The 144,179-nt window shown below is 44.2% G+C and overlaps 1 pseudogene; it reads left to right on the top strand.

Annotated features, from left to right (window-relative positions):
* The first annotated feature begins 54,386 nt into the window (after positions 1–54,386).
* Positions 54,387–54,503, top strand: LOC146005974 (5S ribosomal RNA; annotated as a pseudogene).
* The last annotated feature ends 89,676 nt before the right edge of the window (positions 54,504–144,179 follow it).

The raw sequence follows: 144,179 nt of genomic DNA, 5'->3' as shown, positions 1-144,179 counted from the left end.
ATTGTGTCACTCCCACGAGGGCACGCCCACAGTTTTCGCCATGTCCCCAGCCAATCCATCTTCCTCAATAGGCTCTTTGCATATGCACACAGAATCTATACACCTGTGCTCTGCTGGGCAGGGGGATCTCATAAATCCCCCCCTTCCCCCACGATGGGACACTGCTGGCTCGGGGTGGGCATTGGGACCACTCAGCCTACCAGGCTGAGTGATGGTATCAGTTCAGCCCTTATTATGAAGAACAGTATAGCACTGTTATCATCAGTGATTGGTTGTTCTTTCCCACCACAAGATACTATTTATTTTCAAGTACAAGCAGCTCATTCTCCGTCCAATGCCATGTGGAGGCACAGATACGGCAAAACGTTTCTTGTAGTAGCATGTCACTTATCTCTGTCCCGGACATGCCTACTTAGCTCCACCCAATTCCTTAATTAGTCTGCCATTTTCAAACATCCCACAGCAGGGATGACCATTGATGGTTCAAATCATTCATTGAAGGATTTCATGCCATGTATGTACGGATGTCATCTGAAGGATGAACCATTCATACTACTTTGTGAAACAGATGTAATAATATAGGCCCTTATTCTGGTTGGTACGGATATGTCCGCGTGCATTCGTTCCGCCGATGTTTTGTGTTTGCGCATGTGCAGAGGCATATCTGCGCATGTGCGAAAGGGACATACGTCCAAATTCCGCATGAATTGTTTACACTACGAACAGGGGGAGGAGAGGGGCGTGAAGGGCTGTTTGGCCTCATTAACATATGCATACGCCCCGCGTTTCATGGGCGTTCCCATGAAAACGCTGGGCGTATGTATGGTAATGCGGCCGTGACGCACGTGTAGGGGGCGGACATATGACATTGCCGGATGTCAGCTGCCCGCCCAGATCCCTGCTTTTGCACGGAGAAATGCCCGAGTGGTCTGAGCTTGCGGGAGCTGCCTGACCGCTCAGTCCTGCATTCGATGGTATGCGACCATCGAATGATGGGGGGGGTTCCCAGAGATGGAGGAGGTGTATACATGAGAAATCCACTCGTGCTCCATGCGGTCAGCGGCTTACCGCATTCGGACGGAGTGAGCGATCAGTACGGAAGGCGGGGTTTAGGACGCACGGTCCTGGCAGCATATTCGGCTCTGGCCGCACAGACCAGAATAAGGCCCATAGAGTGTGTGTATAAATGTAACTGTTACCAATGCATCATTAGAAGGAGATGTTCATCTAGTTTAATATTCACGTTTCAATTTCCTCATTTATTTAGTCCAGAAGGTATGTAAACGTGAGCCAAATATTGTCGGATAGTTTGCAGACAGTGAGCTCCACCGTCTAAGAATATGACTCAGATCTATGCCTTGTGTGAGGTAAACTAACATGTAACTGTGCCGTGCGTCTCTGGCTTCCCCTCGCTATAGTACTACCTTGTGTGAGGTAAAATAATATGTAACTGTGCTGTGCGTCTCTGGCTTCCCTTCGCTATAGTACTACCTTGTGTGAGGTAAACTAACATGTAACTGTGCTGTGCGTCTCTGGCTTCCCTTCGCTATAGTACTACCTTGTGTGAGGTAAACTAACATGTAACTGTGCTGTGCGTCTCTGGCTTCCCTTCGCTATAGTACTACCTTGTGTGAGGTAAAATAATATGTAACTGTGCTGTGCGTCTCTGGCTTCCCCTCGCTATAGTACTACCGGTACTTATGAGTTATCCGGGCGTCCGATTTTTAAATCGGGTCGGATCGGGACATCGCATCGCATCGCATGCGACCATCGGATGCGATGCGATGCGATGCGATGACCCGATTTTTCCATAGGAATCAATGTTAAAATGGACTGAGTCCATTTTAACATGGAATTCAATGGGAAAATCGGGTCCTTTTCATACCCCTACTATCCAAGTGGGCATGGAGTTGGATATAAACCTGTGGCGAGCGTAGCGAGCCACCGCGCCCGAAGCGTGGCGAGCGTAGCGAGCCCCGCGAGGGGACACGGAATACCGTCCCCTCGCGGGGCTCGCTTCGCTCGCCACGCTTCGGGCTCGGTGGCTCGCTACGCTCGCCACAGATTTATATCCAACTCCATGCCCACTTGGATAGTAGGGGTATGAAAAGGACCCCTTTTTCCCATTGAATTCCATGTTAAAATGGACTCAGTCCATTTTAACATTGATTCCTATGGAAAAATCGGGTCATCGCATCCGATGGTCGGATGCGATGCGATGCGATGCGATGCGATGCGATATCGCATCGCATCTGATTGTATGCCTTAACTTAAGGCATACAATCAAAAAATCGGGAGCCCGGATAACTCACAAGTACCGTACTACCTTGTGTGAGGTAAACTAACATGTAACTGGGCTTTGCGTCTCTGGCTTCCCCTCGCTATAGTACTACCTTGTGTGAGGTAAACTAACATGTGACTGTGCTGTGCGTCTCTGGCTTCCCCTCGCTATAGTACTACCATGTGTGAGGTAAACTAACATGTGACTGTGCTGTGCGTCTCTGGCTTCCCCTCGCTATAGTACTACCATGTGTGAGGTAAACTAACATGTAACTGTGATGTGCGTCTCTGGCTTCCCTCGCTATAGTACTACAAAATGGAGGAGGAGGAAGACTAACTTAATATTGGTATAGTCTGTCTCTCTTTCTTTGGATAATTTGCAGAACTCTTCACCTGCACTGCTTTTTCTCTCTTTAATCAGATGTGACAGGCTGCTGCTTATTACTCCCGTGACAGGCTGCCATCTCTGTTGTCCAATTGCTGTGGTTGCACAAATAATCCACCATTCTTGGACATTTGCAATTTTTATGGTTTTGTGACAGTTAAGCACATCTGCAATAAAGGAAATGAACGTGCTTTATAGTGGGAATTGCATGTGTGGGCCTTGAAGAGTCTGTGAATGTTGCATATTTCTATTTAACCTCAAACTGTAGTGTGATGGAACACTGAAGGGATGTAGGGCCAAGGCTGTCGTAACGGCATTGTGAGCCCTAGGCAAAGCAATGCACTAGGGCCCTACTTAAGTAAAAACAATCACCACCTGCTATCAGCCATCCAATAATTAGCATGCTTACAGCCAGTAACTGTTTGGCTGCAGGCCGGTAGAGAATGTTTCCCGGCAGCTGTGATTTTGTGTAATTCACAACCAAAGCAGCCGGGCAGCAATCCCTACTGGCCTCACAAGAAACTCCAGATGCACCAGCAAACCCCTGCTCTAAGGCCCCTAGAATTGTGGGGCCCTAGAGCAGCTGCCCAGTAAGCCCATGCGTTAAGATGGCCCTGTGTAGGGCCAAATTCAGAGTTGTAGTTGTAACATCTCCAATGTTAACAGATCGGAGTACATACAAACTTCACAAGCCAAAATGCAAATACCAAACTAGCTACAGTACATGCAGAATGAAACGATGCGTCTTGCACCAAATAGCTCAAAGACACAATAGAGATATGAGGACACACCTCAGTAAAGGCATCCTCCTGCCGATTGCTGAGTATTAAAATCGTAAATTTGAAAGATAATGGGGGTGATTCTCTAACACAGAAATGCGGTAAAAACCCAGTTATCGGGGTTTTTACTGCATTTCTGTATGTTCTGTCCCCCCACCGCAGTGTCAGCGCTGCGGAACGAATCGCCTGCAAAAGCTGGCGATTCCCTGCAGAAGCCTATGGGCTTCTTACCACAGCGATGTGTAAGGGATCAGTCACGGAGCCCTCCCAGCATGCCCTGCGGCCAGCGCCATGCTCTGCACATGCGCAGATGGACTCCCGGGTCACAGACCCGGAAGTCCAGCACTGGCGCCACATCGCAAGGGACAGCTCTTATCGCAAGAGCTGTCCCTTGCTTTAATAACCACATATGTTAGAGCATATGTGGTTATTAATAATGCGATGCCCGGCGATACAGAGCAGCGGATGTTAGAACATCCCGCCCAATAACTGATATAAGGGTTTTAAGGGTCTATTTATTATTGAATACTTGTGGCACATTTGCTGAAAACACCAATTTGCAGGGGATAGCGGCAAATATTAAGGATCCTCTGAATACCAACTGTGGTTCTTCAATTTCCAATAGCAACCGTAGCCCTCATGCATCTTCAGATAGCATTCGACTCTATGGCCTGAATTTCACAAAACGTTTCTTGGGCGTTCTCATGAAAACGATGGTCCATCATTCGATGGCCGGCCACCATCAGAGGATGTGGGAGGTTCCCACAGATGGGGGAGTTGTTCACATGAAACATCCACTCGCGGTCCGTTCGGTAGTCGTCTTACTGCATTCAGGCGGTGTTAGCGATCCGTATGATAGGCGGGGCTAAGAACACTCTGTGCCCGTCCGAAATACGTATACGTCCGAACCAACTAGAATAAGGGCCAATGTGCACTGCAGGGGGGCAGAAGTAAAATGTGCAGAGAGAATTAGATGTGGGTCAGTTAGATTGTTTCTGTTCAGGGAAAATACTGAAATATAGATCTCACTTTGAAGTAAAACCCCACCCAAATCTAATTCTCTCTGCACAAGTAACATCTACCCCACCTGCAGTGCACATGGTTTTGTCCATCTAAGAAGGAATTTGCCAGAAGGAGTGAACCAAAATAACCACCCAGGTTCCTTTCAGATCCCCTATATTTGCATGTGTAGGTAAGAACATTTGGGAGATATATAGGGGGAAATTTACCAATATGAAAAACCTAGTTTTTCGTATTGGTATTTTCCCTACGACTGCATACGACTGTTTAAGTCGTATGCAAAGTCGTGTTCCGGAGGGGGATTTACAAAGCAGTCATATACGACTGCTTTGTAACCCACCGATGTCGTAGGAATTCGTATTAGCGGCCGTATATACGGCCGCTAATACGAATTATTTCTAGCACTCTGCACGGATCAGTCAGATCCGTGCAGGCTGCAATGTGTAAAAAAAAATAGAAAAATAAATAAATTTAAAAAAAAACCGGCGTGGGGTCCCCCCCACAGCCGAAACCAGCACCAGGCTGACAGAGCCTGGAGCCGGTAATTAAAAATCAGGGAACCCGACAAATAGGGGTTCCCCGATTTTTAACAACCAGCCCCAGGCTCCAGGTCCGGGGCTGGTTCCCAAAATACGGGGGACAAAATGACTAGGGGTCCCCCGTATTTCAAGAACCAGCCCCAGACCAAACAAGCCAGCAGGGTAATGTCACAGCCGGGGGACACTTATAATATAAGGTCCCGCGGCCAAAACATTAACCCTACCGACCAGTCAGCCTGGCCAGGGGCCCTGGGGGAGTGGGGACCCCCCCAATAAAGGGGCCCCCCTCCTCCAGGACTTACCTGACCAGGCTGAAGCCTGGTGCTGTCCCCGGTGACCCTGGGCTGTGGTCACCGGGCTGATCTTGGTGTAAAAAATAGAATAAAAACCATTGTCTTTTACTGGTGAACTATGAGTCCCAGCAAGCCTCCCCCGCAAGCTGGGACTTGGAGAACCACAAGTCCCAGCCTGCGGGGCATTAAAGGGCCTGCTGGGTCTTGTAGTGCCACAGTAAAAGAAAGAGTTAAATAAACACACTGACACACGTGAAAAATAAAAGTTTAATACATACATAACACATACATACTGATACTTACCTTTCTTGATCCCGTAGGTAGCCCTGGTCCTGATGTCCTGTGTCGTCCATGTCGGCTGTCTGCGTCGTCCTCCAGGTCCATGTCGACGGTCCGTGTCGTCCTCCAGGTCCATGGCGGTGTCCGGGTCCGAAGAAATCCATGTTGGAGCTGTGGAAGGAAATCCTACTCACCTGTTCCTGCGCTGAAGAAGTCTTCTCTTGATCCGACGTAATCCAGGTAATCTTCATGCTGTCGCCGGTCCCCGCTGTCTGCGCTGTCTCTGCATCGCGCTGAGGAGAGATGCTGAGATGTTTCATATTCGGCGCCTCTCCTCAGACTGAATTCTATTGGCCGCCTAGCGGGCCAATCAGGAGCCGACTTTCTCGGCTCCTGATTGGCCCGCTAGGCGGCCAATAGAATTCAGTCTGAGGAGAGGCGCCGAATATGAAACTTCAGCATCTCTCCTCAGCGCGATGCAGAGACAGCGCACACAGCGGGGACCGGCGACAGCATGAAGATTACCTGGACTACGTCGGATCAAGAGAAGACTTCTTCAGCGCAGGAACAGGTGAGTAGGATTTCCTTCCACAGCTCCAACATGGATTTCTTCGGACCCGGACACCGCCATGGACCTGGAGGACGACACGGACCGTCGACATGGACCTGGAGGACGACGCAGACAGCCGACATGGACGACACAGGACATCAGGACCAGGGCTACCTACGGGATCAAGAAAGGTAAGTATCAGTATGTATGTGTTATGTATGTATTAAACTTTTATTTTTCACGTGTGTCAGTGTGTTTATTTAACTCTTTCTTTTACTGTGGCACTACAAGACCCAGCGGGCCCTTTAATGCCCCGCAGGCTGGGACTTGTGGTTCTCCAAGTCCCAGCTTGCGGGGGAGGCTTGCTGGGACTCATAGTTCACCAGTAAAAGACAATGGTTTTTATTCTATTTTTTACACCAAGATCAGCCCGGTGACCACAGCCCAGGGTCACCGGGGACAGCACCAGGCTTCAGCCTGGTCAGGTAAGTCCTGGAGGGGGGGGACCCCTTTATTGGGGGGGTCCCCACTCCCCCAGGGCCCCTGGCCAGGCTGACTGGTCGGTAGGGTTAATGTTTTGGCCGCGGGACCTTATATTATAAGTGTCCCCCGGCTGTGACATTACCCTGCTGGCTTGTTTGGTCTGGGGCTGGTTCTTGAAATACGGGGGACCCCTAGTCATTTTGTCCCCCGTATTTTGGGAACCAGCCCCGGACCTGGAGCCTGGGGCTGGTTGTTAAAAATCGGGGAACCCCTATTTGTCGGGTTCCCTGATTTTTAATTACCGGCTCCTTCAGCCTGGTGCTGGTTTCGGCTGTGGGGGGGACCCCACGCCGTTTTTTTTTTAATATTTAATTTTTTTTCTATTTTTTTACACCGCAGCCTGCACGGATCTGACTGATCCGTGCAGGCTAAAACGCAAATAGAACAGGAAAATGGTGTTCTATTTTCCTGTCGTATTTGCGTGGGTGTTTTACACCACTAAGCAGCCGTATTATCAGTACGGCTGCTTAGTAAATCAGAAACCACCATTCTTTTGAATGGTGATTTCTGTCGTATCCTATCGATGGTGTAGACATTCGTATTTGTAACTACAAATACGAATGTTCCATCTTTAGGACTACGAATTGTTGTATTTTTGGGATTGTAAATCCCGAAAATACAAATTCGTAAAAAAAAGGTGTATTTCTGCCTACGAATACACCTTTTTTCTACGAATCCATTTTGGTAAATGTCCCCCATAATTTCTCGTCACCATGAATTTCGGTGATAAAAAGCTAACCATAACATCTTTTTGACCCATATCACCATGCGTAGTTCTACAAGAACATGGTTCTGATTTGTATACATTGCCAATGTTTTTGCAAAAACAATATTTTTCTACTGCACATGCAGTCTTAACGCACGGGCTGAATACAGCTTTCTACTTTCAATGTGTGGAGTGCCGCTTCTATGGGATTCAGTATGAAATCCCGGCGGTCCGGATCCCGGCGTTCAAAATCCTGATGCCGGAATCCCGACCGCCGAAATCCCGACAGGGGGGATGTGGATCGGCCCCCCTTGCGGGCTCGCTGCGCTCGCCACGCAGCGGGCCCGGTGCCTCGCTACGCTCGGCACGCTAATTTATTCTCCCTCCAGGGGTGTCGTGGACACCCACGGAGGGAGAAAGTGTCAGGATTTCGGCAGTTGGGATTCCGGCGTCGGGATTCTGAACGCCGGGATCCCGACCGCCGGGATTTTAACTGCATCCCCTTCTATGTGTGTGTGTGTGTATATATATATATATATATATATATATAACGTAGGGGGTCCTACTGCACTTCTTTGCCCAGGAGCCCATGATGCCACTAAGATGGCCGTGTGCACGTGCATGAATATTCCCAGAGACCCTTACTGTGCACACATAGGCGAATCTAGAAATATGGTAATGGGTGGTCCCAGACTCAATCACACACACCACGTGTGACTATTGCGCGGCAAAGCTGCGTGATGAAAAGGGGCGTGGTCTCATGGAAAGGAGGCGTGGCATCACAAAAAGGGGCGTGCTATTACACATAGCCATGCCCATGCCACACTCCATGCCCATTATACATTTTAGCAAACTCCATAATACCCATTACACATAAAGCCACACGCCATAATGCCAATTACACATAAGTCCATAACGCCCATTACACATTGTTCCACACATCATGATGCCCATTGCATACTATATAACAAACCGTGATGTCCATTACATATTTGACACATAAGTGCTGCTTACCTACATGCTCATTGCTAGGGCAGTTCTAACTTGATGCCACGGGCTTCATGCTCGATGCCAGGGGCTTCATGCTCGATGCCAAGGGGGCTTCATGCTCTTTGCCAAGGGGGAATACATGCTTGTTGCCAAGAGGGCATATACTGTACGTCCCGCATACTCCAAGCAGGTAATGCAGGGCTGAGCAGTGTCCTGCAAATGCCAGAGGGTGTACAATATGGCATCCAGGCCTGGAATCCTAGGGACCCTGTTGAACGTCTATCTTCAGGTAACTGCCCAAGGTAACTATATCCCTCCTTCTCCTACTACCCCATGTAACTGCTGCTTGACATTGTACTAGTCTACTACCCCAGATAATTGCTTCTTCTGCTACTAGCACCCCATGTTACTATTGCTTCTACAGGGTGGGACTGGGGCATCCCTGATCACAAGCACCTGAGTCCTGACCTGCTCTAAGTAAACTGAAAGAGGTACAGCGGCAGCCACCTGCTGCTGATAGTGCCGACTCTGATCGCTCACCTGGGTCGGCTCAAGGGTCCTCCAGCCCCCCTTCTGTAACTGGCAGGGCTGCAGAGAGGATAGGGCAGCTGCTTTTTAATAGCGTACTGTAGGGAGCGCTGGGATCCTGTCACAATGAATCAACCACACGGCTGTTCCCTGACTACTAGCCACTACCAGAAGGGAAGATGCACCTCTGCAATGTTTATCTATGCCAGCGGCGCCCGGCCCCTGCAGTCCTATGTTCAGCACTTTCCAGCCTAATTAGGACTTGGAGGAGACACAAAGGTGAGATTCCTGGATCATGTATCCGTCTTCTCTCTGCCGTTTGGTGTCTGACAGACATTCTTTCTAGAACTAAACAGAGCAGAACAATGTCTGACATAATTACCCCAGACCATCATAGGGGTCCCTCACCCCCATACCCCTGACCATCATAGGGGTCCCTCTTCCAAATACCACAGACCATCATAGGAGACCCTCACCCCAATACCCCTGACCATCATAGGGGTCCCCCTCCCAAATACCGCAGACCATCATAGGGGTCCCTAACCCCCCATACCATCAAAGGGGTACCGCACCCCCTTACCCCAGAACATCATTTGCGGTCCCTCACCCCCATACCATCACACGGGTCCCTCACCCCTATACCCCAGACCATCATAGGGGTCCCTCTCCCAAATACCGCAGACCATCATAGGGGTCCCTCACCCCCCATACCATCAAAGGGGTACCTCACCCCCTTACCCCAGAACATCATTAGCGGTCCCTCACCCCCATACCATCACACGGGTCCCTCACCCCTATACCCCAGACCATCATAGGGGTCCCTCACCACCATTCCATCAAAGGGGTCCCTCACCCCCAGACCATCGTAGGGGTCCCTCACCCCCATGCACCAGACCATCTCTTAATGCAGCCTAACCCTCGGCTTGCAGCCTGGCTCTAAACATTCCCTCTAGTGCCTAAACCTAACTAAAGTACTCCACCACCAAAACCTAACCCCCCCCCCCCCCACCACAGCCTGATGCCTCTGAGCACATCCCACCCATCCTCCCTTCACCCCTGGTAGCCGCGGCGTGCACAGTTTGGGAACCGCTGCTGCTGGCAAAGAAGCAGCTCTGTCGATATCTTCAATACTCCCGCTGGAGCTTGCGGCCGGCAGCCAATCAGGAACGGCATTGGTGGTATTGGTGGCCGCTCCTGATTGGCTGCCGGCGGTCCAGTGGGAGCATTGAAGATATCGACGGGGACAGAGCTGCTGCGGCTTTGTTTAGAAGTTAAAAAGTAATTGTAAACAGCCGGGCAGCGCACAGCCCTTTTCTGCCCGGCTGCCATTTTTTTTTTATTATGTGTGCGCCGGTCTAATGGGTGGTCCGGTGCACCCCCGGACCACCCCTTAGATTTGCCTATGTGTGCACACACAAAATGAATTTGTCAATGCGCAGGCAGTTGCATACTAAATCCCAAGTACTTGAGAAGACCAGTGTGAGGAATTTTTTAATATGGATGGAGACCGGCTGGGTAACCATAATGAAAATGCAAAAAATAAGGCTGTGTTGTGGGCTTGTAATGGGAGTGTCATGGGCGTGCTTGTGCAGGCAGCGGAGTTTTCTCATGCAGAACCTCTGTGCAAATCTCTGGGAAAGTGGCCCCCATGATCTCTGTCTACAGCCTTAGTTGATATAGGATTCTGAAGATGTAAGTATAATTTTAAAAGTGCAAGGTGTGTAGTGTGGGCCCCTGGGACCCAGTGGTCTGTGTACTGCACAACCTGCACCCAATATAGATACAGAATGCTAAAGGACATTGGTTTAGGTCTAATGCTTATGCCAGGAGATGTGGGTTGACAGTATTAGTAGTAAATGCTAACCCATACCCTCCAACATTTAACGGGGCAGAAATCGGTACACCTACGGAAGGGGGCGTGGCCACAGACAAAGGGGGCGTGGTCACGCCACCTTTCCGAATGTATACTGGGCATTTTTTCATATATGTATTTTAAATGTGAAATTAACTTCATGCAATATACAGCATATGCAGTTTCTTATTTTGCAACTCACGCTGTGGCAGTCCCGCGGCTGCCACAGCGCTGCTGCTCCAGTCATCCGCGCCAGAGGCTTTGCCTTTACAGATAATGGCACACCCCTGAGTGCTGGGGGTTCTGCAATGCACCACTGGGAATGGGTACAGAAACACGAATTACAGATTTTCTATCCACCGGACACCCGATCCTCAAGTTGAGAAGAAGGGTTCTGGAGCCGTTCAAAAAATGGTACATTCGGTATACTGTTATTTAGCCGTTACAGTCCATTAAAAAACGGTACTGTACCGGCTAAATCGGTACCGTTGGAGGGTATGCTAACCTTATTGTGCACATGTAATATATATTAATATAGAATATAGTATAATCTGCCCATGCCTGGACAATGTTATTAAATGTGTGTAGTCTTTTTTCATTAAACATATCAATCATTTTTTATGGTTTTCTAATAATGTCTACCAGGGCTGTTCTTGAGGCACATTAATTACAGCAATGGCATTCACTTATATTCAATTTAAGCCATTTGTGTATTGGATATCAGAGGAGTAACATATTAAGGTTTACCATACTCTCCCCTTTTAACTGGGACACTCATGGTTGGCTGTCTGTCTGGCTGACTTTAAGCCTGCCTATCAACTTCTTTTAATCAGCCGCAGAACCTGTGAAACTCATGAGTTTCACGGTTTAAAGGGATGGTATTTTAGGCACATCCAAGGATAGTTGGTTGCTTCTGATTAAGCATCATGACTCACTCTTCATCCTTAATAGCACTGCACATGCTCAGTCATTCCCCTCACAGCGCATTGTGTAGTGGTGACTTCCAATGAGGGCCAATTAGAACTGAAATGGTCGCTGTGAAGGTACTGAGCACTGGCAGGTATCTCCGTATGATGTACAGAAAGAAAATGAGCTGTTACCAGAGGCAGAAGAGAAGGTGGGAGAGTATATTAGTGCTGGGACTAGTTTTGGGCATTATAACAATACAGTACATATACACTAGAACAGCGGTTCTCAAACTGTGGGTCGCAATCACAAAGTGGGTCCTGATCATCTCAGCATGGGGTTATGGCTCCATGTTTCTGCCCATCAGGCTAATGATTCCTCTGAAGTCATCCAAAGAGTCTGTAATTAGATGAATTTTATGTTACTCCAGACTCCTTGGATCACTTGATTAGAGATCTGTGGAGTCATTAGACAGCTCCTCTCCCACTTCAGTGCCTGCTTCTCCTGACCCTCCCAGCACAGTTGCTGCTGCCACTGCCCACAGCCCTCTTGGATCCCTCATCTTCATGCAGATATCCACAGAGCGCATACTGGTGTTCAACACTACTACTGCTAGCATACTGCTGTTCAATAGCACTAATATAATAGTACTACTACTATCATGATGCTGTTCAGTACTACTACTGCTAGCATACTGCTGTTCAATAGCACTAATATAATAGTACTACTACTATCATATTGCTGTTCAATACTACTACTGCTAGCATACTGCTGTTCAATAGCACTAACATACTAGTACTACTACTATCGTATTGCTGTTCAATACTACTACTGCTAGCATACTGCTGTTCAATAGCACTAATATAATAGTACTACTACTATCATATTGCTGTTCAATACTACTACTGCTAGCATACTGCTGTTCAATAGCACTAATATAATAGTACTACTACTATCATATTGCTGTTCAGTACTACTACTGCTAGCATACTGCTGTTCAATAGCACTAATATAATAGGACACAGAATACCGTCCCCTCGCGGGGCTCGCTTCGCTCGCCACGCTTCGGGCTCGGTGGCTCGCTACGCTCGCCACAGGTTTATATCCAACTCCATGCCCACTTGGATAGTAGGGGTATGAAAAGGACCCCTTTTTCCCATTGAATTCCATGTTGAAATGGACTCAGTCCATTTTAACATTGAATCCTATGGAAAAATCGGGTCATCGCATCGCATCGCATGCGATATGGTCGTATGCGATGTGATATCGCATCGCATCGCATCTGATTGTATGCCTTAACTTAAGGCATACAATCAAAAAATCAGCAGCCCAGATACTACATAAGTACCGAATTTTCTTTCCCAGCTATTAATTAACTGGCTGCTGTACCTGCAATGCTTGCTGTCACTGGCAGATATCCAGTCGTTGGTGTTCAGTCAGTGTAGTGATCAATTAGTACTGGCAGGTGTAGCTCCTTGGGGGGCGCCCCTTTGACAAAGCTGAGTGAGATTGGCAAAACATATGTAGAGGTAAAGGGTGATTGTTTGACACAACAAACGGACTGATCTCAGTGATTTATCATCCTGCTGATTCACCTGGCATGCGGTTATTGGATGACTGCAGCTTTCTACCTCATCTGCTTGGCATGCTCTTAGCAGGACATTCATAACACCAGGCTGCTGGGGCCGGGCTAACCCATCTGGCCTCGGGACTGCTCTGAGCACATAATGCACAGTACTAATGTCTTCTGTATGTGCTTGAGCACCAATGTTATTTGTATATAATAAACTGATGTAATAATGATACTGGTATAAACCGACTAGTGTGAAGAATAAGAGACAGCTAAGAAAACAAATCTCTGCTATACAAATACAGAATTCATGAATCTTTTAATTGATTTTGGCCCAAATTTTGATTTTGGGCTCATGTTCCGCCAATGTCACGGTTTGTCCTATGTTCTATTTTGCTGGTTTTGTGTGTATCTACTGCATATATTTTCTTTTTGCAGTTCAAAATCATCCACGTTTATGTGTCTGCCCAATAATAAATTGTTTTAAAACCATCCTTCTTGAATAACATGCAGGATAGTAAATTGTCCGCACAGAGTGATTTTATACTTATGGTGCACTAAACGGTAAATTAAACGTTATCAACGACAACAATTTTGTTAATAATATTTTAGTTCATACTACAGTATCTACTGTAAGTGTGGGCCTAAGGCCTAAAGCATGGATTGCTCATTAGAGAATTTGCAAAGGGTTGACATGCAAAAAGTTTATAAATGAAAAGGTCAATGTGCTAAACTAATTGGGGTCCATGTGCTTTAAAATATTTAAAAAACTCACATCGAACTCATCGACATCAGTGTCGACCTTGTGCATGTCAACCTTTTTCTGTCAATCTAATGACTGTCGACCTAGAACACTGGCCCTTATGTAAATCTGATCGCAGTACAAATTTGTTCTCAAAATGGGCAAAACCATGTGCACTGCAGGTGGGGCAGATGTAACATGTATAGAGAGTTAGATTTGTGTGAGTTTGTTTATTTCTGTGCAGGGTAAATACTGGCTGCATTATTCTTACACTGCAACACATTTCAGTTTCAACACACCCCACCCAAATGTAACTCTCTCTGCACATGTTACATCTGTCCCACCTGCTGTGCACATGGTTTGGTCCATTTTGAGAACAAATTTGGGTACTTATGTATTATCTGGGCTCCCGTTTTTCTTATGAGACCGCATCCCCTCGCGGGGCTCGCTATACTTCGGGCACGGTGGCTCGCTGCGCTCGCCACACTATATAAAATCAACTCCATGCGTAGTTGGATAGTAGGGGTATGAAAAAATGGGGTGCATTTAACATTGAACCCCAGATAATACATAAGTACCCAAATTTGTACTGCCATCAAATCTGAATAAGGGCCATTGTCTTTGAGCTAATCCACACCCTTCTATTTCAGTGTTGACTGACTTTTATCAAAAGGCAAAACAAAACTGAAGACAGTAGAAATTTTTTAAATATCTCATATTTTTTCCATCTGTACTTAGTAATGCTTAACCCTTTGAGTGACAAAGGTGCTGTGACGATCCTCAAAATATTTGCTAAAAATGCCATTGTACATATTGCTGTAATATTATTGTGCTTTATTACTGTGCAATATAATAACTAAAACTGTGGCATAATGTTTGGCAGTCCTCAGGGATGTCTTAAGAGTAGAGGAGGCCCGTGTGCAGCCTCCTCTGGTTGGGCCCCTCCTCTCTGCCGGAAACAATAGGGTCTGAGCACTAGAGTGCTCAGTTCCTACTGCACATGCACAAACCTCTGCTGCATTGTAGAGTGCTCAGACTTCACTATGCATATGCAGATCGCCGCAAAAATGGGCATGTGCCATTTTTCAGGCATTTCGGCAGTGCTCCAGCCTCTGCTCACTGAACCCATTGTAGATCCGCCGCTGGCATTACTACAAATGCTGGTCTAGGCTGCACTGGGGATTTTTATCTTTTACCCCTCTTTTATTAGGGGGCATGGACACGTGAGAGAGTAGTCTCACCCCATTGGGAATATTGGCCCAACACATGTTACATAGTTACATAGTAGGTGAGGCTGAATAAAATCGTGCGTCCATCTCATTCAACCTATGTTTATAATAGTTTATCCCTTGTTGTATAGTATGTTCTGATATTTTAAAGACAGATTATGTTACTTATTCGTACCCATGGATGTTTGTAACAAATAAATCCAACCATATTTAAAACGTATTTATAGCGTCTGCGGTCACCACTTCTTCAGGAGAGTTCCAAAGTTTGACTGCTGTAAAATCTTTTTTCTTCTGATCTAAACTCATGCCCTCGCATCCTAGATTGCTTTCTAGCAAAAAAAAGGGGTTTTGACAGTTCCTTATATTGGCCCCTAATATATTTATACATGAGCATGTCCCCCCTTAAAAGTCTCTTCTCTAGTGTAAATAGTCCCTAATTGCTTAATCTTACCTCGTAGCTTAAATTCTCTATTCCCCTAATAAGCTTTGTTGCTCTTCTTTGGATTTTTTCTAGTTCTGTGATGTCCTTTTTATAGTGTGGGGCCCAGAATTGTACTCCGTATTCAAGGTGCGGTCTAACCAACGATTTGTACGGAGGCATAATTACTTTTGAGTCCCTAGTTTCCATGCCCCTTTTAATACATGCTAGAATTTTGTTGGCCTTTTTTGTTGCTATATTACATTGAGCACAACACCCCAGTTTGTTGTCTATTTGGACTCCTAGATCCTTTTCGAGTACTGAATTACCCAATTCATCCCCGCTTAGGTTATAACTAGCACACTGGTTATGTCTCCCAAGGTGCATGACCTTGCATTTGTCCACATTGAACCTCATCTTCCACTTTTTTGCCCACTTATCTAGATTGTCAAGATCATTTTGAAGCGTGGTGACATCTTTTGATGATTTAATAACTCTGCTCAGTTTTGTATCGTCTGCAAAAATGAATACGGTACTTGTGTATTTTGGCGGCGCCCACGATGAGGATCGCGTCCATCGTGTGTAAAAAATCGGGTCCATCGCGTCCATCGCGTCGCGTCGTGTGCATTAACATGGCACACGACGCGACCGACGCGATGGACGCGATTTCTCCATAGGCTTCAATGTTAAAATATTTAAACATTGAAATCGTGTCGGTCGCGTCGGTCTTGTGCCATTATAATGGCACAAGATAAGATGGACTTGATAAAGTCCATTTTACATGGAATAAAATGGGAAATGGGCCAATATGGCCCATTTCTCATTGTACAGATAGCGCAGGGCTTGTCTTTGCTGGGGATGGCGGAGGACTCGCCACCCGCCATCCCCCGCCCCGCGCCATCTGTATGTCGGAAGGGGACGCGCGTGCACGAGGTGCACGCGCGTCCCGTTCCGACGGAGCTTTTGCCCGGGTCCCCGCCGGCTTCCCCGGGTCCCCGCCGGTCCACACCGCCCCCCCGCAGCCCCCCGCAGCCCTGCCCGTCTCCCTGAAGCTGGAGACGGGCAGGACTGCACCCGCCGCGCCGCCTCGCCGCCCGGCTATTGAGACGCTCGTGCGTGGGAGACGCACGAGCGTCTCATTCAGCCAGAGCGCCAGATTGCTGGCGGATCGCCAGGGACACGGTCCTGGCGCTCCGCCAGCAATAACAAGCCCTGCTCCATCTGTATATGTCCCCGTCATGTCCAAATATAACTGCCCCCCCCATTGTGAGCGGCACCCCAGTATTGACTTCAACCCGAAGCGTGGCGAGCGCAGCGAGCCCGCGAGGGGCGGCGGTGCGCGTCCTCCGACCTTTTCATACCCCTATTATTCACGTCGGCGTGGAGTTGAGAATAGAATAGTGTGGCGAGCGCAGCGAGCCACCGAGCCCGAAGCGTGGCGAGGGGACGCGGACACCTGTGAAGCCCGCGTGGGGACGCGGATACCTGTGAAGGTATCCGCGTCCCCTCGCGGGGCTCGCTGTGCTCACCACGCTTCGGGCTCGGTGGCTCGCTGCGCTCGCCACACTATTCTATTCTCAACTCCACGCCGACGTGGATAGTAGGGGTATGAAAAGGTCGTAGGACGCGTACCGCCACGCTTCGGGCTGGCGTCAATACTGGGGTGCCGCTGACAATGGGGGGCATTTATATTTGGACATGACGGGGCCATATACAATGAGAAATGGGCCATATTGGCCCATTTCCCATTGTTTTCTATGTTAGATGGACTTTATCAACTACATTTGATCTTGTGCCATTATAATGGCACAAGTTCGACGCGACCGACAGTAATTCAATGTTAAAAATATTTTAACATTGAAGCCTATGGAGAAATCGCGTCGGTCGCGTCGGTCGCGTCGTGTGCCTTAACTTTAAGGCACACGACGCGACGCGATGGACCCGATTTCTCCATCGGGTTCAATGTTAAAAATATTTTAACATTGAAGCCTATGGAGAAATCGCGTCCATCGCGTCGCGTCGTGTGCCTTAAAGTTAAGGCACACGATGCCCGCGACGGGCGCCGCCAAAATACACAAGTACCATGAATACATTGCTGGGTAACCCCATCCCAATATCGTTAATAAAAATGTTAAATAAAATGGGCCCTACAAACGAACCCTGAGGCAGTCCACTTAGTACTGGTATCATATTTGATACGGCACTGTTCACGACCACTCTTTGTTCTCTATTACACAGCCAGATCCCTACCCATCTACAGATATTTGCCCCTAATCCCAGGTCCTCCATTTTATTTATCAACCTCTTGTGTGGTACTGTGTCGAATGCTTTAGCAAAATCTAGGAAAATCACATCTATAGTGTTTCCATTATCAAGGTTTTTGCTAACCTCTTCATAGAAACTAAGTAGATTAGTTTGGCATGAACTATTTTTCACGAACCCATTCTGGTTATTACTGAGTAAACTATGAAGGTCTAAATATTCCTGGATACCGTCTCTTAAAATGCCTTCAAATAGTTAACCCACTATTGATGTTAAACTAACAGGTCTGTAATTAGCGGGATCCTCCTTTTTTCCTTTTTTGAATAATGGCACTACCTCTGCTATTCTCCAGTCTTTTAGTACCTTTTCTAATGATAGTGAATTATCAAAGATATAATGTAGAGGGGAAGCTAATTCCTCCCTTAGTTCCATTAGTGATTTATTTATTTTGATTTTGCTGAGCCTCAATATTATTTCCTCGGTAGAGAAATCAATATTGAGGTCCAGCTTGTTCATCCCATTTGTGGTATGTGTGTCTTCCACAGTCTGCTCTCCCTTAGTAAACACTGCTGAGAAGAACTAATTTAACAGTTCTGCTTTTCCCTTATCCTCCGTAAAACTTTTTCCAGTGATATCGGTTAGTGGCCTATGTTGTCCTTAATTATACGTTTGTATTTGAAAAACTTCTTGGGGTTGGTTTTGCTTTCAGTGGCTATGTGCTCTTCATAATCCCTTTTAGCTACTTTGATTGCCCCTTTAAAAATGTTGTTTGATTCTTTGTATTTGGTGAACGCCTCCTCATTTAAGTTATTTTTATAGAATTTAAATGCTCTGGTTTTATTGTTGATTGCTGACCTAACTTTTGTTTACAACCATGGTGGCTTTTTTTTATAAAATTTACCCTTATTTACTTTTACCCTTATTTTACTAGAAATGTTGGGGTTGTGTCTGTGTCTCCACTGCCTGCTTTCTACTTTCTCATCAGCTTGTACAGGCATACTATTGGGTATTAACACTGCTGGTATATATAAGTGGGCATTCATATATTATTGGGTTATCTGAATGATAGGTCAACAGTCAATAGGTTGATATGAAAATATCAACACGCAGAAGGTAAACTTTGACCAAATGTAGACATGCAATAGTTGATATTGATACAAAGTAGGCATTCACTAGGTCAACACTGACACTTGGCATTACTACTGGTGTAATAATTTGGTCCAGAAGTTACAGAGATCAGTGGGAAAATGGTGATCTTCATGAATTGTATCTTTCAAAAGAAAAGCCAAACTCATGCCTACCTCCATTGGCTTTGATTTTCACGTCATGCGTAGTACCTGCTTTTATTTCAAAGAGTAGATCAATGAGAGAAAAATAGGTTTAAAACTCATCCTTTTTCTTGTTCATCCACTTTCAAAACCATATTATATTTTATAAATGTGTTCTGCTTTAACTCTAAAAATTAGGTGGCATTGGCAATTTTTGCTCTATCCTTAAAATTGCATGTAAGATAATCTGCAGCCATTAAATCTCTTGCATTACCCTAGGGTTTAAATACGTGAACTTTGAATATTAATGTACCTCTGGCTTAATTCTCAGTTTGTTACACTGGATGATTCTCCTAAAATTTAAATTATTCAGAATGTTCTATAAATGCATTGGTAAAATACACTGAGATGCTTGCTGTGGCAATATATCATGAGATTATGTACTATATGCTTTAGCCTAGATAATATTTTATGGTCTATATATTTATTTTGGAAGCAAATTGATAAACACTGGTCTAACTTGAATCCTGGGAATAACTGTAATTTATTATTTCCACTAGATACATTTTGGTAATGATAAACTATGTCACATACACTATTTAATTGCTAGAGATAAAAAAATATGCAGAACACAATTTAAGGACTTGATATACAGTACATATTCCAATATTTCTTACTTGCCATCAGCTATTTTTTTTAAAGGTTTGGAAAGAAAATAAAAGTTATATTAAAATCCTTCTCTAGAAAAATAAAACGATTATGCAAGCCTTGCATGCAGGGTGGTTGTTGTCCCCTTTCTTTCACTGCCCGAGAGAATATCCGAAACCTATACAGGTCGAGTATCCCGTATCCGAATATCCGTTATCCGAATTATTCCGAAAACCATACATTCCAGAAAGTGAAGATTTTTTTTTTATTTTTTTATAAAAACTCACTGGGGACATATGTAACAGCACTACTGAGGACATGACATGTAACTGGCACTATATATGTACAAGAAAATGATTGCTTGCCATTCAAATTCAGTATCTGAGATAGTACACAAATTTTGTTTCATGTTTTGAAACCTTGTTTTTTGAACAAATAAAATATATTTGTGTGTATTTTATGTGGTAATAAAATATATATGTGTGTATTTATGTGTTTATACAGCATAAATGCAAGATACTTCAAAAAACATCATTAAAATATTAAAATATTCCGAAATACGGAATAATCCGTTATCTAAAATTCTCCTGGTCCCGAGCATTTTGGATAAGGGATACTCAACCTGTACAAATCAATTCTCCATATACTGTACTGTATGAACTGTACTATTGATAAATGACCATTCCGTGTATGAAAAATGCACATGGCAAAATAATATATTGTATTGGTTAAACATTGTTTTCTATTGAGTTATCCTTTTGCTACACATTTGTCGCTGTGGTCATTCATAATAGGCGCCTTGTAGTGTGGATGATTTATCATATGCCGCCTGTCTTTGAAGCTTTAGCTGAGCTCAGGGGAGTGAGAGAGCCTAGTCGGGCCCAGTTACTTTTCTAGGGGTATGACCTAATTGCGAGAGGCATGGCCATGCAACTTTAGAATAAAATACAGACATATAGCACTTTAAGCACCTCCCAGGCCACATTGCAGCCCAGCACACAGCAGCATGTGCTGTGTTGAGCAGAGCTGCTGCCAGGTAACCCTTATCCCACTGGTCCCTTCCATCAGACATGGGCCATAATAATTAGTACCCAATTTCCCCCCCCCCCTCTCTCTCTCTCGACGCCACTGGCTGAAACTTGAGTATTCTGCGCAGTTTGGGTACAGACCCTCCCACAATTCTCTCTGGCACCTCTGCAAATGTCCCAACTCCTTTGGGCTTTACTCAGGATCAGAGGGGAAGGCTCCCCTAGGTGCAACAGTAACAATCCCCCTTCCTCATTTTTACGGCCACCGCTACACTAGTTACCTTAGCCACTACTTAACCGCTACGTAGGATAACACATTAGGCTGATTTCTCGGTCAGATGCCATTTTTATTGTCATGGTTAATTGCACCTGAATGTGTCAAAGGGGTGGAGAGAAGGGAAGAGGAAGCATAGCCAATGAGGAGATGGCTGTGATAACGCCAATAAGAAAAAGTCATATCAAAGCAAACAGGAATACTGAAGGGAGACAATAGACTAAAGTGTATGCTTGAAAACGCGAGAAGGCTATCAGGTAAAATGGGGGCATTAGAACTAGTGGCAATGGATGAGCCATATGATATTAGAGGTATTACTGAAACATGATGGGATGATACTCATGACTAGACTTCAACTTGGAGGGCTATACTCTGTTCAGAAGGGATAGGGTAAAAAAGAGGGAGGAGGATTATGTCTTTATGTTAAGGCAGCATTAAAACCAAGTACACAGGAAGTTATTTACGAGAGGATTGGTGATGATATAGAGGCATTAGTGGTGGAAGTATCCATTGAAGATACAAATTGACAGAAATTGCTGATAAGGACATGCTATAAATCACCCAGTATTAGTGTGGCTGAGGAATCTCAACTTCTACTACAAATTGCAAAGTTTTAATTATTGGAGTAAGAGACTTGTTATACAGTTAGAGGCAACAGGTTTCTGAGCATGCCAAAAGACCATTTCTTGTCCCACATAGTAATGGGACCAACTAGAAGCTGGACTATACTGGACCTACTGTAGTAGAAACAAATAATATAGTGGTAATATAAAAAACTCAAGTAAGGGAGCACCTGAGAAACAGTGCTCATAATATGGTTTTGTTTGAAATTAGTTTCCAGAAACAATGGTATAAGGGATCAACTAGGACTTCACATTTTATAAAAGCTAATTGTAATATGCTAAAGCAGTCTGAAAAGTGAAGTTTAAACCATTGTGGCTAAATGACAATTTAAGGGATGAAATGGAAAGGAAAAAGCATGCATTTCAATTTTTTAAGTCTGTGAGGAGTCCTTCCATATCTAGAAGGAATGTAATAAAGTATGCAAAAAGATAATCAGATTGGCAAAATTAGAAAACGAAAAGCAAATAACAAAACAAAGTAAGTAAATACATGGCAAAAAGGATTGAAAAAGACAATATAAGACCCCTAAGAAAGGAACTAGGTGGCTTGATTAGGAAAAAGCAGTATTTTTTAGAGAAGATCAAACAGTAGCAATAATACAAAAAAACTGAAATGCTAATTTAATGTTAGTTAGCACTTGGTTGACAGAAGTCCATAGGCGACGAAATAAAATTAAAATAAATAAAGGTCCAGATGGCACACACCCAATGGTTATTATGAAGCTAAATTGTTAAATAGCTAGAACATTATGTTTAATTTTCATAGATTCAATTTCATCAGGCTCAGTACCAACTGTTTGGCAAATAGCAGATGTGGTGCCATTGTTTAAAAAGGGAAGTAAATCATAACCAGGGAATTATAGGATAGCACTAAGGATTTACTTGGAGTTCAATAAGATTATTAGTAGGAATCAGCATGGATTTGCGAGGGATAGGCCAAACTAATCTAATTAGCTTTTATGAGGAAGTTAGTGGGAACTTGGCAGCGCACTAGATCTGGTTTACTTAGATTTTACAAAGGCCTTTAATACCGTGCCACATATGAGGTTGATCTACTGTACAAAATAAAGGAACTAGGTCTAGGAAACACCATTTCAAAAACTGGTTGGAGAATGTGGTAAATGGAACATTTTCAAATTGGTCAAAAGTTTTAAAAGGTGTACCTCCAGGTTTTGTGCTGAGTGACTTCTTTTAAATATATTTTTATTAATGACCTTGGTGAGGGACTCATATAAACTGGTGGATCGGGTGGCCAAATGGAAGATGAAGTTTAGCATAGATAAAAAAAGGTTATGCATTTAGGGACCAAATATAAGCATGTAATCTATAAATTAAATGTGGTAAATGTAAGGGAAGGATTTAGGGTGTGCTCATTGACAGAAGACTTAGCAATAGTGTTCAATGTCAAGCAGCAGCTGCAAGGGCCAATAAAGTATTATTATAAAAGGGGCATAGATGCAAGGGAAGACAGTATACATTTGCAACTATAAAAATCATTGGTACGCCTCATCTTGAATACAATATACAGTTCTGGGCCCCACTCCATAAAAAAGACATCTTGTAACTCGAAAGGGTTCAGAGAAGGGCAGCAAAATTGATAAAGGGTATGGAGTCATTGAGTCATGAGGAAAGGCTAGCCAATTTAGGCATGTTTACTTTACATAAGAGGCATCTAAGAGGAGATTTGATTACTATAAACAAATACATTTTGGGTCAATACAGAGAACTTTCAGGTGGAATGTTTACCCCAAGAACTGTACACTGGACACGAGGTCAACACCTGAGCTTAGAGGAGAGGAAGTTTCACAAGCATAAAAAGAAGGGTTTCTTAACAGTAGGGGAAGTTAAAATATGTAGTACACTGCCAAGGAAGGTTGTGATGGCAGACTCAATTGCTATGTTTAGGAAAGAAAGGGTTATACAATTTTTTTGCGGAAAAGAGTATCCATGGTTACAACCGATAAATAAAATTTGTAGAAGTGGACCAAGGGAAAACTAGGACTGCCATCTTCAGTCATGAGAGATTCTGGATTGAAACAAATTGGTGGTTGTTTCATCTTGGTCATTTACATATATAAGATAGGGACCACAGGAGATCCAATATCAGTTAAACTTGATGGACTGGTGTCTTTTTTCAACATCAACTATGTAATTTTGTAATGTGCTTAAGTGTGCTACATTAAGCGTTACAAAATGATGCCCCAGGACAACCCAGAAACACCAACCCCAGGGGCCTTAAGCTAATACCTAAAACGGAATTATTATACTGTATGGATTTATCAAGGTCTTACCATTCATATTGCCTACTCCAGTTTGCAGTCTGCAAATGCAAGAAACCAATGCTAATTAAAAACACTAAAGAGCAGTTGGTAGAGATGTCAGCCAAGATTCTGAAGTCTCTTCCTTAAAGTGTACACATGTGCACAATATAAAATATATGGACTGGACTGCACACCCCAATGCTAAACTTAATGAAATATGATACTATGCTAAGGCTTGAAGATCCACACAGAAAAAAGGGTACTTATATGTTAGTTGGGCGCCCACTATAGTTAGTACGCTCATACCCCCACAATCCATGTTGGCATAGAGTTGATTTTATAGAGTGTGGCGAGCGTAGCGAGCCACCGAGCCCGAAGCGTGGCGAGCGTACGCGGAAAACTAAGCAAATAGCTTAGTGGGCGCCCAACTAACATATAAGTACTGAAAAAAAAGAGAAAATGCAGATACACACAATATAGTAGAAAACACTGCAACACTGCAATCAGAATAATTATAATAAACTCTGACACAGAGCAACACTGAGGTGCTAAGCATAATTGTATATGAAAATATAATGGATGTGTTCCTAAAATTCCTTTGAAAAAAGACACTTTAACATAAATAAAATGTGGATATTGTCAATATATTTTTATATTAATATTGTGAACTGTTATTTTTTAAATAATGCTCACCAATAAACTTGTTGCAATACTGGGATAGGTAGAAGGCCAGATGAAGCCATCATCATTTTTGTATTTTGGGATTTTCAATTATTTCACAAAGAATTGTCTCTCTTGATGTAAAAAAAGCATCAATCAATCACATGTATATAAGTGATATATAAGTAAAAAATAATTGCGTGTTGACATAGACAGCAATAACAGAATTTTGACCACAGGGATTATGGAACTTAAAGTGTAAGCAATCAATAATACAATACATTATACTAATTTGAGTAAAGGATAATAAATGAGAACTTTTACGAGATCAATAGCTGCTGCCAGGCAGATTTAGCCTCAGGACACAATCCATTGATGTTAGCAATGACACAACTTAATATTGCCCACCTGAAATATTTGTCTTGTCTTATCAAATTTCTTTAGGGCATTTTCCCAGACTGGCATCTGAATGACTAATTTTCAGTATTGACAATATTTAAAATGTGATAAATGAAGTGTTTGGATGATTTATTGGGTTACCTTACCATTGTTTTGTTTTCTCCTTTTGGGCTCGTTTATTATTACGTTTATTTTTTCCTCCACGAATAAGCTTTTATAACTTGTCTACATGCATTCATGCAACATTATTCCAGAGTTAAATATCATGCTTACTGGATATCATGGTAATTGCCGGATGTCAGGGCACGTCTATTCACCGCCACCCCACGACCCTGCCCGCACTGTTGGATGCAATCGGGATGATGCCCATTCTCACCCGGCATTTGCACATTCGCATAAATGCGTATGCGCAAAACATTGTGCCCCCATGCAAATTTGCATGGGAGTGTGTCAACCAGAATAAGGTCCTCACTGCACTTGTTCACATTGCTGCTGGGTCCCATTGAAGTAAATGGGAGGCCTCCTATTCACTTCAATGGCATAGCAGGCGTGTACGAATTCTATGGGTGATCACCACGTGAGACTATTCTGTGGCGCGCTGAGGCCCGGCTAGATGAGGACGGCTCCATCTGTAGGAATAGTTTTTAGTGAGGGATTTGTGTGTACATTTAATTACAGCTGATTTCAGATGGATCTTCTGCACCTGTGATCGGGCTGGTGTAAGTGTGCTCTCATACATGGCTACGAAAGAAAGTAAGAAAGTACAGTATATGAATTTGGGTGATCTGGCCATTTCTATAACTTCTGACTACATCCAATTCTGCAGCTTAGTCTAAAAGAAATATGGCAGCTGATAAAATAGATCCATTACATTACAGGAAAACATTTTCAGATTTAAAGTTTAAAGAAAGGTAATGCAAGGAATGTTTCATAGGGTAAAATTACTGATAGCAGGACTTGATTCAAAACCTGTCTCCCTGAGTCTATTCTCAAATGGACTCAACCTGAGGCTGCTTTGAGGCCATCTGAAGCCCCCCCAGGATAAATATTGAGAGTTTATAGATATAGATACCAACACTATTCTCACAGGTGCTGCAACAAATAGGCACTTACTGTATGAGTGACCCTAAAAAAATTAGCCATCCCTCACTGCAAAAGATGTTGGGAACGTGTTGTAAGAGTGAAGTAATCAGGTGATTATCTGACACAGCAGCCAATTTCTAATCTAATTCTAGGATACTGGGTTTCCATCTTTCTTCGTAAAGTTTGTTATGCAACATCCATTAGGCTGAAACCTAGTGGCTCCGCAGTGACTAGAGGTGCTAGACTAGATTACAGTGCTAAAGCACTGTCATCTGCGCCCTAGGGCTCCATTGATTAAAGGCACTCCACACTGTTACACAATTGGGTAAACTGAGTCAGAAAGACAATGGACCAATAGCACAATATCACCCTTTTGAAGTAAATAAAATCAATAACTGTGCTGAAAAAGAGGTTGTCTAGATGGGCCGCTTAGTCCTCAGGGGCCCTGGTGCACTGTACCTGCTGTGCCATTGGTAGTTCCACCTCTGAGTAGGCCCTAAAATAAATAATTATATACCAATGCATTATAGTCACCATGTTACCCTCTTCTGGGCACCCACTGTTTTTCCCTGTCACACTCTGCTTCCTCCTGCATGCATGATAATGTGCCAGATTAATAATAGCAATGCACTGTACTAAATCCAGCATAGCCCATGTGCAGTATTTATTTATTTACAGTTTCTTATATACAATCTATAGGGAGAAATGAAGTACTGTATACACAAGGATAGGCACTATCTATAGTATAGCAGTCCCAGCAGATTACCAAGAACAGTCCTGATGGGATGTAATTAGAATGAAAGCTTTAGAAGGTTATATGGGCGGTTCAGGAATTTGATAGATTTGCCTAAAGAGGTGAGTTTTCAGGGAACGTTTGGAGGCTGGAGGTCGTATGGTTCGTGGAAGGGTATTCCATAGGGTGGGTGCTGCCCGATGAAAGTCCTGCAATTGTGCTTGAGATCTGGTAATGAGTCTGGATAAGAGAGACAGATCTTGTGAAGAGCGGAGAGGTCGAGTTTGGAAATATTTTGAGATAAGTGAAGAAATATATGTTGGTGTAGCTTGGTTAATAGCTTTATATATGAGTAGAAGTATTTTGAATTGAATGCGGTAAAATATGGGCAACCAATTGAGGGACTGACATAGTGGATCAGCAAATGATAAATGCCTTGCTAGGAAGATTAGCCTTGCAGCTGCATTCTAAATGGATTGCAGCAGTGATAGTCTTTTTTTGGGAGGAACAGGAAGGTGACTATTGCAATTGTCAATGCGGGAGATATTGAGAGCATGGATTATAGTTTTTGCAATGTCATGTATAAGATATGGTCATATTTTAGATATGTTTTTTTAAATGCATGTAACAAGACTTAGAGACACATTGAATGTGTTTAACAACTGACAGTTCAGAGTCAAGGATGACACCTAGGCACGGAGCTTGTGGGGTAGGGTGGATAGTTAAGTAATCAAACATTATGGAAATATCAGGTTGGTAGCTAGTCTTGGCTGGCAGAAAAATAAGTAACTCTGTTTTGGAAGTGTTGAGCTTGAGGTGGCGAGATGACATGCAAGATGAAATAGCAGAAAGACGATTGGAGACAAATCTGGGGAGGATAGGTAGATTTGAGTATCATCAGCGTACAAATGATACTGAAAACCAAAGGAGTTGATTAGTTTACCAACAGATAAGGTATAGATTGAGAAAAGCAGAGGACCTAATACTGAGCCTTGTGGTTTTCCAACTGATAGCGGTAGGGAAGAGGAGGTGGAATCAGAGAAGTGAACAGTGGAAGAGCAATTAGATAGGTAGGGAAAGAACCCAAAAAGGGCTGCATTCTGAAGACCTAGGGATTGTAGCATTCATATGAGAAGAGAGTGGTCAACCGTATCAAAAGTAGCAGAGAGATCTAGAAGAATAAGGAGTGAGTAATGGCCTTTAGATTTAGTAGTGGCCAGATTATTTACTACCTTGGTCAGTACTGTCTCTGTGGAATGTTGCAACAGAAATCCTGATTGAGGTGGGTCCAGTGAGTTGTGAGAGTTAAGAAAGTATGTGAGGCGAGTGAAGACAAGTCTCTCAAGTAGCTTGGAGAGGTAGGGGAGCTGAGAGATAGGACGGTAATTGGAGAGAGTTTGGGTCAGAATTGTGTTTTTTTAGAGAGTGATCACTGCATGCTTAAACAGAGGAGGAAATATACCCGTAGAGAGAGTTTACAGATTTTAGTTATGGTTGGGATAAGCACAGGAGACAGAGATTTACTGACTCTTGAGGGTGTAGGGTCAAGTTAGTGGAGTAGGAGGAGGAGAAGAGTGTTGTTACTTCATCTTCACTTGTGGGATCAAATGAATAGAAGGTGCCAGAGGGTAAATACTTACCGAACCTCCCGGAATGGCCAGAAGAGACCCAAAAATTGGGTCCCCCTCCCGGCCCCCGGATGGGTGAGCAAACCTCCCACATTTAGCGGGGCCCCCGCTCCCACTCACTCTGCCAGTCAGCATAAGCCCCTTGAACCGTTCGGGAGGCAAGGTATCAGGATCACATACTGTATACTGTATATTGTATGCGGTCCTTATACATACAATATATTCAGGGCCCAGACGGGTGGGGTTCCCGCCACTCACCTGCTCATGGGTAAGGGGGGTGATGCACCGGCCCCCGCTCCCCCACCCTCTGCCAGTCAAATACTGTCATTTGTGAGTCTTTTCGAAGGGGGCGGGGCTAAAATTACCCTAATGGTGTTATTTAGTACCACCCCCTCCCCGAAGAGCCACAAATCATGACATTTACAGGAATGGGGGTGAGGCTTAATGATGGCAAGCACCGCTCCTGCCCCCGGAAAAGTTACGGAGAGGAGACTCTCAATGTAGGCTAGTATGGTATAAGGTAACATATGGATAATGTATGATTCAAGTGTCTAGAACCTGATAACTAGAGGAGTAGAAGCCCGCAGGCAATGGGGACCTCCTGGAGTTTCCACTGTAAAGAAACAGAGTTTCTGTTATCAAATGAAAAGACATTTCTTATTGCTAATTTTCCAAATTACATTTGTCCTATAAACTTGCAGTACTTGTAATGAAGGGTTTACAAAAGGCAATGTTAATAGTGTGACCAGATTTATACAGAATCCCTGGAGAACTCATTAGAATGAACAGCATACAGACAAGTGTAGACCTTGCAGAGAACAGAATGTACTGAACTGTATCGCATACTGCATGGTATCTAGATTGCCTTCAGGGTTTTATCTCACTATTTTTTAGTGACTTATCAGAATGACTTGAAAGTACTCTTCATTCATTAATTCCAACTTCTTGGAAGATTTTACTATGTTTTTATGTAGCTTACTTGTCTGACTCACAAAGGAATTTGTCATTATAGTATAAGAGTTATTAATTTCTGATATTTGAACCCCTGCAGGTTATATAGAACAAGTACATCTTGTTTCTAAGAAAAGTGGGACAAGCAGCTATTTTAAATGACTTGTAAAATGTGTACATGTACTTTAAACAAATACTCAAACTATGGGCCTTATTCTGGCTGGTGCCGTCTCTTCTGAATTCTTTCGGACGGCGATTTTTAGCTACCTGCGCATGCGCAAGCAACGCAATGCGCATGTGCAACGCAGTGTCTTCGCACTCGTTCTCAGCAATACCGTCTACAAATGTGCTCCGAACTCCCTCGGGAAATATGGGCGTAATATGGGTATCATGTGGGTGTACACAAGGGCGCGGTTTCGAAGTGGGCAAAACTGGGCGTACAGGTGGGAGTGCATAAACATTGGTAGGCGTGCATTCGGACCGGACACCGAGGGCAAGCGAACCAACACGGCAGAAATCTTCTGTGTCAATAAGCAAGTTTCAGTTCTCGGAGAGCACTGGTTCATGCGCTAGGCATTCTGATAGCCCAATTAGTACGCCCGCACCTTAAACACTCACAGCTGAGCACAATACAATCCAGTCCTCTAGTCATTAGTGATTAATTAAACACTTTTCGCTGGTTCAATTGGAAGCATTGCTGCCTAAATGGCCCATTACAAAAAACTAGAATATATGCTGCAAACACAATTTTATTGTTGGAACCTGCCCCACATTTACACTGCAAGCAATGGACATAACTCTGTTAACCAAATCTATATCAAATCTGCCTATTACATTAATGTGAAACAGCACACATGTGTGGGATAAAAAATATTTAATAAATAATAAGACATTATAACATTGTTTCACCATGTTACTTTTCACATGGGAACATAAGGGTAAATAATATAAATTGTGTATATATGTTATGAGGTACCCTAATTGGATAAATGTGTCATGCTGCTGAAGCATGACTTCCGAATAGATTACTGAGGTTTGCGCACATACACCAACTCGGTGGGTACAGTCAGATTCCTGTCCATTTGGACGCAGTAAGACCGTGCAGAATCTTTGAGTTCCCACCGCACATGCACGTTTGGATGCAGTCTGAAGACCCTCCTTCTTCTTAGAGTCCATCCGAACGGAGGCGGACGACCTGTGGGCATGTGTTCTTAGAATGTCCGCCGTGCGTGGTGTTCGGTCATTTCCGAAAGAACGCGCATCCCAAAGAGTCAACCAGAATAAGGCCCTATGTGACGTTGTAGGTGTTCAGTGTTGAGGTTTCGTTTGTATTTATCCATTTATGCTCTTTTATCTAAAATATAATTAAAATTGTATTTTTTGGAACGTTAAGACCTCCATCCAAAGGGAGCATGAGATGCCCCTTGAACCGTTTGAGAGGCAAGGTATCAGGATCACACATACTGTATATTGTATGCGGTCCTTTTACATACAATATATTCAGGGCCAGTGCAAGGCATGGCATCGCCTCAGATGGGGGGGGGGGGCGCCCCGCCTCTCAACTGCTCACGGGTAAGGGGGTGATGTGCCGACCACCACCGGGGGGGGTGTGTGTGTGTGTTTTGGGAGCTTTAAGCGGCCGCCACCGCCAAGTCTGGGGGGAAAGGGGAGGATGCGGCCACCGCCGTGTTGGACCTCAGTTGGGGGTGTTTGGTGCAGTGTGTGTGTGGGTGTGTATATATATACATATTTATTATATATATATACTGTATGTATATATATATATATATATATATATATATATATATATATAGAGAGAGAGAGAGAGAGAGAGAGAGAGAGAGAGAGAGAGAGAACAAAAACTCCACAAACGCGCTCATAAAAATACATATTTATATAAATATTACTGGAGGGCAGCCTATCATACAAGGTTTGCTGTTGGTAAGTAAACAAGTAGGATACACAGAGACCATTTTAAGATGGGGCCCAATGTCATACAGTAATTGTGATTTTAAACAGCCTTATGGAGTCATCAATTATAAGCAGTCCAGAAGTCCTTGAATATATTTATTTTCATAAAAGTCTTTGTTCATAAAAACTGATAACATTTCACATACAGTAGATCCTTTGTTGTAATGTGTTTCACAATTGTAGACATAGAGGAGATTATATAAGTCTAGAAGAACAGCTACCCTGCAGAGACTGACCCATGGTGAGGAAATTAGCCACCTCCAAACCAGGAGGTGTTCAAACTGACCAACTGTCCAACTTATCTGTCCAATTAAAATAATGCTCCACACACCTTTATAGACGCAGGCCTGGCCAACCTGTGGCTCTCCAGATGTTGTCAAACTACAAATCCCATCATGCTTTGCCACCGTTTTGCTATAAGGGAGTGTTAAAACTGTGGTAAGGCATGCTGGGATTTGTAGTTTCACAACATCTGGAGAGCCACAGGTAGGCCACTGTTATAGAGCATACACATGGTGAGAAATGCACTATTTTTCTATTTGATTTGCTTATAGAAACAAAATCGTATAGAGAATCGAATGGGCATCAAATGGTTTTTCTACATTCGATGCAGATTCGATCCCAATGCTCCTGTGTAGTGTAAATCGAGTCTTGGCAGCCAGGACTATATAGTGGAAATCTAATAGTAGATAGTACAAATCTAATATGTTCTCTGCCGCATTCGAGTCGATGTCTATCTCCTACCTGAAGCCATTGTTGATCTAATAGCAAATCTAATAGCACATCAAATGCAATATCCAATATAAAATAGTGGTAATAGAAAGGAGTAGAAAAAACTGCAGAGCAGGTAGAATAGTCCATATCTCATATAAATCAAATCGAAAACTGAATCGAACCATGTGTGCGCACCTGAACAAAATGATTTGATTAGACCAGTCAACCAGCCAACTTTTTCATCAGACTAGCCAACTTCTCTCCAACTTTCGACTGAAAATCTAAATTCTTATGAGCAGGGCCCTTGCCACCTCTGTGAGGTCATGAAAAATGCAATTTTTAAGTGGTTTATTTGCCTCCAACTGTACTGGCTGTTTACCTACTGAATGGACTCAGACAGGGGCTGGCAGGCAACTTTTTGTCTGGGTGGCAATTTCAGAGCACAGGCCATAAGTAATGGCACATCATTAAATCCCGCGAAGACAGCCCGGCATTTGCATGAAAATAACATTTTACAATTCTATATGTACACTTCCACGGATTTCTTTTTTGTCTCTCTCATCTCTTTTATTTCCTTTAATTGGGTTCCTTTTTTTCTTCTTCTCTTCCACTGCTTATTTTTAGTTTACTTTCCTTAGACAGTGCAGCCAGGGATGGACTTGCCCTGACCCTGCCTACAGAAATGTATCTAGGGGTCTAAGTGCCTAAGTAAGGGACTGATAGAGCCACCAACTGCCACCCCAAACACTGCCCCACATTGCAGGCTGAGACTCACTGTCAGTGTGAAGGCACAACTGTGTCATAGGGTAATAGGGTGAGCAGAAGCTTAGCTAGCCAATATCATTCATTTTAGGCAGTGGAGGCTGTAGGTCAGGTTGATCTTGATCTGATGCTGTTCGCTTAGATATAATTACTCATGGGCAGTTCTGGATCAAGAGGAGCCCAAATTTCCCTCTATACCCGCCACTACATCACTACACCCTACATTACGCCACTGACCCCTCTACACCCCACACTACCTCACTGACCCCAGTATATCCTACACTACATCACTGACCCCAGTATATCCTACACTACCTCACTGACCCCAGTATACCCCCACACTACATCACTGACCCAAGTATACCCGCCACTACATCACTGACCCCTCTACACCCTACATTATGCCACAGACCCCTTTACACCCCACACTACCTCACTGACCCCAGTATATCCTACACTACATCATTGACCCCTTTATGCCATACACTCTATCTTACATAGTGGAGCCCCTATACCCTACAGTACTGTACATTACTAACCCTTTGGACTCCTCTATACACTACACTGCATTACTGCCCCTTAGGCTATACTAGAGATAGGGATCAGGGAGACAACAGAGGAAAAGAGAGACTATGGGGCAAAGAGAGAATAGAAGAGATGTGAGACAGAGGGGGGTGAAAATTGGTTGATAGAAAGGGGAGGAAGTGGCTGGGGGGAGAGAGGTTAGAGCTAGGCTGTACTTCCTAATTTAACATATCCGCATCTGCACCAACCTGTACAGTAAGAGCTATGCTCCTGCAGTGATATAACACCTAGAACAAATTTTAATACCTTGTAGGCAGGGGCATAACTAGATCTCTTTGGGCCCCATAGCAAAATTCTGAAAGGGCCCCCTCCCACCATTATCACTACAATGCCTCTTATGGTCAGGGGAAAGAGAGAGGAGAGTGAGGGCTTCATGGAAAAAGAGAGAATAACTGCCAGAGAGAAAGGGATGGATGTGAGTAGGAGGGGTAAAGGGAGGCAAAAGAGAAAGGGGAAGCATAGGGAGACAGGTTGACATGAGAAAAAGATACTAGCGGCAGAGAGACAATATTGGAGAGATTAGAGAAGAAAGCGTGAAAGAGATCAGGAAAGAGAGTAAAAGAAGAGAGTAAGTGGGGAAGGAGGAGTGAGGGGGGGAGGAGGAGTTAGAGAATAATAAGGCGTCCTGTGAGAGAGAGGTGGGGGAGTCAGTGAGATGGAAGATGAAGTGATAGAGAGGTATACTGTATGGAGAGCGAGAGAGAAAGAGACAGTGCCATCAAGAGAGGGAGAATGAGAGAGAGGCGGAGGAGGGGGAAAAAGGTGATATAGAATGGAAAGGGGGGAGATAAAGGCAGAGGGGATAGGCAGAGAGGGGGACAGGTGGAGATAAGTAAAACGAGATAGGAGATGGGGTGGGTGTTGAGAAACAAAGATAAGAGATGTGATCAGGAGAGAGATGGAGGGAGAATAGGGTCTGTAAAGGGTTGAGACATATGCCTACGTTACACCTACTAATCCACTCCCCATCAACATACCTAGCACTGTGTGTCCCCTCCCTCCCATCAGGACAGATTAGATAGCACTGTCCCCCACCCACCCTATCCCCATCAGGACAGGTATGGTACAGTGACGTGTGGTGAGTTTAGTGTCAGGTGAGACAACAGGGGATGTAGGGAGAGTGACACTGTGGGACATAGGGACAGTGACAGCGGGGGAAGCGGGGAGAGTGACAACGGGCATCATGGGGAGAGTGACAGCGGGGACACAGGACTGAAGCAGTAATTACATATGAAGCCTACCAGGGATATGGTGACAGGAAGAGGGAGGAGACTTTTGCACCTCCTCACCTGCCAAAGATTTTAAATATTATGAGATTATATATATAGGCAAAGTAGGTCTGGCACTCCCATAGAACAGCGTATTAGCTGCAGCCGGTGCCCTTACAGGAACAATACATACAGAGGCTGGAGGTGCGGCACTCGTGGCTTGGATATTAATCAATAAACACACCGTGACACGGTAGCTGGGTGATCAACATTTCAAATAACTTTGTATTTTTCTTCAGGATAAAGGTCATAAAAAAACACACATACCTTTATAAGTGAGTACATACAAGTGCAAACACAATGTGCCAGTGAGGAGAGGCCCGGGGTTGTGACATCATCATTGTACGTCCAGTAGACGCTACATGGTTACCATGGTGACGTGCTTAAAATCTACACGGACCAAAAATTTACATTTGTTAAACTCACGATAGGTATATCAATCACAGAAAGTATACTGAAGCAAGACATATGATGCATTATAGTGATAGTATTTTTACCAACATGAGTATACTAGTAGAAGTAAGAGTAGTGATCTCTCTATGCAATCGGAAGAAAAAGATAAGGTTTCAAAAAAGCATTAAGTACATGGCATAATGTGTTATCGGGAATAAAGATGTTATTTAAAAACTGCAAATGAAATATTTTCATTAAGACCGCGGGGTGCAATGACATTTAGCCTGTGGATCCAACGTGATTCACATTGCAGAAGTTTTTTAGATATGTTTCCACCTCTGATGGATGGCTTAACACAATCAATTATGTGGTATCTAAGTGTGTTCAAAGCATGTTTCTTCTCTAAGAAGTGGCGTGCCACTGGTTGATCGCTGTGGCCGCTACTCAAGCCTTGTTTGATGGCGCTGCGGTGTGCTCCCATTCTCTATTTGAACTTTCGTTCAGTTTTACCAATGTAGCATAAGCTACAAGGGCATATAATTTGATAAACGATGTATTTTGATTCACAGGTGAAGTGATGGCGTATAGAATATTGTTTGCCACTGTGAGGGTGAGAGAATGTATCACCTGTCAGCAGGTACTGGCATGTAACACAGGAGCATTTAAAGCAGCCGTTTTTGGGAGGCTTCAAAAAGCCTGCGTACACACTGGGCGATTTTTTGATTGATACTTCAGTTTTTACTAACAGGTCCCGTAAATTACGGCCTCTGGAATAACAAGGCATTATTCTTTAGTAAAGGGCAGTGTTGCATCTGAATTTACAATGGGCCAGTGTTTTTTAACTGTGGATATTACCATAGGGGAGACTGTATTGTATCTGCTAACCCATAATATGTGGGTATCTGTAGTAATCACTGTTGCGCTGGGGGCTGTTTTATTGATGAGGGCTGATCTATCCATTTGAAGCACTTTATTTTTACATTCTTGCAGATGGTGCATAGAATATTCTGTTTTGACAAATTTGATGATGAGATCATCAATCTGTTTAACGCATGTGTTGCTGTCATTATTGATACGGAAGACACGTATCATCTGGGAATAGGGCAGACCCTGGATCAAGCTTTTTGGGTGACAACTTTGTGGCTTTAACAGTGTATTTCTATCTGTTTGTTTTGTATACACAGAAGTTTCCAGAATTTGATTATTAATTTTGATATCAACGTCCAAATAATGGACTTGGTTTTGACTCAATTCATAAGTAAATTTAACAGGGTTGTCGGTGACATTATGGTTATTAATTATTTCCATGAGATTTATGTCATCGCCCGTCCATATGACCAAGAGGTCATCTATGTAGCGTTTGAATAAGGCAACCTGTGAAGTAAATTGTTGGTTAGAGAAAAACACATCAAACTCTACAGAGAACATAAAAATGTTCGCATAGGCCGGTGCGACTGAAGAACCCATCGCACAGCCCTTAATTTGTATAAAGAACTCCTTGTTGTAGATAAAGAAGTTATTAGTCAGTATTAGTTCCAGCAGCAAAGGTATAAACTGTATTTTCGGAGCAGAAAAATGGCTTTTGGTGGAAAGGAAAGGATTATATATATATATATATATATATAGTTTCATGTGAAGACCGCACTCGCACTTTAACATTGGGATAACACGGGGTGCCAGATAAAGGAGATGCGTATAAAACGAATATCCAGTAATAGTCCGGGGTGTGTCAACACCTATGTAGGTGTCGAGTATCCAGCACTCTCCTATTTATTAATCCAAACAAATTTTGTAAAATCCAAAAGTATGATCTTTAATTGTTCACACGTAGTCACATAGGGTCAATGTACAGGTATATATAGGGAATATGCCCCGACGTTTCGATCTTTCGATCTTTATCAAGAGGCCTATAATACACATGGTAAAATAACCTTAGTCAAATATAACGTGCAAAAAAACAACATAAGAAAATGCAGTGAAAAAGGATAAGACAGGAATGGAAGATTAACTTACTAAAATTCCTGTGGTTCAACAAAATCAGCTGTGGAGCAGAGAGGAGAAGCCCTGGGTGACCGGAGCAGCTGCTACATGCTACTGCCCGGGCCCGGCTATTTATTTACTCTGATAGCCAATAGTGCACGTGGGCGCGGCGCTCACGTGCTAATAGCGCTGCTTCCGGATTTTCCGGAAGTTCGGGACCGGAAATCAATGTCCGGTGACCCGCATAGCTGGAACGCACGGCTTCCTGTCTATGACAGGAGCCGTGCGCATGTAGAAAGGAGTGGATATCGGCTATATTATACTACGTGTCGGGGCCGGAAGTCTATGTCCGGTGACCCGCACAGTTGGAGCGCACGGCTTCCTGTCTATGACAGGAGCCTGCGTGAATGTGCAGAAAGTCCAACGGCAATATGTTAAACGTGCCGTGTGTAAGCGGAGACGTAGCAGGGGCTGAAAATTAACCATGTGGATGCCAGCTAAAAAATATGCGCTGAAAAAATTAGACATATAGTGTAATTAAGATACTGAATCAGTATGCAAATATATAAGAGTAAAAAGCCGGGGACGGTATTTAATGGAAGCCAGGTGTTAGTATGAAGGTAAAAGTAAAAAAACAAAGTTTTTTGTGAAACATGATTTCATTATTAACACTTGAACTCTCGAAAGAGAGGAAGATTAAACTGGCTCGTATTAAGTGAGATTTTTACTGGAGAAGTGCTTTATTATTAATAAAATTAACAATTATACACTAATATGGGGAAAAAATTTTTTTTTATTTTTTATTTTTTATCTTTTATTTTAATTACAGAGGAAGGGTAATTTTTATTTTATTTCTATTCTCTATGTTAATTTTTATTTTATTTTTACTATTATGGGAGAAGGTCATCATCACCCCAATTTTAAGCACTAAGTCCCCTAAGGGGATTTTAGGCAAGAACAAGGATATGCTAATATTAGGTGTCGTTTAGCTAGAAAAAAGGAGAAGGATCAGGGTCAATCCTCTACAAAGAAGGGACTGGTTTTTCAGTAAAGAGAGCCATCTGCGGTAAACAAACTACTGAGTCGGGGAATTTAGGGAAAATACAGTCTTGAAAAATGGGATAAAAAAATGGGATATACGGAAGACTATTAAAGTAGAGGTAGCATCTCCCAGCACTAGAGTTTAGGTGATCAACACACTTGATATTGTGTGTCAGTGCACCATAGCTGTAGGGCAATTAGACATACGTAGAGTAGTAGCCACTCACAAGAGACCTATACATTTCCAAAAGAGGGAAAAAAGACAGCAGAAGCAAAAGCAACAAAAAGCCAAAAAGGGAGAAAGAGGGGATCCTCGGTAATATTACTTTAAAAAGATGTTATAAGGGTTGTTCTCATTAAGGCCCCTCGGGGCCAATGTCCCAAGCTGGTGGATCCATCTGCTCTCTCTCTTCTTAAGCAACAGGCCACGATCTCCTCCGCGAATAGGTGGAGGTATCCAGTCAATCAACCGGCAGCGAAGGGAGGATACTTGATGGCCAACTTGTAGAAAGTGGCGAGGTATCGGAAGGTCGGCTTTGCCTGTCTCTAAGGCTACCCTCACTGAGTTCCGGTGGTTAGCCATGCGCTCGCGGAATTTTCGAGTCGTCATTCCGACGTAAGCGAGTCCGCATGGACAGTTCAATAGATATACAACATGGTCCATCTGGCAGTGGAGGCGGTGTCTGATTTTGATGGCTTTGCCAGACAATGGGTGAGGAAAAGTTGTTCCCGAGATCAGGCTGTTACAGGTGGTACACCCTGTGCATCGGAAGCAGCCCGGTCTTCTGGAGTGTAGCCAAGTCGTGTTTTGCTCCAAAGTCGGTGTTGCCATTGGTCGCATAAGAAGCTCTTTTAAGTTTGGACCTTTTTTATAGGCCATCATGGGGGGCCCATACCTTTGAAGCTTCAATGTGTGATCCGAGGCTACAATAGGCCAATGGTTTCTGATACTCTTTTGGATGTTGGCTGAGGTGTGATCGTATTTATTCACATAAATCATCCTGGGTGGAGTTTTAGGATTCTCAGTTTGTGTAAGAGCTTGCTGTTTCACAGAGATATTATGTCTGGCTTTACGTAGGCACCTTTTCAATGTGGTCTTGGCATAACCTCTTTCAATGAATCTATCTGTCATTTCGACCAGTTGTTTCTCCATTGTTGAAGGCATGGTGTTATTCCTGATTACCCTCATAAACTGGGATATGGGGAGATTCTCTTTGAGAGCAGGAGGATGTTGGCTGTCAACAGAGAGCAAAGTATTGCGATCTGTCGTTTTGCGAAACACACTGGTTTGTAGAGTGCCATTAGACAGAGTCACGGTGATGTCAAGAAAATTAATCGATGAAGATTCAATGGTATGGGTTAATCTGATAGGGCCATTGATACTGTTGAGTTCAAGCATCATATCCTGAAAGTCTTCAATTGAGCCAGACCAGATGAGGAAGATGTCATCAATAAACCTTTTGTAGTACCTAATGTGCTTCTGATGTTTTGCCAGTATGTGTGTGTTTTCATAATCACACATGTACAGTCCCGCGTAGGCAGGGGCTAGATTTGAGCCCATGGCGGTGCCCGACACCTGGACATAATACTTGCCATTGTATAAAAAATGGTTACAGGTAAGGATGAGCCTGGCTAGATCAACCAAAAAGGCTGTTGGTGGTACACATTTGGGTCTTCTATTTAGATTTTCCTGTAAAACCCTCAGGCCATCTTCGTGCGGAATTACTGTATACAGCGAGCTCACATCCATAGTGGCCAGATACAGTTCGTCTGAGAGTTCTACACATTTTAGTTTCTCAATAAAGTCCTCGGTGTCACGGATGTATGTCTCACTGCCAGTGATCAATGGTTGCAGGTGATGGTCCACTAGCTTGGCTAGTGGTTGAAGTAAAGAGGCTCTGGCGGAAATGATAGGCCTGCCCGGCGGTTGATGCAAAGATTTATGAATTTTAGGTAAAGCATATATGATTGGACATACTGGGAAATTCACTGTTAAAAAATCATGGTTCTCTTTGGACAACCAACCAGCCACAAGTCCTTGTTGAAGAAGCGAGTCGACTTTTCTTTTGAATTCAGGTATCGGGTTCTGCTGAACCAATTTATATGTGCCCTCATCGGAAAGTTGTCGAACAATTTCTTTATGGTAATCTTGCCAGTCTTGGAGGACAACAGCTCCGCCCTTGTCGGCCGGTCTAATAACTAAGTTATTATTCCGCTTCAGTTCATTAAGGGCCACACGTTCTTCATGTTTGAGATTATAAAATCTTGGTTTTCCGGGGAGTTGTTGTGCCTCTAACTCAATCAATCTGTTAAAGGTCCTGATGCTGGGGTTCGTGGAACCAGGATCGAAAGTAGAGGCTGGTCGAAATCTCGATCTGTTCACCGGAGTGGTGGAATCTCCGAATTGTTCCCGTAGACGTAATTTGCGACTAAATTTGAAGATATCAATAGAGGTATCAAATTTATCATGGGAGGAAGTGGGCACAAAAGACAGACCTTTTAATAAGACGGAGGTCATAGCTGGCGTGAGGGAGATGGAAGAGAGATTATAGATTAGGTCAGAACCGGTTTCCTGTTCCGCTTTCCTAGTGCCTCCGCGACGAGGGTGTGGTCTGCACCTTTTCCTCTTGGTCGCCTGGGAGGTTTTGGGGCGCCACTGTTGCCTTCCTCTAAAAAATCTGACTGCTGGCTGGAGAAGTCTGTGTCCGAGGCTGAGGCTGATGTGGAGGATCCTCTATTGAGGGTATACTGATTTTTAGTTTGTGGTTGGCGTCTAGGTTTGTATGGCCTTGTCGTGCGTCTCGTGTTGGTATTGGGGCCTCCTGACAACCACCGATAAACTGAGTGGTTTTGGTAGTCTGATGTTACTGCCGTCAATTTGCTCCTTTTGAAGGAGATTAGATCGTTTTTGTAAGTTTCTAGTTGGGTTGCAATTTTATCCACCAAGTTATTAGTTTTATCACTCCTGATCGTGGTCAGGTGTGTGGTGTTGAAATCCTCAATATCTTTTTGGATTTTTTTCAGCTCAGTTCCCACTTCTTCAACGACTAGTAACATCAGATCTAGGGAACATTTGTTAAGCACCCCACACCAGCGACTGCAAAATGTGGGGTTGTTCCTCCCAATTGTGGGTACGTTAGGGACCCTAAACACGAGACGCACGACAAGGCCATACAAACCTAGACGCCAACCACAAACTAAAAATCAGTATACCCTCAATAGAGGATCCTCCACATCAGCCTCAGCCTCGGACACAGACTTCTCCAGCCAGCAGTCAGATTTTTTAGAGGAAGGCAACAGTGGCGCCCAAAAACCTCCCAGGCGACCAAGAGGAAAAGGTGCAGACCACACCCTCGTCGCGGAGGCACTAGGAAAGCGGAACAGGAAACCGGTTCTGACCTAATCTATAATCTCTCTTCCATCTCCCTCACGCCAGCTATGACCTCCGTCTTATCAAAAGGTCTGTCTTTTGTGCCCACTTCCTCCCATGATAAATTTGATACCTCTATTGATATCTTCAAATTTAGTCGCAAATTACGTCTACGGGAACAATTCGGAGATTCCACCACTCCGGTGAACAGATCGAGATTTCGACCAGCCTCTACTTTCGATCCTGGTTCCACGAACCCCAGCATCAGGACCTTTAACAGATTGATTGAGTTAGAGGCACAACAACTCCCCGAAAAACCAAGATTTTATAATCTCAAACATGAAGAACGTGTGGCCCTTAATGAACTGAAGCGGAATAATAACTTAGTTATTAGACCGGCCGACAAGGGCGGAGCTGTTGTCCTCCAAGACTGGCAAGATTACCATAAAGAAATTGTTTGACAACTTTCCGATGAGGGCACATATAAATTGGTTCAGCAGAACCCGTTACCTGAATTCAAAAGAAAAGTCGACTCGCTTCTTCAACAAGGACTTGTGGCTGGTTGGTTGTCCAAAGAGAACCATGATTTTTTAACAGTGAATTTCCCAGTATGTCCAATCATATATACTTTACCTAAAATTCATAAATCTTTGCATCAACCGCCGGGCAGGCCTATCATTTCCGCCAGAGCCTCTTTACTTCAACCACTAGCCAAGCTAGTGGACCATCACCTGCAACCATTGATCACTGGCAGTGAGACATACATCCGTGACACCGAGGACTTTATTGAGAAACTAAAATGTGTAGAACTCTCAGACAAACTGTATCTGGCCACTATGGATGTGAGCTCGCTGTATACAGTAATTCCGCACGAAGATGGCCTGAGGGTTTTACAGGAAAATCTAAATAGAAGACCCAAATGTGTACCACCAACAGCCTTTTTGGTTGATCTAGCCAGGCTCATCCTTACCTGTAACCATTTTTTATACAATGGCAAGTATTATGTCCAGGTGTCGGGCACCGCCATGGGCTCAAATCTAGCCCCTGCCTACGCGGGACTGTACATGTGTGATTATGAAAACACACACATACTGGCAAAACATCAGAAGCACATTAGGTACTACAAAAGGTTTATTGATGACATCTTCCTCATCTGGTCTGGCTCAATTGAAGACTTTCAGGATATGATGCTTGAACTCAACAGTATCAATGGCCCTATCAGATTAACCCATACCATTGAATCTTCATCGATTAATTTTCTTGACATCACCGTGACTCTGTCTAATGGCACTCTACAAACCAGTGTGTTTCGCAAAACGACAGATCGCAATACTTTGCTCTCTGTTGACAGCCAACATCCTCCTGCTCTCAAAGAGAATCTCCCCATATCCCAGTTTATGAGGGTAATCAGGAATAACACCATGCCTTCAACAATGGAGAAACAACTGGTCGAAATGACAGATAGATTCATTGAAAGAGGTTATGCCAAGACCACATTGAAAAGGTGCCTACGTAAAGCCAGACATAATATCTCTGTGAAACAGCAAGCTCTTACACAAACTGAGAATCCTAAAACTCCACCCAGGATGATTTATGTGAATAAATACGATCACACCTCAGCCAACATCCAAAAGAGTATCAGAAACCATTGGCCTATTGTAGCCTCGGATCACACATTGAAGCTTCAAAGGTATGGGCCCCCCATGATGGCCTATAAAAAAGGTCCAAACTTAAAAGAGCTTCTTATGCGACCAATGGCAACACCGACTTTGGAGCAAAACACGACTTGGCTACACTCCAGAAGACCGGGCTGCTTCTGATGCACAGGGTGTACCACCTGTAACAGCCTGATCTCGGGAACAACTTTTCCTCACCCATTGTCTGGCAAAGCCATCAAAATCAGACACCGCCTCCACTGCCAGATGGACCATGTTGTATATCTATTGAACTGTCCATGCGGACTCGCTTACGTCGGAATGACGACTCGAAAATTCCGCGAGCGCATGGCTAACCACCGGAACTCAGTGAGGGTAGCCTTAGAGACAGGCAAAGCCGACCTTCCGATACCTCGCCACTTTCTACAAGTTGGCCATCAAGTATCCTCCCTTCGCTGCCGGTTGATTGACTGGATACCTCCACCTATTCGCGGAGGAGATCGTGGCCTGTTGCTTAAGAAGAGAGAGAGCAGATGGATCCACCAGCTTGGGACATTGGCCCCGAGGGGCCTTAATGAGAACAACCCTTATAACATCTTTTTAAAGTAATATTACCGAGGATCCCCTCTTTCTCCCTTTTTGGCTTTTTGTTGCTTTTGCTTCTGCTGTCTTTTTTCCCTCTTTTGGAAATGTATAGGTCTCTTGTGAGTGGCTACTACTCTACGTATGTCTAATTGCCCTACAGCTATGGTGCACTGACACACAATATGAAGTGTGTTGATCACCTAAACTCTAGTGCTGGGAGATGCTACCTCTACTTTAATAGTCTTCCGTATATCCCATTTTTATATCCCATTTTTCAAGACTGTATTTTCCCTAAATTCCCCGACTCAGTAGTTTGTTTACCGCAGATGGCTCTCTTTACTGAAAAACCAGTCCCTTCTTTGTAGAGGATTGACCCTGATCCTTCTCCTTTTTTCTAGCTAAACGACACCTAATATTAGCATATCCTTGTTCTTGCCTAAAATCCCCTTAGGGGACTTAGTGCTTAAAATTGGGGTGATGATGACCTTCTCCCATAATAGTAAAAATAAAATAAAAATTAACATAGAGAATAGAAATAAAATAAAAATTACCCTTCCTCTGTAATTAAAATAAAAAATGAAAAATAAAAAAATTTTTTTCCCCATATTAGTGTATAATTGTTAATTTTATTAATAATAAAGCACTTCTCCAGTAAAAATCTCACTTAATATGAGCCAGTTTAATCTTCCTCTCTTTCGAGAGTTCAAGTGTTAATAATGAAATCATGTTTCACAAAAAACTTTGTTTTTTTACTTTTACCTTCATACTAACACCTGGCTTCCATTAAATACCGTCCCCGGCTTTTTACTCTTATATATTTGCATACTGATTCAGTATCTTAATTACACTATATGTCTAATTTTTTCAGCGCATATTTTTTAGCTGGCATCCACATGGTTAATTTTCAGCCCCTGCTACGTCTCCGCTTACACACGGCACGTTTAACATATTGCCGTTGGACTTTCTGCACATTCACGCAGGCTCCTGTCATAGACAGGAAGCCGTGCGCTCCAACTGTGCGGGTCACCGGACATAGACTTCCGGCCCCGACACGTAGTATAATATAGCCGATATCCACTCCTTTCTACATGCGCACGGCTCCTGTCATAGACAGGAAGCCGTGCGTTCCAGCTATGCGGGTCACCGGACATTGATTTCCGGTCCCGAACTTCCGGAAAATCCGGAAGCAGCGCTATTAGCACGTGAGCGCCGCGCCCACGTGCACTATTGGCTATCAGAGTAAATAAATAGCCGGGCCCGGGCAGTAGCATGTAGCAGCTGCTCCGGTCACCCAGGGCTTCTCCTCTCTGCTCCACAGCTGATTTTGTTGAACCACAGGAATTTTAGTAAGTTAATCTTCCATTCCTGTCTTATCCTTTTTCACTGCATTTTCTTATGTTGTTTTTTTGCACGTTATATTTGACTAAGGTTATTTTACCATGTGTATTATAGGCCTCTTGATAAAGATCGAAAGATCGAAACGTCGGGGCATATTCCCTATATATACCTGTACATTGACCCTATGTGACTACGTGTGAACAATTAAAGATCATACTTTTGGATTTTACAAAATTTGTTTGGATTAATAAATAGGAGAGTGCTGGATACTCGACACCTACATAGGTGTTGACACACCCCGGACTATATATATATATATATATATATATATATATATTTATATATATTTGTGTGTGCGTGTGTATTATCTTACCAACAGACAGTGCAATGCACCAGAGGGCTCACCTGGATACAGCATGGACTTTCTGATGGGGTCCATTGCTTTTGAAAGACCCCTTCTTGAGGTGACATGCAGCAGAGAGGTCTTGGTGCAGGCGGGCATGAGCCTTAGATGCTGCCCATGCATGGGCTCCTGCAACGGGGGGGAGTATGGAGGGGAGCCTGTTCTGTTCTCCCGGCGGTGGGGGGGAGGGGGCATGATGGCACGAGGAGGAGGGAGGTGAGACATCAGTGCGTCTCTTCTTCTGTGCCATGTATTCTGCTCACCTGTGCACACGCAGCTGAGCTCCGGGTCTCTCTGTCACTGCAGCGGCTCTGAGTCTCTGCTGGGACTTCTGATTCCCGGTTCACACTGCTGGGCCTCCTGTTCTCCCATGCACAGGGGCTCCTCTGAGTATAGACAGTGCCACTGGGCCTCCCACTCTCCCCGGCACAGGCGGTGCCGGGCCTCCTGCTCCTCTGCATGTAGATGACTTGGATCTCTTGTGGTGCCATAAAAAAATAAAAGCTAACAATAAATTAATAACACATGTTCTTAGGCTGTAAAGCTATATATTTTCCAGATGCATCAAAAGTACATTAATTAGTACCTACTTCACTATTTAAATGTTTGTCAGCCGGTACTAATTATTGCTGAGGAAACTTGAAAAACATGCTTCATTATTGGTATATATATATATATATATATATATATATATATATATATATATATATATAAAGCAAGCAGCGGGGAGTCGGCACTCTTCAAACAATAAAGACCTTGGCACCGGTGTCCTTCCAGCCAGCACAAAAAGTGATGGCACAATACAATCCCAGCAGGTGGCACTTGGTTCCCCCAAAAAACAGACTTAGAGGCATGGGTCACATCAATGTTTCAATTCTATTGAGAATTTTCATCAGGATACAATAAGACAAGTACAGAAGCTTACCTTTATACCTCCTTGATTAGACAGGTGCAGTTCCGTCCCGTAGCATCCTCCGCCACGCCATCGTCCTACGTCGCTCATCTGCGGCGTCATCACGCAGCCGGCGTGCCATGATGACGTCATCGCGTCAGTGTGCGCTGATGGAACAGACTAAGCTCATGCCTTGTTTTTCCAGACCCCATAATCTTAGGGATCTGTTAGTGAAATCAGATATTTCTGGTAAATGTGTCCCTCCATCCACCAATTTCCTTTCAAAAAAACAATGGGGTTGTTTTAGATGTTCATGTACCACCTGTAAATTTCTTATCCCAGGTGATAAATTTTATCATCCCCATGATGGTCATGTATATCACAACAGACACCAACTCACTTGTGAGAGTAGCCATGTGGTCTACCAGATTTTGTGTCCCTGTGGTCTTTCCTATATTGGGAAGACCACTAGGAAATTCAAGGAGAGGATGGCAGCCCACCGGTCTGCCATTAAGGCAGCACTGACCACAGGCAATAGTGAACAACCTGTTGCCCGCCATTTTTTGTTGGCCAGACACAATATCTCCTGCCTTAAATACCGCATGATCGATCACATCGTACGATCACGCGGCGGCGGCTATAGAGATAATGCCCTTTTAAGATGTGAGGCCAAGTGGGTACATCGATTGAATGTGATCCACCCCAAAGGCCTTAATGAGATGGTACCTTTATCATGTTTTTTTTTTATTTCTGTTGTCACTTTATTTATCCCTAGTCTAGTCTAACTGTTGGGTACTTGATCAAAATGTTGCTTGTTTTTGTCATGCCTATTTTTTCATTATCACATACAGACACAGTTTATGTGGATGTATATGTGATATGCATATGCTTGTCTCTTTAACCAGCATCTCTTACATTCTGTAAGTCAATTATATCTGCGGTATATTGTATGTGAACTCCCAAGCCTGTGACTCTTATATTTTAGCACTGTTTTGGTTTTTGTATTTATGTGTATCTGTTTCCATGGTTACAGGACGCGTATGCCCCGACTGGTGCCATGTCAGCGCAGAGTAAACAGGCGCACTGACACGATGACGTCATCACGGCATGCCGGCTGCGTGATGACGCCGCAGATGAGCGACGTAGGACGATGGCGCGGCGGAGGACGCTACGTGACGGAACTGCACCTGTCTAATCAAGGAGGTATAAAGGTAAGCTTCTGTACTTGTCTTATTGTATCCTGATGAAAATTATCAATAGAATTGAAACGTTGATGTGACCCACGCCTCTGAGTCTGTTTTTTGGGGGAACCGAGTGCCACCTGCTGGGATTGTATTATATATATATATAAGGATTCTTTTTGCCCGGCACTATCTGTTTGAATATGTTGGTAACACCCGGTGCCCTCCTCGATGGGGTCATGCGACCTTATAGATAGTGGATATAGACAGGCGGCACTCTCAGGATTTCTTTGTGAAAAAACGTGGTATTTATTTCAAACACGATCCAACATGTTTCGGGTCTTGCCCATCCTCAGGGATCAACAGTGTAAGTACAAGTGCACATATTTAAACATCTAGGCAGAACCCGCCCCCTAAAAAATCACACCCCACCTGGATTGTGCTCACCTGCGGCGTCCATCGCCAGGTCCGGCTCCCGCCGCATCCACTTGCGTCGCTCCGCCGATGACGTCACTCAGGGAGCCCAGTACTTTGTCTGGGAATCCCCCGCCGCGTCATCAGCCGTTGCCCCACCTTGTGACCCGCAGCTCACCACCAGGCCTCGCTCTGGGCGCCGCAAGAAGCTGTCTCCATGGTGACACATCTAAATAACAAAACAAAAGAAAATGATATTTAAAGACATGATTAAGAGGCTTAATATAAGCCAATTAGGAGGCAGCAAGCTGCCATATCACATGTGATCAATAATTCTGAGTGAAAAAAGACATACAGTGATTAAAACATATAAACGCTGGAAATACATTTCACATTAGAAGTGCCAGTATTGTTCATATAATACAGTTCTAGATCTAATCAATATGTTTTCATTAAATACAAAACTGTTTCATTAAAAGCACTAAACCAATGTGTGATGGATGAGTCGATAGATCACCATTAGTTATGAACGAAGGCCAGTCTTGCAGAGCTTGATGCATATCGCACTAAGTACTTATATCATACTGTTACACCAATTAGCAAATTAATTCAAATAAAACTGTGCAACCCATGCTGTTCATTCAACCCTCTCGGTGATAGGGTATCCAATATGAAAATCCATTTGGATTCTGCTTGTAGCAGTCTTCTACTCCTATTGCCCCCTCGGGCATTCTGGGGTATGTGATCAATGATTTTGAATCTGATGCTTGCTATGCTATGTTTCATGAGGGCACAGTGCCTTGCGACCGGCTGGTCAATGGTACCAGTACTAAGGGCATGTCGGATGGCCGACCTATGGTTTGCCATGCGCTCTTTAAACTGTCATTCTGTCTTGCCCACGTAGTATAAACCACATGGACAAGACAGAACGTAAACCACAAACTTAGTGGAGCATGTCACTGAATGTTTAATGGGTATTTTGCGACCCGTGTGTGGGTGGTTAACAGTGCTCCCAACTAGCATGGCTCTACAGGTCGTGCACCCAATACACCTGTAACATCCTTTGGGGCGGGTTAAGAAATGGCCCACCACTGGTTTCTTAGTTAACTCTGTCACATCCACTTTGACCAGCATATCAGCAAGGTTCCTGCCCCTTCTATATGCTGGCATGATTTTTCTGTTATGCAAGCTCTTCAATTCCCTGTCCGAGGAGACTATTGGCCAGAGAGATTTCACTTTTTTAGTGTGAAACTCACTATTGGCTGCATGCTGTGTGACCCATGGAATTCTTTTTTTAGACTGTAGTACTTTATCTTTCTCTTTCTCTGTTTCTTTATTGGATGTAAGGACCGTTTCCCTAGGCATCCTCAGTACTCTTTGTTTGGTGGCTTCTAGGTCATCTCTCCTGTACCCTCTTTCAATAAATTTCTCCTGCATTGCATCTAGGTCCCTTTTGGCCTGCTCTTCATCACTTGTGATCCTTTTGACACGCAACATCTGCGAGTATGGGAGGCCATATCGTAGCGCCCTCGGATGGCAACTCTCATACCTTAGCAGTGTGTTGCGGTCTGTTTCTTTAACACGTATAGACGTTTGTAATTTATTGTTACTTAAACTAATCTTTACATCCAGAAAGTTGATATCCTGTGTGCTCATGTTGAACGTCAATTTGGCGGGGCAGCTACTTGAATTATGAGCCTCCAAGATGTTTCTGAGCTCCTCTTCACTGCCCAACCAAAAAATCAATAAATCATCTATGTAGCGAAGGTACAATAGTACCTTACCCACATAGGTAGTGTCATAGATGAGCTTTTGATCTACCATGTTCATATAGGCATTGGTGTAGGATGGGGCAACGTTGGACCCCATCGCCACGCCCAGCCTCTGACGATACACCTTACCATCGAAGTAGAAATAATTACGATGTAATACAAGATACAACAAATCAAAAAAGAAGTCCTGCTCTGGACCATTATATGCTGCCGATTCCTGTAACAAATTTCTGGTGGCCCTCATGCCTTCATTGTGGGGGATGCACGTATACATCCCCACGACGTCGGCACTACACATGATCAAATTATCGGGGAGATCCCCCAGACTATGTAAGCGGGCAAGCAGCATATTGGTATCTTTTAAGTAGGACTGTGTGGACTGCACACAAGGATTCAGCAGTGCATCGAGATAGGTGGATACTACCTGATAGAGAGACCCCCGGGCCGATATTATTGGTCTACTGGGAGGCCTCTCTAGCCTCTTATGCACCTTAGGCAAGGTGTAATACATAGGGATTAGTGGGAAATCTGTTGTAAGGGCTTTACCCAGATCTTCTGAAATTACTTTATTGGCCACCGCTGTTCTAATAATAGAGACCAACTCTGACTTATAGGGTGCAGTGGGGTCATGTTGCAAAAGTTCATACACCTTCTTATTATCCAATTGCCTGCGACATTCAAAGAGATAGTCCGATAAGTCCTGAACCACCACTGCGCGCGCCTTATCAGCCTTACGAATTATTATGTCTGATCTTTTCTGTAAATCTTGTAAGGCCTTTCTTTCCGCTTTAGGCAAATTGGGGATATTTTTCCTGTCGACACTGTATGTCTTTTTCACTCAGAATTATTCAGCACATGTGATATGGCAGCTTGCTGCCTCCTAAATGGCTTATATTAAGCCTCTTAATCATGTTTTTAAATATCATTTTCTTTTGTTTTGTTATTTAGATGTATCACCATGGAGACGGCTTCTTGCGGCGCCCAGAGCGAGGCCTGGTGGTGAGCTGCGGGTCACGAGGCGGGGCAACGGCTGATGACGCGGCGGGAGATTCCCAGACAAGGTACTGGGCTCCCTGAGTGACATCATCGGCGGAGCGACTCACGTGGATGCGGCGGGAGCCAGACCTGGCAATGGACGCTGCAGGTGAGCACAATCCAGGTGGGGTGTGATTGTTTAGGGGCGGGTTCTGCCTAGATGTTTAAATATGTGCACTGTTGATCCCTGAGGACGGGCAAGACCCGAAACATGTTGGATCGTGTTTGAAATAAATACCAAGTTTTTTCACAAAGAAATCCTGAGAGTGCCGCCTGTCTATATCCACTATATATATATATATATATATATATATATATATATATATATATATATATATATATATATATATATATATAACAAGATATGGGGGGTCCCCTTTCTGCGCTCTAGAACTATGGAGCAGCACCTCTGAGGGATCTTCTGTTAGGTAAGATCCAGGGAATAGAAATGAAAAAAGAAAGTGGGGTTTCAGAGGGCGCTAATATATCACAACAATTTTGATAAAAATGGTATTTATTACAACCTCAGTAAAAATTGTCATAAAAAGCTCCTCTTAGGGTGTAATGTTTACACATAAACAATGAAAATAAAACTCTGGTGAGACATTATGAGTCGCAATTGGAACGATGACACTGGTGGTATAGTCAATTCAGAATGGAAGGCCCTGTTAACCAACCATAGACATTTTGACTCTCATAGTCTTGGCTGATTTTAAGAAATTTTTCTTTTTTGTATTTGATTAAGTCACGCCTATAATTCTCCACTTGCGTTTGAATTTTGTCCATCCATTTTTCAGATGAATCATTAAGCAAAGTCCCTTTGTGGGTGACATCAAATGCAGCCAATTTTTCTTTGGTCAAAGCTAGCTCACGTGAGGATTCTTCCACTACCAGCAAAATTCAAACGCAAGTGGAGAATTATAGGCGTGACTTAATCAAATACAAAAAAGAAAAATTTCTTAAAGTCAGCCAAGACTATGAGAGTCAAAATGTCTATGGTTGGTTAACAGGATATTCCCGTCAGCAAAATCGATTCCCTAACCGACGCAGAGGTGGACGTGGGATCCAGACGGGGTCATCCAATGATTCAGCTAATTCAGCTAGTGACTTTGAGTCACAAGGGAGAGGTCGCTCAAGAGGCAATTCTAGGAAGCGCTTCATCCCTTTAGCTGTGCGTACCAGAGCTCAGCGAGCAGGAGAAGGGGACCCTGCTGGCGAGGGGGGGAGTGGAGGCGTATCTGTGGCTCGAAAGCCACCAAGCAGCAAGAGGTGATCTTTAACTTTTCCTCCACTCCACTGTCTGCTAATGAGGAAGCAGTACTTCGAAAAGGCCTCAGTTTTGTTCCGACTACTCGATTTGACCCGTTTACTTGGAAAGTGGAAACCTACAAACTGCACCGTCAATTAAAACTACAGGAACATTATGGAAATTTGGACACTGTACCATCTGCTGACCGGTTACCATCGGAACTGTATAAACTTGCTCCAAAATCCACTTATGATCCTCAATCTCTAAATGCATCTATAAAATCCTTTGTACGTCTGGTGGAAGCATCTATTAACCCATTGGAGGAGGCAGCGTCTATGCGCCATTCTAATTTAAATAAAGATGAATATGTTGCACTAAAAGCTTTGAGCACCAGGCGTGACATTGTGATTAGAGCCGCTGATAAAGGTGGCTCTATTGTTATTCAGGATGTAGTAGATTATCGATGTGAGATAGAGAGGCAGCTTGGCGATGTTTCCACATATCGTTTGCTTGAATCTGACCCTACCAATGGTTTTAAATCTGAAATTGATAAGTATTTGTCCACTGCAGCTGATACCGGTGTCATCTCCAATCGCACTAAAAAGATACTTACCTGCGACTTCCCTAGGAGGCCGTTACTTTATACCCTGCCGTAAGTTCATAAAAGTTTGATTAACCCCCCTGGCAGACCAATCATCTCTGCCAGGGGGTCCATCTTTCAACCGGTATCAGCCTACTTGGACATTTACCTTCAACCTGTAATCCAGGACTCTGCTTTTTATTTACAGGATACCACATCTTTATTGCTTGCCTTAGATCGGTTGGGCAGTGTTCCTGATGGGTGTGTATTGTGTAGTATAGACGTGACTTCACTCTATACGAGCATTCCACATCCTCAGGGCATAGCAGCAACCAGACGCCTTATCTCTAATAGCTCTAAATATCAAGGTCCTGATGTGGGATTTATTTGTGACTTATTGGAGATGGTTCTGACAAAAAAATATTTTTATTTTAATGGCCAATTTTTTCTCCAACTCACGGGCTGTGCGATGGGGTCCTCAGTGGCCCCTTTGTACGCCAATGCCTATATGATGATGATTGAGCATGATATTTTCTTTACCAACCCGGAGGTCACCAAAAATGTTTTTTATTACGCACTTTATATTGATGACATGATCCTGTTGTGGTGTGGCCCAATAGCTGCACTCAATGAGGTGATTGATCGTCAGAACGCCAGTGACAGCCCTATCAAGCTCACCTGCACACAATCACATCATCAGATTTACTTTCTGGATGTGAGAATTAGTGTATCTGATGGCCGTTTAAAAACTTCACTGTTTGTTAAGTCCACAGACAGGAATATGTTATTGTCCCCTGCCAGCTTTCATCCACCTTCTGTAACTAAAGGTCTGCCGTACTCGCAGATGCTGCGAGTTCGCAGGATCTGCAATGATGAGGAGGATGTCCAGATACAGTTAGACCAAATGGTCCAAAAATTTTTGGAAAGGGGGTATAACTATGAACAATTGCTTGAGACCAAAAAGAAGGTCCTAGCGGTTTCCAGAACCAGAGCTCTTAAACGCAAGCCCCGCAACGTTTCAGTTAACAAGATTTTCTGGCCTAATCGATATAATACAGCTAGTGCAAAGGTTAGCGCGGCTGTTAAAACATATTGGCCTATAATCGCCACTGACAGGGACCTGCCCAGTCTGAATGTAAAAAAATTGATGACCAGTTATTCTAGGGGCAGTAATCTGCGTGATTTGTTAGTCCATAGTGACATCACTAACTTTGAGAAGTCCAACATCCCCACATTCCTTGGCAAGCCCAAGATTGGCTATGTTAAATGCACAGGTTGTGTGACATGCAGCTATATGTGGACAGACGACACCATTCAACATCCTGTTAAAAACATCTCGTTTCCAATTAAATTTAGGGTCACCTGTTCCACTACCCATGTGGTTTATGTATTTGTCTGCCCATGCGGCAAATACTACATTGGCAAGACAGATTGCCAGTTCAAAGTGCGTATGGCACAGCACAGGATGGCCATACGCACTGCAGTACTAAAGGGGTCAAGTGAACAACCTGTCGCCAGACATTATGCAGTGATGGGGCATTCCCCCACTGCTTTTAAACACAAAATTATTGATCATGTTCCCCCATCAGTCAGAGGGGGCAATAGATCTAAGCTCCTCTTGCAGCGGGAGGCTGAGTGGATTTTCAGACTGGGAACTCTCAGTCCGCAAGGGTTAAATTAGACTCTTGGGCTGCATTGTTTTTTATAAATGTATTCTTCATGATTATACAATTTGTGTTACCTGTATCATTACTTCTTTTACATCTACAGCACCTACAGCCATACCACACTGGATAGGCCCAATCTCGTCTGACCTTGGAAGCTAAGCAGTGTTGGGCCTGGTTAGTACTTGGGTGGGAGACCACATGGGAACACCAGTTAATAGCACTGATGTGCTTAGGCTGTACTGGCGATTTAATGTGATTACAAAAGTATGCATTTTTTTGCAGCTATGTTTATATCTGATCGCTGCCTTTTTCATTCATACATGTCATTTGTTTCAGTGTTGATAAAGTTCATTGTGGGTGTGGGAGCACAGTGATGATGTCACGGCCTGGTGTGTGTTGGGGGCGGAGCTACGTCTGCTGCCCGGCATTGACAGACTCACATGGTGAAGGGAGCACATAAATATGGTGAGTGCAATATTGTTTTATGCCCTGATGAAAATAAGTAAACCTTATTGAAACGTCGGCTAATACCCGTGTGAGGCTGTGCTTCTTATTCATTTGATTCCTGAGTGCCGCTGAAATATTGCGATATTGTGGGACTGCCTTGGTTCCTAAGTGCGGATGGCAACAGGCTAAGTAAGCCTTGTGTAGCGAGTGCCAGGACCCACCAGCCAATATATATACCAGTTGCTAGTGTAGGACTTGCAGTGAAATGGGGTCCCTTGGCGATGGGCTGCAAGCTTAAATGCATTGATCAATTCATGAACTAAAACCCCATTATTTATTTATTGATTATTTGAATGTTAAGGTGAGTTAGTTTGTTAGTTTGTTGTAGTGAGTGCTGGGCCCCCTGTGTTTGTATTTACTAGAGTGTGTGGTCACAGGCCAATGCACCCCATCCTGGGAAGTGGGTGCTGTTTGCACCCCATTCTTAGGAATGGCGAGTGTGTTGGTACTTCTGTATCTATATATTTGGGTTGATTTTTAATTAACCTCTGTTACTGTGATCATAGCTTTCTCATGCACCCTTGATAAGCTCATTTACCTGAAACCTGTGACAGCTGCCCCTTTATTACTAATTCAGGTGCTGTGTTTGGGATTGTCTCACCTTATAAAAGCCATGTTACTTGGCAGTTGAGCATTAACCCAGGAAAAAAACACATGTTCATTTTAGCTATGATGTGTAAGCAGGTGCCAGGTTCATAAGAAAACCAGTTGCTAGTGTAGGACTTGCAGTGAAATGGGGTCCCTTGGCGATGGGCTGCAAGCTTAAATGCATTGATCAATTCATGAACTAAAACCCCATTATTTATTTATTGATTATTTGAATGTTAAGGTGAGTTAGTTTGTTGTAGTGAGTGCTGGGCCCCCTGTGTTTATATTATATATATATATATATATATATATATATATATATATATATATATATATATATATATATATATATATATATAGAAAAATAACAGTGCGCAAAAACTTATGAGAAAAAAAAAACCAGTGTCCAAATCTGAACAATAGTACCACAGGAGTGTATCCTCCACACAGTCTCTTTCAAATGCACTCAGGTGTATATAGCCCGGCAGCTTAAGCTCTTCCTCTCATGGAGGTAATCCTGAATCCACAGGTGTGTTTTGTCTACAAAAGAAACGATAAGAGCAAGCGCACTATAGTGCATGAATCAATTTTAAACAATTTATTGAAGGGTACACAGAAGATAAAACAGGTAGCGGGGGTCACGTACCACAACAAGCGGCACTAGTCGCCGCAGTAGAATCGCATAAACTGCTTTTCCCAGCAGTAGTTTGTAGGAGAGGTTACACTCAATTGTGGCATCCACAGCAGCAGCGGTTGCAGTCTCACACCCCACAGGTTCAAAGTTCTTGGTCAGAGAAGATGCTATATATATATATACAAAGATGAAGGTGCGGCACTCTGGTCTTGAAATCAAAGAAACGACAATACAGTGTCTGGTGGTCAACGTTTCAGTGCTCTTTTATTGGCACTATCGTCAGGATAATGAACAAATAAACTTAGTGACATTTTATAACATTACAGGTGATCAAGAGGTGGGAGTGGTAACCGGCGTTCACCAATCCCTGGGGATTTCGCGTCAGCTAGCCGCACCCACCACACTGTGCATACTTCACACTAATAAAGTTTGTAAATACAAAATTACAATATATATATATATATATATATATATATATATATATATATAATATCAGCTGTTCTAGTCCAGCAAATGTAACATTTCTACATAATGCCCCTTGTTATGTTTTTTTGGGTGATAGAAAAAGTTAATGTTTTAATACATCAGTTGTAGAAAATTTAAATCCAGACTTTTCCTGGAAATAAGCTATTACATTAAACCTGTCAGCACAAAAACTAAATATGCATTAAATTGAGCTAGAGTAAATAAGAGTTGCGCCAAAACTCTTTGGTTCTTATCTTTAAGGCCATTATTTTAATTGTCTCTAACCTATAATCAATATTTACTACATTCTACTGAATTGGAAAGCATCATGACTAAGGGGTATTTAAAGCAACAACAAAAAAGCCTACTGCAACATAAAATGGTTTGTTAATTGTAAGTCATTTACAACTGAAGTATATAATGGTTAACGTTCCTATCAATTAGCAGTTGTGGGGTATTTTAATTTAAAGAGCAATCATCAAAAAAATTATTTTTACACTAATAAAAAATACTTTTTTATATATTCTTTATTTAAATTTTTCAAGGGATTTAAAGACAGTACACGACATTTTGACATAGTACAATATACAGGTACTAAAGAGTAACAACAGTAGTTCAAATATTGTAACAGATTATAAAGATGATGTATTGTTTCTCTAACAAACAGTCAATTAATTTGGCAATGTGGAAGAAAGCCGAGTGTTCCAAATTCTGCTGTCTAATAGAAAAATGTGTTGGAAAACAAATAGTTCATTGTGTTGTATCTTTTGAAGTGTTGGTACATGAAAGACAGAGGTGGTGGGGTGGGGGGGGGGGGGTGATGGGGAGAGGAAGGGTGAGACTGGGGTGGGGGGGGGAACGCAGGGAGGGGTGAAGTCTCGCAGGTAAGCAGGTGATTAATTTGTATCTCGGGTATTTAGTTACCTAGTATTGTGTGGTTGGGAAATGTACGTCATTAGGGTGTTGCTGGGTCACAGGGTACATAGCTTCTGTACGTGTCCGAAGATTTAAAGTTAATCCAGGCTAACCAAGTGGCTTGATAGTCAGACTGTTTTTCCAGTGCTGAATAGTATATGTCATCCATGGTCCTATGGAATTCAATTCTCTGAAACCATTCCCAAATCCCCGGGGGGTCTACTGACCTCCAGTGGACTTGCACTATTGCTCTTGCTGCGTTGTTAAGATGTTTAATCAAGGACTGTTTGTATTTTGCTATGGGGATGGTGGTATGGGAAAGCAACCAGAAGTCAATATTGTCGGGTACTGGAAACCCTAGTATTTCAGAGGAAAGTTGAATAACTTTGTCCCAGAATATCGTGATCCGGGGGCAATCCCACGATATGTGAACTAGTGTACCTCTGTCGTTTTCGCAGCGCCAGCAAAGAGGGGAGACTGAAGGGAAGATCTTGTGTATTAAAGGTAGACAGCGGTACCACCTGGTGAATAATTTGTATTGTGTTTCCACAACCTCTAAACTCGTTGAGCAACGGGCCATGGTCTCGCAGTGTTTGGACCAATTTATTTTTATCCCCCGGGGGGAGAGATCGGAATCCCATGCCGCATAAAATGAGGGAGCTTCACTGGTATGACTGTGAAGGACAATCTTATAGATTGCTGATATAACATGTACGGGTTCCGATGTGTGGGAACACAGTGCCTCAAATGGCGTGAGTTCCTTTGTTAGCTGAACGGGAGTCCTTTTCGAGTTGGTAAAGTGCCGTATCTGTAGATAGAACCAGTGGTCTGATGTGGGCAATTTGTTGGCTGTTCTAAGGTCGCTAAAGGGTGTGAAATGACCCTCCGATACTAAGTTTGCTATTCTGGTCAGTCTGGCCATTCGCCATCTAGTGGCTATACTCCCGGCCCTTCCCGGTGTAAATTCTGGAATATTGATAAAGGGGAGTAATAGGGAATCTTTCGAAGAAAGACCAAGTCTGTATCTCATGGCTCTCCACATCGACAGTGTGGGTCCCACCGTTAGATGTGAGGAACGTACGACGCTCGAAAGCCATGGGGCAGTTTGTAGGCATAGTCCCGAGGAGTGGCCTTCTAGATCCACCCACTGTTTCCCTGATGTTTCCGCCCGTGTCCAGTCTAGAATTCTGTGGAGGGTCCAGTCTAGAATTCTGTGGAGGGTATAAAAAATACTTTTGATACTGTCTGGGTGGGACAGAAGAGGAAAAAAACACGTTATCCTTTATGGTTTTGGTGTATCATTTGACCTCATATAATACACTAAGATGTTTTTTTTAATAGTAATAAAAATACAACCAACAGTACATGTTTTAGCCTCTAAAACTATAGATTGTAAGCATGCCAGCAGGGCTCTCCTACCTTTTGACTGTCTATAAACAGGGCTGCCATCAGGAATATTGGGGCCTGGGACTCATTTCCAGTCAGGGCCCTGCCCCCCCTCCCCCTCCTCCTCACTTGACTTACCGTAAACCGGCTCCTGCTCCCCCATCTCCTCTTCCGCTGAGCTCTGATTGGCTCAAAAGCCGGTGCAAAATTTAAATTGGGTTGAAATAAGCTTGCACTCCGGGACCTGTTCTGTTCAGCGCACTGAGTGCATCACAGCAGAGGCAGTCAGGTGGGTTGCGGTAGACAAAATAAGCTGCCCGGGCCCTTCCAGAGGCCAGGGCCCAGGACAGCTGTACCCACAGCACCCCCTTATTGGCTGCCCTGTCTATAAATACCCAGTTTGTTGTATCACTGTCTCTTTTTGTGAGGCGCAACAGAATATGCTGCGATATATAAGAAACTGTTAATAAATAACCAATCACATATCAATTTTCCTATTCCATCTACTATCTTTTCAATTTAAGAAACATAGAAATGGACAGCAGATAAGTGGCGGGGTGCACATCCCGCCACACATCGTCGGGTACCACATTCTTAACATTTGCATATGCACTAACATATACAATTATTAATACAAAAGGACAGCTCTTCCCATAACATCTGTCCTTTGCTATGCGCCCCTGTGACAAAGTTCACATTTCCCATGAAGCCATGTAGAGGTGTAGAAGTGCAGCCAGTACTGCAGACACCGAATGCCTAAACAAACATGTCAGCGGTTCTAGAAGGGAGAATAAGCCCTGCCTAATTTGTCTGTCCCTGGCCCTACAATTTCTAAAGGCAGCCCTGCCCATATGCAGGGGCGCTGACAGGTCTGCCGGGCTCTGGTAAACTTGAGGGGGCATGGACACTGGGTGGGTGCATGGCCACACCACCATGAAAAAAAAAAACGAGAGGGAGACTGATGTCAGGCTGCTGCTGCAGCTGTGAGGCTGTGGTGCTGTAACAGCCTGTCATCTCTCTCCCCGCTGCCCGGCTCCCTGCAACAGGACCCGCGCCCCTCCAGCAGACTCAGGCCCTGGTCACCCATCCCCCGTCCTGGACACCACTGCTATCACAGTCTCCCTGAAATACTATTTCAAACGTAGTCAAGTACTGTATGTTGTGTTTGAAAGATGTATTTCTATGTTTAAAGCACATGAAACCTGAATAGACCTGAGTGGGTTTTACATTCAGTGGAAAACGAAATATGTAAATGTTTTCCTAGTTCTTGCAATAGAGATCATGTGTCTCAGTAGCTGTACTGTATCCATCCAACAGACCGTGGGAGGCTGTAGTCACATCATGTTCTCTGCTTGTCCAGCTAACAATGAAATAGAATGAGTCAAGAATAACAATTTCAGCACTTAATAGCCTTCTAATTAAAAGGTTCTATGAATCTGACACATGTTTAGCAGCAATAATACAGTACAAATAAAGCGACGACATGCATTATTCAGATTTTACTGTGTTCGCTTTGTTGTATTCGTTATTAGCTACAGTACCGCTGGGGTTTTGAGAGGGCAAAGATTGGAAAAGTTACAGGGGCATTGCTAGATTGTCCAGATTACCAGCAATCAGCTATACAGCTGCTCAACTCACCCCTAGCAATGTCTAACAAATATCAACCTATTTAATTATTTAACATAGAAACGTAGAATGAGACGGCAGATAAGAACCACTTGGCCCATCTAGTCTGCTCCTTTTTTAAACCTGTTACCTCAAACCATATCTGATCCTTATTTTTTTGTAAGGATATCAATATGACTATCCCAAGCATGTTCAAATTGTACTACTGTATTTGCCTCTACCACTTCTGATGGGAGGCTATTCCACTTATCTACTACTCTTTCTGTGAAGTAATTCTTCCTCAAATTTCCCCCGAATCTTCCTCCCTCTAGTGTCTGCTGCTCCTCTTCCTGTGAAGAATGTCTCCCACCTGTACCTTGGTAAAACCCTTGATATATGCGACAGTCTCTATCATGTCCCCCCTTTCCCTTCTCTGCTCTAAAGTATACATATTAAGATCTTTTAGTCTTTCCTGGTACGTTTTGTGATGTAGGCCGTGCACCGTGTTAGTTGCCCTTCTTTGTACAATGTACTATTTATATCCTTCTGCAGATATGGCCTCCAGAACTGAACACAATACTCTAGGTGAGGTCGTACCAATGACCTATACAGTGGCATTATTACTTCTTTCTTTCTACTGCTGATACCTCTCCCTATGCAACCAAGCATCTGACTTGCCTTCTTGATTGCTACATTGTTACATTGCCTACCTGCCTTTAAGTCCCCTGAAATAGTGACACCTAGATCCCTCTCTTCCTTGGTAGTTTCCATTATAGTGCCATTTATACTATATCTAGTCTTTGGATTTTTGAGACGCACATGCTCAACAGGATTATGGACAGTCTGGAACGCTTTGGAAAATATTTCCCCTCAGAACTTTATGTCAAATATATAACATTCTGAACACCTTATGAACTTTAATCCTTTACCCACATGCTTCCATATACTGAATGTATGTCAGTAATCTGATTGGTGGATAGTTCCAGCCATCCATCAATCAGCATGCTGGAAGACATTCACTGTCTGGCTGCAGGGCATACTTGCCTACCCTCCCGGAATGGCTGAAACAAATTCCGGAATTTGCAGGTCCACGGGGAGGGCGCATGACTGTAATGATGTGAATCACCATCGCCATTTTGCGTAATTTTAGCCCCACCCCTCCCCGCGGACCGTGAATTGTTGAGTTTATGTGGATTGGGGGCAGGGCTTTGTGCCGTCACCTTGTCCCGCCCCCAGATGTGTAGCATTGGGTCTCCTCTCCGGGCTTCCTCCGTAAAGGCAACTTTAAAAGTTGGTAAGTACGCTGCAGGCCCGAGAGGCAAGGAGAGAATGTTGCCTGGCTGCTCTGATTGTGTGACCACCAATCGCCCCTGCTTAAAGGCTCCTAGATATTTTGACAGTGTGACTATACATCATGATACTTTGGGGTGCTGTGAAGGGCAGGATTAGCTACTTCCACCCTTCAGCATGTTTTGAAAGCTATGCCAGTGTTAACCAAATGTCATTCATGTTTACTGTGATAAAATTATACTTGTTTACTCTTTTATTTGGTGCGACTGTTTATTATTTTTCTGTACCAACAAAAGTGAAGTTGGATATTGGATGGAACCATATGTCACTGAGCACTGTATAAAGTTTATAGGAGCATGTGTCATTTCTATTCTTGCACATCACTAAGGCCATGGACTTTTAAGAGAGGAGGGGGCCCATGTGGAGCCTCCTCTGGCCGGCCCCCCTCCTCTGTGGGCCTGCCTGCCGCCTAGCGCAGTAGAGTCTGGGCACTAGAGTGCTCAGACTCTACCACGCAGAGAAATGGCATTGTTGCCATTTTTCCAGCGATTCTAGCTGCGGTGGATAAGTATTAAAGAATTAATGGAGTATGTGCGGTGTGGGCTCCCCTGGGACTCAGGGGCCTGTGTGCACCACTCACATTGCCCATATACGCCACTGACTAGGGGCCAGATGTATCAAGCTTCAAAAAGTGATAAAATGGACAATGATCAACAACCAGCCAATCGGCTCCTACCTGTCATGTTACAGGCTGGGTTTGAAAAATGACAGAAAGAAGCTGATTGGCTGGCTGTTGATCACTCTACATTTTATCATTTTTGGAAGCTAGCCCTAAGACACTGGCTGCCCCTGCAGCTATGGGACACACAGCATATCACTCAGGTAATGGCTTCCACTACAGCTGCACAGGTATAGGGCACACCACATTTCTCAGACACTGGCTGCCCCTGCAGCTGTACAGTTATAGGGCACATTGCTCAGACACTGGCTGCCCCTGCAGCTGCACAGTTATGGGGCACACAGCACATTCCTCAGGCACTGGCTACAGCTGCACATTTAGGGGGCACACAGCACACTGCTCAGACATTGGCTGCAGCTGCACAGTTATGGGGCACACATTGCTCAGACACTGGCTGCTCCTGCAGCTGCACAGTCTGTGGCATAAGTTTAAGATAAATATTGGTGCCCCCCCCCCCCCCCCCCACACACACACACAGCACCTTATATAAATACACGTATGCATGTGTGTAAGTATGTATGTTATGTATGTTATGTTTCAAATAGAGTGTGATGTCTATGGGCCTACTATATATATATATATATATATATATATATATATATATATATATATAATATTGCGATATTGAAGGCTTTCAATGAACTGATTTAAATTTGCAGGGGAGGAGAGGTGCCCCCTTGGGAGCAGGAGCCTGGTGGCAGATGACTCTATTGCCTCCCAGAGTTACGCCTCTGTGCACAGTTATCGGTCACACAGCACATTACCCAGGTACAGGCTGCTGCTGTAGCTGCACAGCTATGAGGTACATAGCACATTGCTTAGGCACTGGCTGCCCCTGCAGCTGTACAGCTATGAGGTAAAAAGCATCTCTATTGCACCCACTGGGAGTTCGTTTCTTTGTTCTCATGTATATGATACATGATTAAATGATCTCATGTATATCTGTTTCCACCTCAGTCAAGGGTTGAGCATCGGTCATTTGCATACTTTGTAATTCTTGGCCAGAGTAATTAGAACAGTCAGTGCTGGTTAAATATCATGTACTGTAAGAGCAGTACAGGTTTACAATTGCCATAATTAATTACACACTATAAAGCAGGGTTGCAGACCTTTAATTGTGCCTCTCCATGTGGAGCCCAGAGAGGAGACCAAATACTGTAGGCTGGGGGACAGGGACAAGGCTGACATCACCAAGTCCCACCCCCATTCCATACAAACTCCGCAATTCACAGGTAGCAGGAAAGGGGATGGGGTTAAAATTATGCAAAATGAGGCGGTTTGCGTCATTTTAGTCTCTCCCCAAAGAGCCACAAATTACGGAATTTGTTTTAGCAGCTATGGGGGTTGCCAGATGTAACACCACCCACAGGGCCGCCTGACAACCCCCCCCCCCCCCCCCCCCGCATGCCGTAATCCCTTGCAGGAATGAGATTGGATGTTTTACATAAACATCTATTTGCAGCCTTGGGGGGGGGGGGCAAAATCATTCAATGTGCTAGCAAATGACAGACACCTCGATAGTGTCACATTCGCTTCCCACCCTGTGTGGGAAGCGGGTGGGCAGCTGACACCTGCACTCACATCACCGGCCCATTACCATGGGAACGATCAGCGTCAGCACATGTGCACGCAGGGGAACATCTAAATCAGATTCACCCCCAACGTGTACGCAATTTATACAAAGAATCCCTTATTGCTCTCGGCTGTACCAGGGCCTATTGGTATAATGAGAATATTTGGAGAATTAAGCAGTAAAGAGCATTAGGAATGGTTAACATGTGTGAAGCCCAGTGTACTTTCCGTTATGTTGTAGGATTATGAATGGTTTGCACATCCGTATATTTACACCTTAACACTAAATAAACAGAAAATAACATCTGACACATGCGACACTGTCAGAATTTGGCTAGATCGTTCTGATTTGTGGACATCTGACCTGACTCTGAGTTGGAAGATTTGGGAGGGGTGTGTCTAAGTGGAGGTATAAATTGCAGTAAAATTCCAGCTAGCTAGCATTTGGTGGCTACATGCAAAATAAGCCAGTATTTACCCTGCATGCATAAAAAAAGCAAATGTATTTTATGATTGGTATTGCAGTATGGTTTGTAAAGGTGCGTATTATTTTCTGCTTTTCATCTACCTAAACTAAAGGAGAAATCTCTAGTGTAGTCTGCAGGTAAATAATTTGTATAGTTACGGTATGAGTGAGAAAGCAAAATAATATTAAAACCTATTGGCAGTAAAAGGAAATAGCTTTCCAAAGCTTTACCAGACTCCCCTCATTGCAGTTTCTGCCACGCTTTTCCCAGAATGACATCTGCTCCCTCCGGCAATTGAAGCCAGAGTGAGCGCTTGCTCTATGTGGGGACGATGTATACCTCTTGCCAATTATCTTGATTTTCAGTATCTTGAGTCTTACATTTTGCTTTCTATTAAATGTCACTTGAAAACAAAATATAAAATTGAACATACTTTTAGGGAAGTATTCAATCCTGGATGATATTTCTTATTGCTGGAAATATCGACCTTTCCGACAAAAATAGGTAGACTTTGCATTCGACCTATTAAATGTAATTTCTGATCTTCCAACTTTCTGAGACATTCCAAAATTTATTGGCCATTTTCGACATTGCAAGTCGGATCTGCGAGGGCGGAATAGGTGCAGGCCGATATTTCCGACTATAGAAAATATCATCCAGCTTTAAATACTCTCCCCCCTCCAATTATGAAAGCTGAATAAAATATACAGTATGAACAAGGTAATGGTCATAATGTTGACAGTACACATTTTGAGATAGTCAGAATTTGGGTTAGGCTGGGGGGGGGGGGATTAGGGTTCGATTTCAGAGGTGATGTTATGTTTATACACTCGAGGGATGATGAGGGTTGGTGGTAGTCCAGGGCTGACCCAGAAGCGATGGTCACATGACCACTGAGTCCTATAAGATGCCACTGGAGCTAATGCATCCACCATGGTAAGGTAAGTCATAGCTTGGGCACTAGGATATAGACACTCTATTGTACCGTCATTTCATCATTTCGTCATTTGACTTGTACTGTAGTGCAAGAACTACTTTACTGTAGATTACTGTACTGTTCAGTATGTTAAATAAACACTTTTTTCCAAAAATACTATTGCATAGACGTGCATCTCTTAACACTATTTAAAGTGAGTTATTTATTATTTAGTTATTTATTAACAGTTTCTTACATTATATAGGGCCTTATTTTGGTTCATTCTTTCTGACAAAATCCTTCTTAGATGGACAAAACCATGTGCACTGCAGGGGGGGCAGATGTAACATGTGCAGAGAGAACATCTGGATGCTAGTTCTGGCGCAAATAAAATTTATGCGGCAAAAACTGCATTTTTTGCCATTTTTCGCATCTCATTAAATATGCGAATTCGGGAAAAAGTGCGATGTTGGCAATTTTTGCGGAAAAAAATGCAAAAATCAAATTTTCGCATCTCATTAAATGTCACCCCTAATGTCAAGCCCTATTCTCGTGGTCAAATTGTTATCCCTTGCATGTACAATCAAAAACAGGGGAAAGCCCCAAGTTACAGCTGATGATCTAACCAATTCCAAAATTTTGGACCCTTAATTAAAAAAAACCCTGCAATTTCCGGAAAATTGCGTACATCAGATTCAGACACTGACATTGGCAGCCAGTAAACGTACGAACGGTCCACAAACCAAGCCATTTGTGGATCTAACTGTATACCTGAAAAATAATTGTTTAGATCATTAATAATGAACTGATACATACAATGAGGAATAATACTAAAACATGTTACCATTACCTGTCGCATTTATCGAGCGCTAATGGGAAGGGGTAGGGGGGGTTGGGTTGACCAATTTGACTTGATGCAAAAAACTCAAAACTTCCATCACCTGGCAGTAGCCGTAAAACTGAGGGTAACACAAAAAATTAATCAAGGCCCCCCAAACGCTAGTGGTGTTTAAAGCGAGAGGCTAATCCTTAAAAGGGCACACTGGTAAATGAAGGCTTGTAATGTCGAAACACATCAGACCTCCATCTCCCCAGTGCCCGGATATCGACATTATACCAACCTTTCGCTGCAGCCGCTGAAGCAAAGCCAATGCGGAAAGAGTGAGTCCCATAATCATCAGGATCAGCAGAATACAACGTTTTAAGACCGACTGAAACTGATAAAAAAATCAAAGGCGTGCCAACCTCAGCTAGCATGGGGCCTCACATTCAAATAAGCCCCCGCAAGCACTGGACAAATCCTGCGATCACAACTGCGACCCATCCGAACCCAACGACCCCTGTCTACTACGTCTGTCTTCAAATGCTGTACCCTACACGATAAACTGGCAGGGGTGAATGATGATAGCCAAAGCTGCTGTTCTGGATGCAGACACCTGTTCTCTTACCCTAAATGCACCATGATAGGCTGAATCAAAGGCCATCCTGAACAGGTGAACCTCGTAGGATCGCAGGGCCTTTTTTTGTCAGGCAAACCATTTAGCACCCTCGAAAGGAAGAAAGACAGGGAGTGAGATTTAATGAGATGCGAAAATGTGATTTGTGCGATTTTTTTCGTCAAAAACGTCCGAAATCGCACGTTTTCCAAAATCGCATATGAGATGCAAATGAGAGGCAAAAAACTTCAAAAATCGAGATTTTTAGTACCGCCGGAACTCGCATCCAGATGTTTTCCCATTAGAAAGTATACAAATCGCAATTTTAATGAGATGGGAAAATGTTACTAAAAATTGCCACACATGCAGACCAGGTTCTGACTGGCGAATTTGCCAGAACCATGATCTCAATGATCTCAGGGGACCTCATGGCATTTTTGAAAAAAAAATTTTTTTACAGAAATTTGCACATTTTCATGACTAAAAATTACACATTTTCATGACTAAAAATCGCACTTTATCGCACTTTTTTGCTGGTGACATACTGTACGCCCGTGACTTACCTGCAGCATAAAATTTCCAGATAAAGGCAAGAATCAACTTACGTAAACTCTTACCTCCAGAGGCATTTTCTGTTAGGAACCGACCAGCATTTCCATGATGATTTCCAAATTGCCGGCACCAGGGGTCTGTGCGCCAGTTCTTCTATCCCTGAAGGATAACCTGCCACACAAAAGAAGGACAAACCTCACCAATGCTGTCAGCATGAGGCGCCAAACGCCTAAAACTAAGCCAATCCAAATGAGAAAGTGCATCTGCAATCTCGTTATGTACCCTGAGGACATTCCTGAGGATCTTGCATTATTATAGATGGAGCGCCTCTCGTTCAGTGCTGGAATGCCCCCACTGGCAAGACAGCAGCTTCCATTTGACTGGGATGCGCCTGGGCGGCGGGGGACGTGAACCCTGCCTATCTGCGCTTTAGGGAGATGGACAGGGTTAGGGGGGAGCATGGAGGTGGGGGTCAGCGGTGGGGGCTGGTAGTTGGTGATTCAACTGCCACACTCCCGCTAGATGGAGTGCGCTCCATCTGTAGGTACCATTCCAGAATCCTTAAGCTGAGGTATCTCAGCAACACCAGTGGCAGGGGAGACAGGCTCTTCAAAGCCTGTTGGCAGGCTCTCAGCCACACTGGCACACTGAGCCACAGTTAAACAACAGAGTCTAATTCCGCTGGCAATACCCGTACCCTCTGTGAATTATCTGGCAAGATGCCAGGAAAGATGGCCAGTTCAAACTCCCGCGCATGTGCAAATGTGTGCAAGTTGACTTCGGCAACAGTGCCCCTCCCACTTTAGCCACAAATGGTCAAGGCCATCGGGCGAGAAATCTGCCTACGGGACACAGGAGACAGCCAGACACAACCCGGTGAAAACAGGAGCATCATCTACCCCCTCCCTGTAACATGCGGGGACTTCTGCAGCACGCTTGGGTCTAGCAGGCATTATACGAACAGCAAACAATTGCAATATATGATAAAAGAAAACAATAGAGAAAGAGAAGGAAAGAAGGACAGAATAGAGAAAAAGTAAAAGTATAAGAAAAGTCCAGTCAGTCCAGGTGTAAGAATTTGTAAATTAGACAAGCGTACTTAACACTCCAACGATTTGACAGGAAAGAGGCAGAAGCTTCTAGATCCTTGACTAAAGACCCTAACTAAAACTCTGCCTCAGCACTAACAACCAATGAAAAATGATGGCTAATTTGCATCAGTCTTCCTCTTCAAAAGTGACATCCCCCAACATCCCAGCTGTCAGTGAGCTCTGATGGAGTGCACAGTGCCCAGACCGGGAAGCTTATGCTGCTTGGGCATATGCATGCCCTACACAGTCTAAAGGCCCCCATACATAGAGCCGACTTGTCCTAAGGACAAGTCGGACCCAATTCTCCTCCGAGCCGCCCGGCAGCTCCCCGGGAGGCTCACATACGATTAGGACTTGAGGTGCCATTTTTTACATGTGATAAATCGCATTCGATTTATCACATGTCAAAAAAAATAACAGGGAGCTGCAGGGAGGTGAGGAGCAGTGGGGGCGGGCAGCGGCGGCTCTCAAATGAGTGGCCAGCTGGGGAGGAAGGAGTGGGGCAGCAGCGTTAATCAGACTCACTGTGTCCAGCGCTGCAGCGGGTGGTCAGCGGCGGCTATTACATCTTCAAAATAATGTGTCAAATGACTCTCCGGCTTTTGATTGGCTGAGAGAGCACTCTCAGCCAATCAGCGGTCGCAGAGGGAGGCCACTGATGGTTGAGAGTGCTCTATCTCAGCCAATCATTAGCCGGGCAGTCATTTGACATGTTATTTTAAAGTTGTAATTGCCGCGGCTGCTGCCCGCCTGCTACGGCGCTGGACACAGTGGACACTGATGATCATTCTGGTCACCACCGCCCGCCCCAGCACTGCGCCCGCCCCACCGATTGCGACGGATCTTATGTCCCACCGGTCCGACCCCTGGGGCCGGGTCATGAAGAAACGATTTGGTCCGATATAACTGGCCGATTTATCGCAATCGGCCGAAATCAGACCAAATTGTCTCGATGTATGCCCACCTTAACTGTCTGAGACTGAGTCTGTATACTGTAGAAAATACAATGGAGCTGGTCATACAGATCCACAGACTCCATTTCACACCGATAAGTATCACATACAGTGGCGGATTTTTTAGTTATGATTTTTACCTACTGCAGCCCCCCCCCCCCGGTTAAATCTTCACTCTAACTGGCAGTGACTTCCTATTGGAAGTCCGACCTGCCAGTCACCCAATGCAATCCTATTGAGAGGTGTTTCCTCCTTCTGGATTTCCTCTTTGGCTTCTATGGGCTTCAGCCAAGCATTCCAAAGAACCTGGGGTATGTTCATGCCCTTGTAATGGTTGCTGTCTTCTGCATTGTACAGGTACTGGGACTGTGATTTGTCTTCTATCGGCTGCAGCCGAACCAGCACATAGAAGCTGGTGATACTGTATATGTATGCGCAGAATCGAGGTCGATACTGCACAAGCGCCAGTCCCAATGCAGACTGGCAGCAGAGTGTGAGGATCAGCGGGGGAGGTGTGTCAGCATCATGGACAGCATCAGCCGCCCTCCTACAATCTGGTAGGGATTGCCATCATTGTGATGTGATGGTTACCATCGATGGTGATACTGAATCCAACCATCAATAGTAACAAACTATATTATGGATAACCATAGTTTTATCTATTGTTTGGTCATCCATTTTCTTTGACTGACTGGTTTGTTGGCCAATCAGAAAATGGGGGTGGGGCTTCAGGGTTATCAGGGTGGAGCTATGCTCTGTATTCTGGCACTATGGGGGGAAAATTCATCAGTTCTGCTGTGCCATCGATGTAGGGAAATCATCTGGTTCCCTCTATCGATGGCAAAAGTATTTAACATTGCTATAAACCATCAATGATTTTGAATCATCAATGGTCATCCCTACAATCAACTTGGAGCTGCTGCTGATCACATATCATATGAAACACTGCAGTTTCCAGGTGCATCAAGAAGCATGTCTGGGACATCCAGGATTAGCAGTTTTGCATAGGACATGAGGCATTGAGAGGGTATACATAGTAACATAGTAAATAAGAGTGAAAAAAGACATTAGTCCATCCAGTTCATCCTATCTAACTTGTAACTACTGACTTGAGTAAGTCATATCTATAGGATTCCCTTATTGGCCAAGAATGTATCCAATTTTTATTTAAATTTAAAAACAGTAGTTGCTGTAATCACCCCCACCCAGCGCCCCAGGCAAGTTGGGTGGGGGCACTGCGAGCCCGCGAGGGCCGGCGGTACGCGTCCTCCGACCTTTTCATACCCCCACTATCCAAATCGGCGTGGACTTGAGAATAGAAAGTGTGGCGAGCGCAGCGAGCCACCGACCCCGAAGCGTGGCGAGCGGACGCGGATACCTTCACAGGTATCGGAGTCTCCTCGCGGCCTTCACAGGTATCCGTGTCCCCTCGCTGCGCTCGCCACACTTTCTATTCTCAACTCCACGCCGTCGTGGATAGTGGGGGTATGAAAAGGTCGGAGGACGCGTACCGCCGCCCCACGCGGGCTTGCTGCGCTCGCCACGCTTCGGGTTCACGTTTATAGTGGGGGGGTGGCGGGAGGTGCATTTAACATTGTAAGCACCCATTAGGGTGCTTATACAATGTTAAATCGCATCGCATTGTATGGCATTGTATGCCATATACAATGTCATACAATTTTAAAATTGTATGGCATTCTAAAATATTGCGCGATATTGCATCGCATACCATCGTATGCCTTATGGTATGCGATGCTATGGGCGCCGCCAAAATACACAAGTACCGATTTTCACTATCTTGTCAAAACCTCCTGCCAACATCTCCCTTTAACGGCGGGGGGGCGCCCAAAAGCTAGTTACGCCACTGATCTCACTGTGTGTATGCCCCTTACACTTCCTCTTATCTGCTGGAGAAGACTGGATCTTGTACGCTTTAGCCTAAAAATACATAGCTTACATTTGCCGATTCTGATTTAGGGGCAGCACAGATGGTGTAATGGTTAGCATTACTGCCCATGGGTTCAATTCCCACCATGGCCCTAACGATGCAGAGTTTGTATATTCTCCCCATGCTTGCGTGGGTTTCTTCCGGGAACTCCGGTTTCCTCCCACAATCTAAAAATATACTGGTAGGCTAATTGGCTGCTAACAAAAAACATTAACCCTATAATGAATGTCTGTGTGTGTACATGTGATAGGGAATATAGATTGTAAGCTCCACTGGGGCAGGGACTGATGTTTAAATATTCTCTGTAAATCGCTGCGGAATAAGGACATTATTCAGGTCCCTTTGCTCCCTGTGCATTCACATATTTCTGCGTATGTGCAGGGTGCGTGTGGCCATGGCGAACATGGTGTTCGCCGGGCACACACACCCAGGATTGTGAGGGGCGTGGGGGTTAATGCGGTGGGCCATCCGATTTCCCCATGGGAATGCCCAGCGTTCACTTTTACAGTGCTGTCTCTTAATATTTTCTTTGGACAAATAGAAACAGAAAATGAATGAAACCGGGCTGCTGTGCCTTTATGATCTAGAGATGTGAACATGTACTAAACCTTCACACAAACATCTGAAATGCAAAGGAGCAACTATCTGAGACAGCAAACTTAGATAATGTGGCAGTTACATCTGTTTGAAATTACTGTCAGCTCTCTCAGCACAATCTGTCCTATAAGCAATAACATTAGGGAATGTCTTTAACCTCAGTTGATATGTTCCCCAGCGTGGTGCCTGAAACAATCTCTCATTTATTTCCATTGTAAGCTTTTGGTCTAAAACATTATCTGCCCTTTAAGTTCCATAATTTCTCAGGTTGCATTGTTAACAAGATTTGAATTACAATGTTCTTTATGGAACAAACCCACGCATATCATAAAAGATCAAACTGCTAATTTGCTGCCAAAAGTGTCAAAACTGCCTCTGAAGAGGTCATGACTTCAGTAATAGTATATTGTTACAGTCTTCAAATGGGTTTCTTTTTTTTTTAAACAATGAAATAATGAGGGAGAATAAACCATTAATTTTCTCAGTTAACGTACAAATGTTGCATAACTAATAAACGCTAGTAACTGCATTAGAGCGCACATTAAACCCAGCAGAACTATGTTTATTTTTCAATACTGTATGTTCTATACTGTGTCCTTGTGTGATCCTTATTAGGATTTATGGGTAATTTGCATTGGTGTGTGGGCCAGAAGGTCGTCAGAACTTAGGTCGACCACTATAGGTCTACAGTCACTATGTCGACACATGCAATAGGTTGACATGCATTAGGTTGACACACAGATGGAGGCGCTCTCGTTGATGGAGCCACTCAGCCGACAGCCCCCATCAGCCTGCGCTGCTCCCGCCCCGTCCACCAGAATGGGGAGTGTGCTCATGAGACGCTCGCACACCCCATTCTTGGCAATGGGACATGCTCGCGTGTCCCTGTCGGACCCATCCGCCTGTCATTTACCCTGCCAACCTCTGCCAGTGTTAGAGATATGTCGCGCTAGCGGGCGCAATGACAGAGGCTCCATCTGTAGGCATTAGGTCTACATGAAAGGTCGACATAAGTTTTTCATGTTTTTTTGTTGACTATGTCAACTTAAGTCGACATGGACACCATAAAAGTGCACACTACTATATTCCTATTCTATGCCTACTTGGATAGTAAGCATGAAAAACCACCACCAAGCACCAGAGACGCCGCCAGCCGCCCATCCCGCCACCTCCAATTCCCCTCATGAACACGCATGTCTCCATAGCAGGATAAATCATTCCATGTTCACTGACCATCAAATGATTTGTCCTGCCTTCACAAACAAAAGTCAGTAGAAACTGACTTTTATTTGCGGCAGTCAGGACGAAGACAGGTCACAGGATGTAGGCCGTCCACGTACCCATTATTATTATTATTATTTTATTTATAAGGCGCCACAAGTGTTTTGCAGCGCCGTACAAAGGAACAATACAGGGAGACAAAACTTGGCATAACATTTAATAAATAACAAAAGTAGAGTACAAATAAAGAGCTCCACAGATCAATACACATTACAGCTTAAATGTAAGTAGTGAGGAATCAACATACAACTAGAGGCTTGAGGCCAATGATGGAGATGAGTATGCGGACGAAGATGGTCACTGAGTGTTGGAGTATGGGAGAGCTGTGAGTGAAATGTGAAGGAAGAGGGCTTTGACAACAGGAGGGAAGAGGGCCCTGCTCGGAGGAGCTTACTATCTAGTAGGAATGGGAGACAGGTGCAAGCAAGTGGGTGGTGGCTAGATAGCAGGATACCCCCCCCCCCCCCCCCCCCCCCGGTAAAATCTAATTTTGCATCCTTATACAGATATGTCATCTTGACAAGTCTCTTTACAGTGTTTAACATTTAACCCTTATTCCCATTACACCATATAATAGTACCTCTTTTTCATGTTATGCCATAATATAGAAACCTTTATACACATGCCACACAATAGCCCATTTTACACATTATACCACACAGCAGCACCCCTTATCCATAGAATGACACAAAGAGCCCCATATTCACATTATTTCACACAAACGTCGTGATTTTTATACCCCACAATATAGCTCTTTATACATTCTTTATACATGTTACACTACAATATATAGCCACTTATTCACATTATGCCACACAGTAGGTCCCTTCTCCCCTTACCTATCTGACACTACAGAGTGGACAGAGCTTAATGCTTCCCACCACCTGCAACACTCTCTGGTTTTTGTGTTTTGGCCTCTTTCACAGCTGCCAAACCTTTTCATCTGATATCCCCTCCTATTCATTGCAACCGGTGTACTGAAGGCTTCCATATCAGCATCTAACTTCAGACCCTGCAAGCGGGAGGAGATATGATGTGGCAAGCAGTTATTATACAAAAGCTGCGGGTGACTCGTGTTGGGGGTGGACAGCTGCAGTGACTGACAGTGGTTTAAGGTATCCCAGAATGCGGGCCTACCAGGAAACTTTGCAATAAACTCTTTGGCCAATTCGTCCTGCTGATGCTGGTTGTGTAAGGATTTTTCAGGTATATTGCACTCATCTTCATTCAAAATTACAGATTAGTTGATCGCCCACATTACTTCTGACTGGCAAGGCCAGTGGTAACATGCATGTTTATTCACTTACTGTATGTACACACTGGTAGTAAAGATGTTAACAAGTCACATGATAGTATAATACTCAAGGTTTAAATACTTTACAGTCTACCTTTCAACAGTTAACATGGCCAAAATAAACTTCTGTTAAATAAATTGGCTTATTTGTATATAGCATAATGACTATATGAAACTTATTAGTATAAGAATTTAAGGTTGAAAAAATATTACAATAGGACATACAAAACACTAAAAAATGATTTAAATAAATAGGGAAAACTTACAGAAATATGTTCTTCTGCTGGAAATGCCAAGAATATTGGTACATTTACTCTGTCTCAACTGGTTTCCTAAGGTCTGACACTGACTGTGAGGTTGACAAGCTTTTAAAGATCTCTGTCACACCTTTAGAGAAGGAGTCACAGCACTAGTGTGACAGGCTGGCTGAATTCATGACAAGGTCTAATGACCTCTATTCCCAAGTAACTTTTGAAATATAATTATTTATCACACACTGTATTGATTCACCTGAATATCACAGAATTATATTAAAAAAAAAAATATTATTTATAAACCTTTTAATATGTATGCCAACCAAATCTTATGTGTTCCCTGTTTAATAAGCCATTAAAAGTCTTGGTAATGATATTATGTAACACAAAAATGCAGCACCACAACTAGGAGTATGTGTTTCTGTGTATTTAGCCGCAACCATCTGAATATGTGGGCAGTGCTCTCTTTCACAGTTATTACTAGAACTACAGTATGTCAGTTGTACTGTGCATCCATTTGCAGTAGGTGGATAATACCTATCTACACTCCCAGAACAGCCAGAAGGCTCCCAAAAATTGTGTGGTCCACCTGGCCCCCTGGAAAAGTGGACAAGCGGCATATTTATATATAGGGGGGAATTTACTAAAGGAAATTTGTAAAAAATAGGTGTATTTGTATCCAGAAATACACTTATTTTTGACATTTAGGGGGAAATTTACTTAAGGAAATTTGTAAAAAATAGGTGTATTTGTATCCAGAAATACACTTATTTTTGACATTTACTATCCTGAAAATACGGCAATTCGTATTCGTATTGATAGCACATCAATACGAATACGAATTGCCGTATTTTCGGGATAGTAAATGTCAAATATAAGTGTATTTCTGGATACAAATACACCTATTTTTTTACAAATTTCGGTACTTGTTTCCTAGAATGGCCACACCGATGTTGATCGGGTCGGTCACATCGCATCGATCGCATCGCATGCGACCAAATCGCATGCTATGCGACCTGACGCGATGGTCCCGATTTTTACATTGATTGAAATGTCAATAGGGTCCCTGGGACCCTATTTTACATTGGATTCAATGTAAAAGTCTCCCCAAACCCCAATTTTAACCCCCTCAACGGCACCCCACGATTGATGCCAAAACGAAGCGTGGCGAGCGTAGCTTCACAGTATGCGCATCCCCTCACGGGGCTCGCTGCGCCCGCCACGCTTCGTGCTCGGTGGCTCGCTGCGCTCGCCACACTTTATTTTTCTCAACTCCACGCCGACGTGGATAGTAGGGGTATGAAAAGGTCGGAGGACGCGTACCACCGCCCCTCGCGGGATCACTACGCTCGCCACGCTTTGGGTTGGCGTCAATTGTGGGGTGAAGTTCACAATGGGGGGGGGGCATATACAATGAGAAATGGGCCATATTGGCCCATTTCCCATTTTTTTCCCGATTACAATGTTAAAAATATTTTAACATTGAACCCTATGGCAAAATCGGGTGCATCGCGTCGGTCGCGTCGCGTGCCATGTTAATGCACCCGACCGACGCGATGGACCCGATTTTGCCTTTGCCGGCAAAATGGACCTGATTTCAAAGGAAATCGGGTCCATCGGGGGTAATCGTGTACCTTAAGTTAAGGTACACGATTACCCCCGATGGTGGCCATTCTAGGAAACAAGTACCCAAATTTCCTTTAGTAAATTCCCCCCATAGTGTCTATATGGACATAAGCCACTCAAAACCATGGAAAACGCATGTTGACCTTTTCCATGTCGACCTATTTACCTTCTTAATTTCGACCCTATGACCCATAACCAATATATCTGCCAAGTGATCTCTATGAATACATTTCAAATATTTTTTCTCAAGGCCACTTATATGGCACCACTAGCAAAACACAAAATATTAAAAAGGCCTGACATGTATAAGTGTCTTTTCTTCAAAAAATACAGTAGATCTTACCAACTGCTTTGGGGCTCATTTACGTAAGTTGCTTTTGGTGCCTCTTTTACAATATCCCTGAAATGCTTTATCAAATGTAGGCAAGTTTCGTTCAATTGCATTTGGAATTTATTGCATAGACATCATTTATTATCATGTTTATTATGCTGAGTTAGAAAAAAAACTTAGTATAACAGCAAATAGTTTCAAACAAATAAACCCGATATTGCAGACAGCTATTTTATTATTAATACTCAATAAATGTCCCAAAATATATAGTTATCAATGTAGAAATATCTTGTAATAAGCATATATACACCCATATATGGTCTCTCAATGGGATACAATGCGAAAGTTTACTACCAACTATAATCTCCCTGAAAATAGTTATGAATGGCCTAAAGATGGCAGGAAGAACTATCAGCGGAAGAGCACTGAGGAGAGCAGCTGTTCATAGAATCAATGCAAATGCCAGGACCAGGAAAGTTGAGACATTGATCAGTTCATCATGAAGCCAGTGTAGAGCATGGGGGGCCCACTTAGGAAATGCAGGGGTAGGGTCCTATGAGTACTGTAGTGAATGCCGTATAGTCTAGTGCAGCGGTGGCCAACCCGCGGCTCTCGAGCCGCATGCAGCTTTCCCCCTTCTAAAGTGCGGCTCCTGCTCGCACTGCTGCCCGACGCGGCGCCCACTGTCCGTCCCCCATCACCCGCTGCCGGTTCCCGAATACCTTCTGAGGGTAGGAGAGCGTGCATCGCACATCTCTCCTATCCCTCACTGTGCATCCTTGTGACTTTGCCGCCCGCCAATCACAGCTTGCGGGCCGGCAGCCAATCAGGAGCCGGCCCACAGAGATTTGATTGGTGGACGGCACAGTCACAGGGAAGTGAGAGGCGAAGGAGACGCGCGGTGTGCCCTCCTCCCCTCGGCGACATGACAGGACTGCAGGGAGTTGCCAGACTGTCCTCTCCCCGCCCGGCAGCAGCAGAAACAACGGTGAGTGCTGCTGCTGGGGAATTAGCACTGTGGGGCATAACTAGCACTGTGGGGGGGCATATGTGGCATTGTGGTAACATATCTGGCACTGGGCACATAACTTGCACTGTGGGGGCATATGTGTGGCATTGTGGAGACATACCTGGCTCTGGGCACATAACTAGCACTGTGGGGGCATATGTGTGGCATTGTGGTAACATATCTGGCACTGGGCACATAACTAGCACTGTGGGGGCATATGTGTGGCATTGTGGTAACATATCTGGCACTGGGCACATAACTAGCACTGTGGGGCATATGTGTGGCATTGTGGGGGTATATATGGCACTGGGCACATAACTAGCACTGTGGGGGCATATGTGTGGCATTGTGGTAACATATCTGGCACTGGGCACATAACTAGCACTGTGGGGGCATATGTGTGGCATTGTGGTAACATATCTGGCACTGGGCACATAACTAGCACTGTGGGGCATATGTGTGGCATTGTGGGGGTATATATGGCACTGGGCGTATAACTAGCACTGTGGGGGCATATGTGTGGCATTGTGGGGTATATATGGCACTGGGCACATAACTAGCACTGTGGGGGCATATGTGTGGAATTGTGGTAACATATCTGGCACTGGGGACATAACTAGCACTGTGAGGGGCATATGTGTGTCATTGTGGTAACATATCTGGCACTGGGCACATAACTAGCACTGTGGGGGCATATGTGTGGCATTGTGGTAACATATCTGGCATTGGGCACATAACTAGCACTGTGGGGGCATATGTGTGGCACTGTGGGGGCATATCTGGCACCGTGGGGCATATATGTGTGGCAATGTGGGGGCATATCTGGCACCATGGGGCATATATGTCTGGCACCGTGGAGCATATATGTGTGGCACTGGGGGCATATCTGGCACCCTGGGGCATATATATATGTAGCACTGGGGCATACCTAGCACTGTGGGGGGCATATCTGGCACTGGGGGCATAAAGTTTTGTCATGTAGCCACTCCCCTTGTGTCATATGACCACGCCCCTGACCACACCCCTTTTTGCAGCGCGCGCCTTCGGTGCGCGCTTGATGTCGGCTCTTTGGCTTGATTGCCGATATTTTTCGTCTCTTTACCTCGGACCGGTTGGCCACCCCTGGTCTAGTGAATGCAGTATGAAGTATTACAGTATACTGTATGTATAATAATTTAGCGCATGATGGGGATCCTGTCCATGTATGCCACATTATTGCACTGACCAGTCAGTGTCTAAAATTCAATGAGAACTGCATTAGATCTAGTAATAGTGAAATACATGTCAATGTAAAAAATAAAAATAAAGCTCTAAGTACTAAAATTGCTTAATTGTAGGTTAGTGAATGAATGCAGAGCTGCAATTGTCCTTTTTACTGCACATGCGCAGAACCCATTTTTGGGGCTGCCCCACAGCTGTGCATAGAGAGGCATCCCGGGGTGACTGGCAGGTCCGACTTCCAATAGAAAGTTACTGCCAGTCACAGTAAAGTCAGAGTAGTCCCATAGATTGCATCTGGCTTCACTTAGGCAGAGAACAGTGGGACTGCAAGAAGTACCACCTGTGAGGGACTTCTTGAAGTACAGATATGTCCTCATACATCTTTGCTGCAGCTCCTCTGAGACTTAGTCCCTCCTCTGTGTCTTGCTTCTAATAATGCATCTTAACATGCTCATACACCAGCAGTGTATTGGGGCAATCCCCCTGATCCCGTCAGTCGTGATGGGGGATGGGATATTACAGGTGTAAAAAGAATCTCGATCCCCCAATACCAGTGGGGATCATGGAATCAGGAATTTTTAACATTCTTAATACCCCTAATCACCTGATGGAAAGCAGATCATTGCTACCCATTGATCGGTGTATTGGTCTGCGAAATGGCAGTGCAGGTGGGTTGGGGGATCAGAGGACCGCCCCCAATAATGTATGAGACTTTTTAATCTTATAGAAATGGAGGCACAGGGTGCTGCTTAATTTGACAGTATGAAGGTGCATTAATACTGTACATTTCATGTTCCGTACAATATCATATATGATTTCCCAGGAATGTCCCGGTGGTCAAAAGCATACGATTTGTCCTGAAAATAATGTACGATATGAATACGATATTGTATACGATATGACATCACAGCTATTCTACACTATACTATTGTATGCTTTCTAGCCAGAATGAATTGCATGTTCAGCCGAGCAGTTCCCTCCCATGCGACCTGCAGGAGTGTGCATCGTATATCGGATAGTGCATATACACGGTACAATAGATAGTTCACTAGCATACTATTCAAAACTAGCTAGATAGTGCACAATCTAGCACACAAATGGTACCGTGTGTACGCACCTTAACACTTGTGCATACAGTATGTGTGCGACTGCATTAGGTCCATTGTTTAAATGGCCAACCTCCAATCAAAAATAACTGGATCTGAGGTAATGTCTTAATGCTAGACAACAAAAAAATCCTTATATTTTAAAATGTTCCTAAAGCTGCCCATACACGGTACAATTATTGTATATAATTTGGACTAGATCACATTGCATAGGTTTTGCAATGAGATCTAGTACAAAAAGTATGTGCAGTAGATACGTTTTGAGCTGTGTGATGAGCTGTGTGATGGGAGCGCGCATCTCATCGCAACCAACAATTGTACTCTGTATGGGCACCTTAACTAGATATAGGAAATTACATATAGTAATAATAAACTCCCTGTAGCAAAAATAAACATGCACCGTCGGTTAATTTAAACTAAAGCCATAATTGTTTCTTCAGATTTCCACTATACATGCCGTAGTTATGGTATCCGTGTTACGTCACTTCCCTTGGTCACATGTCAAATTTTCCTGTGGAGGCAATAAATATGTGGGTTCTATTTTATAATTGGGAGGGGGTGTGGTTTTTTTTTGTGTATAATTCATTCCTGGGAAACCTGGGATTGAGAATTTTTCAATACTGAATCCCAGGAATACAAAAATGGGTCAGGTTTGGTTTCTCTAGTCCACACATGCAAACACAGTTTTGTAAAATCAAAAAAGGTGGTATTATAATTAGAGATGAGCGGCGGGCACTTTTTCTGGTTTTGGTTTTGGATCTGGATCTCCCTTAGTGTTTTGGATCTGGATTGGTTTTGGCAAAACCACCTTTGCGGGTTTTGGTTTTGGATCTGGATTTTTTTGGAAAAATGCTAAAAATTGCTAAAATAACAGAGGGCCTTATTTTGGTTCATTCTTACTGACAAAATCCTTCTTAGATGGGCAAAACCATGTGCACTGCAGGTGGGGCAGATGTAACATGTGCAGAGAGAATTAGATTAGGGTGGGGTTTTACTTCAAAGTGAGATCTATATTGCAGTGTAAAAATAAAGCAGTCAGTATTTTTCCTGCACAGAAACAAAATTACTCACCCAAATCTAATTCTCTCTGCACATGTTACATCTGCCCCCCCCTGCAGTGCACATGGTTTTGTCCATCTAAGAAGGATTTTGTCAGAAAGAATGAACCAAAATAAGGCCCAGAATTTGGACCTGTTTTTGCCCCTAAAGTGTTATTAAGCTCAATAGCATTAGTTTCCACTCATTTCTAGTCAATTTTGATCACTTCACAGCTCACAAAATTGTTTTCATTTACTGTAGTTGGCCCAATTTCCCCTGTATGAGTTTCCTGCGCAGCCGCCGGTCTGTGCAGAGACTGACTTCTAACCTGCGGCAAGTGTTTATCTGTTCTGATCAGTTTAAAATCTAATAAGACCCCTATCTGTCGTGATCAGGTTGATAAACTCTGGAAACATTACCAGTTGCCTCCTCATCCATCACCTAATGGGTGGAGGGGAGGGGGGTAATTGGTGGCAGATAACCGAGTTCCTCCACCTCTCTAAAACCCCTGGTTCTGAGATCCCTATCTAGTCTACCCTTATAGACCCCTATCTAGGTTGTGAGGTCTATCAGTCTGCGACATCTGTCACCCAATTTACCGCTAAGGTTAATTTGTTTGATATGACTGGCTAGGCGTGTGTTCCCTTACCTCCCTCACCACTTCACAACTTCACGTGTGTCCCTCCCGAAGCCGCACACTCGGCCTAATTGGATGACCATCCCCAGCTGTTTGGACTCCCCACCATTCATCCATCATATCCCAAAAAAATATTTATTGCTCCAAAGAGCCAAAAAAAGACGAAAAAAGAGCAAGAAAAAGATTTGCTGGGGCTCTCCTACCCAGCCATCCATCCTGGACATCCCATCCAAAAAAGAAGTACGATAGGAATGGATAAGACCATGGATGTCACACTGGATACAGGATTTATGTCGTCACACTAGACAATGGATATATGTCACGCTGGACAAAGGATATATGCCGTCACACAATGGTTACATGTCACACTGGACACTGGATATATGTAGTCACACTGGACACAGGATATATGTCGTCACACTGGACACAGGATATATGTCGTCACACTGGACACAGGATATGTCACACTGGACACTGGATATATGTCGTCACACTGGACACAGGATATATGTCTTCACACTGGACACAGGATATGTCACACTGGACACTGGATATATGTCATCACACTGGACACAGGATATATGTCGTCACACTGGACAATGGATATATGTCACGCTGGACACAGGATATATGCCGTCACACAATGGTTAGATGTCACACTGGACACTGGATATATGTAGTCACACTGGACACAGGATATATGTCGTCACACTGGACAATGGATATATGTCACGCTGGACACAGGATATATGCCGTCACACAATGGTTAGATGTCACACTGGACACTGGATATATGTAGTCACACTGGACACAGGATATATGTCGTCACACTGGACAATGGATATATGTCACACTGGACACTGGATATATGCCGTCACACAATGGTTAGATGTCACACTGGACACAGGATATATGTCGTCACACTGGACAATGGATATATCTGTCACACTGGACACTGGATATATGTCCTCACACTGGACACAGGATATATGTCGTCACACAGGATACAGTATATGTCGTCACACTGGACACAGGATATACTGTATGTCGTGACTCGTGACACTGGACAATGGATATAGGCCGTCACACTGGCACAGCCCCTTGTATTACTGCAGCCCCTGTACACAGTGTACTACTCAGCAGCACTGCAGCCCCTGCGTGTGAGCACTGCAGCACTGAGTTGGTTAAATCACACAACACAGGGCTTAGGGCTAAATAAATCACAACACAGGGCTTAGGGCTAAATAAATCACAAAAGGCCACGGGCCACAGGACAGCCCCTGGACAGTGGACACTGCAGCCCCTGCGTGTGAGCACTGCAGCACCTAGTTAGTTAAATCACACTACAGGGCTCAGGCCTATAAACAGTCACTGACTCAATACAAGTCTACAACACAGTGCATGGAGCACAGGGCAGTGAGGGCACAGGGCAGGTCACGGAGCACACCACGGAGCACAGCACAGGGCACACGGAGCTTCCCAACCACCCTCTTCCCTCTGCAAGATTGGAGTGAAGATGGCGGGCGCGCGTGCGTCTTTTATAAGATCCCGCTCCCGCGAGAATCCGACAGCGCGATGAAGTCGTTTTGACTAGTTTTCGGTCCGAAATTGAGGCGGGAACTCCCGAGCCGCCTCGGACCCTGACCCGGATCCTGAGATTCGGATCTGCCGGATCTCGGGAACCGGACCCGCTCATCTCTAATTATAGTTAGTAAAAAAATATTTTTTACTTAGTATATTTATTGTGTTATATTAAATGTATTTGTTCCTAGCAATGGCCATTTTCAGCTCATGAATTTACTTGGAACCAGTGGTATTACTGAATCACAAGCTACTTTAATGTCACAGGGTTGTACTGTATTTAATGGATTATTTAACCGTTTGCAAATGTGCTCGTTTCAAATTTTAATTGATAAATTCAACATGACCAGAATATTATTTTATATGAATACATTTTAATTGACATTATATAATTCATTTTAGCAAAAAATGTGTATTGTTTGGAATGAGGCAATCAAATGCTTATGTATCGTTTAACCCAATAGTTTGTAAATGGAAGTCTCGCAGTGGAGGTTTAGAAAACAGATCAATGAATCTTTTTGTGCCAAGCTTCTACCATGTATTCTAAAATTGATTTTCCTGTTTTGTTCATAATGAAAATCCTATAGCAGATAGTACCTGATGGATTCTTCATTATTGCAACTAACACGGCTTGTTAAAATAAATCCAACAAGGTTATACTAAGTACATTTTATTCAGCCATCTCTTCCCATACCTAACGTATGAAAATCAATTTATGTCCCATCTGATAATAAGATATTTTTCAAACACTGCTTTTCATTTTTACTAAGTTCTAAATACAGATGGGCTGAGCTGAAAGTATGTATTTGCAGGGCGTATTTTGGGGCTGATTCAGATTCATTAATTATGGGTCAAATTTGGCCCCGTCCCCAATGTTCGGGGTTTGTATATGCGCATGTGCTCTGCAGTGTCGAATTGCCAAATTGTAGGCACCAATCTATGGGCCCTACGCCTTTTAGGGGCCCACCATAACAGATGGTATTAATATTCATTTGATATTGAAAGAAAATGACTATTGAGGCTTCTTAAATTGTTTTCAAAAGATAGAAAAAATAAATGAATTCAAAGAAACAAAAACTTCACATTAAAGACTTGAAAATGAAAATACTGTAATAATGTAATGTACCATTTACTACTTAAAGTACATAAACCAGGTGAAGATTGTTAGGTTGACAGTGTCTAGGTCAACAGTCATAATGTCGACCACTATTAGTCAACAGACAATAGGTTGGCACATGGAAAATATCGACATGGTCTAAGTTAACGTTGACAAATGAGAAGGGTCGACAACCACTTTTTGGTTGTCTATGTCAATATATGTCGACATGGACACTGTATTTGTGTACTGGGTCTCCTCGCAATGTTTTATTCTCCCTCTATGCCCACTTGGATCATGAATTAAGAAGAAGTCATTTTAAAATATGAAAATATCATGTTGACCTTTCATGTGTTGATCATTAGCATATGAACCTTTTGCTTGTGTGTACCTTTGCCAATGTTGACATTTTGCATGTCAACCTTTTTCATGTGTCAACCTATTGTCTGTTGACCAACAGTGGTCGACCTATTAACTTAGGCACATAAACCATAGACGTCAGATTCACATTACAGTTCCCAGATCATAGACGGTTGGCTGGTAAATTAAAAATGCATAGGGAGATCATTTGCAAGCACCACCCTGAAATTTTAACTGCCTGCAATGGGTTTATGTTGGCATTGAAGTTCTGTAACCTAACCTACGTACCTATGTGGACAGAGCCAGTACAATATTTTTTAACCTGTGGATCTATAGTGGGAATGAATGCAGCATGTTTTAAAATGTGACAGTTAGTAATGACTACAGCTGTGCAACAGCTAGGTAATCTGGAAAATGTGTACCGTTGGTAGATCTCGAGGACCGGTTTGGCCAGCCCTGGTCTAGATAGACAGTCAATAGGTCTATTCCAAAAGGTCGTTATGCAATAGATTGACAGGCTCAAAAGGTCAACAGGGTCAAAATGCCAACATGAAAAAGGTAGACAAGTTAAAAAGTTCAACATATGTTTTTCATGTTTTTAGCTTGTCCTAACTTCACCATTCATGTCGCTAAAGAGGGAGAATACAATAGTGAGCCCGAGGCATGATGAGCGTAGCGAGCTATGTGAGAGTATGTGTTACACTAATTATGGGTCCATGTCGACAAGTCTCATCAGTGATCCACCAAAAATTAGAAAAACTAATGTCGACCTTTTTGTGTACTTTTTTCATGTTGACATTTTGACCATGTTGACCTATAACCTGTCCATCCTTTGATCCTGTTGACCTATTTCATGTCTACCTTTTGGTGTAGATCTATTGACTGTCTATCAAATAATCCACAGCCCAACATGTATGCCTCTCTTAGAGTCCTCCTTAATTTTGTCATAGGGCAGTATTCAATGACAAAAGTTCTCCGTGTTTTGTGGAGAACTTGTGCTTTTTTCGCCGTGGAGAGAGGGTTTTTTTCTCCAAAGGCGAGCCACCCTATTCAATGTGAAATATTCTCCGTCTTTCTTAGTGATTCTCGCCGTCTCTCTCCGTGAAGAAATTCTCCATCTTTTGATGGAGAGCAGGAATGTGAACTTTTAAACTAAAAGGGTGTTTTTTTTAATTTTGGTGTCAAAAAATCAGGTTTTTTTTTCTGTGGAGGGCCATGTTATTTTTATTCATGTGCCTATAGCACATGAATATATATTTAATTTTTAAAAAAATATTTTTTTACATTTTTTTTTTTTTCTTTTTTTTACACAGTGCAGCCAGCAGGGGGCCGGAGCGCTCGAGCCGCTCATTAGATATTCATATATTCACTGCACCCGAAGCACGTTCGGGTACAGTGAATACTGGGTCCCCCGCTGGCTATAGAGGGGGGCAGCCTGTGCTGCCTGGGTCCCAGGGGGGCCCCCTACCCTCACATATGTTCTGTGGCATCCAGGGAGACTTTAATCTCCCTGGATGCCACGTCCCTGTCAGCTCCCTGCTGCGGACGCTCGTCCGCTGCAGGGGTTAAGACTCGCCGCGAGTGGCGGCGAGTCTTATAAACATTGAATAGTGGCAGCAGGAGAGGCAACGAGCCCTCCGGAACACGGAGAGTGCACGGCGAGCAAAAAAAAATGCTCGCCGTGCACGGAGAATATCTCCATTGAATACTGCCCATAGTCAGGTGCAACTAGATGCTGGTGGCCCTAGGCAGCCGACTAATGGTTGAACTGGTCATGTACTGTATACAGGTCATTGTGAAATGTTCTGCATACTCCAGTAGATGCATTAACATGTTATTCTTTCCTTCACTGCAAAATAAATGTGTGTGTGTGTGTGTGTATGTGTGTGCGTTCACCATTTATCATTGTTTTAAGATATATAAAAAAAAAAATCAATGCCATGCTTCAAAGGATAAAAATGAAGTAGTTAAATATTACATGGGATAATTTACAATACCAAGAGGTTTGTGAGTGACTATTTAACTTCTCCCGGCTCATCCAGCAATAAAGTGCTTTCCTTAAATCTCTGTTTACAGGAATGTGCAGCCTCCTCTTGCCAATATTTATGGCTGTCTGCCTATTACTCTAAAGTGTTCTTTGCCTTTTCACAAATGGAATATACATTTGGCACCTCTGCTATCTGGAACACAGATGTAATTTCAGAAGATGTGTAAACCCACTGTTTTATAAAACAAATTGGATAAATAATTTAACATCTGGCTGCACTGTCTATTAACAGTGAAAACGCATTTCTCTATTGTATCTAGCGGTTTTCAATAGAATTCAGCAGATACTGTATACATTTGAGATCTAATTAAAAAAAATATATATAAAAAATAAATACCGTATTTGCCGGCGTATAAGACGACCCCCCCCAACATTTCCACTCAAAATATAGAATTTGTTATATAAGTGCACCCGGCGTATAAGACGACCCTCCCACTTGGAGGCATGTTTTACAGGGGAAAAAAGTAGTCTTATATGCCAGCAAATACAGTATATACAGATGTATCGGGATTCATCTTTGCAGGTGATGGCGATGGCGTCCCCTTCCGACGGTGCTGCCCTCGGTCGCCCGGTGCCCACACCGGGTGACCGCACCCCCCCGCAGCCTCCTCGGGTCCCCCACCCAGCATATCCAGTGGGAGGCGGACAGTATTGCGTCCGCCTCGCCGCCCCGCCGCCCGGATACTGAGACGCGCGTGCGTGGGGGACGCACTCGCGTCTCAGTCAGATAGAGGCGCCGTGTTGCTGGCGATCCACCAGCAGCATGCTGCTGGTGGATCGCCAGCAAGAATAAGGCCGGCTACATCTGTACAAGGTATATATATATATATATATACACACAGTAACAAGAACACCCTGCGATCACCACAACGATCCCCTCTTCCCCCACCATGGCCAAGCAGCCACTCCCCGAAACACTACCTGCACCAATTCGAGCATACCGTGTGGTTAGAGAAGAGCTGGACTGATGCAGGGCCAGCTTAACTAATTTGTATAAATGTACTTACAACTTATTTGTAGCCCCTTCCCTTTCTTTCTGTAGTAAGTACTGTGCAAAAATAATTATTTAGATGATCTGTTTTTGCCTTGTCTCCCTCAACCAGACTCTCACTATCTGCTTTAAAGTTGACATCTGGAAGAAAATATCCATTGCCCTCATCTTGTTGAGTATCCTATGAAGCCTGGAGCACAATAGTTACTCTGCGAGGAGGAGTATAGGTATTATTAAAAATGATGCCCTGGCACATATTTTAAATCTGTACCACCCACTTTGTTAAGATAACCAAGCAATATGGATCTTTTGTGTTCAAGGATATATCTTGCAAGATGAAGGAAGCTTCCCGGAGTCCAAATGAAGATGTGCAGCCATAGCCCAGACTTCTGCCCTCTAGTGCTTTTATTATGGTATCTAACAGCTTGGCAGTCAGTGCTAGGTGATTGTTATAAGATTTGCATCTCTGTACTCAAAGTGAATCAAGTTTTTGACTGTAAACTCATGTCCTGACTATTCATTTGTTTGTTGCTATTCCTGCATACAGTATCTTATTTACCAAACTGACTCTGTTTGAGTGTACTCTGATTGTGCTTGAGCCCTGCAAAATGGTCTTACTATGGTCTAGATAAAAGAGATAAAGTAGAGAGTAAAGCTGGGTACACATATGTTCAATCGTCGGGCCGTTCTTCCGTTCTGCGGACGAACGGCCGTTCGATTGTATATATATGTACGCAGTCCCGATCCCTTCGTTGCGATCGATAAATGGCCAAAAACGCTCTTGGCCGTCCACGGTCGGTCGGTCGAAGGTTCTTTGCTGCTTAATATTCTTCCGACAGGACGGCTCCATATCGAAAGAAAAGTGACATGTGTACGCACGTTCGATCGATATGCAGCCCGTTCCTGCGATCATTCCTCCCAAAAGCAGCACGCCCATGTGGGTGTTGACTAGCTGCATCATCCCTCCATCAGCGCAGCATGTAAACAACAGGAAGTCTTCTCCCCCGTACTTTCCACGCCATGCTGTTAAAGAATATTCGTTGTGTGTGCATTCCTTTTGAAATAAATAATCGTTGTGTGTGCATTCCTGACAGATATAGTTATATAGTATATAGCCAGATCGGGAGAGTGTGTACGGTGGTACAATCTTTTTCTTGCGATTGTTTGGACGGGAGTACATCGGACGTCGCAAGTACAATTGTACATATGTGTACGCGCAGATCGGTCGTATGTTTTGGACGGTCGAACGTGTATTCGGTCGATCGAACGGTCGCAAGAAAAATGAAATTGTACATATGTGTACCCAGCTTAAGCCAACCAGCTCCTATGGTAAGCTTGGTTGTCTCAGCATGTAAAATGACAGTTAGGAGCTCATCGAGTTCAAATGATTTAAGGGTATACTAATACTATAGTATCTTTTCTCCATTTCCTGAGCCATTGGCTGATATTTACCCTACTAAATCTCCCATTGATGTATTTATAGACATTAGCCTGGTTAACCGTTAGTTGTAATGTTGGGAATAAGCTACAAGTTCCTTTTAATTACTGTACCTATAAGGCTTACAAAAGAACTACAGTATTTTGATCAGAGATGTGCAGTATGGCATTCTTGAAATAAGAACACACCTGAACTGATGGGTTACCTGAGAAGAATCAAGTCAAAGTTTTGAAACACTTTAGGATTCCGAGTGGAACAGCGTCCCAGGTCAGGTCTGTTTTAAGTTTGGAACTTAGATTTAAAAACCTAAATCAAAGTTTAAGTTGCATGAAATAGGTCTGCATTACACAATTTGGGGTGTTTAAAAAAAACAAAATAAAAATAAAACAATTAAGAGATATTAAGCCCAAACCAAAACTCGATGATAAATTAGAACCAAAACACAGGGATCCGCACATATCTCTAATTTTGATTATGAAAATGTATGTTGGGCTTGATTTAGATAATTCCCCTACTTAGTTATGCTCAGACCCATCCATTGACAAGTCTGGGTTCTAGCACTGCAAAACCACCATTTTCATTGGTCCATGCATAAGCAAGGGTAATGGATAAGCAAGGGTAATGGAACTGCAAACACATAAATGTAGCTCTCTTAATAAAGAGCCTTACAAATCACATGACAAATAAGCCTCATGTTTTTACAAGATTTTGCAATTTTACATTAGTCCTTAATTTAGATAACACGGTTCTATCTCCCATAATAGATCCTCAGACACAGCAGAACTTAATAATAATTTATGTAGCAAGTTAACTTTTTAGGTAACCTTCGCATTATTACTTTAATTTCCGGTGTCGTGGCTGACCTAATTTTAAACTATAATAACAAAATGCTGCAAATGTGCTTTAGTATTCAACACAATGAAATAGATAGTTCTGCAAATTACAGTTGGTTTGGGTCCCAGAAAAGGGTCACACAGTCTTTTCCTTAGCTAAAGATATTACTATGCGGCTGGAATAAATTATGTACTTCAACTGGGGAAATAAAAGACAAAACAGCAGTTACTATGAACAAGGAATTAAATGGAAATGTGTTTTGTACATATGAAAAATATAAAGTATATATGTGTGTGTGTGTGTATATATATATATATATATATATATATATATATGTATATATAAATATGAAATATAGAAATGTGCCTATATATTCACCAATAATCTACATGACACAGAATTCAGACCAGAATTCGGACCATAAAAACAGTAGTTTAATTTGAACACAGTTGTAAAAATGGTGATCTTAGGGCGCTAAGTTCCCACACTTTACTCCACACTACTTAGGTTCTGATCCAAGTAACGTAATCTTAGGATCTTCCCCGTATCAGCACTCCCTCGGTCTGGTCGTTCCCATACAACCAATTGAACTGACCTTGGAAAAGTGCCCTATATGCACATAGCGGTTTCTTTTCGGTTTTCACTGTTCCCAGTACACAGATGAGGAATAACCCAGACAAGGATCATCAACAGGTTACCATTAGAAAGTGAACTCACCAGAAGTCAGTGCCCTATATTCACGGAAAGGTTTCTTTCACTTGGTATTATTAGCCCACAGCGGATGATTTATTCGGTACGGATGCTATACCGTTACCTTTTATGAATTGTCTAGTGCTTGTTTTTTAAACATTAAAAACGGTAATACACCATAGGCGCCCTCTGTGCTCCTTCTTTTCTATAAATATATATATATATATATATATATATATAGAAACCCCATCTGACTGAGACGCGCGTGCGTGTGAGACGCACGCGCGTCTCAGTTTCCGGGTGGCGGGGCGACGGGAACAATTCCGTCTCCGCTTCAGGGAGACGGACAGGGTTAGGGGAGGCAGCGGGGGGGGGGGGAGTGGGGAGGTGGTGGGGACCCCGGGTGACTGCCGGCAAGTCGGCGGAGACCTGGGGGGAAGCGCCGTCGGAAGGGGGCGCGCGCACATCTCGTGCGCGCGCGTCCCCTTTCGCAGATACAGAAGGCGGCTGTGGCGGCTGGCGGGGGATGGCGGCTTGTGATTCTGCTGCCATCCCCTGCAAAGACCAGCCCGGCTCCATCTGTAGCTCCCTTTGCTCACCATGCTTTGGGCTACTACAGTGCCCAGCACACTGTACCATTCCCAATTGTAGTCTACATGGTTCATAAAGCACGAAAAAGTTTAAATAAAGAAAAACATTAATGTCGACATTTTTGCATGTGTTGACCATTACCATGTCGACCTATTGCTTGCATTGACCTTTTATCATTAATGACCTAGTGCATGTAAACCTTTAATCCATGTTGACCTTGTGCTTGCCCGGGGGGCAAGTGCCAAGTTGATAGCAGTAAGTGTAAAAAAAAGATCTTATAATTTTCCTGCGGAACTACAGGTCCCAGCAAGCCTCCTCCACGTCGGTACTTTGAGAACCACAAGCTTAAATAAAAAGCTTTATTGATACTTTGCATTTGTCCTATGTCCACAAATCAGCACCGATCCCAATCAACAGCGCATGCATCAGCTTACAATCCCATGATTCACCGGGGCTTTAAATCATGTTTCCAAAAAGCCCCAGGGAATCATGGGATCATAAACTAATGCATGTGCAGTAGCTTGGCAGTGGCGCCAATAAACAAATGGAAGAGGCATCAGTCTTATCTTAAAGGTGGTACATTAATGGAACCAATAATGTCAGCCATCACAATAATACATTCAGGGGGAAAGGGTGCTTCTCTAAGATATTGCAGGAGAAGTGGGACCTGATAATTACAAAATGTATGTTAATACACCTGCCCCATTGTCTTGTGAGAGATGTGTGTTGGTGTAGTCTGCTTGATTGCCAAAATATACAGTATACTGTAGTCTTGTTTCTAATAGCCAATGTATTCAAAACAGTTTGTAGGTCTAATGTCTTTGAAAGTCTATTTAGAGCAGGGTTGGGAAACCACAGGCCCGCGGGCCATATATACGGCCTCTGTAGCCGGTTTGAGTGGCCCGCCCACCCACCCAGCGGCTTTGCTGGGAGTCAAGTACATGGGATTTCTAGAGAGAGGACGGTAGTTCTCGCGGGATTCTGTTAGGATCTCCTGTGCCACGCTGTCTGGCGAGACACCACGTGACACTGGCTGGAAGGAGATAGTGACAGGACCAGGGCAGCCTCGCCAACCTGACTCCGTTGTACTCAGATGGAGTTGACGTGTGTGTGCGGGGTGCTAGGCTTCACCAATAATAGCCGCGTTCGTGGGAGCCCGTTAGTCAGGCTCCCACCTCGATGCCACCTGGTCTTATGTTAAGGACAACACACACGCCAAGGCCAGTGATGAACAAGGGGAAACCTATCTATAAACAAAGAGGCGAGGACCACCCTGCCCTGCGGAGAGGGGTGCCAGTGGATAGCACTCTAAACAGGAACCCGCTGTGCTAATGCTTAACAGGTGTAACCATACACTATACGCTGACACAATAAGCAAATGATTAGTAAGGAGACAAAGAGGGGGAATCTCCCAACTTATCTGAAACCGAGGGATATCAATTTAGCTGGAACTGAGATGCTGCGGACAAGGCAGGGAACCAGCCGAAGGAAGCACCACGCTGGAGAAGGAATCCCACAAAGACCAACAGGAGCTGCAGGGACCGGGAGACGGATAAGGACGACACACGGACACCGGGAGGACAGGAGACTGGATGGAGGACACAGCTGGGAATCAACGACAGGATGCAGGATGACTGGGAACAGGAACCAGGAATAACGGAAGACTGGGAACCAGGAACACCTGAGACCCTGAGGTACAAGCTATAACCGGCATGGGACTGAACAACCAGAGGGTTTATATAGAGTGCACAATGTGGTGCTGATTACACATAGCCTGAAGGTGTGCACTGCAGGCTAGGAGCCTAATCAAGACACCTGAGTCCAGAACACACAGTACTGAAAGTAACCTGCAATGGCCCAGGCTGACCACTGGATGCCACTAGCGAGTACACACACACCCAGGCTGAGATAAACCCAGGGAGAACATGAACTACACACAGAAAATGTGAATAGTACATAACACCGATCCGTTGGAGGCGGATCATAACAGAATCCCCCCCTAAAAAAGGTGGACTCCGGACACCCCAGCTTGATCAAGGGGAACCAAGAACAAAAACAGACTCAATGTCTCCGACAAGACTTCTTCTTCTTCTTCTTCTTCCCAGGTTGCCTGGGAGTAAACACAGTAATACCAAAAATATTGTCTGAACTAACGGTACCCTCAACTAAAGGCATTTCATCGATTTCAGAGTTGTAATCTGAGTTGGAGTCCGCATCTAAGGGAAGGATTATGGTTTCAATCTTGGTAACATTTGGCACTGGAGAAGAAGTAGTATCGCATGACTGAACATAGGCAGGACTCTTGACAGATTGAGTAGACACTGGACAAGACACTGGACAACCATCGATCTCTGAATCGGAATTCAAGACAGAATCAAGCCTGGATTCCACTGCTGTAAAAGCTAAGATTCCAGGGGCATTCCTGTTAAAACGAGCACACCCAGCGACCATAGCTATGGGCTGGGACTTTTGTACTGACTTTCCTATGCATGATGGAGTCTCTGCAGAGAAGATGGTCAGTCCAGAGGCAGGTGAACCACTTTTATTGGGACCAAATTTTTTCAATACAGCATCACTGAATGCTGGGAGATTCTTAAGAATGGGATCCTCAGACTCAATAAATTTGGACGCCCATTTAAAAGGTTCACCTCTGAAGCAATAAATTAAATAGAGCACCACATTATCTGAAGTGATACCTAAAAATGGTCTGGACTCCAAAATAGTGATAAAATATTTAGTGAGCGCAACAAATTGGGTTAGGTCCCCATCAAAAACTATAGATGTAGAGATATCGTTCAAAGCATCAACAGTAACTTCATTATCAGCTAACTGACTGGACTGTATAGCTGGAATTATGGCCCTTGAGGCTGAGACTTTAGGGACCCCCTTAGAGGTCATGACCTCTTCCAAGTCTGATGGTCTTTCTGGTTGGGCAGCACTATGATGAGTCTCTGGCTGATCATCACTGTGACGCACTTCTAAGTGGGCAGCACTATAGTGAAACTCTGGCTGGGCAACAACAAAAAAACCAACAGATGGTTCCTCCATGTTACCGACCTGGCTGGAACTCTGTTCAGAGACAGGACAATCAGAATCCCTCTTAGGGACTAGATGGACAGCGTCCCCATCTGGGGCGACACCGGCTTGAACCCCCTCTGGGGAGACACAGGCTTGAACCCCCTCTGGGATGACACAGGCTTGAACCCCCTCTGGGGCGACACAGGCTTGAACCCCCTCTGGGGCGACACAGGCTTGAACCCCCTCTGGGGCGACACAGGCTTGAACCCCCTCTGGGGCGACACAGGCTTGAACCCCCTCTGGGGCGACACAGGCTTGAACCCCCTCTGGGGCGACACAGGCTTGAACCCCCTCTGGGGCGACACAGGCTTGAACCCCCTCTGGGGCGACACAGGCTTGAACCCCTTCTGGGGCGACACAGGCTTGAACCCCTTCTGGGGTGACACCAACTTGAACCCCTTCTGGGGCGACACAGGCTTGAACCCCCTCTGGGGAGACACAGGCTTGAACCCCCTCTGGGACGACACAGGCTTGAACCCCCTCTGGGGCGACACAGGCTTGAACCCCCTCTGGGGCGACACAGGCTTGAACCCCTTCTGGGGTGACACCAACTTGAACCCCTTCTGGGGCGACACCAACTTGAACCCCTTCTGGGGCTGCGGCCTCCGGGCCCCCACTCGGGGCTGCGGCCTCCGGGCCCCCACTCGGGGCTGCGGCCTCCGGGCCCCCACTCGGGGCTGCGGCCTCCGGGCCCCCACTCGGGGCTGCGGCCTCCGGGCCCCCGGCATCTGACCGGCTCGGCGGGCCCCCGGCATCTGACCGGCTCGGCGGGCCCCCGGCATCTGACCGGCTCGGCGGGCCCCCGGCCTCTGACCGGCTCGGCGGGCCCCCGGCATCTGACCGGCTCGGCGGGCCCCCGGCCTCTGACCGGCTCGGCGGGCCCCCGGCCTCTGACCGGCTCGGCGGGCCCCCGGCATCTGACCGGCTCGGCGGGCCCCCGGCCTCTGACCGGCTCGGCGGGCCCCCGGCCTCTGACCGGCTCGGCGGGCCCCCGGCCTCTGACCGGCTCGGCGGGCCCCCGGCCTCTGACCGGCTCGGCGGGCCCCCGGCATCAGACCGGCTCGGCGGGCCCCCGGCATCAGACCGACTCGGCGGGCCCCCGGCCTCTGACCGGCTCGGCGGGCCCCCGGCATCAGACTGGCTCGGCGGGCCCCCGGTATCTGAGTCAACCACCTGGGTTTTCCCTTCAAGGGTTTGCAACTCTGACTCCCTGGTCATTAAAACATCAGCACTGGAACCAGTAGAAAAAGGCAGAGTGCTTTTACTGGGAGACTCGGCAGAGAGCTCCTCTGCCACAGTGGAGACAGGCTTAGATCTGACAACCTGCTCAGACCTGGCCAGAGGAGATACCCTGTCGGCACCACCGGAATTACGCAAGCCACACGTCTGCAAGAAGTGGCCAGAATCTCCACAGTATAAGCATAGATTAAGGTTTCTACGCCGCTGACGCTCCTCTAACGGAAGCTTCGGTCGTAGATAACTTCTATGCTTTACCTGACCCTCTGGGTCTGAGGACTTGCTGCCTAATACTTCCCTAGGCAGGGCCTCATTAGGGGCTGAACGAACCCCAGTGACCTCTGGGAGGATCAGAAAAATATCAGTGATGAGTCTTTGCAGCTGCAGAAGAGACTGCTGCAAAATCTCCCACTGCCCAGGTTTTACGGCATTGAATGCCAAATTTAGAGCCGCTAATGACTCTTGCATGGCCTGCATGATATGGCCATGCAAGTTTATACACCAGCAAGAAAAAACTGATACAAGAATAAACTGACACGGGCAAAAAACTGACACGGGTGGAAATCTCTGGACTGAGAGGGCAGAACTCAGCTCCAGAGTGCTGTATGGCCGGTTATAATGTTAGGATCTCCTGTGCCACGCTGTCTGGCGAGACACCACGTGACACTGGCTGGAAGGAGATAGTGACAGGACCAGGGCAGCCTCGCCAACCTGACTCCGTTGTACTCAGATGGAGTTGACGTGTGTGTGCGGGGTGCTAGGCTTCACCAATAATAGCCGCGTTCGTGGGAGCCCGTTAGTCAGGCTCCCACCTCGATGCCACCTGGTCTTATGTTAAGGACAACACACACGCCAAGGCCAGTGATGAACAAGGGGAAACCTATCTATAAACAAAGAGGCGAGGACCACCCTGCCCTGCGGAGAGGGGTGCCAGTGGATAGCACTCTAAACAGGAACCCGCTGTGCTAATGCTTAACAGGTGTAACCATACACTATACGCTGACACAATAAGCAAATGATTAGTAAGGAGACAAAGAGGGGGAATCTCCCAACTTATCTGAAACCGAGGGATATCAATTTAGCTGGAATTGAGATGCTGCGGACAAGGCAGGGAACCAGCCGAAGGAAGCACCACGCTGGAGAAGGAATCCCACAAAGACCAACAGGAGCTGCAGGGACCGGGAGACGGATAAGGACGACACACGGACACCGGGAGGACAGGAGACTGGATGGAGGACACAGCTGGGAATCAACGACAGGATGCAGGATGACTGGGAACAGGAACCAGGAATAACGGAAGACTGGGAACCAGGAACACCTGAGACCCTGAGGTACAAGCTATAACCGGCATGGGACTGAACAACCAGAGGGTTTATATAGAGAGCACAATGTTGTGCTGATTACACATAGCCTGAAGGTGTGCACTGCAGGCTAGGAGCCTAATCAGGACACCTGAGTCCAGAACACACAGTACTGAAAGTAACCTGCAATGGCCCAGGCTGACCACTGGATGCCACTAGCGAGTACACACACACCCAGGCTGAGATAAACCCAGGGAGAACATGAACTACACACAGAAAATGTGAATAGTACATAACACCGATCCGTTGGAGGCAGATCATAACAGATTCCTCATAATCAGCAGCAGCCGGGGGCTGTCAGTCCTATTCAGCGGCAGCTGCCGGAGCCTGGGACGGCTGCAGCAGGACAATTTGTAAGAGTCATTTTTACATATGGCCCCAGAAGGATTTTTTCCACATACAAACGGCCCTTGGCACAAAAAAGGTTCCCCACTCCTGGTTTAGATCATAACCAGTAAGGAGACTGTTGTAAAAGTCAATGTTAGATAATCAGTGAATGACTTATAGTTTTTGCAGTGTCTTGTGTAATATATGTGCCTATTCTGAAAATGTTTCTTAGATATATATTTAACAGGTGGTATGCAAAGGACAGTTCTGAGTCAAGGATGACACATAGGCGGCAGCAGGCTTGAAAGAGTTTACAGAGATGTCAGGGAAACATCTGTTGACTGGTGGGAGTAATCAGATATTTGCATGCAACATAAGCTTATGATCACACATCTTTATTGATATTACAATTTAAAAAAATAAGATATAAAAAAATTGGTATCGGTGAATAGCAAACACTGGGGTAAAGGAATGAATGCTTGTTATGGTAGGACCAGTACTAAGGGTGGGGTCAATGCAACTTACTGTGGGCCAGATGCACCAAGTGTCAATTATGCTGCTTTCAGCCCGCAAAACTGGCTTTGACCCTGTATTTGGAAACGTTTCCAAAAACGGATCTGCCAGGTAAAACCCCTTTCACACCGCATCTCTTAAACGGTATATTACCGTTTAAGTGCGGTTTTTTTGACACTGGCAGACCCGTTTTTGGAAACTTTCCAAAAACAGGGTCAAAGCCAGTCTTCAGCGTGCGCCGCCCCCGCCCCCCCTCCCCGGGTGTTAACACCCCCAAATCCCCCCCACCCCAGGGCTAACAACACCCCCCCCCCCCCTGTGCAGCCGGTACCTCCGTTGCGTGATCCGGCACTGCAGTTGGTCGGGGAAGCACTTATAAGAAAAGTGACTTTCGGAAAATGGCTGCCCCCATACGAAAGACAGTTTTTTAAAACAGGTTTTCCTATGGGGCAGCCATTTTCTGAAAGACGCTTTTTTTTCATAAGCGCTTCCCCGACCATACTTTACTGCCAGGATCCACAACGAAGGTACCGGCTGCACGGCGGGTGGCGACACACGCGGGGGGCGGGGGGGCGGCGGGGGCGGCTCCAGTGCTGCGAATATTTAATGAGTGCTCATTAAATATTCGCTGCTCTGAATTTAGGACCCAGCTCATTGGCTGGGTCCTAAATATCGTTTCAGACCCGATTTTGATCCCAAAATACCGGGTCTGAAACGGGTAGGACCCTGCATTTTAACCGGTTTGAAAAAAATGTATTTTCAAACCGGTTAATTGGATCTGCACCTTTCAGACCGCACAGATTACCGTTTTAAAATGGTAAAAAAACGTCAATATACCGTTTACAAAGTGCGGTCTGAAAGGGGCATAAGTGATAAATTGGAAAGTAATAAAGTACCAGCCAATCAGCTCCTACCCGCCATGTTACAGGCTGCGTTTGAAAAATGACAGGTATGATCTGGTTGGCTAATTGTTTATCATTCTCCACTTAATCATTTTTTAAAGCTTTGTGCATCTGGCCTTGTATCTGGTTGTGCAAGCATTGGTGAGTCCTAGGGGCACCTTCCTCTCTTCTCTGCGTGTGCACTGAGTAGACTTTGACCCCATGCCAGAGTCTACTGCACGTGTGCATGCTCTCATGTGCAGGAACATGATCTTATGTGCAAATTTATAGCAAAATGGAGACATTTTCCTGGTGATTACACTGTTAATTGGAGCATCGATGGAAACGAAAGTATAGATTATTTGTGCTGCATGTGCATTGTGGGCCCCACCAGACCCAGCAGCACATGTACACACCCTGCACCCATTATACACCCATGGTTTTGGACATTCCGGTTATATAGTTGACATTTCGGTTATATAGTTTTGATGAGGCCCATCTTACCTCTTGTAGTTGTCTTGCCAGCAACTGGCCCCAATGAAGCTTGGATACATGGTACCAGGCTCCATCACACACATTAAAGGTACATACACACACTGGGTGATTATGCCCAGCGTGTATGGACAGCGATGAACACTATCATTGCTGGAGGGAAAGCCGCTCAGTGCGTACACACTGAGCAGCTTTCCCCCTCCCAGCGGGGAGAGGACGGCTATGAAAAGCCATCCTCAAAGCTGCTCATCTGCTGGTAATACAGAGGAACAGCTTTCCTGACAATGATGCGGGAGCGCGCAGCAGCGCTCAACGCTCATCGCCGGACCATACACACTGGGCGACTTTGAGCTGAAAGCCGCTCACACTTGCTGTTTTGAGCGGCTTTCAGCTCAAAGTCACCCAGTGTGTATGGGCCTTAAAGACAACTCCAAGCTTAGCTTAGTTTAACTAAAAACATGTATATTTATTGAACTTGCTCATGGATTTATATTATTTGCAAATGATTCATTAACCATCCAAAGGTGAAAAATCTGAGAAGTAGAAAATGATTCAAATCTTCCCCCATAATTGTAGTTACAGCTGGACAATTGAATATGTTTGCAGTAAAGGGATCACACAGACTCATTTCATAGTGTAATCACTTCTTAATTGCTTATCCAGAATGGAACATGACTTAGCTGTACCGTATGTACTGCCAATAATGTGCGACATGTGTGTACCAGACATTTAATATTCAGCATACTGCAGACCTCAGTAATATTTACTGTTCCAAATAATTCCAATTTACAGCAGTCGTATTACATTTACTTTTCATGGTGTTCCTTCAATAACAAAAGGCCATTAGAGTCATTTAAACTAATCCGACTTTACAGAGTTTAAGGTTTTAAAACATAAATATTTACCGAATCCATTAATATGCCGGGAACGATGAATCGGCACAATTTAAGATTTACATTTTGATTCCTTTAAAGTTGCCAATTACTGAATGTATTTTACTGACAATGTTATTAAGAAATGCTGACCATCTTTTTTTTTTTTATTATTATTACTGAAGCAATCTAATAATGTTTGTTTTATAAACAGAACATTAAAAATTGAGAAAAATAATTGCCTTTAGAATGGAAGTACAGCTGCTACTTCCTGTGCAGGGGACCGTGACACCAGAATCTGCAAAGGCCAGAATACCTAACTTGCTTTGTTTGTAATTTACTTTATTTTTTTAGGTGGGATACAGATGCCTCATTGCAGATGAGGGACAATAGGAAAATAACACATACTTGTCTCCAGGGGCGCTGAGAGAGGAAGGGAGAGGGTACATTTTTAACCTGGGCCAAATCTGATGGAGGGGCCCAGTGGGGCCCTCATTACCTGGCTGCAGCAGCTGAGGCAGAACTTCTCATCCTAGAACATTCTGCTGTGTGCTGGGCGGCAGTGTGGTCAGGGAGGGGCTTAATGTCATATTTAAATACATGATATTTATATATTCATTAAATAAATCCATTCACAAATCCCTAATCTGAATGATCAATTATTCAAAATGAAACATTCTCAGTAACATATAATACAAATAAATGTGCATTGGATTTGAACAGGAAAACATCTTTGTTAATTGCATCACACATTTATCACAGATGGAGGAGTCATCACTATGCAGTACAGGCACAATTAATATTCAGCAGACACTCAGAGCTATTTATCAAGTATCCTGTATGCTAAATCTCAAACAAAAGTTTGGAATAATCTGACCTTCAGACAAAGTTGATAAAACATCTATGAATTATCTTCACATAACAAAAAATAAAAACATTACCATAATACAAGTAATCATCATCATCATCATCATCATCATCAATGAAGGTATAATTAGCTTTTCCTTTTATTTTAAAGAAACTATCCCTGACTTTTAACGCTAGATCAGTGTATTTCCCTGTTCAGCAGCAATGATGTCCTGGGAGGATGGCGGAAGGACAAACTGTTATAGGCTGCGACTCTGTTGTGCTGAGAGGGAGATGTACTGAGAGGGTGGGGTGAGTGTTGGGGAAGGGGTGTAATGCCATCCATTTGGTATTGATTTTCAGTAGGGTGTCCTGGGCTTAGAGTAGGTGGTCATATTGACAAGGCTGCTGTGTAAGGCTATATGGCTGCTCCTTGGCCCAATGGAGGAACCCCTTAGGAAAATGGCAGTTACTACAGGCAGCATTAAATATCTTGATCTCAAGTTGGATCAATGCAATACAGAGGATGATAGAAATTCAATGAGTGACTCCATCTTGTCCAGGGGCTTCAGAGATTTCCTGGCATTTCCACATCCCAGGTGAGAAGGACGTCCTGCTAGATCCTGCAGTGAATAAGCGAATAAGCCCCTATGTGAGGACCTATCTATATTAGAGATGTGCAGGTCCGGATTTACTCAGATTTACCCAGATCTCAAAGCGGGATCTTATTGGCTATCCAAAACATGTGCCAGCATATAGCCAATAATATCCCTTTTTGAGATCTGGGTAAATCCGAGTAAATCCGGGCCTGCACATCTCTAATCTAAATACACACACACACACTTACAAAAATACTGACTTTTATGCTCAGTGCCTTAATGTAACGGTTAAGTCAAAATATTAAAACATAAGCCATGATAAAGCTGCATAGAAAATGTATTTTGACCCCCGTTCTACAGTTGTAAAGTCTCCTTTACACTGTACAGCATGGATGTTCCTGCTTTGCTAATGATGACACATTAAGGGTGTAATGATAGGGAGTGCAGCAATGATCCTTGCAGAGAAGGGGTTTGGAGGACAGCAGCCCACTGCAGAAATTGATAGGTATCGTTAGCTAAGATACTGCCCAGACTGACTATCAGGGGGGTATGCAATCCCGGATCCCAACAGCCGTGATCCAGGCCTGTTTGCGGTTTGCCCGACAGCAAATCCGGAGGCGGGATTCTATGTCCCACCTGCTGATCTCTGAAAAGTGGGCATGTTTACGTAAACGGCCGTGGATTGTCGATCCACGGCCGTTATCGGCAGGACAGGCCCAACAGCTTCTAAAGTCAGGCTCGTTCTGCCGTGATCCCTCTTCAATGCTGTCGGTAACGGAAGTTGTCTAGCTGGAACGCAGACGTCACTTCCACTTCCTGGATTACCGGGAACTGAACATCGCGGCACTTTGCCGCTAATGAGAACAGTCTATACCTAAAGTAAGACCCGGATTTCAGTGAGGGAATTTTACCCTCATTAAATTAGGCAGGAATAGAAGGTTAGGATGAATCCGTGTCAGGAATTAGGTTTCTCTTGTACCCGGTATAAATACCTTCCTTCTTCCCGCGGCCTTCGTCTGGCTCACTCAGTGCTGCTGGCAGGGGAAAAACAATTTGATGGTGAATAATTTTTGACCTGTGTGTACTTCTGCGAACACGTTCACGGACAACAGCAACTTAGTTGCTACACACTAGATGATGTGCCCGATATGTCGGTCAAATCTGCTGGATCGGACAACATATCATGTGTGTACTTCCAGTATACTACCAAACTAGCTAAAGTGCCAAAAAGTTCTGTTCCTAAGTACTGTAGCTATATCACATGCAGCTGTCATTCAGACATGACTCTTGCAGAATAATAAAAATGTACAAGAAACTTCATAGTGTATATCTGAATTCAGAATGTAAGTTACTGAAATGAATGGAATAGTAATCAGCTTATTGCATTGCAGATTTAAAATCTATAATAACAATAATTATAATATACAGAGATTAATGGATTCTATTTTCTGTTCCTATAAGCATACAAGCAATATTATTAATTTAGTGTATGATGAAAAATGTTTTGTTGGCAGAGAGTGCATGCAATCTAATGCAGAACACATTGTATTCATTGCTATTGTGGACTTTTCTTTCCTCCCTTTTTTATGTCCTTACTTTATTCATTCCTTTATTCCCCATTTTTTCATTATTTTATCTATGTTTGTTTGAACCCATCAACTATACATTTGTTTTTATCTAATATTAAATTATTTGTTTGCATCAGATGTCAGAGGCTGTTAGGGATGCTAGACAAACTCAGACTTTTTCTTTATAGAGGCAAACATTTACAAGGCATGATTTTGCTTTTTAAAGGATTGCCTTTTAGATAAAAATGAGCGAGTTCAGCCGAACTCGGACTCTATTAGACTGAATCTGGCTCCATGTCTTTAATCATGGTACAAAATGCTCGTAATAAAATATTTGCCAGTCACAAAGCAGTGTTGATCTGGAGTGTAGGGGAATGTGTAAGTGTAGATAGAGAAACCAAGTAAGTTTTGTGTGGACTGTGTAATGGAGGTTTTATGAAAAGGTTTGAAGGTTTGAAGGCTAGAGGAAAGTCTTCAGGAAAGTATCCAGGTGGCAGCAAACAGCATGCTTTGGTGCAGTCGAAGACTATTGAAGTAAGAAAGGATAAGCACATGAGGTAAGAGGCCCCTGTTCGTGAGAGCTTACATTCTAAAGAGGGGGGCAGACAGACAGGGTTGACACAGGAGGGGTAGACAGGGCGAGGAACAGAAGGTTAGGAGGACAGTTTGCTGGGTTTGGTGAAGAAGTGGGTCTTAAGAGCCCGCTTAAAGGTCTATATAGAAGTAGAGAGTCTGAGGGGGAGAGATAGAGAATTCTAGAGTAAGGGAGCAGCACATGAAAAATCTTGGAGGTAGGAGTGGGAGGAGGTAATAATTCGGCAGGAGAGCCCACGGGCATTACCAGAGCAAAGAGGACGAGTGGGAGTGTAAAGGGATATAAGGTCAGAGGGGAAGCGGTCATCTATTAGAATGAACTTAGGTCTACAGTCATTAGGTCGACCCCACTAGGTCGACTGGCAGGAAGGTCGACCTGACTTAAGGTCGACGTGGGCCAAGGTCGACATGACTTAAGGTCGAATTTGCATAAAGGTCGACATGAGGAAGGTTTACTGGTCATAAGGTCGACATGGGTTTTTCACTGTTTTTTGCACCGACATGTGCCGACAGGCGGTATTTCATGCCCTACCATCCACTAGGGCGTGGTGGGAGAATAAAATAGTGTGCCGAGCGCAGCGAGGCACCGTGCCCGAAGCATTGCGAGCGAAGCGAGCGATGCGAGGGTCCGATTCTCATTGCCAACTGTGTCCATGTCGACTGTGTCAACATTCGGATAAAAAAACAGTGAAAAACCCATGTCGACCTTATGACCAGTCGACCTTCCTCATTTCGACCTTTATGCAAATTCGACCTTAAGTCATGTCGACCTTGGCCCATGTCGACCTTAAGTCAGGTCGACATTCCTGCCAGTCGACCTAGTGGGGTCGACCTAATGACTGTAGACCTAAGTTCATTCTGACAGATGTACCGATTCCGGTCAGAGATGTAAATGGGAGAGGAGTGGGTATCATGTATTGCTTGAAAATCTGACATGTAAAGCTGTACATCAGATGATGAATCAGTACAATGATTCCCATTCATAAATTTAGACACAAAGTATAGAAAAGGATACAGTACGTCTTTGCAAAAAATAAACTAGGTCTGTACCGTCTGCTGTAAATCATAGAGAACATTACAGAGGTTATATTTGGCCTATAAATTGTGTTCTCAATTTGTAATAAAAAAAAATCCCACTGACTCCATTTCCCAATTGCTCAGTTACCGAATGCCAGTTCGTTGTTGGGTGATTTCATGCTTTATATATCAAGCTACACTTTGCAAATATGAGTTTATTAAATTAAAGCATTTATCTTTAATACTGCAATGTATTTTTCCTTCAACTGTGATAATCATAATGCTTATGCAGATTTAATAAACATTGCTAAGAGTAAAGAAGTTAATTGCTATTTAAATAATTCATAAATTCCTCTTGGGTTCCTACATCCTTTTAAAAAAGAAAAAAGAGGTTTTTACTACTACAAAATGTTCCATCTTTTGATATCCAGCACAGAAAATGACAGTTTTTAGCCTAGTAAAGTTAAGAGTGTTATTTATCTAAGTATAACAATCTGAGGGCTAAGAAGAATATGTGTTCATGTTTTGGAATATTATACATTCAGGGAGAAATTTACTAAGAATACGAATACGAAAAATCATATTCGTATTCTTAATACGAAGGGATACGAATGCACATTCCTGTTTCAGCCGTATGCAAATTTGTATACCGGAGGAAAATTTACTAATCAGTTGTACTTGACTGATTCGTATTTTTCAATGGCGTATCCATTCGTATATTTTCCGATATAAATTTGTATTTTAAATACAAATTCGTATTTTTAAATACAAATTCGTATTTTTAAATACAAATTTGTATTGGCAGCCTGCACGGATCAGTCAGGCTTCAGTGTAAAAAAAAAGAAAGAAAAATAATTTAAAAAAGCCCCCCCCCCCTCCCCCTCCATGGCCATAACCAGCACCGGCCTCAAAGATCCGGGCCTGGTTTTAAAAAAATCAGGGAAAATTTTGCATAGGGCTCCGCTGATTTTTTAAAACCAGCCCCAGGCTCCGGGGCCGGGTCTGGTTCCCAAAATATGGGGGACAAAATGAAATGGGGTCACCTGTATTTTAAAAACAAGCCCCAACCAGCCAGCAGGGTCACAGCCGGGGACAATCATTATAGAAGGTCCCGCGGCCAAAACATTAACCTACCGACCAGTCAGCCTGGGCAGGGATCCTGGGGGAGTGGGGACCCCCCCTCCAGAACAGGCGGAAGCCTGGTGCTGTCCCCGGTACCCCAGGGATGTGAGTACCGGGCTGATAAATGGTGTACAAATTTTAAAAACCATTCGGTTTTGCTGTGGAACTATGCGTCCCAACAAGCCTTTAACGCATACTGGGACTTGGAGAACCACAATTCTCAGCATGTGGTGCATTAATGGGTTTGCTGGGAGTCTTAGTTCCATAGCAAAACCAATAGTTAAATAAAAGTACACTGACACATGAAAAATAAAGCTTTATTACATACATAGCCCACACATACTGATACTTACCTATCTTGAATCCGTAGGTACTGTAGGTCCCCGTCCATCAGTCCTGGGGTCTGGTGTCCTGGGCTCCGGGGTCAAATACGCCAGGAAATTAAGTCTATTTTCCTGGTGTATTTAGCCAGCAATTACAGCCGATTACCACTAATTAGCGGCCATATTTTCAAAACGGACGCTTATTAAATTGGGAATCACCACTCTTTTGAATGGTTATTCCTAATTGTATTCAGTCGATGGTGTATTTTTTTGCCTGCCAGGTCCAGGCAGGTCTATTTGTTGGCAAGTGTCTCACCGCCTGTCCCACAAACACAAAGAAATAGGCTCAAGATAAAAGGGGTAAAATATATTATACTGCACCAGGCTTCCCAGGAGTGTCTCTTCTCCCTCCAGGTCCTTGCTGCTTCAGTTGCCCAGTGCAGAGATATGCCACAATTCCAGCCAGCGAGGAGAAACAGCCCGACAGGATTTCAGCCAGCCACAATCCTCCTTCCCCCATCTCCTTGCCTCCGTTCAGCTGCACCACCTTCCCCGTCTCTCCGGCAGGCACCTCACGCGCTGCCTCTCTTGCTGCCGTCAGCGTTCACCGCCCGGAAGGACCACCTCAATTGTCCGCACGCCGTGCTCGCCTGTCAGCTCCCCTGTCTGGTCACGGGGCCGCCGGTGTCCTCTCTCTCGATCCCGGAAGCAGACACTCAGTTCCGGGTCAATTGTGCTTGGACTACCGCGGGCACAGGTACTACGGATATTTTGCTGGGGGAGCTCTCACTCCCAACTCCTCACTCCCTCACAGCCATGGTCACGCCCCCAATAGATCCCGTGTGTCTCCTTCTTGGACCGGCTCGACTAGTCAGGTGTTCAGCTGTTCGCCGTCTACCTTCGTAGTCAGTTGCCGCAGTCGGGGACGTGGACTGTCTGCAGAGGCCGTGAGCGGAAGTTGGCTGGTGTGTGTCCCCCCCGTCACGGTGCTTTGCCGACAGACCTCGGTTACTCACCTCCTCCCGTTCCCGGCGTTCTCCCTTCTCTGCTTCACAGGCGTCTCTCACTCCTGTCGCTACTGCCGGGTGGTCTCGGCTCCGTGTATATAGTAGAAAATGCCAAGTACACATTAGGAACGGGGTGACCCCCCCCCCCATTGACATGCCCCTTTCACAATGTGTACCGATTTCTGCCCTTCAAATGACCCCCCCCCCCATTGACATGCCCCTTTCAGAATGTGTACCGATTTCTGCCCTTCAAATGTTGGAGGGTATGCATCTCTGAGCACTAGGAAAAGTATTAAAGACAATAAGTCCAAAAGGAGAAACCTAAAGTCTGACAAACTGATTTACTATCACATATTTGTATCAAAGTTTTTCTCCCTAACCGCTGAGGCATTGTTCTTGAAATGTTGATCATGATGCAGAAATGTTTTCTCTCGAAGGCATAACAAAACTCTTAAAAAGAAATGACATGGTGCATGTAGTGTAAAAATGACAAACGCAGTGACACTGAAACCATAGCTCTGTATTTTATATGTTTCTCCCCAGTGTACTTTAATTTGGACCAAAGGGGAAAAAAAGTCAGAACAATGAAGGTCAGTATTATTGTGTTGGCTGAACTGAAGGTCGGGCTGCAAGGCTTGAAGCGGCTTCATGATATAATTGATTGTGAAGTGGAAAAGCTTTAGACAAATAACACATCTAAGACTGATGCCAGATGCAATCAGATCTCCGTCAGTTAGCAGATAAGTTGTTTTGCCTCTTGTTGGAATCCATCCAAGTATCATGCAGTTTTTCTTCAAATGTCAAAGTCACTATTCATCCTGATCAGTGTTCGATAGTATTTGTATTAGTTGATTGCAGAAGGCATCAAGAGTAGCTGTATTAAAGCAATTTGTCTGCTTAGTTTTTCTTGTATGTATTAGTGGAGAAAACAGGACTTCACGGAGGATAATACAGTCTGAGAATGATTGTCTGAGAGGCTCACAATACTCAAAGTAATGTATATAAACTTTTTTTTTAAATGTAATAGCACCAACATAGTTTGCGGTTAGTCTTTAAGCAAAATGTTGGGCATATACAGTAGGATGACAATTTCCTGAATACACACAATACTGTATTTAAGGTTTCCGTTACTTATTTGTTGTTTTCATTGATATTCTCAAAATGAAACAGAGATTTGCTCTAATACTGCCAGTGGTTTTACTGCCAGTGGTTTCGATTTTAAAGAGAGAAGAAGCAGATTCTACAACCACTTTAATTTTGTATACGTTGCTTCATTTTGGAGGGAAACCAGTTGGTTTGATAAGAGGATGAGTGGTCTTTAAGAAAATAATACATAAACAAGTTTCACACTAACAGGTCATGCGCTTTTAAGCAGCCTAAGGTACCACTTCCAAAACATTGAAGAACCACTTCAAATGAACATACTGTACAATACCACACAGATATTGGCGGGTTCCCTAGATGTATTAAATGCTCTTTGTCTTAGAGAGTTCTCTCTTTCAGGATGATAGCACCCAAAAAAGAAATAAAAAATATACAATGGTATAGTACTGTAACACATAGATGATGAACTCCCACCTTAGTAAATTTACCCCATAGTTTGGGAAATGCCATATGCTTACTTAAGAAATGCAAATTAAAGGGTTTGTAGTCATTTTTCATGAAAACTACTCCAAAAGCCCTATAATACATTTATGCGATTCTAAAATATTGTGAAATGGGTGTTAAAACCCTTTTCACTACATTTTAGTAAAAATACTGTTAATAAATGGGCCCCTATGCCTCTTTTTTTCTTTTGGTTATACACTAGGTTGGGCATGAAAGTACAGTATGTCAGTTCATCGGATCAGGAGCAATAGCATAAACTTTGGGTGCAATCACCTTTGTTGACTCATAGTTGGTTCTATCACCATAGCAGTGGCAGCATTATCACCCTTACTGTTTGTTTTGGGTAAAAGCCATGTTCAAAACAGTGTGTCTCAAAAAATGTTCCCTTACAGTTGCCCTACAGGACATAACACCTATTGAAGAGCAATGGGAAGCAGAGATAAGAGTACATCTGTGCCACATACTATCGCTTCCTACCTATTCAGGTTTACCAAGCTCAAAACCTCTATACCAATACAAATGAATAAACCCAGAAGCGCTGGGTAATATGAAAATTAGGAATTTGCTTCTTCATCCAACTCTGGATAGGTATCCATCACTAACCTTTGGTAAAAACCCTATGTACACATAAAGGTTTCTTTTATGATAATAAAGCTCCCTTTTCTCTCCTGGACATCACATGGGTGTGCAAACATTACTTTAAGGATTCCCCCTTAGGGAATCATTCAGCATTATATGAGGCTCTATGTGCACCAAAATGTATCTTTGTTCTTCAGTGGACCCATAAGGAACTTATCACCATTCCATCAGTAAAAATTATATATTTATTCCAGCAGACTTTAAAAATACACAAAAAACTATCTACCTAACTCAATCACATAAACTATCTCCCTGTATCGTAAAAATAACACAATAGTCCAATCATATCCTAAAAGTCCATAGACTTACTCTTAAAGAACACCAGAGAGTTCAGTCCCATCCTCTGCCGCCATCCATGTTTTGCTACTTGCCACCTGCACCTCAGGTTTTCGTTATTCTGTTTTGTGTAGGGATGTGCACCGGCCACTTTTTTTAGGTTTTGCCAAAACACCCCCTCAAGGTCTTGGGTTCTGATTTTTTTTAAAAAAAGCATAAAAAACGCTAAAATCGCATATTTTTCCCATTAATTTCCATTCATTTCCAGTCTATTATGAACATCTCACACCTCGCATAATATGAGAGACTTAGCAACACCCCATGAAATATACAGCACACTTGGCTCACCCCCTGGACTGATACAGTACACTTAACAGCCCTTGCAGTAAAAAGTAAATAAACAGTCCACCCCTGGACTGATATGGGACACATGGGGGCATCCGTGGATTTATACGGCACACATGCGGGCACCCCTGGACTGATACGGGACACATGCGAGCATCCCTGGACTGATATGGGACACATGCGGGCACCCCTGGACTGATACAGCACAATTAACAGCCCTTGCCATAAAATATAAAAAATAAGAAAAAAACTATTTTTTCTTCTTAAAAAAAAAAGGGGGGGGGGGCAGCTCCCCTGGACTGATACGGGACACTGGGCAGCACAACTGGACTGATATGGGACGCTGGGCAGCACAGCTGGACTGATATGGGACACTGGGCAGCACAGCTGGACTGATATGGGACACTGGGCAGCACAGCTGGACTGATATGGGACACTGGGCAGCACAGCTGGACTGATATGGGACACTGGGCAGCACAGCTGGACTGATATGGGACACTGGGCAGCACAGCTGGATTGATATGGGACACTGGGCAGCACAGCTGAACTTATAGCAGGCAGCCCTGCAGTAAAAATGTAAAATGTTTTTTTCTTCTTTCTTCCTTAGTTGTCCCCCACAGCAGTTCCATATAGCAGCCCCCCTTAGTAGTGCCCACATAATAGCACCCTCAGTAATGCCCCCTAATAGTGGTACCATCAGTAGTTCCCCCTTAGTATAGTTTCCACCACAGTATTTCCCCTTAGTAGTTGTACCCTGGCCGCTCAGTTGTTCCCCCGTAGGAGATGTACCCTGGCTGCTCAGTAGTTCCCCCTTAGTGTCTGAACCCTTTCGTTTTCCGCATCCAGCAGCCCCCATTAAGTTATGCATCCTGTTAGTTCCCCCTTGTTTGCCCCCCCTGTAGCCCCATAGCTTTCTCCTCTGCTGTTCCCCCCCCCCCTGCAGCCCCCATAGTGTCCTCCTCCTGCTGCAGACAGCACGCTTTTCCCTCTGCCCTTTGTCCCCTCCCTGTAGCCCCCATAGTGTCCCTCTCCTGCTGCAGACAGCACGGACACATGCGTGCTGTCTGACTTTCACACACAGACTGAAGATGGCGCCGGAAGCAAGGACTTATATAGAGATCCAGTCTCACGAGAATCTGACGCGGGATGGACGCGAACAGCTCGAGAACGCCTCGGATAAGGTAAGTTCGGGGGGGTTCAGATCTCTATGGTCCGAACACGCTCATCTCTAGTTTTGTGGGTGATTTTGTATAACCGGAAGTGTCCGTCATCTACTTCTGGTCTGTGGATTCCATGCTGGAAGTGACCCTTCTATTTGTTTCTGTACTTGCATCACCTATTGAAGAGCACTCAAAGAGAAACCAAAGTCTAAATTATTGCCTTTTTTACATACCAAAAATAAAAAAAGAAGAAAAAATGTTTATCCAAAAGAAAAGCGCATCAATGATGAAAGTAATGATTACAGACTATGGAATCCAATTCCAAAAAAACTGATCAAATCAAGGCACAGAGGATGGCAGCCCGGTCACACATGAGCAGCATCTACAGAATACAGATTGCATTCAACACATGCAGCTCAATCAGCAAATAGGCATTGTAAGTGATATATTACTGTAATACAACAGCATAATAATATTGTAGATGCAGTCCTTCTCCCCCTCCCTGCCGATGCCTCCTGCACTGCCGGGAGCCCGCACCATCCCCTCTGCTCTTGCGGTTACAGCCGCCCAGAGACCCGACCCGCTGATGTTTTATTGCCGCCCCACTCTTTGCCTGCCGGAAGGGGATGCTCCCTGTAGAGCTGGGTCCCGCAGCATCATTCATCAGGACAGGCGCCAGACAACTTGCTCCTCCTCCCCCAGTCAGTCTTCTCCAGAACTGGTCAAGAGGGACATCAATCATCAAATGTGGCCAATCCTAGCACAGAACCACCAATTCTGAAAAAAGTGATTCCCCCCCTGCAAGCTCCATTGGGGCAGAGACTGATGTGGATGTTTAAATATTCTCTGTAAAGTGCTGCTGAATATGTGTGTGCTATATAAATAACTGCCAATAAATAATTAATTCAGCAAGTATTATGTGATAATAAAGACAACGTTTTCTCACAATATTAGGCTATTAGTTTTACTTTTTGTGAATCAATTCACAAATCTATTAATGAGTTTCTCCATTAGCGTACAAGACAATGGGCAGTATTCAATGAGCATTTTGGCGATGTGCAGCGAATCCTGTTTAGGATTCACCGCACATTCGCCACTGCTCGCCGCGTTCCGGAGCCTCGCCGGCTCCAGTATTCAACGAGTCAGGGAGCCTGAGGACGGTGGCAGGCAGGGAGATGGAAGTCTCCCTGCCTGCCCCAGGACGTTTGTGGGGGGGAGGTGGGCTCCCCGGGAGCCAGGCAGCACAGGCTGCCCCCCGGGGGTGCCAGCAGGGGACCGGGTATATTCACTACACCCGATCATGCATATGTAATGATCGGGTGCAGTGAATATATGAATATCTAATGAGCGGCTCGGCTCCCGGCCCCCTGCTGGCTGGTCTGTGTAAAAAAAAAAAAAATATATATATATATATATATATTTTTTTTTTTTATTAAATATATATTCATGTGCTTACAGCAAATTAATAAAAATAGCATACCCCTCCTCAGAATAAAGTTCCTGATATTTTTACACCAAATGTAAAAAACAAAACACTTTATTTTAAAAGTTCCCATTCCACTTCACCATAAAAAGATAGCGATTGCTACTCGGTGAATCATGGCGAAAAAAACCTTGAAATGTATTCGCCATGTGGTCATTCAATAGGGTGATTCACCGTTTTAGTCAAAAATTCACCTTACAGCACAAAATCGCCATGAAAACATGGCGAATCAGCCTCATTGAATACCGCCCTTTGTCTCTGTAGGCCTGAGATGCATGGCCAGCTCAGAAGTGTATGTTAAATCTTGTATTTCTCCTTAACTAATACAACACTTGCTACAGTATAAGGCGCTTCACTTGATTTTATAAGTAGTTGTAGAAAGACTTGTCTCCTTAGTGAGAAATTCATTCACAACAAGAAACTTTGTGGATTAAAGCATATGCTTTTGTGTGCTTTCTATACAGCATTAATGTAACTGACTCATTTGTTCATATATTTATCCGAGGTGAGAGAAGTTATTATGATTATATAATTTGATTGCTTGTTTTTCAATGCCATGTGTTACCAGTTTCCTACACATTATTCAGAATGAACATTAGTCAAATAACGGAAAATATCAAATTACAGGCACAACTGTGCATCAATTCATCACATACTGAAACAGCCTGGTTTTGTTATTTTGGCATCCGAATTCATGGAAAGACAATGACACATCACAGAGACATTGCAACCACTGGTTCTTTATGAAATAATGGCAATATATTATATGGTATGATCCGGTTTACCTAAAGAAAGAATGCATTGATAATATTTTTCCAAACTTTGCTATTCAAGTCCAGGTTTTAAGGCTATCCATGCTTGAGCAGAGATGCCTTAATTAGTGCCTCGGTAAATTTCATTTAACCATCTGAACTCAAGCTTGGATATATTGTATGTAAAACCCAAACTAAAGGTGCAGTTTGGGAAATTCTGCATCGTGAGAGATGAAGATAATCATTCTAATTGGGTTGACAGTCTTTATTTTTACTACACAGCAGGAGTTAAAGTGAGGGGGAACGGGGTGGAATTGAGTTCCACCACCTCTAATGGTTCCACCTCTACCAGAGTCCTGAAAAGTAATTCCAACAGAAAAGCCTGTTTTAGCAGCTTCTTCTTCTGGTAAGGCATATGTAATATGAAGTTAAGATGAACAACTGTGGACATTAAGTGTATAAGGGGCATTACTGTATGGTTTAATATGAATCAAGTGTACTTATGTAGTAACTGGGCTGCCGATTTTTTGATTGTATGCCTTAAGTTAAGGCATACAATCAGATGCGATGCGATGCGATATCGCATCGCATCGCATCGCATCGCATCCGATATCGGATGCGATGACCCGATTTTTCCATAGGAATCAATGTTAAAATGATTCCTATGGAAAAATGGGTCCTTTTCATACCCCTACTATCCAAGTGGGCATGGAGTTGGATATAAACCTGTGGCGAGCGTAGCGAGCCACCGAGCCCGAAGCGTGGCGAGCGAAGCGAGCCCCGCGAGGGGACGGTATTCGTCCCCTCGCGGGGCTCGCTTCGCTCGCCACGCTTCGGGCTCGGTGGCTCGCTACGCTCGCCACAGGTTTATGTCCAACTCCATGCCCACTTGGATAGTAGGGGTATGAAAAGGACCCATTTTTCCCATTGAATTCCATGTTAAAATGGACTCAGTCCATTTTAACATTGATTCCTATGGAAAAATCGGGTCATCGCATCGCATCGCATCGAATCGCATGGTCGCATGCGATGCGATGCGATCTCCCGATCCGACCCGATTTAGAAATCGGCAGCCCAGTTACTACATAAGTACCGAATCAAGGGCACTACGTGCGGTGTAATGTGTACACAATTGTGCTACCGTGTATTGTGGGACCATTATCCTTTTATGGGTGGTAGGGCACAAATTCCCTGCCACTGGTGTAGGCTCTGCCTAACGGGAGGTGAAGGGGGGGTGTCATTGTTAGGGGAACGGAGTTCCACCACCTCTCCAGGACCACTTTAAGCCCTGCTAGACAGTATTATGTATTCTCTGCTCAGACAAGCTTCTAAGAAGCCAAACAGTCTTTTCAATGGTAACGAGAAGCTGTTGGTCCCTCGGACCAACATTTCTGTTCGTCACACAGAAATGCTAGACATAGGAAATGTCTCACGTTCCTGCCAAAGTTGTATGTCACTTTAAACCCAGAGCATGTAGAATCAGAATCAGTTTATTGCCAGGTGTATCAGTACAAGATGCATAATACACAGGAATTTGTTTCTGATAACTACAGCTCGCTGTGTCAGTACATTACATTACTTACATTACATTAGACCATGCAATAAGACAATATGCAACATGCCAAACATGACATAGGGAAGGGACATGACACATAATTGACTATGTGATCAGGGACGTGTGAGGGCTACGCATTAAGCTGTACTGCCTGCCAGACAGTAGCTTCTGGAACAGGTCATGTGCAGGGTGGGACTTGTCCTCGATGATCCTGCCTGCGCGTTTCTGAACCCAGGCATGATAGATTTCTCTGCTGTTTTTACGATGCATTATAGTCTATGTCTGTCGTGAGCTGAGGCCGAACCGAACCAGAGTAAGGGCGAGATTTATTAAAATACATCGCCGCCCTTCGCGCCCCCCCCCCGCCGCGATGCCAGCGCATATGTACTAACATATGCGGCTGGCATCGCGGTGCGGTGACGGAGCCCCCCCGCGATATCTGTACTCTGGTGTGCGAGGGGTCTCCGTCACCTCCTTGCTGCCTGGCTCTCCCCTCACGCCGGGGACAGCTAAGCAGGCTGTCCCTGGCGCCTCCTCCTCCCCCCTGCAGCCGGAAGGATGTCCGGCTGCTTCACTAGGGGGAGGAGGGGTTTACCTTCCGGGGTCCAGGAGGACCCTTCAGGAAGGTAAGCCAGAGGGGGGGTCGGCGAGGCGGCGGGCTTGCGTTGGCGGAGGCGGGCGGCGAAAAGAAGCCCATAGGCTTCTATAGGGTATCGCCACCCAAAGGTGTCGATACCCTTCAATGCGGTATCATTTTTGATACATTGGAAAATGTGGTAAAACCGGGTTTTACCGCATTTTCCGTTTTATACATCTCGCCCCATGATTGAGGAACAGAGAACGTATTGGATGATCACCGTGTAGAAGAGTATCAGAATCTCCTGCAGCAGTTTATGCTTCCTAAGATGGTGAAGAAAGTAAAGTCTCTGCTGGGCCTTCCCTGCTATACTCTCTATCAGGCCCATCTTAACAGCATTATGGGCCCCCGGGCAAAGCAGTGCAGCGGGGCCCTCCCTACATAAACACTCACAAAAATGTGAATTATCAAAGCAATTAATACAGAGATGGCACAAAATTAAACTATTATGAATTATATATATATATATATATTTGGTACAAAGGAGGTTGCAGGGACCACAGGCGCTGTGGTCCCTGCAACCTCCTTTGTACCATTTCAAGTCTTTTGGGTACCAGGGCAGCTAGACTAAGAGGAGCGCTCGAAAAAGATTTATTGATTTTTATCAATGATTATTGAGGGTGGTTTTGTTATAAACACAGAAATTAATTAGAACCAAAACACTGGATTCTGTGCACATTTCTATAAACTACATAAACTGTGTTCTTCAGTAAGTGTGTCTAAGCATACAGAACATATTCGCCTACTCGCTTTCCGAGTGACTCAAGGGGCGAAATGTAATAGGGTGTGAATTTTGGACGAGTTCCAAACTCGCCAGAAATCGCACCTTTAAAAATCGCGTTTTTTGCCGCGAATTCGCATATGTAATGAGATGCGAATTAGCGGCAAAAAATGCGATTTGCCGCGATTTCGGGCGATTTTTAGTCATGAAAATGTGCGCATTTTCAGTCATGAAAATGTGCGCATTTTCATAAATGCGATTTTGTGCAAAAAAAAAAAAGTTAAAAAAAAAACGGCGTGGGGTCCCCCCTCCTAAGCATAACCAGCCCCGGGCTCATTGAGCCGGACCTGGTTCCAAAAATACGGGGGGACAAAAAGCATAGGGGTCCCCCGTATTTCTGAAACCAGCCCCGGACTCTTGGACCGGTCCTGGTTCCAAAAATACGGGGGACTAAAAATCTGGGGGTCCCCCGTATTTTGAAACCAGCACCGGGCTCCAACAGCCCACGGTGTCATGCCACAGCCGGGGGACACTTTTTATACAAGGTCCCCCGGCCAAAACATGAGCACCGTGGCTGGTCAGCCTTGGACGGGGTACCTGGAGGAGTGGGGACCCCCCCAATAAAGGGGTCCCCCCCAGGCTTCACCCGTCCAGGGCTGAAGCCCGGGGCTGTCACCGGCGTCCGTGGCCAGTGGACGCCGGCCTGATAGGGTTAAATCGATCATACGTTACATTGCTTTATACCGGAGAACTACAAGTGCCAGCAGACCTCCCCCGCATGCTGGGACTTGGAGAACCACAAGTCCCAGCATGCGGGGCATTAATGGGCCCGCTGGGACTTGTAGTCCACCTGTAAAAAGAATGTTTATAAAAAACACACACACAGAGAAGTAAAAGTTTATTACACACACACACCTCACTTTTACACCAGCGTTACTTACCATTCCTGGATCCAGCGCTGGTCTGGCTGCTTTACAGCCGGCTCCCCCCGCACTGACAGGCAGCGGGGAGAACCGTCTTTCTCCGTTGCCTCTAACAGCTTCTGTAGCGCTGTCCGAGTGCTACAGAGGCTGAGAGCGCGATTGGCTGGACGGGTGAAGCCTGGGGGGGGGGACCCCTTTATTGGGGGGGGTCCCCACTCCTCCAGGTACCCCGTCCAAGGCTGACCAGCCACGGTGCTCATGTTTTGGCCGGGGGACCTTGTATAAAAAGTGTCCCCCGGCTGTGGCATGACACCGTGGGCTGTTGGAGCCCGGTGCTGGTTTCAAAATACGGGGGACCCCCAGATTTTTTGTCCCCCGTATTTTTGGAACCAGGACCGGTCCAAGAGTCCGGGGCTGGTTTCAGAAATACTGGGGACCCCTATGCTTTTTGTCCCCCCGTATTTTTGGAACCAGTTCCGGCTCAATGAGCCCGGGGCTGGTTATGCTTAGGAGGGGGGACCCTACGCCGTTTTTTTTTTATAAAAACACTTTTACACATTTTTATTAACAGGACCATGCACAGATCTCAATGATCTGTGCATGGTTCTGTCAAATTCGCCTGTCAGAACCTGGTCTATTTTTTTTGCGATTTTTGGTAACATTTACCAAAAATCACACCCTATTACATTTGCGAGTTGTATACTTTATAATGGGAAAACATCTGGATGCGAATTGAAATGTGACTAAAAATCGCACTTCTAAAAGTGCGATTTCGCGGTAAAAAATGTGATTTTTTTTACCGCGATTTTCAACCTATTAAATGTGCGATTTTCGGAAAATGTGCGATTTCGGCCGTTTTTGACCCAAACTCGCACATGTCCAAAAATCACACCCTATTACATTTCGCCCAAGATGTTGGAAGAGTTTTATCAGATCCGGGGCGAGTAGTTCACTATAAAATCAATTTCTTCATGATCCAACTCTCATGACACAATTCTGCAAATCGCATCACTATGTGGCAGTTAGGAGCCTAGAAAAATGACACATAATTGACTATGTGATCAGGGACGTGTGAGGGCTACGCATTAAGCTGTACTGCCTGCCAGACAGTAGCTTCTGGAACAGGTCATGTGCAGGGTGGGACTTGTCCTCGATGATCCTGCCTGCGCGTTTCTGAACCCAGGCATGATAGATTTCTCTGCTGTTTTTACGATGCATTATAGTCTATGTCTGTCGTGAGCTGAGGCCGAACCGAACCAGAGTAAGGGCGAGATTTATTAAAATACATCGCCGCCCTTCGCGCCCCCCCCCCGCCGCGATGCCAGCGCATATGTACTAACATATGCGGCTGGCATCGCGGTGCGGTGACGGAGCCCCCCCGCGATATCTGTACTCTGGTGTGCGAGGGGTCTCCGTCACCTCCTTGCTGCCTGGCTCTCCCCTCACGCCGGGGACAGCTAAGCAGGCTGTCCCTGGCGCCTCCTCCTCCCCCCTGCAGCCGGAAGGATGTCCGGCTGCTTCACTAGGGGGAGGAGGGGTTTACCTTCCGGGGTCCAGGAGGACCCTTCAGGAAGGTAAGCCAGAGGGGGGGTCGGCGAGGCGGCGGGCTTGCGTTGGCGGAGGCGGGCGGCGAAAAGAAGCCCATAGGCTTCTATAGGGTATCGCCACCCAAAGGTGTCGATACCCTTCAATGCGGTATCATTTTTAAACCGGGTTTTACCGCATTTTCCGTTTTATACATCTCGCCCCATGATTGAGGAACAGAGAACGTATTGGATGATCACCGTGTAGAAGAGTATCAGAATCTCCTGCAGCAGTTTATGCTTCCTAAGATGGTGAAGAAAGTAAAGTCTCTGCTGGGCCTTCCCTGCTATACTCTCTATCAGGCCCATCTTAACAGCATTATGGGCCCCCGGGCAAAGCAGTGCAGCGGGGCCCTCCCTACATAAACACTCACAAAAATGTGAATTATCAAAGCAATTAATACAGAGATGGCACAAAATTAAACTATTATGAATTATATATATATATATATATATATATTTGGTACAAAGGAGGTTGCAGGGACCACAGGCGCTGTGGTCCCTGCAACCTCCTTTGTACCATTTCAAGTCTTTTGGGTACCAGGGCAGCTAGACTAAGAGGAGCGCTCGAAAAAGATTTATTGATTTTTATCAATGATTATTGAGGGTGGTTTTGTTATAAACACAGAAATTAATTAGAACCAAAACACTGGATTCTGTGCACATTTCTATAAACTACATAAACTGTGTTCTTCAGTAAGTGTGTCTAAGCATACAGAACATATTCGCCTACTCGCTTTCCGAGTGACTCAAGGGGCGAAATGTAATAGGGTGTGAATTTTGGACGAGTTCCAAACTCGCCAGAAATCGCACCTTTAAAAATCGCGTTTTTTGCCGCGAATTCGCATATGTAATGAGATGCGAATTAGCGGCAAAAAATGCGATTTGCCGCGATTTCGGGCGATTTTTAGTCATGAAAATGTGCGCATTTTCAGTCATGAAAATGTGCGCATTTTCATAAATGCGATTTTGTGCAAAAAAAAAAAAGTTAAAAAAAAAACGGCGTGGGGTCCCCCCTCCTAAGCATAACCAGCCCCGGGCTCATTGAGCCGGACCTGGTTCCAAAAATACGGGGGGACAAAAAGCATAGGGGTCCCCCGTATTTCTGAAACCAGCCCCGGACTCTTGGACCGGTCCTGGTTCCAAAAATACGGGGGACTAAAAATCTGGGGTCCCCCGTATTTTGAAACCAGCACCGGGCTCCAACAGCCCACGGTGTCATGCCACAGCCGGGGGACACTTTTTATACAAGGTCCCCCGGCCAAAACATGAGCACCGTGGCTGGTCAGCCTTGGACGGGGTACCTGGAGGAGTGGGGACCCCCCCAATAAAGGGGTCCCCCCCAGGCTTCACCCGTCCAGGGCTGAAGCCCGGGGCTGTCACCGGCGTCCGTGGCCAGTGGACGCCGGCCTGATAGGGTTAAATCGATCATACGTTACATTGCTTTATACCGGAGAACTACAAGTGCCAGCAGACCTCCCCCGCATGCTGGGACTTGGAGAACCACAAGTCCCAGCATGCGGGGCATTAATGGGCCCGCTGGGACTTGTAGTCCACCTGTAAAAAGAATGTTTATAAAAAAAACACACACAGAGAAGTAAAAGTTTATTACACACACACACCTCACTTTTACACCAGCGTTACTTACCATTCCTGGATCCAGCGCTGGTCTGGCTGCTTTACAGCCGGCTCCCCCCGCACTGACAGGCAGCGGGGAGAACCGTCTTTCTCCGTTGCCTCTAACAGCTTCTGTAGCGCTGTCCGAGTGCTACAGAGGCTGAGAGCGCGATTGGCTGAGCTATGCGTCTCCATGGAGACGCATAGCTCAGCCAATCAGGACTGAGCTATGCGTCTCCATGGAGACGTATCGGCCAATCGCGCTCTCAGCCTCTGTAGCGCTGGAACAGCGCTACAGAAGCTGTTAGAGGCAACGGAGAAAGCCGGTTCTCCCCGCTGCCTGTCAGTGCGGGGGAAGCCGGCTGTAAAGCAGCCAGACCAGCGCTGGATCCAGGAATGGTAAGTAACGCTGGTGTAAAAGTGAGGTGTGTGTGTGTAATAAACTTTTACTTCTCTGTGTGTGTGTTTTTTATAAACATTCTTTTTACAGGTGGACTACAAGTCCCAGCGGGCCCATTAATGCCCCGCATGCTGGGACTTGTGGTTCTCCAAGTCCCAGCATGCGGGGGAGGTCTGCTGGCACTTGTAGTTCTCCGGTATAAAGCAATGTAACGTATGATCGATTTAACCCTATCAGGCCGGCGTCCACTGGCCACGGACGCCGGTGACAGCCCCGGGCTTCAGCCCTGGACGGGTGAAGCCTGGGGGGGGGACCCCTTTATTGGGGGGGGTCCCCACTCCTCCAGGTACCCCGTCCAAGGCTGACCAGCCACGGTGCTCATGTTTTGGCCGGGGGACCTTGTATAAAAAGTGTCCCCCGGCTGTGGCATGACACCGTGGGCTGTTGGAGCCCGGTGCTGGTTTCAAAATACGGGGGACCCCCAGATTTTTTGTCCCCCGTATTTTTGGAACCAGGACCGGTCCAAGAGTCCGGGGCTGGTTTCAGAAATACTGGGGACCCCTATGCTTTTTGTCCCCCCGTATTTTTGGAACCAGTTCCGGCTCAATGAGCCCGGGGCTGGTTATGCTTAGGAGGGGGGACCCTACGCCGTTTTTTTTTTATAAAAACACTTTTACACATTTTTATTAACAGGACCATGCACAGATCTCAATGATCTGTGCATGGTTCTGTCAAATTCGCCTGTCAGAACCTGGTCTATTTTTTTTGCGATTTTTGGTAACATTTACCAAAAATCACACCCTATTACATTTGCGAGTTGTATACTTTATAATGGGAAAACATCTGGATGCGAATTGAAATGTGACTAAAAATCGCACTTCTAAAAGTGCGATTTCGCGGTAAAAAATGTGATTTTTTTACCGCGATTTTCAACCTATTAAATGTGCGATTTTCGGAAAATGTGCGATTTCGGCCGTTTTTGACCCAAACTCGCACATGTCCAAAAATCACACCCTATTACATTTCGCCCAAGATGTTGGAAGAGTTTTATCAGATCCGGGGCGAGTAGTTCACTATAAAATCAATTTCTTCATGATCCAACTCTCATGACACAATTCTGCAAATCGCATCACTATGTGGCAGTTAGGAGCCTAGAAAAACCAATGGCATGTCCATTCCCAGGTGAAGAAAGGGACACCTGGTACAGATAGGAGGCGTGGCTTTGTGGGAGAGTGTGGCTTTATGGTAGGGCCATTGTTTTCCATCCCGACCCACATTTCTGTCACTCCTGGGGTCCTAGAGATGTACTAGAAGAAGAAGAAAGAGAAGATTGTCTTTTTTGCTGGCGCACTAAAGAGAAAGAGTTCTTATTAAAATATACCTTTTATTAGTGTTCCAATAAAACCATTAAGTGAACTAGATACCACTTAATTTAATAAACATTTAACACGACTTCCGGTTCCGTGTCTCATGGGAATGGCAGCAGTGTAGTGAGCTCCGCACCGCCCCAGCCAGCCAGTGCCGCACGACTAGGTTAGGTTAGGTTGGTAAATGTTGTAAATTTTAATGCCATATACTGTATTTGTTCGGCAATTATTCCCACAACATTTTATCCAAACTGGTGTTCGTGGGTGGCTAGGTAAATATCCCCTGATTTTATCTTTGGTTTTAGTGTGAATCCGATTTCTCATTCACATTTGGGTATGTGCCCACGTCTGCAATCTTGCAATATAATGGATTGTGCCAATTCCTCATTCACATTTGGGTGTGTACCCACGTCTACAATCTTGCGATATAATAGATTATGCAATTGCTTATACCAAATCCTTATGGCTTTTTTTATATGTTTTAAACAGAGAGCGGCTTCAAAAATTTGTATATGTAATTGCCGTGTTTTGTATTCAAAATGTTCTGTGCGCACAGCTTATTTTGCATGCAGAAAAGAAAGTATGTTTAGTTAGGTGTGTGCCCACGCCTGCAATCTTGCAATGTAATAGATTATACACTTGTTTGTGCCAAATCACTGTGGCTTTTCTTAATTTTATTGTTATTTTGCACAGAAAGCGGCTTGGAAAGTTGTATGTATAATTGCCGTGTTGTGTTCATACACGCAACTTATTTCTCATACAAAGGAAAAAGGGGCTAATAGATGTGGATGCCTATATTCAACTTATTTCGCATGCAAAAGGAGGAAGTTTGATTTGGCTAGGTGTGTACCCACGTCTACAATCTTGAAATGTGATGGGTTGTGCAATTGCTTATGCCAAATCGCTGTGGCTTTTCTTGTTTTATTATTTTACACAGAAACGACTTGAGGAGTTGTATATGTAATTGCAGTATTTTGTGTTCATACAATCTGTACACACAACTTGTTTCTCATACAAGGGAAAGAGGCTGATAGGTTTAAGTACCAGTGCTCATAAGCGGAATGCATTTATTTCTAAACCCCACATTGGTAGATTCCTGCAGACTCATATATTATTCCAATGTTTCCGCTTTTTATTATATGCGTTTTTTATATATTACACAATGGAAGTGACTGCTGTATCTATCACATAACCTGTCTTTCTGTCTCAATTAATAAACTGACAGGATCTGAGCGTTACTGTTTTCCTATGTTGTAAAGATTATGTGTATCACAATCCGCACTATTAATATCACATTCTAATTACATAGCGGGAACACTAGTAACAACATAGACAACAGAACTCAGTATGTTTGACACATTGTTTCAGCACGTGCATCAGGCCGACGCGCGTTTCACACTACGGCTTTCTCAAGGCTGGGCCCGAGCATCACTGCCGGTGGAATGATATTGGAAAAGAAGACCAATCAGATTCATTGTTGTGGTCATCTGGTGTTCTTGCGTCACTCTTACACATGTCTCATTCATGTTTCTGTATTCTGATGTTTTTCTGTATGGACAATGCAATCGGTCATTGAGGTTATTGATTCTATGTTCAAGTATGTCCTGTGAGATGTCGACTTTGTGGATACTACTGTAGGTTGATTTTTGCACATAAGTTTATAACTGTAGAACCGGAAAAAAAGAGAAAAGAAAATATTGTGCCATTGCTGTGAAATGTTATTTTATCATTGCTTTATTTTGTCATTACTTATTCATTGTTCCTTTAGAGTTTGTTGTATTATGATATGCGCAACTGAGTGAACATTACACAAAATATAGATAAATAAATAAGTGTTGTGAGGTGAAATACAAAAATTAAATAGTGAAAAAAAGTGAGAATTGGTAGATGTGAGATGTTCAGTGATGTGAGTTATTTAATCAAATTGTTTATTAACCGCGGGGTTGTGTTTCTTGTGCTTGGTGATACTGCCCAGAGGTGTATGGTTGAGTGATATTCAATAGATGTGATATATAATTATGTGGTTCTCTTGAGTGTCATAGAGGGGTGAAAATGGTAACAGTTATTGCAACCCACACCTGAAGGTTGCTGTGATCCTTGTGAATTTAATTTGCGCATATTTATATATATGAAAAAGGAAAAATAAGTAATTTCACGTTGATTCCATAGGCTGGGTGTTCTTCCAATAATTCATAGTTAGATGCCATCCTATTAATCTTCATATGTATGTTGAGAAACTGTTATTTTCATTAAGGCCTGTAGGCTGAAGGCTATTCATCCAGAATATCATTTTGGTTTCATGTATAAAGGAGGGCTTTGTCTACATCACCCCCAAGCATGTTCATCTGGATATTTTTCATGCCGAAGGCTCGTAGTCCTTTGGGGTCACTGTTGTGGACTTGTAAAAAATGTTTAGCTATTGGTGTTAGGGTTTTGAATTTCATTCTGTCCTGTTTTGAATTTCTAATGCTGCCAGTGTGTTCAAGAATTCTTGTTTTCAGTTGTCGCTTGGTCTTGCCTATGTAGATTTTGTCGCTTGGGCAGGTTAGTTGGTATACCACTCCTATTGTTTTGCAATCTATATAGGAGTCAATAGTCCATTTTTTGCTGTATCTGTCCAGAAAGTGTGTTGTGGTTGTCATGTATTGACATTCTTTGCATTGTCTACAATTGTATGACCCTTTCTTAGTGTAGAGTGACCTGGTTGGTGTTGTTAGGTGACTTTGTACTATCTTATCTTTTAAGCTTGGGGACCTTCTCCAACTGGTTTCAACTTTTGCTGGAAGGATTTATTTTAGGTCTGGGTCTGTTTGTAAAACCTTCCAGTGTTTTTGAAGTATTCCCGTTACTTCACACCATTTGTCATTAAAGGTGCCAATGAATCCTAGAGATGTAGGCTGCTGGTGGTGAGTGCATTGTCAGCAGTGCCGGTACTTACTCAGTGGCAGGAGTCAGCTGCTGCAGACAATATTACAAAGTCAATGTCACTAAGCAAGAGCTGACATTGTGGTGTCACCCCTCGACATGTGACACCTTACTGTAGCCTGAACCCCCATAGTGACTCCTCTGGTAGGTAAGTATGCAGGGCTGAGGGAAGAGCAAGTAGAAGATAATAGAACCACTGGTGTAGTTTTATCTGCTGTATACGGGAGGGTGTATGGCTCCCAGTATACAGTATATACAGTAAATACTGTATAGAAATTTGGTGCACCTCAGCCAAGGTGGAAGATAGTTACCAGATCGGAGGAGGTGAGTGGAAGTATGATGGTAGAGCTTCCTCTAGCACAGTGGTTCTCATCCTCAGTTCTCAGGGCCCCCAACAGTTCACTTTTTCCAGGTCACCCCAAAGGTGCACTCATTAATCACTGACACATTTTAAAAGATCACAGGTGGAGCTAATTAATTCACCTGTGATTCTGTGTGGAGCCCTGGAAAACGTGCACTGTTGGGGGTTCCTGAGGGCCGAAGGTTGAGAACAACTGCTCTAGTAGATGGTGAATAGATATATAGGTTGTCCCGTAAAATTATCCTGTAGAGGATCCTATTTACTTAGAGGCTGTAGGCATGCAAATCGGCAGTCACTTATGGTAAGTGTGTACCTTGCTTTGCAGCTATATTGGTGACTGAAATTTTGGTGGTCCTCTTTAAATGAAGAAACTGGTCCAAAAAATTAAGGACACAGGGCCTTATTCTGGTTGGTGCGGCCGGGCCGTACGCGTACGTTCCGGGGTTTTTCATGATCTGCGCATGCGTACATTCGCTAATGCGCAGGCGCGAACACTCCACAACGCTTACGGACGGGTCTCTCCGTGCGAAAAAACCTGTACGCGAGAGTACGGGCATTGGGGGCGGCATAGGGGCGTGTTGAGGGGAGCGGCCGAAATAATGAGGGAAAATGGGCGTAAATATGGGCGTACACGGGGGTGTGCACCAAAAATGAGCGGTGCTACTACCGCACGATCGCCTAAAGCACCGTTCATTTCGGACACAAAACAGGCGGCCGCCAACCGCCAGCTCAGACCACCCCTACAGATACCGCATGCCTGCGTGCGCCTGGGTTTGCTAATTTACGCTGATTACTACTCAAACACATACACCTGAATGTAATAAGCAATGCTGCAGTCTATTAAGTCCAAACCATGATTTCACTACCTGCAAGCCACACACAGCACTCAAACACATTGGAAGCTTATCTTTCTATACTTCTCTACATTTAAAGGTTTGTTTAATTTAAGGTAAGAATCTTTTTAAGACCTGCTTATATATGCTAAGGTAGGTATTTGTTAAACAGTTAGACACATTCACTACGTGCTTTCATAGACTTTACACAGTAGCACACTCAATCTACACAAGTCGACATGTGTCAACGTGTTCACTCTAATACAAACATAGGTTTTGTATTTATGATACAATAACATAAACCACATCTAACACCTACAAAGTATGTTTCAGCAATGTTTTAAGCGCATGCCCACTATTTTGCACACAATCTTTGTATAGTACCCAAAATACAGAACTGTACCACTATCTGATCTGCTATGAATTGGATTTTACTACACTCTGGATGTAAGATGCCACCAATCACATTATTGCACTCACATCTCTCAAAGGATTCCTACATCTGCTTATGACACTGTAAAATCATATATATTTAAAAAGTTATACATGTTTGTTCACAAGCAATTTTCTCATGTTTGGCCGATTCACACATCTTTTTTTAGGGAGGACACATATGCATTCCTACACAAATGTACCTTTTGACCCTTGTTTGTCTGCCTCACCCACTCCATGAGGAAAGCATTGTTCTGGACCTGCTTTTACCTACTACTGTAGGAGCTACCTCACCTGCACACAAACTGCTTTCTCACCTATTAAGTTGCTCTGCACATGTGCTGACACAAACTAATTAGCAGGGAAAAGTTGGATAGGAACATGGGAATGGCCATGGAGAGGGTTACACATGGGAAACTTCTACCACACTTCAACAAATGTTCAAAAATACCCTGGTCAGTAAGTACACATAAATCTAGTATTTGTTTCACACAAGAAATTACACATACAACAATTTTGTTTTAATTGGTAAAATAAATTTATTTGCTGTTCAGCATCACAGCTTATTTGACACTTTAATGTCATAAATCAAATAAACAAATAAAATAGACACAAAAATAAAAAAACAGCCAGAACAAGAGGTTGCATATCTCCAAACATGTGTTACCCTGCAAATGCAATGGTGAAAGAAATGGGGACACCAGAATACGTACTGCAACAACCAGGGTGAATACTAAGCAAGATACACACCACCAAAAATGTATCCTGCATTTGTAGAGGTCAAAATAAGAACTTTAATGCCCATGGCACGAAAATGGATCAATGGCCAACTCAGGAAGTGGATGTCCAGTGCAATTTAAACATTTGTGGTCCAACCACAGAGGAAGTGAACCAGGTCTCATTATTTGGGCCCTTTTTTCCCCCTTTTAGATGGGGCCTTGGGGACAGGGGCCTTTGGCTCAGATGGCTTGCGGCGTCTTCCCCTAGTGGACACAGGAGGGTCAGCAGAGGTGGAAGGTTGGGGAGCAGCTTGGGGTGGGCCAGCAGATGGGGGATTGTCCCTTAGGGACCTGGCGGTGGTCAGCAGCTCCGCAAGAATTTCATTCTGGCGGCTGAGGTGTTGGCCAATGCTTTGCATGCCAGCCGCCAGAGTGTCATTCATGCGGTTGAAGGCCTCACACTGCTGCCTGTTTGTGGCCTTCCAATCCGCCAGAAATTCCCCAACCTGCTGCTGACGGATCGCAGCATCCACCCCTTGCTGCTCGATCCTCTCCAGCATCACCATCACGCTGGCATCCCATGTCTCCTGTGGCTGGGGGTGTCGTCTTGGTGGAGGCTGGACCACTTGCTCCACCTGTGGCTCTGCAGAGGAAGATGCTGCCGGTTCATCCTGGGTTTCTGCTTCTTCTAGGATAATAATTGAAAACAATGTCACCATCACATACGCACAAAAAAATATCTTTCAAAATACAATGCATTACTGTGACTTACCATCAAAAGCAGCAGCAAAGACCTCCGCCGGAAGCTCACTATCCATATTGGATATCCCCCTGACCTCGGCCACATCAATGACGTCCAAGGCGTCCTGCTCCAGGGGGGTATACTCCAAATTATCTGGCATAGGCCCTCTCCCGGTGGACATGCTGTGGTTGTACCGGTCAGTCATCTTCCTCTTCAGTGTCGTTTTGAAGTCTGTCCACCTACAAGTTTAAAAATACAAATATCACCATGAGATATGTGCACCACTGTGCTACGTGACATTTCCTAGTGTGGGTGATCTTATGTTTTTTAGCCATATGTGTCCCACACACACATTAATGTCTCCATTAGGAGGCATTTCAGTGTCTCATCTCATTCATTAGGCCACTAAATGCACATACATAGATCACTATGCAGAAATGACATCATCCATGGCCAAATTATGCACCTCCACCTGTTGTGAAACTACACATTCCACCATAGCTTGACAGTGTGGTTATTATGGAGTAATTTAACTATGGGATGGCATACTGGGATGTGTAGTTTCTCACCAGCTACATGTGCACAGTTTGGTCATTCTTGTTTCAGTAGCATCATATGGAACATGTTACAACAACTCTTTCAAAAACACACTTTCTCTTGTCCCATCACATACTTCACATACTTCACATGAGCAGAACTGTGCCCATAACCTCACATCACACCAATGGTGCATATTTCATATATCAATGTGGGTTATTAGACATGGTTGTGTTCACATGTGACATTGAAGTGTAGCACTATCTACAAACACACCTTTCTATTATTCTCAAAACATACATGTAACATATGTACACACATATGACATTATCAGGGGGACAAACACACTTGCCTTTTCTTCACCGCTTTCCAATCTCTGACCACTGGTGACACCTGGTTCACTTCCTCTGTGATCTTGTCCCAAAGGTTTCTCCTTGCACTGGCACCCGGCTTCCTGGTTGGCAATTCGATCCATTCGCGTGCTCTGGGCACTAAAATTCTTAATTCTGCCTCTACAAATGCAGGGTTTCTCTTTTTGGTGGTGGTATCCTGCTCAGTCCTCACCCTAGATGTTGCAGCTCGTTTTCTGGTGGCCCCAGTTCTCTCACCATGCACCTGCTGGGTCACACCTGTTTGGAGAGATGCAACCTCTTGTTCTGGCTGGTTGCTTGGCCCTTGTGGAGCTGGTGGAGGTTGAACAGGGCCTGTTAGTGAGGGGCCCGCTTGGTCTTGCAGGCTACTTCTCTCTTGAGCCCTCCTTCTCCGCTCCTGTTCCCTCTTCTGCAAAGCTTCAAGCAGGGATTCTGCTGTAGCTCTCTGTAGAGCGTCCTCAGCTGCGGAATCGTCTGAGCTAGACATGTTTGCAGCAATTCTGGCCAGCATCTGACTGAATATTTATATGTTAATCTCCCGCCATGAACAAGGGGGCGTATATTTTTCCCCGCAATGTAGTTGCTAATTTACGCCGATATTTCCCGCCGATAATTGCCGCTTAAATTACGCAGGTCTCAACGCACCGGATCAATCACCTGTATATGCACATACACAGGTTGTGGAGCATTGTGTGCTACATCGTGAAATGTGTGCACCTGTCATTCCAATGATGAGTGTTGTCAGCTGGTATCTGTTGGAGTTTGTGTATGCTTTGTGAGTCACATTTCAAAACATCACGTTATAATGCTTTCCTTACATATGTAATGAGTATGAAATTGTCATACACCAACATGTTGCATTGTGCCCCTTTTAGCAGCGTATTTATTAGTAGACGGTTGCGTGTATTCTTTTCCGCACACTGTATATACAGTACGTCTCTCCATGGAAATCGGTGTATTGTGCCCCTTTTAGCAGCGTATTTATTAGTAGACGGTTGCGTGTATTCTTTTACGCACACTGTATATACAGTTCCTCTCTATACATTGAATGCATGCTGTTGGTTATGGTGTGTGTATATCGGAACGGTCCGCGTAAGTTTCTATTCGCATCCAGTTTGTTAATGTAAGAAGGATTAATAAAGTTAATACTAAACAAACAATTTTTTACACCAATCAGCAAGCACCAAAAGTGATATATGTACCTGCAATTAATAACTGCGCCATTGCCACTATGACTTCAACCAGGGCTCGCGCGTTTTCGACCCAGGAGCTGCTGGCCTTGGTTGAGGTCATGGACCGTCGGCTGGGGCCCAGGGGCCCATATGTGTCCAACATGGACAAGCAGCGGGCGTATAATGCTGCCCGCCGCCTAATATACACCCGGACCGGCGTCCGCAGAAGCCTGGCACAGGTGGAGCGCCGCTGGTCTGACCTGCGCCGGCGGCAGCCAGTGTTACTTTGCTCTATTCGCCGCCATATTGCCCGATGTAAGTTTTTATTTACTAGTATGTCTGCGTTTTTTTGCAATGTTTTCTGTACTTTTTATAAATATGTTCCTGAGTATGTGGGTGTATATGGGGTGTATAGGGGGTGTATATGGGGTGTATAGGGGGTGTATAGGGGGTGTATATGGTGTGTATATGGGGTGTATAGGGGGTGTATAGGGGGTGTATAGGGGGTGTATATGGGGTGTATATGGGTGTATATGGGGTGTATAGGGGGTGTATAGGGGGTGTATATGGGGTGTATAGGGGGTGTATATGGGGTGTATATGGGGTGTATAGGGGGTGTATATGGGGTGTATAGGGGGGGTTAAGTAGTTGCTCAGTTTTTGGGTGTAGCATATCAATTAGTTTGCATGATAAATGTCTGAAATATAACAGCAATGATAATTTGGAAGGTTATGAGCATGACTAATGTGAATTTTTCTTTCCCCCTTTTTTATGAAACCCAATCTTCGATTTCTATGCCATCAACATGAACATTTCAGCACGGGCAAGAGCACGCATAGAAGCCCGGGAGCAGGCAGCCCAGGAGCAGCCAGACGAGGAGGAGGAAGAGGAGGAGGAAGAGGAGGAGGAAGTGGAGGAGGAAGAGGAGGAGACAATGGGTCCAGCTGGGGCCCACCAAATTTCGCCATCCCCTTCCACCAGCCACTCCCCAACCCCCACCCCCTCCCCAACCCCCACCCACACCCCTACCCCCACCCCCTCCCCAACCCCCCCCATAGTGTGTGAGGCCATGCGGATGCATGCTTTACAAACATAGCTTTAGGCCTATAATTTGTACAGCAATGTCCTAAATTTTAAATAGTAAGGAGTGCTTAAGCCACAACAATGTCATAACCCTTAAATAGCACAGCCTAATTGTGAGGTTAGAGGTGAGTCCCCCAAAACAAAACTACCAATTGGGATACAGCATACATTCATCCAAGAAGGAGGAATCTATTTAATGTTATGTAATATGTACAGTATGTGTGTGTTAACATATTAGTTTTTAGTACTGTGTTTACAGCATACCCTTCTTCAATGTAGTTGAAAAATGTATGTGGCCTTCACACTTAACTCACAACTTCTTATTATGTACAAATACAACGAACATTTGTGTATATGATATATTAAATATAATGTTTTTTTTCCCTTCACTACAGACACTGAACAGCACCAGGAGGAGGTGGCCCATATACTCCAAGAAATGTTCCTGACCATCCTGTACCTGCATATTCTTTTCGCCCAACTGCAGGCCCTTGTTTAATTTTTTTTAATATTTAAATTTTATATTACTAATAAAAAAAGTTGATGTTCAGTTAGAAGTTGCCTGTGATTTTCATCATAAATATGTGAGAGGGTTTGTAAGGGCAGGTACATACAGATGTGTAATGTCAGTTATATTTGTAATTTGAGGTGAGGGGTAACGATTGATGTGTGAATGTGTGTGTTTTTGAGTTAAATAACACATAGTGAAAATGCATGAATGTGTAATGTTGTCTGATTAAAACATCACACATAACATCAGGGTAGGTATACATGTTACACATTTTGGACAAACTAATTATGGACATAACAAGAAAAGGGAGTGAGTGGTGCGCTATCAACAGCGGCTGGCACTGGGTTGTCAGACCCAAATAGTAATTTAAGAAAAAAAGATGGGGTGTGCCAGCGCTGGCTGAATAATTAGAAAGACCAGACGGTATCTCAAAAATATAACAAATTTAATTTACATATATAAAAACAATCAAGAAAAATAATAAACACATGAAATAAAATAAGGATTATAAAATGAGCACAGTATGCTGGTAAGTATTGCGGAGCTCCACACTTGTGGAATAAGAAGTATAAGTGGATGATATTACCATCTGTAGGTTGAGGTGTATTTAGATTGGAACACCTGAAGGATGGTGATGACAAAGTCCCATTGTGAAAGACCTGGATGGAAATACAGGTGGAGTTCTCCCTATTTGGCGTCTTCTCCTTGTAAAAGCTGGATGGTTAGGAACTGGCTGAAGTCCCAAATGAAGATTGTAATCCAATAATTTGATGTTTAGGAGATGATGGACGTCTGTGGGAGATGGGGCATCACTTTGTAAGATGGAAGGTGGAAGATAAATGTAGCTCAACGCGTTTCCCCGGATGTTTGCTGTCCGGCTTTCTCAGGAGCAAGTGTTAATTATGGACATAATTTAGTACGTACACACAAACACCAACATAAATTTATTTACAAGTAAAAGCAATGTGGGGACACATAGATAGTGATTAAAATGCCACATTAGAACATAACAAATATACATGTAATGAGGGTTAAAATGTTGTTTTATTAGGGTCTTTATTAAGGTAGACAATTGAGTTAATAGAAAACAATAATTGAATAACAATTAGAATAATTAATTAATTGTCTGAATTTTAGTTGAAAGGCAAGATTTGCAGGTCCATACATGTGAAGGGTATGCCAGCGTACACGGACGTACGCTCACTCTCACGAGCGGTGACATAAGCTGAGTTTTCCATTGAAAACAATAGCGACCCGTCCGTGCAAGCTGGCGTACGCTCAGATTTCCGCAAGAAGTCGGTGGGAAGACGGACGAGAGACGTCCGTAAACGGTGGCGTACGCTCTGTTGTACGCCAGTTGTCGGAGTGTAAGGGCTGGGCCGTCCGTGTACGTTGGCGTACGCTCAATTGTATGCCACTCCCCTTTGACGTTGTTTCTGGCCGTACGTATGCGGCTGAGTTGTGGGTGGACTTAACCTCAACGGCCGTGTACGGAGAGCGTACGCTAATATGGAACGTACGCACGTTTGGCCGCTCCGATCAGAATAACCTCCACAGTCTGGCAAGTAGGATAGGTGCAGTGAGCGAAGAGCAATACTGGTATACACTTTTTTTTAACAAGAATCATCAACTCTATAGTGTTACATAATTCCATGTGTCTCTAAACATTATCCAAGAGATCCAAGTTGCATTAAATAGCTCAGAGGTCGACATAGGTCTAGGTCAAGAGGTCATTAGGCCGACACAAGCATTATGTCGACTTGGGCAAGGTCGACAGTCAAAAGATCCACATGGGGTTTTTCACAATTTTTTTTACCCGAATCTCGACACAGTCGACATGGACACTGAAACGTAGCTGTGCTCGCCATGCTTCGGGCACACTGTTTTATTCTCCCACCACATCCTAGTGGATGGTAGGACATGAAATACCTCCTGTCGGCACATGTCGGTTAAAAGAACAGTGAAAAATGCCATGTCGACCATTTGACTGTTGACCTTGCCCATGTCGACCTAATGTTTGTGTCAACCTAGACCCATGTCGACCTAATGGTGTCGACCCAATGCTTGTTGACATAATGACCAAATTCCATGAGGTCTTATTAGGGAGTCACTCAGAGACCGTGAATGTCAGGTTGCAAAACTCAGCACCTCTGGGTGTGTTTAAGCATGATGTTTTTTTTTTTTTTTTTATTTTATTTTAAATACGTTTTTTATTTATTATTGAGATGCATATGAATTTACATCGACAGTAAAAGAAAAATATAAACGGTATACACATACAAGTGTGAAAGTGTAGGAGTATAAGGAGCATATAGAACATATGTACTTAATGCGTAAACAGTACATACAGAACATAATACACATATAAAGTACATACAATACAAAATTTAAATGTTTACACAGGGAGGAAAGCTGTTTTCGGTTCTAAGGGTATGAATCAGCCCTAGTATCTATATAATAAATGATATGTTTATTTCCACAGAGATTGGGTACTATGGGTTTTCTTCTTGCAAACATTTAGTTTTATAGTTGGAGGGAAATATTCCTACATAATTCACATAATAGACACAGACAGGGAACATGAAGGGGGGGAGGGAGGGGAGGGGGGAGGTCCAATTCGTATAAAGAAAGAAAAACAATTATACAGTGTATTGCCCACTTAAAACATGGTATGTTATAATTAGTACCATAATGATTAATTATTTTTCACTCATCGACAGTATATCAACAGGGAATACACCAGTAGGATAGGGGATTATTACAGCAAGTCGTGACACCTATAACGAGAATAGCTTTATAATGGATAGCTCTTCTCTATTGTCGTTGGGTTTGTGGCCCAACTCTCAGTCAGACCTCAGCCTTTTACTTCTTTCATTTGGTGAAGGTGTCGGACAATTGAAAACAAAAATTATGTAACAGCATAATATCAACTCTGGGTCTCATTTAAGGTTAGTAAAAGGGGACTAGCCCTTGTCCACAGTGAAGTGTCAAAATATTGTTGGATTGTATATCTCGAAGTTTCATCTAACGAGTGAATGAAGCAGCTCCATTTCTTGAAGAATTTGATAGATGAAATGTTTTCACGGAGTAATAGGGATTTAAGGTCAAAATATAATAATTGGAGAAGTCTTGTTTTAAGATCCTGGATACTGGGAGCTGATTTTTTAATCCAATGTCTTAATATTAGCTTTTTTGCCATTGTGAAAATAACAACCAGAAGAGGGATATGTTGCTTAATAGAAGGGGTAGGATTTAAACTATGGAAATTGAATAGCAGATATACTTCAGGAGACGTAGGGACTGAAATCTGGGTTACTCATTCAATAAATTGGGCAATTTTGTTCCAAAATCGACGTATCTTTGAGCAATCCCAAAAGCAATGCATATATTTTGCGTTGGCCATTGCACATTTATAGCATTGGCCTAAGTCATCTGAGACCATGTATTTCCTTTGAGCAGGGGAGATATAGAACCTAAGCAGGAATTTTAAGTGTGTTTCTTGCAAATAGGCTGAGTCTAGTATCTTAGAATATTGGCAATAATTTGAAACAGTATGTTCCGAGTTGTGTTGTATATTAGGGATGTCGGAAGCCCATTTTGCAATTATACTAGGTATATGGGAAGCGAAGGAGGGAGAAGACTCAATTAATAAGGGGTAGAGCATATTTATCTTAAATTGCCTTTCTGATCTATAAATGAGTAGCTTGAGTATGGGATGGGGAACAGAAGTTAATTTTAGAGAGGGTTTTATAGAATGGGCATAGTGTCTAGCTTGAAGGTAAACATAGAAATGAGTATGGGGTAAAGAATATGTTTGAGAAAGATTACTAAAAGGTATTATTTCTCCTCCAGGATCAAAGATCTTGGATATCATAGAGAGTCCCTTCTGTTTCCAGAGCCTGAGAATACTGTTGCCCATCGAGGGGGGAAATTTGGGATTACCCCATAATGGGATATATGGAGAGAATCTAGAGTCACTCCTCAGTGTTTTATGGAGTCCCTTCCAGCTTAAAAATGTATCCCTGAACATAATATTTGTCTTGATTTCTTTTGGGATATCTGCTAAGTCCATATGGAGTAGAGCCGAGGGAGAATAGGGATGAAAATTTGCACAGTCAAGAGGTAAATCTGTGTAGACCGATTTCTCTAGCAACCAGTCGCCTGCGTACCTGAAAAGTACTGCGTTAGTATAAGCCTTAAAATCAGGAATTTTTAACCCACCACATTGCTTAGGCAGCATCAGCCTAGACAGAGCAATCCTAGTTCTGCCTCCTCTCCAGAGGAATTTAGATATCTGCTTGTTTATCAATATTAGATCTGGATGTTTCAGAGAAATAGGAAGAAGCTGTACATTATAAAATAATTTAGGAAATATAATGGATTTTACTGCTGCCGTTCTTCCTAAGAGTGAGAGGGGCAAAGTGTTCCAGTATGACATGAGTGAGGTTATTTTAGTGATAGCGGGTGTGAAGTTTGTTTTATATAAGTTTTCTGTTTTGTCCGTAATAATTATACCTAAGTATTTAGTTTGAGATTTGGCTATTTTGAATTTTCCAAATATTGGAAAAGATTTTAAATCAGCAGTGTAATTACCTATCATTAGCAGCTCAGATTTTTCTAGATTAACCTTGTATCCCGAAATCAACCCAAACTCATGTATTGTGTCGACTATAGTTGGAATAGAAATCAGAGGGTCAGTAACATAGAGTATCATGTCATCTGCAAATAACGTAACTTTCATTTCATAATTTTGAACTTTTATCCCATGGAAATTTGCAGATTGTCTGAGCAGCAGAGCTAGTGGCTCGATTGCCATGGCGAAAAGGAGGGGGGAAAGGGGACAGCCCTGTCTAGTTCCTTTATATAACTGGAAGTGGTCTTTTTGCAGATGATACAAAGATATGCAACAGAGTAGACACACCAGGAGGGGTAAATCAAATGACTGATGATCTAAGTAAACTTGAGAATTGGTCAAGAGAATGGCAACTACAGTTTAATGCTAAAAAATGCAAAATTATGCACTTGGGACTCAAAAACCCAAAGGCCCAATATAGTATCAAGGGTACTATAATGGAAACTACTGAGGAGGAAAGAGATCTAGGAGTCACTATTTCAAGTGACTTAAAGGCAGGGAGGCAATGTAACAAAGCAATGAGGAAGGCTAGTCAGATGCTTGGTTGCATAGGGAGAGGAATCAGTAGCAGAAAAAAAGACGTAATAATGCCACTTTATAGGTCATTGGTACGACCTCATCTGGAATACTGTGTCCAGTTCTGGAGGCCATATCTTCAGAAGGATATAAATACATTGGAGAGTGTACAAAGAAGGGCAACTAAAATGGTGCATGGCCTACATCACAAAACTTACCTGGATAGACTAAAAGATCTTAACATGTATAGTTTGGAGCAGAGAAGGGAAAGGGGGGACATGATAGAAATCTTCAAATATATCAAGGGTTTTAACATAGTACAGGTGGGAAATTTTCTTCAAAGGAAAACAAGTAATAAAACACGAGGACATGCACTGAAACTGGAGGGAGGTAGGTTCAGGGGAAATGTTAGAAAGAATTACTTCACAGAAAGGGTAGTGGATAAGTGGAATAGCCTCCCATCAGAGGTGGTAGAGGCTAAGACAGTAGAACAATTTAAACATGCTTGGGATAGGCATATGAATATCCTTACAAAGAAATAAGGATTAAAAAGGGTTGAGTTTACCTGAAGGGTAAAAAAGGGGCAGACTAGATGGGCCAAATGGTTCTTATCTGCCGTCAAATTCTATGTTTCTATGTTTCTATGTTTCTATGAAATTTGACCGTTGCTAATAATTTGAGATGTAGGGTTTGAGTATAGAAGTTGTATGTATGATATAAATTCAATGGGAAAGCCAAAGTGTTCCATTGTTTTATACAGATGAGGCCAGCTCACAAGATCGAAGGCCTTCTCCGCATCAATGGACATAATTATCCCCGGAGGGAGAAGGTCTGACCTGTTCTGAGTATGCTGGATGGCTGTTATCAATTTTCTGACATTGATTACCGAATGTCTGCCGGCAATGAAGCCTGTTTGATCAGGGTGTATGATCATAGGCATGAGAATTTTGAGTCTATCTGTCAGGACCTTAGCTAGGATCTTATAGTCCGAGTTCAACAAGGAAATCGGCCTATAAGATCCCGGGGCCGTTAGGTCTCTTCCCGGCTTCGGCAGTGTCCTTATATAGGCAGAGTTGAAATGGTGGGGTAAGGTATTGTTGGTTAGCATGTGATTAAAGGCCCTGACCAAGGGGGGAACAATCTGGGGGAGCATTAATTTATAAAAGCTGCTGCCAAAGCCGTCAGGTCCCGGCGCCTTGCCCTTTTTAAGGGACTTGATAACCTTCGTCACCTCCTCCTCCGTTATCGGTTCTATTAGTGCTGGGAGATAGTCGCTTGGGATTTTTGGGAAGTTAATATTAGACAGTAGTCGGGGTGCCGGGTCATCAGCATTAGGTGATGTATAGGCAGAAGTAGGTGGGTTAGAGTAGAGGTCAGAGTAGAAATCTTTCATTACCTGGGCAATATGTTTGTTGGATGTTGTGAATGTGTTATCTGGGAGTTTTAAGGGGCGTGTTGTGGTGGCGGATCTAGAACCATTTAACATATTTGTTAGGAGTTTACCGGTTTTGTTGCTAAAACAATGATAACGGTAATTGATGTTATATAATTGTTTGTTACCTCTATTGTGCAAGTATTCGTTTGAGTGTGTTTTCGCTAGTGTATATTTTTGTTTATTTGCTGGGGAAGGGTCTTGTCTATACTGGGAATATGCCAGGGATAATGTTTGTTGAAGAGAAAGGAAGGTAGCTGAGTACTGCTTGTTTAGTTTGGCTACATAAGAGAGGATGAATCCTCTTAATACAGCTTTGGCTGTCTGCCAAAACAAGGGGGGGTTTGTGATTGCATGCGACTGGTTGCTAGTGTTGAAGTTATCCCATTCTTCCCTTAACTTATTTTTAAATTCTGCTGAGACTAATAAATGATTTGGGAATCTCCAAATGGACTTCGCAGTAGGTTCCTCGTTAATAAGTAATTTGAACCAAAGTAAGGAGTGATCCGAAATGAAGATAGGTTCCATTTCTGAGGCAGTGACTCTAGATAATAATCTTTCCGAAAGGAGCATATAATCAATGCGCGAGTATGTATGATGAGCCGCCGATAGGCAAGAGTATTCCTTGACAGTGGGATTCAGTGTTCTCCAAATATCTGCTAGATGTAGACTTGAGGCCACTTGGGTAACACCTAGGGTGGGAAGGGAGGGGTTTTTTTTTGTCTTTGAAGACTTATCTAAGTACACATCTAAGACCAGATTGAAGTCGCCACAAAGTATCAAATTAGTGTGCATAAGAGGGGTCAATTCGCCCAGCAATTTGGAAAAATATTGTTTTTTGTATACTGTTGGTGCATATATATTGCACAAAGTGTACTGCGTAGAGTGTATTGTAACCTGAGAGATCACAAATCTTCCCTCTGGGTCGGAAGTATTTTTCAATATTTCATGGGGTATATTGCGTTTAATCAAAATAACAACTCCTCTTGCTTTTGAATTAAATGTGGCACTAGCTAGATGTTTCCATCCTAGCATTTGGAGTTTTTGTACTTCAGGGGCTATTAAGTGGGATTCTTGAAGCATTACTATGTCTAGCTTCATTTTGTTGCAGTATACCAGAATTTTCCTGCGTTTAGCTGGCGAGTTGATCCCTCCTACATTTATAGAGCCCACTTTTAACTCCGTCATGTTTTTATTTTATCTGAATAGGAAAAGCGGGTACACACTGCATATAAATGATTATCGAAGAGAACCAGGATAAGACACAAGAGGGGGGGGGGAGACAAGACACCAATTGCTAACAGTATTAAACATATAATCTATTGCTGTGTCCAGCACAGTAATTACCAGTGTTTCTAATATCCAGCACTTACGGTTTGCAAATAGAACCAACATTTCTGCTATAATTATCAAATATAGCATCAACTTTCCGGAGCAAAGCTCGCTCCGGCTCCGTCTCACTACTTATATAGGGCATATCAGGTATGACTGAGCCTTTGCTAAGGGTCTGTATAGGGGGAGGGGAAGGTAGGGGTAAGGGGGGGGGGAGGGAAGGCGGGGGGATGGGAATATGAATTAAAAGATTATCAGCTTAATGGTTAACTAGCTGGGGGGGGGGGAGGGGGGGTGTGTGGGGGGGGGTGGGGGGGGGAATGAGGGGGGGGGGGAGAGGGGGGGTGTGTTTATCTCAAGTTAACTATAGTCCAAAACTTTCTATTACCTGAAGGACACATCTCTCCCACATTTAACAGTTCAACTTGGGAGTGATAACTTTACTAACTTAGCCAAAAAAAAGTGGCTTAATGATTTTTCAAACTGAATAACAGTCAGGGACTAGTAGGCTTAGGCTTCCTATTATTGGAAGGTAGAGGTGCGTCAGAGATGTCGTCATCCTTGTAGAGCTGACTTTCTTTCAGGAATTCTGTGACGTTAGCGGGGGTTGAAAAGTCATGCTGAGAATCCTTCAGGAAGATTCTAAGCTTAGCAGGATACAACAACGCAAATCTTAGCTTTTCGGCAATCAATTGGCTGCAAATTGGTGAAAACACTTTACGTGCCTTCGTGACTTCAGCCGAGAAGTCCTGGAACAATCTCAGTGTGTGACTCTCCCATTTAATGGCAGGTGTTTTCCTGGACGCTCTCCACAGAACCATTTTATGGATGTAGCTCAGGCACTTAAATATAGTAACCCTTGGGCGAGTGTCATTTGGGCGTGGTGATGCTCCCAAGCGATGGACTCGCTCTATTGTGGCGCATTCTTCTCTTACGCCTAATAATGAGGGCAAAGTTTGGCTAACAAAAAGCTCCAGGGCCAGACCTCTAACAGTTTCGGGTAGCCCAACCAAACGCAAATTATTTCTCCTCGATCGATTTTCTATTTCCTCCAATCTATTAGTAATAGCATAATTCTCTTTTTCAAGGTGTTTAATTTCGCATTGAGCATTTGCCATGCTGTGTGCCAATGAGCCAATATTTTGCTCTGCGGTGTCGACTCTATGTGTCAGCTGTTGTAGCTGAGTGGTAATGTCACTCACCGCCTTTGCCAGAAGTGGGGCCATGGTTGAGGAGATGGCGTCGACCATGTCGTCATATGTCAGCGGGGGAATCTGTGGTGGACGGGTGTTGTCTTCGTCGTCACCTTGAGTCACCGTGCAGGAGGATTTCTTAGAGGCTGGGAGTAGTGAGGCAGCGTTGCCTTCCGGCGCCATGTCAGCTCCAGGCCCTCTCTTGAATTGGCGCCCGCTCTGTTGATGAGAGCGCTGCGGCTGCGGGGCTGTCAGATTTTTGTCCATCGTTCGTTCCGGGGAGCAGGAGGGGAGTAGTGAGGGGCTGGCTCAGTCGTCTGGAGGCGAAAACGCCGTGAAAGGAGGTGAGTTACCGGAGCACGGAGCGGGGCTGAGCGAGATGCGACTCACTCCATGCACCCGGAAACCGGAAGTCTCTTAAGCATGATGTTTAAAAGGGAAATGATTTCATTAGCAAGGCACAGCTAGTAAAAGGATAGAACTTTCAAATGTTGGTCATAAACACTTAGATATGCCAGGTTTAATAACCTGATGTTTGGTATATAAACCCTCTCTGCGTATCTACAGTAGATCTCCAATAACTAGGATGGCTAACCTGTCAGCAGGGCAGGCAAAAGGAGGGGTGATCAAAGGGGATACTTGTACCGGGCCCCAACCTTGTGAGGGGCCCCAAGGCTCCGAGGGGCTCAGGGGATGTGGCATGGCTGTGGCAGTGCAGCCTTACCAATAGTTTATAAAGGTGCTGCCTGCCCACCTGACTTCCTGGAAGGAAACTTACATGGACCCCAATCCAGTAACCCCGCCAGTCTGGTCACCAGTGTTGCTACCAGTACTAATGCTTTAAGTGACATCACGCAACACAGCGAACCATACAATGCACAATGCTGCACCCTCCCATCTGCCCTGCTCTATTATATTACATAATGAATAGATGCGTGACAGTCCCCCAAAAAACGTGACTTGCGGGAGTACTACGATCATAGGCCACGCTCCCTGGCCAGGAGGCCACACCCAGGGCCGGTGCCACCACTATACAGGTCTAGGCATTTGTTCATGGGGACAGAAACGGGATGTCACTGTGTGGTGCACCCAAAGAATACGTATTAAAATGAAACCTTTATTTAATTAGATAGATAAAATGTAGCGAAAATATAACAGACACAAGACATTAAACACATAACATGTAGTAAAAATGGATATCTTTATCCATGCGACGTGGGACCCCCGTTCCCTTACTAGTAATGTATTCACTTTCAATTAGAACAATAGAAGGTCCTGACGAAGCTAGTGGCGAAGCGTACGCCGACCGTACCTTCGTGGCTACCCCCCACTCCCCTTACCCATTGAATGCATTTCTGATCTGTCTAGCTTAATAAATAAAAAAAATATATATATATTATTATTTAATTATTTTTTTTTTTTAGGTCCGTGTGTCTTAAATAGCACCAGAGTCAGCGAGGGAAGCGCAGTGCGTGACGCATAGCACTGCGACCCCCTGACTTCTGAGGCATTAACCGGCCGCAAGGCACAATCGTGATTGAGCATTGTGCTCCTATGCCGCATATATGATTGCGCTCTAGCCGCTACTATCTGTACTCTGTGTCACATACACAGTTAACTATACGGAGACTTATTCCCTAATATACCGTACCTAATAAAGCTTATTTAAAAGACAGTTTCTCAGAACACTAATTGAAAGTGAATACATTACTAGTAAGGGAACGGGGGTCCCACGTCGCATGGATAAAGATATCCATTTTTACTACATGTTATGTGTTTAATGTCTTGTGTCTGTTATATTTTCGCTACATTTTATCTATCTAATTAAATAAAGGTTTCATTTTAATACGTATTCTTTGGGTGCACCACACAGTGACATCCCGTTTCTGTCCCCATGAACTTCTGCTCTAATCAGCTGTCCAGTGGTAGCACACCCTCCAGACTTTATTGAGTTGTACTCCCAATACATACATGAGGGGCCGATACTTATGATGAAAACTTACCTCCTGTGCGATTGACATACCCATTTCCCCCTTCTCCCCTTCTATTGTTCTAGGTCTAGGCATTTGCCTAGGGTGCTGGCCACTGGAGGGCGGCAGTTTGCCCCTAGCCCCCCGTGCAAAGGGGGTACCTGCTGTGCCAGGGAGCGGGCAGGGGGTCCATGCCGGCTTCTGACAGGAGCCTGCAGTGGTGTCCTTGCCGCGTGGGTACCTGTGGCGCTGTGTATAAAGCTGGCGGCGGCGGTGGGGGGTCCCTGCAGTGAATAAGAAATAACTAGAGCTATCCACCGGGCTATGCGGGCCGCACACTGATTGGCTGAGATTCAGCCAATCCGCATGCGGCCAGTGTTTTCAAAACAGAAGCGCTTCCCGCGCCGCCGCATAGCGCTAGTTATTTCTTATTCACTGCAGGGACCCCCCGCCGCCTCCAGCTTTATACACAGCGCCGCAAGTACCCGCATGGCAAGGACACCACTGCAGGCTCCTGTCAGAAGCCAGCATGGACCCCCCTGCCCGCTCCCCAGACAGCGCAACAGGTACCCCCCGCCCCCACCCCCCAGCACAGGGGCGCCCCCACCCGACTCGCCTGGGGCGCTCCGGTGCCTTGCACCGGCCCTGGCCACACCCCCATGTCCCCTGCTGCCAATGTTGGGAGGTATGCATATCTCATCAGAGGTCAGATTTTGTGCCCTTTGCCTGGCACTGATGTTCCCCATGGTATCTGGTCCTGGGAAATGACTTCTTATATAAAACACTGAGCAAGTTTTTGGAATATTCTCCGGTGTACTGTAACTAGCTGCCTCCATATAACAGGGGAAACAACACTTTCATTCAGAAAGATCACATTTCAGCAGAAGGTTATTAAAGCTGCCTCTGCCTACGTAATTTCTCCCTGTGGTTCATATGAGTTATATTAACCTCTGTCAGATTATCAATTTACTTTACATACAGTTTTAGATCTGCAGATGCAAATGAGTTCAGTAAAGTCAAGTGTCTGTGACTAAATTGCTGGCTTGTGTACTTCATTAACTCAAGCTTGTGCAAGCTGTTATAAGCAGAAGGATATAACTCTATCGCTACTAGAAACCAGCTCAAAAATATTATACTTTGCTATAAC

The sequence above is a fragment of the Crinia signifera genome, chromosome 5 (assembly GCF_055691185.1).
Source record: "Crinia signifera chromosome 5, ASM5569118v1, whole genome shotgun sequence".
Taxonomy (NCBI): Eukaryota; Metazoa; Chordata; class Amphibia; order Anura; family Myobatrachidae; genus Crinia; species Crinia signifera.
Note: the sequence above shows the minus strand (reverse complement) of the source record. Positions and strands in the feature narration are given on the sequence as shown.